Source organism: Ambystoma mexicanum, chromosome 3q, assembly GCF_040938575.1.
Source record: "Ambystoma mexicanum isolate Mex_15411 chromosome 3q, UKY_AmexF1_1, whole genome shotgun sequence".
NCBI lineage: Eukaryota > Metazoa > Chordata > Amphibia > Caudata > Ambystomatidae > Ambystoma > Ambystoma mexicanum.
This window is the reverse complement of record NC_090926.1, coordinates 1,121,512,086-1,121,656,264: the sequence shown is the minus strand read 5'-3', so window position 1 is coordinate 1,121,656,264 and position 144,179 is coordinate 1,121,512,086. Positions and strand designations below refer to the sequence as shown.

Sequence of the window (144,179 nt, the reverse complement as noted above, 5' to 3'; positions counted from 1 at the left end):
CGATGTGTTAAAACAAAAAGTTTAATAATAAACTAAGTTTAAAATAAAAAAAAAAAAAAAAAAAATAGCTTGTCGGACTCTTTTCACAGACTCCCAGTCCGGAAACAGCCGGCCCAAGAAACTCCACATCTCATTCACCTGTCATGATGCCTACCTCCAAGGCGCCAGTTCCGACCCAGCAACCCCAGAGGCAGGCATCATTCCCCCCAGGGAAGTGCCAGCGGGCCCAAGCTTGGGGCCCTTTGGACACAGTCCTGGCGCCTTAGGCGCCAGGCTCATGTTAGACCCCTGTCCTGGCACCTTAGGCGCCAGGCTCATAAAGCTAGACATGTGTTCAAGTGTTTTAATGTGCACTTACCTGATGCAGACCATGCTGCTACATCCAGGCCCTCTTGAGGCCTGAATGGAACTACTTTACCTGTGGGACTACTTTCCACCTGGGTGTGGTCAGGTAAGGATACATAGCTGATCGGTGGAAGGATACATACCTGGAACTTCTACCAAAGCTATTTAAACCACGCCCGATCAGCAACTCACGCTTCGCGTTGTTCTGCTCCTCGCAGCTGGACGCTCACCGTGTCAGCTCCTGCATCTGGACTTCAGCCACGCCTGTCAGCATCCTGGGTCGCCTCCAAAGGGAGATAAGAGAGAATTGGAGAGAAAGAAGATCTTACCAGCTAAAGCTGCATCACGGAGACATCACACCGACGATCCTGAAAGGGAAGACATCATTTTAAAAGCATTTCGCTTCGATCGCTGCAGCGCTGCATTTCACTCACCTTTCCTGAGCGCCTCCATCTTCAGCAGCGATCATCCGGATCCGCACCCACTTCTCAGAGCCTAGAGAGAAAAAGACAAGAAGACAAGGTGAGAGAAGGAAGGGAATAGGAAAGGCTCAGTTTCCTTCTAAGACTTACCTGTTGGGTCATTCCCATTTCATTTCTGGTCCTGCCGCTTCCTGGCATTCCGGACCCCGGCCCCTATGGGGAAAAAAGACAAAGACATTAAATGAGCGAATGCTAAGACATTACCTGAACGCTCATCCAGAACTTACCTGTCATTTACTGGAACTGCACGTTTCACTTCGGGTCGGCGCCATATCTCTGGCATTCCGAACCCCGGCCCCTAAGGGGAAAAAGACATAAGCATTAGCGCTTGCCGCAATAAGACAATGAACATAATTATTAAGCTTGAACTTTTGAACTAGCAACAGAACTCTTACAGCGCCTCACCTGAATAGTCAAGCTTATTTTGAACTCCCATCAAACCTCAATCCAGTGAAGTAACTGGGTTTCAACGCGCCCCTGCATCAGAAGCAGGATGGAGAACTCATCCTTCCAGACCCTAAGGTGAGACTTCACGGGGAATCGTGGAAGGGTATCGTGGAGGGTTGGAAGGGAGTGGGAGGCTTGAGCATTATTCCGTCAGTAGGTAATACTCCCTTTTCACGCACAGGGGAATATTCCTGCGAGCCAGAAAAGCCAGAGTAGAGGGGCCCTTCCTGTCTATCTTCAGAGTCCTGCGCTTCACCATTGAAGAAGCATCAGCGCCCGAAGCCAGACCTGCGCCTCCGTGGGAATCAGGTGAGCATGACACACCTATTAAAAACCAGACTCGAGCTTCAGTAACACCAAAAGAGAGAGACACAAAAAAATAGACATCCTATCCATCATGTCAGCAGTCACTATCACCTTGGTGCTGTTTACCAAGCTATATGAGTCAATAAACGAGATTTTGAAGGACCACCCAACCATCCAAGCGATTATGCATACAAACTTAATTTACTTGGAGGGATACATTACAGCACTTGACGAACGTTCAAAGATGACCAATGCAAACCCGAGCTATCCGCATGGAAATCCTCAACCATGGAAAGAAAACACTATGGCTTCATTGCGAGGCTTGCGCTGATGGAATGAAAGGGGCCGGTATGGGACCGGCCCCCTTCATTCCGTCAGGGCTGATTACGAGCTTCCCATCACGGGACCCGGATTGGACGCCTGGTAAAACCAGGCATCCGATCCGGGTCCCGCGAGGGGAAGAGGGAGGTAACAATGGGACACTTATAATGTGCCCGTTGTTACCTCCATCCCCATTCCCATTGAGCCCTATGGGGACTCAAATGGGAATGGGGAATGGTTCCTGCAAGGAGGATTTACCAGGTCCTCCTATATCGGAATGACCCGGTAAGTCCCCATTGCAGGAACCCGGAAAAGGAGCCTGGTTTGGAGGCTAATAGCTCCATGGCTGCCTCCAAACTCGTAATGAGGACCTACATCTTTGATGAATGCCCACAGTAATTCAAACATCGCTCCTAGGCTTGGGAAAACCATCACACTACCAGCTACATCAGAGAAAGTCACAACAGCCGGTGCAGATCCTACTGACCAGAGACCGAAAGAAATTCTTCGGCTTGAGACCGGCGACGCCATCCTTATTGTTGAAGACCAGCCCCATAAAGGGGCATCCAAATCGCCAAGGAGAGGTGGCCAGGATCAGGCCTACTCGATTTTCTCAACATCAAAAGAAAATCAGGAGGAAAACCCAAATCCATCACACAAGGTAGCAAGTACCTCACGGACAGAGACAAAGTCCCCAAATTCTTTGCGTCCATCAAACCAACCAAACACTGTGGAATCCATACCACCCACAGTAAAGTACAAGCACACTCCTAAATCACCCGAAATGACAGAGGAATTCTCAGCAACCGACCATCTGATGAACATCAGCCAACACCTCGAGAGCGACTCGGCTTTGCCCCCAACGAGTCAAGATCAGGAGGAAACAGAAGAGCCAAACGTGATTTCGGGCCAAGTGGAACGCCTCTCAATCCAGAGTGTAGACGAAGCAGAGGACCCTGCCTCTCCTTTCCTCATGTTGGAGGCCCGTCGTAAAAAACTGTTACATACTAAAAATGGGAGGTCAAGAGACCAAACCACAGTCAGACAAGTCTCCTATCTTCTCAAAAAAGACAAGTCGCCGTCGTTACACACGACACTACAGTTACGAAAGAACTCTGACCATAATCGGAAGGGCAGGAAGTACCAAGGAGCAGAATCTCCCAAAACCAGAAAGCCTGTGAGATCGGACAAAAAAGAAATTCCATATGAATCAAAATCTCAAACTTTTCACTACAAGTCCAGAACCGAGGCTTATCATAAGACGCCAGCAAGACCGGAGAAAACGACATGGGCATTAAAGTTAGAACAGATCCCTGAAAACCATGATGAAATTTTTCTAAACAGAAAAGGGGTCCTAGCCCTATTCAATCTTATTCCAGCCCTGCGGCGGATTAAATCAGTTGACCTGAAGATCGTGGACCCAAGCAACAGACATCGCACAGCAAAGGCCTACCTCCACATTCCGTCAACGAGGGTGAAAACCCTAATAAGGCAGGAGTCCCATGAGCTTCTAAAGTTGGGATACGCACTTATGGAACCGATACTCAGAGACCAGGCCCCCCCGATTGTCAGAACCCCGGAGAACACAAACAGACCACTATCCATAAACTCCTTCTTCAACAACCCACAGAAGCACAACCATAAGAAGGAAGAAGTTGTCCAGAAGAGAATTAGCGAAGAAGTGTGAACGAAAGAGAGAAACTAATCTAAAACCTACACCCCATTTAAAACGAAAACTGATGCTCAACATACACTTTGCGTAGACCTCCAAAAGCGAAGTGCAAACCAACTTAAGCGCCCTGAACCCGAGGACAAGAAAAACTCCAGTCGACAAGGGGCCGTTCGAAATACAGAAACGGACAGATCCTGTATACAAAGATCTGAGATGGGAAGGGACCCCCAAAAACTGGGGGATGAAGGAATAACCCAGCAAGGCTTATGGTCTTGGCTGCCAAAGGCCTTGACATTAAATCGTAAGAAATAGCAACTCGCCAGTCGGACAGATGAAGAAAGAGATGATTCGTCAGCCGACACACCTTCCAATGAACTAAATTTATGTTCTTGGAACACGAGAGGACGCCACCTCTTGGCAGTCCCAGGGGATGCAAACCTCGCCTCCTTTGACATTATTTGTCTACAAGCAACTTGGCTCATTGAGAAACTAGTCCAGCGAAGGGGCCTATTAGGGCCTATTAGGACGCCCTTCATCAGGGTTACTCACTGCGTGTCGCAAGGGGCAATGCCTCATGATAAACCCTTCAGTCAAACATATCACTTCTGATAGGGCTTTTAGACTGGTCCTAGAAGACGATAGCTACAAATACAACTTTCCACACTCCAATTGCAATTTTAAACACCTATTGGAACCCAGCGGTTGTAGAAGCACAAGTTTATCTCGACATGATGGAGAAAGCGGTCAACGAAATCCAGGCAATACATCAGGTTTGTAATTTGTGGCGACCTGAATGCGTCGTGCCAAATGAAAAACAACAGCAAGGGGAAAACAAACAAATCAACCGGGTCCACACATAGAGGCTATCTATGGTCTAAGCTAATGGCTTCAAACTGCTCAACCTTGACTCCGTGTTCGAGAACAAAAATCATGGGAGCAGAGAGAATCGAAGGGTACCATAGATTATATCTATGTTTCTCGACCATTTCTGCAAAAGATCACCTTCGAGGTCTGCAGCACGTCGGCCAGCGACCACAACTTGCTAACAACGTCATGGTTGAACAGCTTCGACAAGATTCCAACTACGTCCTTCCAGGTAGAACCAAACAATCAGGGAAACCGCTTAAAACTCACAGCGGATTCAATTAAAGAATTGATAAGGAGATACACCAACACTGGAAGCCCTGAACATAAAAGCAAACTAGATTACACCGCTCTATTGCTATCCTACACTACAAACGGCTCAAAGAAACAGAAACCTCCAGCTCCGAACCTCCATTCATACGATGCTCAATTAGTAGCCAAGCGACGAGAAATATGAAAAATAAAGAGGAACGCCAAGATTCTGCTCCCTGAACAAGCCGAAGGAAAACTAATGGCGGCCACAAAAACCTACTGAAACTGGTTGAAAAATCATCGCTTTCAAGTGTACCAAAGTGACAGAAAACATCCTGAAAGCAATCTGCGGCAGGAAAGCCAGAGAATTCTGGTCGCTCCTAAGATCCACAATGCCTATGAGAAAAAACGCAATCTTAAATAGTATTGGTGAACCCGCATGGATCAATCACTTTACGCTGCTCTTTAAATCACCACAGCAACGGTCAGTACCAACTTGGGAGACTGATACCTCGGCATGGATAACACTCAATGACCGTGAAGAGAACTTTGATCAAATAAGAAAACTCCAGAGCTGCAGGGCCCGATGGAATCACCAATTTGGATCTTAAAAACCATCCAAAAGAATGGGCAACTTTTCTGAGTAAAAGCTTTACGCGATGTGCCAAGCAAAAATCCATCCCACCATCTTGGACTGCGGCAATAATCGTGTCAATTTACAAGAAGGGCAATAACAGTGATCCATCAAACTACCGCCCTATAGCGCTCTTGGACTGTATTGGGAAAGTCTTTGGAGCACTACTACTGAAAAGGTTCCAGACATGGGCAATAAGTGCTCAATGCAATGACATCTTCCAGTCAGGATAACAAAAAAAACGCAGGCACAACTGCAAACATCTTAGCAATGAGTACCCTGAAAAGTAAGGTCTTGGAGGAAGGACCGAGAATATTTGTGGCCTTCATCGACTTAATGCAAGCTTTCGACTTGGTCGACAGAACCCGCCTCTGGTCAAAACTAGCAGAGTGGAACTGCCCGAACGAGATACACCTTCCTATAAAGGCCTTACACACTGGCACGGCACTTCGAGTGCGTCTGACTCAACAAGGGAGCCTCTGTGCTGAAATCCCCACTGCAAGAGGGGTCAAACAAGGATGCCCCCTTGCACCAGCTCTTTTTGTAGCCTACATGGGTGACTGTATACAAACAGAAGATTCCATCAGAGCATTTCCACCAAAATTGGCTTCCACTAAAATCAATTCGACTTCTGTATACGGACGACCTCATCCTTCTCGATCAGACAGCAATAGGTCTCCAGAGGCAACTCAACAGCCTACTGTGCTACACCGCAAAAAATAACCTCGAAATCAACAAAGATGAAACAAAAATAATGATCCTCGAAAAGGCATCGAAGAAGACAGAAAAATTGCGGGGTACCTTGAAGAGAGTGAGATAGAGAAAGTCAAAGAGTTTCAATATCTTGGCGTAATCCTCGACAGCTCCAAACAAGAAAGCTCGATGCAAGAGAACTTAGAAGGAAAAATAAAGAAATTGGCTACCCAAGGCAAGGCGATCAACCTAAAGTTTGGCCGATTTTCAACCATTCCGGCTATTGACATCTATAAAATGAAAGTCATGCCAACTATCACGTACAGAGCCGAGGCGATGCCTTTAATACCGAAAAACATCTGGCCGAGGTTGGAAGCCTACTTCTGGAGGACAGTCTTGTCTCTCCCCAAGTCCACACCGGTGTCCTCAATACGACAAAACTAAGCCTTCTATCTCTACTAGGAACAATAAATGCCAACTCCTTGCTGCTCTAGGAAATGTCTACTTCAAAACAGTCAATCAATATACACTCTAATAGGAATAGAAATGCAAGAGGAAACCTGTAAACTGTTAACATCGTGGAAGAACAACAAGTCGTTATTGAATTCTATCATCTGCAATGGCGAGAGTAAAAAAACTTCAAACCCTGGAATGGTGCACAACATTAAACGTAGCAGCAGCAAACAAACTAACGGCACACCTGCCTCAAAGCACAAGAAAACTCAATGAGTTACAAGCCTACATAGCAAAATTCCCAAGCAGACCGACATGTAACTACCATCTAAGTGCCAGATTGAACCTATTGGAAACAAACAAAAACTTGGCAATATAAGCCCTCTCTGTGACCAGTGAGTGCCGCTTCTGTAAAAAGGAAAAAGAGACAATTCAACATTTGCTCCTGTCTTGCCCAAAAAAACAGACGATTATATCTGCCTATCTAAAACAATTCCACGCCGACGACCAACGGATGGAAGAAGAACAGTAGTGGCACAGAATGATAGGCGGAGACAGAGCTTCCTGGCAAATAGCTCTAGTCAAAATTCTTCAACACACGCTTGCAGCGACGCCATGACTATCAAAAAGCAACGACAGTTAAACCAAAGAAGCAACCCGACTCCTGAATTTGGCTGCGTATGCGAGCAAGAGTACCCCTGCTAGACCTCAAGAACGAACCGTTGTTTTTTTTCCTTCACTTCATTTTTGTAAAAATCCAATCTGGATTACACACAAATAAAATAAAATAAAAATAGTGATCATAACCAGTGATAGTGATGCTGAAACTCACACGGAAGGTAGGAGGAACAACAGTTCAAACCATAGGAAGTGAAAATATTCAGGTGAACCAGGCGGGTAATAGAGTTTTTATCCAAACAGGAGATATGGCAAAGTTAACAAATGGCCTGAACTAGCTGTTAATGATTAGGGGTGGGCCCATGGCATACGAAAATCTCTCAACAGTTCAAATCATACCGCTCCCTGGGTAATAACTCTAAGACAACAAGGGTACACTATTAAAAATACTGATCTGGTGGAACATAAAAAAACTTTATCGGGCCAACCTAAGGCAATTGAGTAAGTGGAAAGCAGGCCCTGTCACACTTCCCTCCAGTAGTCTCAATTATAGTACAGAACTTTAAAATGAGAGTCCAAGTAGTAGGCATTGAAATCTGGGTAAATCCTGCATCGTTGCTCTTTGGGAATGACAAGATGACAAAAGGGAATTCTAACCCTCTTCCCCTCACACACAAAGTTAAGTAGAGGACTTTTCACTTCACCCAACAATTGTGCCAGTAGCAAAACAGGCAACATTGTAAACAAGGTGAGGATCCTGGAGAATACATTACTTGTAAAAATGTTGACCCGTCCCATCCATCCTGACTCCAAAGTGCTACATCTCCGGATGTCCACCTTAGCGTAGGAAAAGGTAGTTCATATAGCTTACCTAAGTCATTACTTAACCATAATCCCAGGTATTTGAACTTTTCCACATAAACCTAAAAGGAGAAACCTTGTGCTCTCTCCATTGTACTCTGTCTATCGTTTACTAATGGGAGAAGACAAGGTGTGTCCACTTTGACCTGGCATCCCAAGAGAAGGCCATACCTCTCAACCTTCTTTGTAAGAGCTTCCAGGAATGAGAACATGGTAGACAATACAAGTAAAATATAATTTGTGAATAATCTGAGTTTGTATTCCTCCTTCCCCATTAAAATGCCCTTCATCCTAGCTGCTCTGCGTATTGCCTCTGGAAGAGATACAATTACTAGTGCAAACAATACTGGCCCAAGAGGGACAGCCCTGACTATTTTGTATGTATAATATTATTTCTCTCGAAGAAACTGCATTCACCAGAACCTCTGCCGAAGGCTTTCAATACTCTTTCACTTAATCCAGGTGAGGCCAAAACCATAAAGTCCAAAAAACCCTCATCGAAATTTACCACCTTCCTAACTCTTTTCAGCCTCAAGATAAGTTCCCTTTTTATCCTCTGCTATGTGGATCAGTTTCAAAGCTTCCAAATACTGTCTGCCCCCTATCTTCTTGGACAAACACATCTCAATTGTAGGCTTGCCAACACCATATTCAAGTTTGCAACCAAATCTTTCGTAAATAGCTTTGCGTCCAGTCTCAAAAGTGATGTTGGTCTATGCGATGAATATAGCTATGTAACCATTATTTGCCCTGGTAGAGTCTCTCAAGGGCAGCTGCTACCTGAGGTGAGGTATCTGTTAGGGAAACCCGATGACATCAAGAGAGGAAATCACATATTCTTCTATTCCCTTAAAGGGTGCTTCCCCAGTGCCCCATTCCTTAATGACATGTTACCTTAAATTCTCATCTTATTGTAAGGATGGAGGGGCTACTGGAATGAGGAAAAGGCAGGGGATGATGAGGATTACTCCCCAGGCAATTCGATGTTCATCTCCACCGAGTTATATAAAACCTGACCTGAAATGCTTTTTCCCCACTCTGTATATAAGCTGCCAAACATCCCTCGTAAAATCACTGGAAACATTACCTCAACCCCCCGATAAGAATCATCCATCTAACTCGTCCTTAAAACGTATGAAATGCATCTACTCAAACTTTGCCTGTAAAATAACACAAGTTGTCTTCTCTTTTTCTAATGTTGAAAATAGTGCCACGAGGAAGATGAGCCGAGTAATGAGGATCACGAAAGGCAAAGAAGACCTGCTGTCATTGTAAGCGCCTGACTGCAGGTGGGACATTTAAACAGAGAGAGATCAGCTGAGCATGGAGACCAGCCTGGAAGACGTCTGTCCACTCTGTGCTGACCAAGGTACTGCGAGCCAAAAGTGAAGTCCATGGAGCCAACCGGCTCAGGAGAGGTGGACTGCCCAGCCCGGTGAGCTGCAGGAACGCCAGAGTGAAGAGGAAGGTGTTCCGATGCGGAGCTGTACCAGGGAGCAGCCTCCGTGCTATTGGAGTCCAGGAAGGCGTACAGCAGGCGAGCGAGACACACGAGCAGGACTGGAACCGTACGGCAGAGGCAGTGAGCCCCAGAGAAGAAACTGTAACGCCTGCAGGCCATTGACGGTTCAGCACGGGAGAAGCTATTCCCGTTGCAGAACCCCGTTGAGTCCGACTGAGGAAAGAGGGGACAGCAGGGCATGCAAACAATGGTGCCGAAAGGAAAGTAAAGTAAATGCAATGAATGAAATGGAACGAAAGGTGCCAAATAAATTAAAGAAACCAAATTGTATTATTACCAGAGACTGTCAAGGTTGCAAGAGTGCACATGCCTTCAAACAATGGTGCCGAAAGGAAACCAAAGCAAATGTACTGAATGAGACAGAACGAAAGACGCCAAAATACTTAAAGAAAACGAACAGCAGTAAAACAAGAGATTGTCAAGTTTGCGAGGGTGTTCAATACAAATATAGGAAGTCCTGGCAGTAGAGTATAGAATATGAGAACAAGTATATGAGAACAAGTGGTGTGCATGTACATACAGCCCTAAAAGGAGAGTACACCAGAAATGTGCAAGCAAGAGGTGTTTATGTAAAAGGCAAGCCCTGGCAAGAGGACTTTCCAGGCAAGGTCTAGTTGGACAATGTTATTTGAAAAAATCCTGACAGAAAACAGGAGATTACCAAGGAGTGTGAATACAACATATCTCAGAGTAAGAGGAAGCCTGGCAGAATTGTACACCAGGCAGTACTTTGTATACTCATTCTACTGATGAAAAGGAACTCAGAGAACTGCTATAAGTAAAGAGAAATCCAGGGGAAGGCAATTTACCCTCTGGACCTGCAAGTTATATTTATGTGGAACATTTGTGTTGGAGTTAACATTTCTTCTTTTGAACATTCATACACTTTTCAAGGCCAAATACATTTCCCTTTGATTTTAGAATGTGAGGGTCCGAATAGTACTTTGGCAACAGGACTTGCTGTTTTGGACATTCTGAAAAAGGAAAAATCCATTAGTTTTGTTTTGATAGGGAAAATACCTAGACAGAGAGGCATTTTTCCAATCCCATTTTGTTTAATAAAGGTGTATGGCCAAAAACATGAACCCACTGTGTCCGAGTTTCATTCTTGACCCTTTATATCTATAAGAAGTGCAGTCTTTAGGATCCCTCCCCTCCTTAGAGTTTACTATAACTATAGATTCCAAAAAAGACTGGGGGAGCCTGTAACCTTTCAGTACTGAGTTAAATACTGCTACCAACTTTGGGGGTAGAAAGTCCAAGAAATTCTTCTAGAACTGAATCATCAATGCATCCCTCCACAGTAATTTCCCTGGCATCATTCCATTTATTCCCTATCTAAATTCGATCGCCAAAAAGGGGCCTCATTGGGCCTCCTGCTATGCTAGATATTCCCCGAAGATATTGCACAATCACATAGTGTACTAATATGCTTCTAACTGGGCTTTCATAACCCTCTGATCAGAACGATGCAACTGTTCATAGTATTTTGCAGAGCTCCTGTATTTCTCTCCGACTTTAATCTTCCCAGCATCCACCTAAGTGCACCTACTCTCTCCTCCGTTTGTCTTTGCAGTCTCCGTGCCAAGAGTGTCTATCGCCTCTGCCTTCTTTTAATACCTTAATTTAAAGAAGGTCTTTTTACGATCGGTTTCGCCTAACAAAAGCTCATCCAGTTCCCCTCGAAATGCCCTGACCATTCCCTCCATTACCTGTTGAGGGACCTGCATTGTTCTTCATTTGCTCTCAGATTCACAGATCTCGCTCCTCAGCCTCGACTCCCTTTCCCTTTTACGTTTTTTCTTCCTCACCCCTTCTTTAATAAGTAGACACTTGCACATGGACTTTGCTGCATCCTACAGAATTCCCAGCAATACATTTCTGTCATGGCTCATTACAAAATAACCTTCCATCTCCTTTTCAGTGGTTGTCTTGAAGACTGGGTGCACCTCCCCTCATTTTGTCACCCTTTGGAATATTTAGTCACACATTTTTGTTTTGCTATAGTCATCCTGAGTGGAACGGATATGTCCAGACCTGGGTCCCAGACCAGCTGGCTCTTGAGTCCCAAGCTAACATTAATTCTAAACATTCCAGCCATCACTTCCTTTGTTTTACTATAACAGCACAAGTGGGACAGGTATGCCCCAACATGGGTCTGAAGCCTGTTGGGTCAAGATACCTAAGCTGCACCTCACTGACAAGACCCAGTGAGCTCGAAACATGTTTGGCGGTTGCTCGTGGCCTCTTGCAGAAGGGATGTGAACAAGCAGTGTAGGCTGGACTGCCCCTTTTTGGGTGAGACCAAGCCTGATTCATATATGGTCTTTCCCCTTCCTATAAAGTAAGTATTGGTGCATTTATTACATTTTTTAATGCCCTAAACCTGTGGGTGCCCGGGTGCTTGAACCTAGATAAATATAGATCAGGTAAAATGCCCATGAGTTGTAGCATACAGAGGCGAGAATAGTCATATTTGTTAAACAGCTATGTTTTGAGAAGTTTTCTGGATGTATGGTAGAGGGTTCATCTTTGATGGACGATGGGAGGGCGTTCCAAAGGGAGGGGGCGATAAACATGAAGCTGGACCCTCAAGCTGGTTTGCTTTTAAACCTGGGAGTGAGCAGCAAGAGGGTAGCAGAGGAACATAGGGGGCGTTATTGGGGTTTTTCTGAGAGACAATGGTTGAGTTAGGATCGGGGAATAGCATGGATATATCAATGAGTAAGAGTTAAGAGTTTTGAATTAGATACAGGCTTTGATTGGAGCCAGTGTGTTGTGTGTCTGGCTTGAGTAATGTGATCCATGTGTCGCATGCTCCAAGGAGCTCGGAGGTTATTATTTTGAATTAGTTTTAGTTTATACACGTTCCTAGCTGAGGTGCCTGTGAATAGGGCATTATAGTAGTCGAGTCTGCTGCCTATGATAGCTATAGCAAGAGTTAGGCAATTGTCTGGGGCCAGCAATTGTCTGCTGAGTTTAGTTGTGAAGGTGGCTGATGAGGCGTGTGCATTCACATGTTTAGTCATGTTGAGGTCGGCATCCAGATAGACACTGAGAATTTTGACGTGTTTTGAGACGAGAATGGAGTTGCCATCTACGGGGAGTAGCTCTGTTTTTTCATCATTAAGGCAGAGGCGGTGCATGGCCATTGTGAAGGCATCATGGAATGGACACAGAAAACAAGTTCAAGATTGGGTCTCAAATAGTTGCATTAACTTAAAAATCAGGATGGAGTAAGGCCTAACTTGCCCTATGCTAAGGTGGGATTTCCCTACTTAAAGAAAACTAAGGCTAGTCTGTGTCAGGAAGTCCAAATCAAATGTCTGTCTGTGTCCAAAACCTATACTTGCCCTCACAACTAACTGAATACAATGGGTAGGGATGTCTGCAACAAAATGAAAGTGTTCTAAATGAAGTTCAGAGCTTCTTCCAGCTCTGGGCTTGTAATCGGCTTCCCCTTCCCCGAGTTCAAAACAGTTCACAAGATATCAGGATTCCCTTCCACAAGAGTTCAAATATTCCAGCTTTTCAAAATAGCACAATTCCTTGGGACACTATTCAGCTCTTTTGACATCAGTACTTTTCACGGGTTCACATGTATAGTTCGGTTTCTTGACTTTGAAATCACATACGTTGTTGTTACAAACCAAAAGCTTCTTTATGGATGCTTTCATTGACTTTTCCATAAAGGGGGTGCTCGGTCTAGGCGCAGTTGTCAGACCACAAGGTCAACCCATTACAGGTCACGCAACCCATACCCCTTCTTGACTGTTTTTCATCAGCAATTGGCCACTGCTTTTCTTTGACAGTGAAGCTTGGTTCTTTTATCAATGTCACACTCTTTCAACACTTTCCTGTGGATGGGTTGGCCACCATGCACTTTGTCACACATTTCTGTATTCTTCTGTCCCTTGTCAATACAGGTTTCCCCTTAACCTGCAGTTCCTTGAACTCTTTTAGCTTTGGCCAATAGTTGGTTTCTCATCTCATACTCTTCTTGGTATCCTTTTGGCTTTGCCAATACTATGTCTCAGACAATACATTCAGTGGTACCTTCTGCATGCACCACCTTTCTTTCACTCCACTCAGGAGTGCTCAAAACCTGCGTTTTCTCTTTGCGGCATTCAAAAGTGCACCAGAACTTGCATTTACTTTGCACAGCATTCAAAAGGCCTTCAGTTCGTTCAAGATTCAAAAGTACTTGTTTCGGCATTCAAAAGTACTTGCAATGTCTTTCAGTTCTTTCGGCATTCAAAAGTACTTGTTCATGTTTCCCGGTGCGCCCCGGTATGAGTGTTACCCTGGTTTCCACTCACCGGTTGCATACAGCAGCCCCTTGCTCCTCGTTCTGCTTTCCGGCTTCCATGCCCTTTGCCTTTCCCTCACAGCAGCCACAGAGAGCACTGTTCACTCTCATGGTTTCCCACAGCAACAGACTTTGCCTTTCCTTCTCGGCAGCCACAGAGAGCACAGCTCACTCTCCTGGTGTCCCACTGCGGCTGGGTTTGTTGGAGTACCACACCTCCTGCTGTGTGTACTCGATAAGGTGGGTTGCAGGACTTGCAGAACCTCTTGACATGGCTCCCGTCATTCCATCTACTCCCCCTGGATCTGTGGCCAGGCATCGGACATCGCTCTTGGATCCAGAGCCTGGCGTTGGATATGCGAGGATGGATCGTTGGGGAGTGGGCAGAAAATGTCTTTGGGCGAGACATGGTATCCCCTATCCCTTGTCAGACTGAACTCTACCCTCCTCCTGCCTTCATAGGTTATTGGCAGCCTTTACCTATTTCATACACACAAACTGTCCCACAATCATTTCCCTTTAAGACTGTGACGAGGTGGAGGGAACTGGGAGTTATGCACACTTCCATTCATTCACACTACTTTGGTACTGGGACGAGGAAGAGGACTGTGGAGGAATACCATTGAAATGATCAGGCATGTCCCGCTTATAGATTCAACTATAGTCAGGCAACCTGTTAAGGGTCCACAGGTGTATAAAATGAGAGACCAACATGAAAGCAGGAGAAACCTAACTGGAGAGAGGGACGTGGCTGGCAGACGTGGAGGGGACTGTGAAAAGGATGCTGTGTGTTGCAAATGGGTGAGAAAGCCGGGGGCCTGACCAGGCCGCGAGAGGGTCGAGACACCGGCAGGCCCCTGTACCGTGTGTCCACAGCAGGAGCTGTGGGACACTGATGGCTCCAGACTGCCGCAGCGAGCGCTGCTCACCGCAGCCTCTGAAGACCTCAAGCGAAGCAAGGAGAAGCCGCAAGAAGATGCCTGGGGGAGCGGCAGAATGTTAGAATGGGAACACTCATTCAAAGGGCAGCCCTGGGGTTGGAGAGGGGCATCTGAAAATGCCAAACAACCTGAAACGTATGGGTGTGAAGACCGAATTGAGGACTTTTGAATACCGGACAAGCTCCAAAGTACTTTTAAGAATATATGATAAGTAATATATAACGCACCTGTACACAAGTATTTCTATGCGCAACAAGACAAGGGAGGGGAGACAGAGGGAGGACAAAACAAACAATCTTACTAGGCCTTGTGTCATTCAGATCGTGCAAGTGTGATACACAAAAGTGCAGGGGGGAAGTGAAGGGGGCAAGTGCCAAGGGGAGGGGAAGTGCAATCAAGGCAGCATTGCTCTGAGTAAGTGCTGCCAGGGCAGCACGGCTCTGGATAAGTGCAAGGAGGCAGGGGATAGTAGGGTTCCAGATATGGCCCCTAAGTGCGCGGTAGGCCCAGAGGTGGTGCAGGGGCTCCTTATCGTGGGGGAGCCTGGTACCAGTGAGACTCTGAGGATAGCCAGGCAACCGGTCAGTGCAGCAGAGGGGTCGATCAGCAGGGGAGAGAGAGAGAGGGAGAAAGCAGAAGCGAAAAGGAAGGTCTTGAGCTGCCTCCGGTACTTTAGGTGGTCTGGTTCAATTTTTAGAGGGGCAAAGTGGCCATTCCAGAGGGAAGCACCTGCAGAGGAGAGAGTTCTACCCCCCACTCTCTGCCTAAAGAAGCGTCTGACCCTCAGAGAGTTGGAGGTGGCTGAGCGAAGGGCTCGAGAAGGAAGGTGTTTGGGAAGAGAGAGTTGGATGAAGTGCGGGCCCCAGCCCCAGAAAGCTTTGTGGACGATGCAGAGGGTCTTGAACTTGATCCTTGCAGCCACTGAAGAGATTTCAGGGCTAGAGAGATAAGGTCCCTGGGCTTGAGGCCAAGGCGGAGAGTAGAGGAAGGCAGACTTAGAAAGAGGCTTTTGCGATAGTCCAAACTAGAGAGAACTAGGGCTTTGCAGACAGTGAGTTCTGGTGGAACGTGAGAAAAGGAAGAATAACTCTGAGGAGATGCATCTGGTAGTGGGCCTTCTTGGCAAGGTCCGTGATGTGGGAGAGAAGGATAGAGTGGAGTCGAAGATGATAGCAAGGTTTTTAGCTTCACAGGAAGGCGAAGGAAGAGGGTACAGGGAGGGCGGCCAGAGTGACGGATGGAAAGCGGGAGTAGGGGTCTCAATGAGAAGGATATCAGTCTTACTGGCATTAAAGCAGAAATCGTTGGAGGCGCACCACTCCTGAATCGCGGATAGACAGGAATGAGCGAGAGAGGAGAGGAGGCTGAGGTGAGCCTGAAGGAGAGCGGAGTGTCATCCGCATAACAATGAAAGTTAGAGGAGAAGGTAGAGATAAGGTGGGCTAAAGGGGCCAAGTAGACATTGAAGAGCCAGGGTGAGAGGTTAGAGCCCTGGGGAACACAACATGTCGAGAAGTGGTGGAGAGAAAGGACCCAAGTTGGACCTGGAAGGGCGTTCCAGGAGGAAAGGGGTCAACCAAGCCAGGGCTTGATCCAGGATGTCCAGGTTCTAACGGAGATGGAGAATGCAACAAGAAGTTGTATTATTGAATACCCAACTGAAGAAAAGATATGAAAAGTATACGAAATTACAGCACAAATGAAAGCGAACGCAATGAAAGTAAAGTGATGAGCACTTATGAACAAAATGAGAGCAAAGTAACAAGCACTTATAAACCGAGAGGAAAAGCAACTGATGAGCATGTATGGATAAAGTGAAAGCAAGGTGGTGGAACAGGATGAACTCCACAAAAGGAGTTGTGTGAATTACCGGTTGTGGCAAAGCCAAGAGACTGCCAAGAAGAAACAGAATTGCATGTTCATTAATGACACAGGCTCAGAGAGAGAAAACCTGTGTTGGTAAGAGTCCAAAGAGAACTCATAAGTATAACAAAGTGCTAAGGGTTATCGGTTGAGTGACCTGTAATGGGTGGACTGTGTGGTCCTACAACTGCGCCTGGACCGAGTGAACTCTACTTGGAAAGCGCCAAGGAAAAGCCAAGATACAGAAGTTGTATTGTATAACAAGTACTGATGTGATTAAATAAAATAACAATCTGTATGAACTAGTGACAAGCCTGGATGGCTATAAAGTTGAAGTGGAGTTGTTATTGAAAGCCAAGAGATTTGAACTGAATTTAGTTTTGAATTTGGAAGAGCTGAACTCTTGGGGAAGGTAACCACAAGGCCTTTTTGGAACTGTTTTGAACTTAGGGAAGCTGGAAAGCAAGCCAGGAGCTGGAATAAGTTTGGAACTGTTTCTTTTGGTTTCTGTCATCCCTACACATTGGGCCTCATTATACAGGCGGCGGTAGCCGTGCCGGAATATCCTGGCACGGGTGCCACCGGAGTCTGTTTTTTTTAACCGGCAATGGAGATGTACCATGGCATTCCAGCCCCGGTGGACTCAGTAATTCCCCTTTGCCGAGTGCCAGTAAAAATGACTCTCCATTCCTGTTTGAGTCCCATAGGACTCAATGGGAATGGGGAGGGCGGCAGCGTAACGGTGCCGGCGCTACCATGTAGGTCTGCTTGCGGGTGCCGCTCCTCCCGGCAGGTCAGACCTGCCGGGCTAACCGGCACCCACGAGCAGGCTTCATAGTTTGCCAGCCCGGTGACAACTGTACTGGCAAGCTTACCGGTACCGCTGTTACCGGACCAGCAACCTTGTAATGAGGCCCATTGTTTATCTCTAGTTGTAAGGGCAAGTATACTTTACTTTTTACTTTACTTTATTATATTTGTAACGTGTACCTGTAGGCTTAATGGCGCAACATGCAAACAGAGACAAAGAACAGGTAAGAGGACATACAACCAGGCCAACGATGAACAGGGAACATCATGCCAATCATCTGATCAGCAGAGTCTTCCACCTTTTCCTAAACAGGGCTGTAGAACTCAGTTCTCCGAGGTCAGGTGGAATGGCATTCCAGGCCTTAAGTGCTACCACAAAAAACACACGTTTAATGGCCTGAGTAAGAGAGCAATTGGGGATCTTGAGTTGATTCAGATCATTAGATCTAAGGTTTCTCATACTAGATTTGTTGACCAAAGCATCTTTCAAGTATAGTGGACCTGAGCCCACCATTCTTTTATGCGTAATCAGCAAGAGGCGGAATTCAATCCTTGACTCGATAGGAAGCCAATGTAGGTTGCGTCTGGCATTCAAAATATGGTCTCTCCTACCGAAACCAATGATGACCCCGATTGCGCTATTCTGTATGATTTGCATCCTCGGACATTCTGATTTATTGAGCCCTACTAAAAGGCTACCACAATAGTCAATTTTAGGACAAATAATTGCTCTTCCCACAGTCTCGCAGTTTGCTCGAGAAATATAAGGGTGTAATTGAGCTACCAACTTAATGTAGTAAGCTGTGGACCTGGCTTCTCACTTGGGCATGCATATTCAGATTTTGGTCTAAAAAGATCCCAAGTTTTTTTAACTTGCTTCTTTGTTTCAATTTCGCACCCTGCCAACTGAAAGAGCCTATAATCTGGTCCAAATTTTAACATTGTCTTTTCCGTAACTACCACCATCAATTCAGTTTTTTCCTTATTAAGTGCTAGGCCATTTTCAACCATCCACACGTGAATCAAATCGTATATTTTATTTATGTTTTTAACATCTACCTCACAATTTCCAGAAAGTGAGATACACTGCGTATCATCCACATAATTGGTAAATCCAATACCTTGCCCATCCAACAGATCAAAGAAGAGAACTGAAAAGATGTTATAGAGGGCAGGCGACAGGCATGCCCCCTGGTGTACCACGTAGTGCACTAGGGCTGGAACGGCCTCCACCATCTTGCTGCAGACTCTGCAACGTCTGTTACTCAAGAAGGATGCAATCCAGCATGCAGCCTTGTCTGAAAAAGCGTCCACTTCCTTAAGTCTGGTGATTAATAGAGTGTGATCCACCTGATCAAAGGCCGCAGACAGGTCAGGTAACATAAGAAGAGTGGTCTGTGGTCTAATCCATGATTTGCAATAGGCTCGATTTCAAGTCAAGTAACGCGGGTTCCGTGCCGTGTCCTTGCCTGAACCTGACTGGCACTTATTTAAAATCGTATGATTATTCAGATATTCCGATATCTGTAAATATGCTAAACAGTTTAATATCTTTAAAATAAAAGGAGTATTAGTAATAGACCAATTGTTGGCCAGTGCTATAGTGCATAGACCTGGCTTTTCTAGAAGTGGCGTGTTCCAGGTATCCTTAAGAATGTCTGGCACATGACTTTCCTGTAAAAAGGCATTGACAAATGTACATAAGGTTCCAATCAAAGCTGGAGCACATGCCTTGATAGTCATTGCGGGGCATACATCCCCTTTGCAAGGTTTAAGATTGGTGATAAATAGTGCCAGATCAGCTTCAGATAAGAATTTAAAATTAAATTGAGCCTTTCGCACAGTCTGAATAGGGGTGTTTTGAGTACCTACTTCTAATGCCAAAATATCTTTACTAGACTGGATAGTCTTTTTTTTTAAATCTGATCCAGCTTCCCCAAACATGGCTTCTTGGATGGAGGTACACCACGCAACATCTTTAGTGAGTGCGTCCAGGTTGTTGGGACGTGGGTCTTCCAGTTCTTTTAAAGTTGTAAAAAGTTCTTTGAATTAATGTTGAGCTTTAGCAATTCTAGTAACGAGCATTGGTTATTTCTGCTATAACTGCTGCTTTATATTCCTTTGAGGCTGCGTTATAGACATCCCTGTGACAGATATCCTTAGAGGTTTTCCAAGCATAACAACTTTTTTTGTTGCTATTCAACATTTGTAGATCAATGGAGAACCAAGTAGTACCCTTTTTAATTGGGATGGACCTAGTTCTCTGCGGAGCTAAGGCATTATTAACTGCCTCCTGCATAGTAAGTTGGTTAGCACTAACAATGTCATCGGTTGACTCTAGTTCATTGACCACCAACACCAATGGTGATGTCTATGCTTCCATGGCTGCAGGGGTCAGCTTTTTAATATTCCTAGAGGTTATCATGGTTCTATTGTTTATTTTAACCAGAACCTTCCTTTCAAAAACCATTGTAAAATGGATAAAAGAATGATCCGACCAAGGACAAGGAGATACGGACACATGCAAGCTCTTCATATTATGTGTGCCAATCCAAGGTATTGCCTTTTACAGAGTTGGGGGTCTTAATAAGTTGGCAGAAGCCTAGGTTCCCTAGGAAGGCTTCCAAAGTATTTTCTCTGGGATCATTCCCATTGCCAAACCAAAGGCTAAAATCACCCAGGATCACAGCCCTTGTGTTGGGTTTCAGAACAAAGATGCAATGGGAAAGTATGGCATGGAAAAAGGCGGTCTATATACCAAGATTACATTCGCTGTGGTTTCTGCATCAGTCCTGATTTTCAATTGGAGTGATTCACATCCCTCAATGCCTGGTGCATCTACCTCCCAGACATCCAGCTTGGATTTATAAATACAAGTCCCCCACACAACCCCCCTTCTTGTCTAGCTTGGCATAACATATTGTATCCAGGGGGAATGGCCAGAGAAATAGTAGGACTTGCAGCACTATGAAGACATGTTTCAGTTATTGTACAAAAATCCACATCATAGTTTTCAATATATGAGGCTACATCAGTTGTATGCTTCATAAACAATCTGGTGTTCAAAAGGACGATTTTCAGCATATATTTGTGAGGCCTCCTGTTAAGCGACTATCTAATGCCATGAAGACTCTCCCTAGGAGACCCTACTACGACCTTTACAAAGTATAGGTTTTGGACACAGGCAGGGTCTGATCACGAGTTGAGTGGTATCCTTACTGGGATACCACCCAACTTTATTAGTGTTTGCAACCACCCGTTCGGTGGTATTACCGCCGGATCACGTCTTGGGCGCTAATTGTACGTCCTTTCTGCGTACTTAATGGGCATTTTCTCTGAGGTGGGGGTAAACACACCAGACTTGTGATAGGGCCAGCCCTTAAATGCGGCGGTAACACCCTTACCGCCGCATTTAAGGGCTAACGCCCAACTCGTGATCAGACTTTTAAGTTGAACTTAATGACACAGACAATCCTTAGTTTCTTTAGGTAGGGAAATCCCACCTTAGCATAGAGCAAGTTAGGCCTTACTACATCCTGATATAAAGAAAAATAAACCCTCTTATTTAGAAAAGTGAATCTGTTGTCTGTGTCTTACACAATGCCTTCACACTTCTCTCCAACTCGCTTCCTCCTGCTCCATGCAGCAATAATTTTTATATGCTTTAGCAGTGTTAAGTGACCACAGGTGTGGGTAATGAAGTCCAAATACTTAACTATTACAAACCCCATTAGGTGGACATGCCTGGCTGTTCCAGCTGTATACCTCCGTAGCCATCTTCTTCGTCTCAGTGCAGAGTGGTGTTTTGGGAGGTCAGAATTAATAAAGGAAGTGTGTATTACTCTGTCTTGTCTCCTCCTCATTTTAGGGCCTCATCACAAGTCTGGCGGTATCCTGGCGGAAATACTGCTGGGATACCGCCAGCACAAACAGCGTTACCGCTACACCGTCCAGCGCTATTAGCGCCGGATCACGAGTAGCAGGTTAAGGGTAAGTTCTCATTCCCCTTTATTGGGTTAATTGGGTTTTATGGCGCTATTAGTGCCGGCGCAGTTAGCGCTGTGCTTATAGGACACAAAAAGAGCGGAAAGCAGGATTTTTATTGCCAGCGAAAAAGTTGGAGGTAAAACTCCAAACTTTCCGCCCAACTCATAATAGGGCCAGCCCTTAAATGCGGTGGTAATGGCATTACCGCCGCATTAAAGGGCTACTGCTCAACTCGTGATGAGGCCCTTAGTGCCTGACTGATGTGTGTTTGTCTTAACAATATTAGGCTGATAGGTGTTTGTCCCAACCAAATGAGGATGTGTCTTCCTATTTGTTATCTTCCTCGTCCCAGTGTTGAGGTGGTGTTTCTTGGGACAATTTGGAAGGAAGAAAAGCGATAGGGCTGACAGTAGCCTACAAAGGCTTGAGGGATAGAAAGTTAAATATGAAAAGGGAATGGCGATACCAAGTCTCACCTAAGGACGTCCTCTCCCCACTCCCCAAGATCCCTCCATCAAGGTGAATCTCCCTCACATATCCACCCCCAGGGTCAGGATCCAAAAGCCATGGCCTTTCCCTGGCCACCTGAGAGCAAGAAACGGGGGAAAAGAAGTGAGGACGCCCTTAGGTTCCTCACACAATCCAGTTCTGTATGATGCTGTGGATCTGGTGTATGGTAGAGGACTCAAGGGAATAGTTGCCTGCGAGGGGAAGCAGTTTCTGGGTCTCATCGGTGAAGTTGGTGTAGGAGATGTCAAGATTGTCTAGATGGTCAAATAAAGGTTTTGTGTAAATGTTGTAGAGTGTAGGAGAGATGCAGAAGCCTCAGGGGATGTCAGAGGACCGGCATAGAATTTGCAGCAGCTTCTTCAGGGAAGACTTTTGAGGTGTGGCCACTCAGGGAGGATTTTATCCATGAGGTAGCCTTTGGGGAGAAGTGAACTTTGTAAATGAGATGCTGGCATAGGGTGTCGTGGTCGACGTGGTCAAAGGCGATAGATAGATTGAGGAGGAGCAGAAATGCTAGCTTGCCCGAGTCGTGAATGCTGTAGAGTTGGATTTTGAGGTCAAGGAGGGCTGTTTCTGTGCTGTGGTTGGGTCTGAATCCGGATTGGCAAGAGCCAATTGGTGATGGTATTCAAGAAAAGATTGAATTTGTGTGTAGGCTGTACAGTCTAGAAGTTTGAGTGGGACTTAGGTGATGAGAAGGTAGTTGGTGGGGAGTGCAGAGTCAAGTGTGGGTTTTTTGAGTAGGGGGGGGACCCAAGCTTCTTTGCGTGTGGAGACGACGCCTGTAGTGAGAGAGGCATTTATGAAGTCAGTGAATGCTGGGATGAGGGCCTCAGAGCAGAGTTTTATGATATGTGCTGGACAGAAGTCACCTTTGCAATTGGACGGTTTGAGGAGCTGAATGATTTTGGGTACTTCAGTAGGAGTGACTGTGGAGAAGTGGAAACGAGGGAAGGTGGGCAGACGGTGTAGGGATGTGGTGTCTTCTGAAGGTGAGGGAATTTTTGGATGAGAGAAGAGTCCTTTTGCAGATAGTTCTTTTTCTTAATTTCTGAGTTGTGTTAGAGAGGGCTGCTTGAATGGTTGTGCACCAGTCTGGATGTTCTAACTCTCTAAGGATTTTGAAGAGCTCACTGGAGTTAGAATGGGCTTCAGATATTTTGGTGTTGCATAATTTGTCTTTGGTGAGTATAAGTGATGTATTAGTGGCTTCAGTGGTGAAGGCAAATGTGTTGGCAGGGGTTGAGTGTCTTTTCCAGTGGCGTCCAAGTGCACGTTTCCGAATGTGGAGGTCTTGTAGCTCTTCGGTATAATCAACTGTTGTTGTGCCTTTTTCATTTGGGGGCGATGCGTTTGAGGGGTACATGTAGGTCAAGTGCATTGAGATGCATGGTATTACAATGGCTGCCGAGTGACAGTGGGTCAAAGTGACAATGGGGTGGTCGATAGTTGGGATAGTGTGGGTAGGAGTGAATCTTTGGTAGGCTTACAGGTGCGGCAAATGAGGATGGGTGGGGGTGGTTTGGTTGGTGTGGGTGTATGAGTGTAAGAAAAATAATTCTAACAGGTGATGGTTAGTCCAGGGGAGAGGGGTGTTGGCGGTGATAGAAAGGTTGGTGTTGTGGTTGATAATCCAATCAAGAATGCGACCTTTGTTGTGGGTAGGTGTGATAACTATTTGGGTGAGGTTCATTTCAGAGAGTGTAGTGTCTAGAGCTGCTGCTTTTTTATTTAGAGGGTCATTAAACCCCCGGTTGAAGTCCCCCAGCCAGGATGAGTTTAGTATTGGGTTTAATCATGGGTTCTAGGAGAAGGGGAATTTCCTATTCTGGAATGTTTGAGTTTTTGGGGTGTCAGTAGAGAAGTATGATATTGAGTGTTGTATGTGAGTTGATGGTGAGCTTAGCGACTAAGAGTTTAAAGACTGGTAGCGTGGCTCCCGGCAACTCCCTGATTGAAAAGGAGAATTTATGGATGAGGGCAACTCCACCAATTGATTTGGAGGGGTGGTCTGCTCTGATGATGAAGTATCCAGAGGGCATAGCGAGTGAGAGGGAGGGGCCAGCTGCTTGGGCAGTAAGGTTTCTGTGATGGCTAGGATTTCTAAATTACGTTCTACGGTGAGGTCATGAATGTCTGTAGAGTGGGTGCATTTAGATTGTGCATTAAGGAGGGCCCAGTTTAGTTGTCTGTTAGTGACGGGGGAGTGACAGGGGCATGTGGCTGGGGTCGTGGGATTGGTGGGGGGTGGGAGAGGGCGTGGTGGGTGAGCCTGTAAGGTGGTACGTGAAGAGAGACTGCTTGTCCTAATAGGTCCTAATGTTGGCAGATAACCGTATGAGTGGTTGGGTAGGAGAGCAGGGTTGGTTCGGTAGCATCATTTGTGGTGCCTATGGGATCCCAGGCAAGGGTTGGTGAGTGTGGGTCTGGTGGTTTGATGTATGTGTTGATGTACAAGGGTGTAAATGGGGGGAGCAGTGTTAAGTAAAGGGAGGAAGGTGGTTGGTTTAGGTAAGAGGGTAGAGGGTGGAGAATGAGGGAGGAGGAGGGGAGGGGTAAGAAGCAGGTGTGAGGGGGTGATGAATGGCAAGAGAGGGGTAGCTGTGAGGCATGGTGAGGAGTGTGTAGGACTTATTTGGGGCAGCAAGAAGTAGGTGGGAGGAGGGGGACATATACGGGGGTGTACATGGAGCGCTGCATGAAGCATGTATTGCGTCTGTTACTTATTGTTGAAGCAGTAGAACACTTACCTTCAGTTAGATGTTCCGGGCGCAGCCAGGCATTTGTCTCCTGAGTAGGAGGTTGTGTTGTGTGCGGGGTTGAAATGATCTGAGAAGGAGGCTTTGGTGTGTGAGGTGAGAGAGGTGGATGAGGTGGCTCCAGGAGAGGGGAGGTGTATCCCTGGTAGTAGTGGGGTGAAGTGGTTGGTGATGGCTTAGGCTGTCATTCCCGGACAGGCAGGGGCCTTAATTGTGGGCCTTGGTGGTAGGATGGCTTCGCCTGCCGGCGTAATTCTGCATCTAGGTGTTGTTCTTCATCGGCTAATCACGTGAGCCAGAGTGCGACACACCGAGGAGCACTGGATGGCAGTGAGGCAATGTTTTAGGATCAGCAGGAAGAACAGGGTCAGTGATATTTAAATGGCGTGTGTGCTCATCTGAGTCTCACATGAGCTGACCTTGGGGAATTTAGCTCTACCTTCTAGACCTCATCCCTTTTGTCTTGCATCTCATAATCTGACTAGGTGATCGGAATGACCTCCAACCCTCCTACATGGTGTTGTTGGTGATCTTCCACTAATATGAAATCTGTCCAAGAATAGCTTTGGTGGGTTTGAGAGAAAGAATTGTGTACACACTCTCCAGCCCTGTGGCCAATTCCTACAAATGTTCCCGTCCATGCTTATTCAAAATCATGCTACGCTGTGTCTGCCTTCTACCCTACTTCAGGGGCTCTCCCAATGCCAATTTTCATCCTTTCTTGACCCCAACAAAGATGGTTCAAATAGTTGGTGGATTTCTCCTCCTAAAATCAAAGAACTCTCGTCTCAATATTTACTGTTTTCCATCACCTTTTATATGAATTCAGTCTTCCCTTGATTGGGCGTGTAAAAACAACCCACTGTGTACTGACTCCTCTTGTGCCACTCCTTGATCATCAGCAATATATTGCCCAAACCTTTCATCATCTTGACTCTCTCTAATTTTAAATCCTTTGGCAAGAAAATACCTACACCCACTTTTTTTTGATTGTTGTGGGGCCCAATAAGCATTAACTACCACCCTTTATTAAATGTTTCTCTCTTCCCCTTCTTGCAATGTACGTACTGATAAAATCTGTAAGGAAGATCTTCTAAATGCTCTGGCTAAACAAATTATCCCTTTTCAGCAAGTTTAAGCCCTTGACATCAAGAGAAGGGACATATCGCCCCAACATGGTATTTTCATTGGATCCCATAACCCAGGCCAGTTAACCTTCCTACTCCCTCTCATACCTCCTGACTCTTCTCCACCCAATGTCATCAATCCTTCTGATAATCCAAATGCGTACCATATAATGATCTCCACACACAACTGTGTGCCCTGTGCTCCATCTCGTCACTGCACAATCAACTCTCTCCATTCCTTCCTTCACCCCTCTCATATCTCTTCTTTCTATCCCACCTCCTTATCTCATCCCAAATATTCCCCTCAACCCCATCTAAATTCCCTGTGTTGTCAAGTCTTTCCTTGTTACAGTTACCCCTACAGTCTGCTGTACCCCTAAAACCTTGCACACATTTTTGTCTGACTTCTCTTTCCCCTCCCAAAACAGAGACTACCCTCTCTTGTTATCATGAGACAGTGGACACCAGCCGTCAGATGGATCCTTAGCCCCCCAATTTTCACCAGACCCCATTGTATTTCCCCCTATGGCCTCATCCAGCCACTTTATCTATCATTTTCTAAGCTCCTTATCTTTGCCCACCCACACCAAATCTAGTTCCTAACGGTTCCCACAAGCCTTCCTGACTGCCTTCAAATACAATATCGTCCTTACTTTTCTTTGACCAATGATAAGCCTGCTTCTGTCATGCTTCCTGGAGTCACCGTCTCATATCGTTGTCTTAACCACAGAAGCCGCATGAACATGACCCTCCTGGATTGGTTGTTCCGGGATACCTAATTTATAACACACAGTGTTTGGATAAGATGAGGTAAGTCAGGGACACTGAAAAGAGGTATAGGAAAAGCAGTTAGATTTGTATGGGGATTGCTTGGAACAATGTACGGGCACATATAAAGTTTAACATAGGTAAAGACTAGGACCTACTTAACAGGCTAGCAAAGCACAACATAAATGCACCTCTCAGCACTTTCAGACATGACAATACAAACAATGTAAGGAATACACTGACAATTGACTCACCCTTCACCTAACCCCAGTCTTTAGGTTCTAAATTCTCTGAGAATGCAACCAAAATGGTCAGCAATGGGGTGCTGGACCCGAGAAGGCATTTGCCAGTCCTAGGAAGTTCCAATTACCTTGTCCATATTTGGCAATTTATACTCTGCTGGTGTGGACTACAATGTAATCTTAGAAATAAACAAATGGATCACTTAATCTCTTAACTTCACACTCTCATCCATACGTCATGCATCTAACAATCCCTAATTTAACAACTTCTGTGTGAGTGCTGACGGGAAGCACAGTGGGGAACTGCTCCCATTTAACTAAGTGTGTGGTGAGTGTCTCAATCACTGGCCCTGCGTTGTGGGCGTGGGCTGATATTTCTCGAGTTACAGCAGGATTGTGGATCTCCAGGAACTCTGGGAAAATGTGGTCCTTCTCACATTGCACCATGCCATGGGCATTTCCACAGTTTCTTGGCTGTCCAGTGGTGGCTAAAGATACAGATCATCCTATGCCCAGTTTGGGAGTGGCCCGCACTACTGCTATCTGACGTTTGCTACTTATGTCAGGTTCCTAAACTTTCTGAAGCCTGGCATATTCAGTCTATTGTCCTCACGTCCACTCTCCAAAGGTATTTTTGGGCCTACCTCACCTCCTTCATCTTTTCTCTATCCTGATTGCACATCAATCAGTGCATAAGTAGCTTGAATAATTTCCACTGGGCTTGATAGTGGATACCTTGCGTCTTGAATCTTGAGTATCAGTGCAAACAGGTATGCATATCTATATGATCTCTTTCTGGCATAGCCATACCATGAGGGTTCGACATTCCTGCGTTCTACTTAAAGTAAAGGATGACAGATCAGCGAGGACGAGTATCGTCTTACCATCCTGTTCTAGGGGGAATGACTCTCTGGCTTTACGCAAGGTTTTCTCCTCCAAGTTGTGGCAAAGCACCACTATCATTTGAAGCCTCTCCCTAGGACTAACACCTCTATGGCCCGCTTATTTACAGTTGCCACATCTCTTGATATTCAAATAGGTTCTTTACTAGATTATGCACCAAATGTTCCATACACTCTGGTATCTCATTCTCCTTTTACGAATAAGGGCTTGCTACACCTCCTTTCTCGATTTTCCATGTTATTCAGCTTCAGTGTGAGTTCTCTGGTCTGATTCTCAATACCCTCTAGACTTTTTTCAAATATTAGTTCTAGTAGATCGATAGATACTTGATTATTTTCCCATGCATTCACCTGATTCTCCACCTTTTAAAATATTGCCTTTTAATTCAAATAGGGATGTTTGAATCCCAGCTCTCCTCTCTTGAGTTCCCCCAATATATCTCAGATGCCTTCCCTCATAACTCCTTGTCTTCTTTGGCTTCCCCAACTTCTCCCTTCTAGTGCTTAGAAGTACCTGTCTCAGTTGGCTCAACCTAAACCATGTGCACACAACCATTCTTTACACCTAGTAAAAACTGTCTCTCCAGACATCCACTGGCAGCACGTCTCTGCCCAAATGAGGGACTCTGACCTTTTATCCTCTTATTTTCACAATTCTGTTGTTTTCCTAATGTATGGCCTCTTGCACCAGACCCCACTCTGGTACTCAAATTCCTGGTCAGAAGGCCATCACACTCCACACTCCACTCCCCTTATTTAAGAGGATCCAGAGCAGCTCTTTAACAATCCCTCAATTAGCGATCAAAGGCCCTGACAGCAACAATTATACACAGCTTCTGCGAATCTAAGCCCACTCACCAGTGAACTCTGGGGTTGATGTATGATTACCTCAGAGTTCACAGGCTGGCTTCACCCAAAACACCTTCCGGGAGTCCTTCCTTGTGCACTTCCCATTGGATCCCAGCCACTTCTCCACTCACTTCCTGGCCCTTCTGCTGGGCACTTTCCAATTTCCAGCTGCCATACACCATAGTCTGTTCTCTGGGTTTACTCTCTAGTCCAGTCTGTGGAGCATCTTAACGCTCTCATCACGCTTCTGCCCGGCACTGCACAGACAGGATAATTCCCTTGAATCGGACCACCAGACACCTCTGAGGCTGCCGACAGCTCATGAGCGTTGTTCCGGAATGTCAGTTAATAGAAGAAATAATCTTATGTGTCAAGGGTTGGATACAGCCCAACAATCCCCATAGGTGGTCTCCCAAACAAAAATATCTTAATTTTCTATATTTTAGTCTGTAGATCTGTTTCCAGTATCTACACGTGTGCTGTTTAGAAGTAATCTTTTTTTAGAATGCTTACCTCTAAAGTGTACATTGAGTTGGATCTTCTTGCTGCCACTGAAAAACGAAACCAGTAACTTTTCCTGTATCTCAGGAGGATAGCTCAGGGGCAACGTGCTCGCCTTGGAAGCAAGACGACGCAGAGTAACACAGGTTCGATTCCCCAAGATGGGCTTAGAATTCTCTGGGTGTTAAGCGCGTTATAAATAACAAATTCCAATTAAAATGTATTACGTAAGCTGTCTGCTAATGTATGAGGCAGGTGCCCGAGGGCAACACTTCACAACAGCTTATTTTTCAGTATTACGATACACATGCACCTGTACCATAACACAGATACATCTCAGTTAAAATAAACTATTAATTGGTCATGCTTCAAAAACATCCTTGCTGGAAATAAATGCAGCATAAAACACATCATTGAAAGTTAGGTTATGTGTGATATTATGTGAAAAAAAATAGTTGACAAACAATAGAAACAAAGTAACTTTTCCAGAAACAAATTCTTTCATACTCACATCTTTGTTCACTGGCTTGTTCTGCAATTGATACCGCACATCAGCGGGCAGTGTAGCGAAAAGTTCTCTTTCCACAAAGAGCTGGGCCTTATTGAGGGCAACACATTTCTCTAATTCTACCGGCAACTTCTCAAGAAGATTTTCCACCAAATTCAGAGCACTTAGTTGAACCAAGGCGCCCACCTGTGGGGGCAAGGTTCTAATCTTATTATGAGAAAGAAGAAGGGTCTGGAGATTAGTGCATGCAAACAACTCCTTTGGCAGCTCAGATATTTTATTATGAGATGCGTTGAAATACTCAAGCCTCTGGAGGTGGCCTATTTCACTTGGAAGCACTGCAATCACATTGTACGAAACATTTAGATGAGTTAACTGCTTCAGATTACAAATGCTGGTATTTAGGGAAGAGAGCAAGTTGTTATTCAGCTGGAGAGTGTTGATGTTACTTATCTTTTCAATGCTTGCTGGAATGCCGACAATGCTATTTTCCGATAATTTGAGGGAAGCCAACTGCTTCAAGTGTTGGCAGCTGGCCAACTCCTCCAGGGATGTTAAATTGTTGTTTGTCAATTCGATTTCTTTCATATTGGTTAAACTAAAAATGGAGCTTGGTATCCTCTCTAGCCTGCAGTCAAGGAGCCTTAGATGTGTTAGATGGGAAAACTTCTTCAGGCTGGCAAGAGAGTGGAACTTGGTGCCCTCATTGTAGATGGTCAAGTGGGTGAGTGTGGCTGCTACGTCTAGGATGGACGAGGGGAGTTTTCCAATGGAAAGTTGTAGATACAAGACCTTGAGTTGCTTTAGGTCCCGAAAGGAATGCAAATAGATAGTGACTTTGTCGATCTGAAGCCGCCCATCTAGGTAGAGCTCCTGAAGATGTAACATGTGATACATCCAGGATGGCAATTCCAGGGCTGAAGAGAAATGCACTCTTAAAACCACTAAATTTTTCTTTAAAAATGCTAGAGCCTGAGTATCCATTTTCACATTTGCATTGTGGAGTCGCAGCTCGCTAAGTACTCTTAGGTTTGTTATAGCAGAAATGATGGTCAGTGATCTAATAAATTCTAATTTTAACACTTCAATTTCATTCACTTCAAACACCTGAATTGGGATTGCGGGAATCATGGAGAGGCGTAACTCTGTTTTTCCCTCGGAATTGATGGAAAGGCACTGTCTCAGTTTCTCCGTTGTCCAGTAATGGTTCAGGTTCACTTGTAGCAACTTAGTCTCACTCACGTCAGACAAGAACACAGCAAATTTCCAGGAATACAATGTATCATATTGGTCAATTAGGTGTAGCAAGAAGGCAAAGTCATTCACCACGTCAGGAATGTCGTTGATGCCGGATTCCATACGAATGGCTTCAAAAGAGTATTCTTTAAGCTTGTGAAAAGATATCCAGTATAAGGTGTATGAACAGGAGCAGCTGTAAATGCATAGGACACACAGGTAACCTATAGAGATCATGCTATACATTCGCCATAAGCCATGGATACAGTAATAGTCTCTGAATCCTGTTATATTTAATGAATCTGTGCAACTGACAATATGTTTCATGCGAGGCGTGTAAACGGCAACATAACATAGAAATACTAATGTTTCCAGAGCTCGTAAAAACGTCTGTCTCTTGTACATCTGGTAAAGAATATCTTTTTCTTCTGTGTGGACACGAAACATCTTCACTTTTTCAAACAAAGCTTTTGCTTGTTCACCTTCTTTTTTATCAAGTATTTTTCCTGATGTTTTATCAACTGCTGCTGCAGGTTTCTTAGATGGTTTGACAATCACGGAAGGCTCTTCAGTAGGCACTCCTGCCTGGCTGGGTTGGACACCATGCTCCACTTTAGTTTCCACCGATAAGGCAGATGATGATGGACTGGAAGAAGTAGGGGTTATCAGTAATGTGTTAACCTGCTGTGGGTATTCCTCAGTGTCCTCATACACTGTCTCAGAAAGGGCCTTTGTGGTCCAAGGGGAATCCAGGCACTTACCCAGCACTGATATGAAATGCTCTATCTTTGAGCTGGTTCCAGGAAATTTGAACCAGAAATTGCTGCTGATGAGAAAGATCATAGAATTTGTTAGTATCAGATAGGCAAAGAACTTTGAATATGTCAAAATGGCATTGTCATAGCACCACTGGTTGATAAGGCCATAATATTGTAGGTCCAATTTAGTTTGGAATCCAGTGTCCCGTTCGTGTTTGATTAGCTCATTCAAGGCGGTCATATTCCACACATTATCTGTTGGGGAGAGTCCTGGAGGCACAGGAAGACAAATCATTTTTTCATATGATACCTATAAATAAGATCAAACATTTCATAATTCAGTATAAGAACTTATAAGAAACTACACTGTCACGGTTTACATTTGAACAACATTGCAATCAGAAGAACTTAATTTCACGCTAACCCTGCTACTGCTAGCCGTTAGCCATTCCTCTATTAATTGTGGTAACTGCTGCATATTAGTTGGACCAGAAACTGCTTCAAAGATGCTTTCATTAAGAACAAATAAGTGATTCAGATTTGTTTCTAAACTTATTTTTATTGGTTTATCATTCCAGTAACATACCATGAATAAACAAAGAAAAAAAAGAAAAACAGCATATTACATTTATTTGTGATCATTGATAACAGATCATTCGGGTCATAGTATCATCAGATCCTTTCTCAGGGGCACACCTAGTGGCATGTTCAATACAGGACTAGGCAATCATCATACATCACCCCTCCTACAAACCCCTCAGGGTCATAGCTATGTCAATCTCAATGCATACCATATGTCTTCTAGAAACTAGTCCATACCCCCATCACACAGACATTCATATTTCACTCAGGGTGGTCTGAAATCCGATGGGAGCCTGAAATAGATCCCATACCTTGCACCATACACTGTAATTACCCTATTTAGGCCCATTAGCCTTTCCGTAATACCCATCTCAGCTTTGAGGTATTTTATACAATTCTAATACCAACTGTCTAGCACTGGCCTCCCGTGCCAATGCATCTCTTAGCCAAAATTAGCCATAAAGAGAGCACCCTATTGAGCACTCTATGCCATTTGCCTTTCCGCTGAGGTACCAGGTCTAGCAGACATATTTTGGGTGTCCGCTTGTACAGAGTTGTAGAAAGCTCACCTAGTTTCTCCGTCACTTGGTTCCAAAAAGTCCTAACCCTGTTGCATGTCCCTCACATATGGAACAATGTCCCAACTTCCCTCTTGCAATGACAACAAGCCTGGCCAGCACCCAGCACTATTTCCTTAACCGTGACTGGAGTGATGTACGTTCTCATAACACATTTATACTGTATCCATTTGCATGGAGTGCTTCTTGTTACCGGTTTCGCATATAGTAATACCTTGGCCCACTCCTTGTCAGTTAACGGTTCCCCCAGATCGCTCACCTATTTGGTGCGAGCTTTGACCACTCCATCTGTCTTAGACTGGTATGATAGCACAGCGAGTATAGTGCTCACTTTGACATCTGTGTAGAGCCTGCTGACGCAGGTTGGAAACCTGGCAGGGCCAAACTCAGCCTTTCATCCTTCCGAGGTCGATAAATGAGCACCACACACCGTGGGTAATAATAAGCAGCGCTCAGATGCCTAAGGGTTCGTAGCACTATATAAATGCTAAATTATTATTAATACCCAACCTTGGCAGCATAAATCCCAGTCACGGGGGTGCTGTTGCACCGAGACTAAGATGGCGGCTCTAGTTTAGAGCTCCTGACACTGGGGGCGATCGGGGCGAAAACGCTCCTGCTTCCATTAATGCTGCAGTTCCTTGAAACAGAAATCAGGCTTCTGATAGATTCAGCAACATTCCAGACCAATCCTGGTTGTGAATGAAGACCGGGACACCGAGAACAGAGACTCGGCATCCCGGCACACGCCAAGCTTCTGTCGCACCCCGGCAGACCAGGCTAACCGACCTGCGTGCCCATTGGGCTGGGTGTGACTCGCATTCATCTGCCGGAGCCCTGCTAATTCTCCTCTCCTCCCCGGGACCACAATCTGCTGCGTGGACACCAATGCCTGAGGCGCTCACCGGTGGCTAATAAGCACTCCCAGCCCCAGCAATGCGAGAATGCATCTGTGCTGCCTGCTGTGCCACCCCTCCGCGCCTTGTGGCGCTCCTACAGGGTTTGCTGCCTGTGACCGCCATGTGCACCCCCCTTGCTGCTGCAGTGAGGGACAAGCTGTGGGATGCCGGAGCTACTCTGCGCTGGTGGATCCCACCCGTCGTACATCACATGGAAGTGGGAGCCCGGTGGGGACCTCGCCCCGACAGAGGTATGAGCAGCCTGCATGCATAAGGCATGACACGCTGGCCCACTTAACTACACAAAGTCTCTCCTTGGCACACACCACAACCCCGGCTCTGCTATCTGGACCCTGCCTATCTGTCCACCTCAATTACCTGGGGTACCAGCCTCTCCAGCCTGCTACCTGGAATATTGGCTGCAACCTCTGAAACACTGACTGGGCCTTGGTTGAGCACGCAGAGCCACCGGCTGGACCTTTGCTGCACCTTGTGGGTGCTTCCTGTGTGGCCACAGTGGATGCTTGCCCTCCTCGGACCAGCACCCTTGGTGGAGCGTTACTTTTTGCCCCAGCAAAATAAACCAACCTATGCCCAACAGCAGGCACTGGGTGGCACACTGCTACACCACTGATACCCGTGCTTGCTGAGTTTTACTCTATTCTAAGCCTGAACTCTTCTGGGATACCCTACGACCTCTGCCTACTACACTGTGCGGGGCCTGTCCCCCCCTTTAAAGAACAAGGGCCTGTATACATGGACGGACATTGCACTCGTAATTATGCTGCCATAAGCCCTGGGAGTGCCTCCTGTGCTCCCCACGGAATATCAGGGCCCTCTGGACCACTATTGTTACCCTGCTACAGTTAATTGCTTTGGCCACACGACACAGCCACTGGGACGAGACACTGGCGCCCGGTCAATTGCTGGCGGCACAGCAGCCCACTCCACTGTTTGAGCCTGGATCTGGGATGTGACCCGCTTCCGCTCTGCCCAACCTTGTGTGGCCACCCAAACCTCGGTACAGGAGCATGCAAATCTCCCTTACACCGCTGCTGCAGGGTGGTGCGTGACCCCATGGACAGTGCACACGACACAGGTGAACTATAACTGACCTGTGTCACCTACCACTCGAGGTGTGCTTTCGGCCCATGGTCCGCTGCCCCAGAGTGCTTGCCATATGACCAAGGGGGTGGCAAAAATCAACGCTCCATAAATCAATATTTCAAATCCGCCCCAAGTCATCGGCAACTAGCGGATCATCCACAGACATGGATATGGCAGCATTCCCAATTGAACCCACTAGAATCTCAACGAAAGACAGTGTGCATTCAGGAGGGGTTCGCCAAAGTGCATAGCAAGCTTAATGACATGACCACCACCATTGACTCTATAAAAACCTGTATTGGCAAAACTGACCTTCGACTGGCGGAGACCGAAAGACATGTGGGCACTTTGAAGGATGATGCATCCACCATGAGGAGTGAGCTTGCCACTCTGTCCAGGCGGGTGCTGTCAATGGAGAAGATGAATGATGACCTGGAGTCAAGTGGATAGAGCCTACCCTGGTACCACTCCTGGGAAGTCCAACGTCTCCACAATTTGCAATAGAGCAGGTTGACAGATCCCTAGCACCTAGGCCCAGACCCAAGGTGACTCCATGGCCCTCATTACGACCCAGGCGGTAAGTTACCGCCTGGGTCGTACCCTTACCACCATGGCGTAAACTATGTTTACGCCATGGTGGTTGGCGGATTTACCGCCCCATTCCAAGGTGAGTGGGGCGGTAAATCCCCATTTCCCATTTTACCCTTCCCCATTCCCATTTTCGCCCCATAGGGCATAATGGGAATGGGGAAAGGCGATAATTACGGCACCGTAAATTACGGTGCCGTAATTATCGCCAAGGTCCCTTTGCGGCATGGATTTTAATGGCTGCAAAAAAGCAGCCGTTAAAAGCCATCCCGCAAAGGGAACCTTGTAATCAGGCGTTAAGGGTCGGCGCCGTTTACGGCGCCGTAAACCCCTTAACGCCTGAGTCAGAATGAGGGCCCATGACCCATCATTACCCACATTCTCAACTACCGCGACCGTGATGCGCTTCTCCGTGCGGCTTGCAAGCAGGGAGACTTGATGTTGGGCTCTAACAGGATACAGATCTACCCTGCCTTCTTGGTGGCCGTCCAACAAGAAAGAAAATCCTTCTTGGCGGTCAAGAAACGTCTCGGTGATGGCATTGCGTGTCGAATGGAGCAACAAAACATTCTTTTTCACATTGCGCGACAAGGCCATGAAGTTCCATGATGAGGCCTTGCCAGCACCCTGACCACTGCAGACTCTACCCAGATTGGGCCTTGGAGGAGCGTTTGGCTCCCTTTCATATTTCCACACCCTGCGGTTTGCATCTCCCAAGTTTCTAGGTGGGTGGGGGAGGAGGCGGTGAGGGAAGGTTAGGGGGTATTAAAGTTGATAAAATTGCATTTGACATGCACAATGCTCACATACAATGGAAAGAGGATTGGGGGCCGACTGCCAGTGTGGGAGGGGCTGGACCTCGACGACATGAGGGCGCATAATACAGGCTACTTCACACCCATATGGGAGATATAACTTGCCTAAATTGGAATGTCCGGGGTCTGGGTAGCCCGATTAAGTGGCGGAAATTACACTTATATGTTGAGAGACATATAGTCAAAATCCTATACCTAAAAGAGACCCGTGCCCTCTCACCAGTTTGCAAAGGATTTGCCATACATTGGGGGAAAAATCGATTTTATACATCCTACTCTACACAAGTTAGGGGGGTCATGATACTGATACACCGATCTATCCCATTTTAGTGCCACCATGCGGGAACGGACCCGCTTGGCAGATAAGTGTTGGTATATGGGACTCTTGCAGGCAGGGAGATTCTATTGATTAATATATATGGTCCCAATGTCGATGATCCTCAATTCTATGAAGACATCTTGCATGAGCTGGCTCGATATCCACTGGTTCCCATCCTGTGTGGGGGAGGGAGATATTTTAACACCTGGACTTGGAGTTGGATTGATCCACGCACACTCACGGAGCCCCCATCCGAGCTGCTTCCACTATCAAAGAGGGTATGAATTCTCTTGAACTCGTGGATGCTTGGCGAGCACTGCACACTACTGCTCACGCATGCACTTTCTACTCATCCGTCCATGACTCTCTCTCTCTCCTATTACCATGTGGATCATCTCTAACACATTGCTCAGTGGGGTTGGGAATGTTGCCATGCTTCCTCAAACCTATTCTGATCATTCACTGGTTATCATCTCCCTGACCCTGCGCCTACTCTCTAGACCTCGTACCAATTGGAACTTTAAACCATTAGCCCTGCAAGATGTAGCGTTCGCATCCACTATTGATGAGCATGTACATTTGTTTTTTTGATAAATATGCAGGCTCAATGTCCTCGTCTGGTACACTCTGGGAAGCCTTCAAGGTTTACATTCGGGGTCGTGATGTCGACAAAGTTTAGTGTCCTCAAGGCAATTCGACAAGGTATAACATAGTGGGAGAATAAGCTAAGTGAACTAGAGCGAGCACTACCTGGCAGCCACCCCACGACCACAATCACACAGATTAAAGAGGCTGTGGATGCCTTTAGAACTCAAGCAGAATGTGAAGTGAAATTCTTTAATACCCCATAGGCCGTTAAGAAATGCGGAGAGGGAGACAAGCCTGGGAAGTTGCTTGCTTGCATGACACGGCAAGAAGGCGGTGGTGGCTGTATCCTATTCATACGAGACACATCAGGCACCCTGGTCCATACTCCTGCGGCCATTAATGGGGTTTACGTGGGGTTCTATCAGGATCTCTACACTAACAAACACACATGTACGCGGGAAGAGATTGATGCGTTTCTCGACACACTCCCACACAGTCAAATATCATTAGATAGCAAGGCCCTTGTGGATCTCCCTGTCTCGATAGTTGACATTACTCTGGCAATTGACCACCTGCCAACTGGGAAAGACCCAGGCACAGATGGCCTAACCGCTAAATTCTATAAGCGTTACAAATAAACTCTTGCTCCATACCTCCTTCAGGTCTGGCAGGAGTCACTTGAGTCCCAGTCACTTCCAGGCAATATGCGAGAAGCAGTCATCAGGGTTCTGTTGAAACAAGGTAAACACAATGCAGCTCATATCGCCCCCTGTCCATAATCAATACGGAGGTGAAAATATTTGCGAAGATTTTGGCCACTCGGTTGAGGCCTGTTATGCCTACATTGTCCATTATGATCAATCGGGATTCATCCCTGGCAGATCCACGGCTCTTAACCTCTGGCGTCTCTTAAATATACTGGTGCAGATTGACCCTAAGACGTATGCGGTAGTGGCCACGATCGATGTCCAAAAGGCATTCAATTTAGTCTCCTGGCAATTCATGTATTCTGTATTGGTGAGGTACGATTTGGTCAGGTGTTCCTGAAGGCCTTACATCTCCTTTATGCTGCTACGGTGGCTAGGGTCAGTACGAACGGGCTACTCTCTGTACCGTACACGATAGATTGTGGCACCCGTCAAAGCTGTCCCCTGTTGCCACTAATCTTTGCCATTGTAATTGAACCCCTGGCAGATTTTATTAGACTTAAACATTATATATACATTCGGAACCCACAGGAACATCTAAGCCCTATTATGATAGATATCCTGAATTTCAGGGAGATGTCGAGTCTTTTGAGTGAACAGCAGTAAATCCGAACTTTTTCTGTTAACTGAAACTACCAACCGCCTGCAAACCTACATGGGTTTAAATGGGCTCCGACAACTATACGCTACCTGGGTGTGATGGTGGCCAGACAGGTCCCTGTGCTGTATGACTGCAACTATAACACATACATGACTCAGCTGCAAGCTAAACGTACGAGCTGGGCCCATCACAATAGCAGGCAAGATTGTATTTTTTTTTTTAAATATATTTTATCAGTTTCATAACATGAGATAACAATAAAGCATCAGTGGAAATATATCAGGCGTATCAAAAGTAAAGTCCCCAACTCCCCTCCACCCATCCCTCCCCTTCCCCTCCAAGACCACGGTCAGTTCACTGTTTCTTATGAGTCCGTGCCAGGGGCTGGGTCGCTTTCCCTGTTTGGCTCACCTTCCTGCGACTCAGGAAGGAGCAGGGGTGTTGTTAAGGCCACCCAACGGTGTAGCTCCTCGCTAGAATCAAGTCTCTGCACTTGGATCGCTGTCTCCCATGCTGCGGTTTCAGCTGTGATCCACTTGGCAAGATCACCCCACCACAGGGGCATAGGCGGGCCCCAAGGGCTTTTCCACCCCATGGCTATGCGCCTTTTGGCCGTAATATATATAAGGTCTCTAAGCTTATTCAGGGATTTATTCCTCCTGTTGCGCCTATATCTGCCCAGGATACATGCTGAGGGTTCTTCCACTTCAATATCAGTGTCAGCACCGGCCACTCTGTCCTTCACTTGTGACCAGAACTCTCTAATCACAGGGCATCCCCAGAACATGTGGGCCATACCAACCTTGGGTTCACTGCATTTGGGACATAATTGGGTGCTTGCACCGGTAAATCTTGAAATAGCTTCTGGGGTGAGGTACGCTCTGTTCAAAATATACAGTTGAATGAGCTGTAAGCGGGCGTTTCAGGAGATTCTTTTGTGGTAGTGGGTTATATCATCCCAGTCTTTGTCCTCAAAAACAAGGCTTAGTTCGGTCTCCCACCTGTTCCGGCATTTGAGGTCTTCTTTGGTGGAGCCCCACAGAAGGGCCTCGTAGATACGTGAGGTTTCGTGTCCCCCCTCAGCAGCGTTTAGTATCGTTTCGATGCATTCGTTTTCCACGGTCTGGTCGACAGCGACAGGCCATCTGCTATTTAGGGCCTGTATGACCACTCTATGCAACAGAAATTGCCCGGCCGGGAGGCCCGTGGCAATGAAGAGATCCGGGAAGGCCAAAACCTCCTGTTCTTGGATCAAGTCCCCCAGTGTAGCCACCCCGAAGGGCTCCCATTTTGTACGAGTCTCGAGTTGCCCCCAGGAATGACTGGTCATAAGTTCTGCAATGGGGATCTGTGGGGAGTACGGATCTACGGACCCAACTAGCTTGCAGGCCCTTTTCCAGAGTCGGATCCCCAACTGGACAAGGTAAGGGCAATGTTCGAGGGGATTCTTTCTAGTCCACAGCAAGTCTCTAAGAAGCAGCTGGGGGAGGGCCGGCTGGAGGAGGCGAGTCTCTGTTGTGCATTCTTCGGCCATCCACCGCACAATGTGTCTTAATTGGCTAGCAAGGAAGTAGAGTTCGAAATTGGGGATCTTCAGCCCGCCCCTCTCGTATGGTCTCTGGAGGGTTTCCAATGCCACCCTGTGCCTGCCTTCCTGCCAAAGGAAGCCCCTACAGAGTTTGTTGAGGTTCTTAAAAAACGAGGGGGGGATGTAGAAGGGAACGTTAGTGAAGTTATGCAATAGGCAGGGTAGGGCGACCATTTTAAGGAGGCCCGCCCTCCCGGCCATTGAAAGTGGGAGCCGCCCCCAAAATTCCATGGATTTTAAGAGGGAGTCCTTGGCTTTAACGGTGTTAAGGATATGTTCCGTGCCGGGGTTTCGATGTATAGTGATCCCCAAATATTTGAAAGATGTCGGCTGCCATTCGAGGTCCAGAGGGGGGAGAGAACCATATTCTTCACTGTGTAGTGCAGCTAGGGGGTAGAGGCAAGATTTACTCTTATTAATCTGAATCCCGGTGTGCTTATGAAAGCAGTCCAGGGTTTCAAGGATGTAGGGCAGGAGGTGTTCGGGGTCTTTTAAGTACAAGAGAGTGTCATCGGCATACATAGAGACGATGTCCATTCCATTTATTTGAATGCCCCCATCTCCATATTCCTGTCTCAGGTAGGCTGCTACAGGCTCCGCGGCAATACTGTACAACATGGGGGACAGAGGGCAGCCCTGCCGTGTGCCCCGGTGTAGGGACCACTTTGCGGAATAGGTTCTGTTGGTGAGTACCCTTGCAGTGGGGTTGGCATAGACCAGCTGGGTCCATTTCAGAAATATAGGTCCTATTCCCATCTTTGTCATGGTAGCATATAGCCATTCCCACCCCACGGAATCAAAAGCTTTGGTGGCGTCCAGGGACGCCACTGCAAGTTTCTGAGGCCTTCCCTCGGTACTAAAAATAACGTGATGTAACCTACGCAGGTTCTCAGTGATGGATCGTCCGGAGACATATCCAGTTTGGTCTTGATGAATCAACAGTGGGATCACTCTGCGTAGTCTGTTAGCGAGCAATGCTGTGAGGATCTTACAGTCTATGTTTAGCATGGAGAGGGGCCTGTATGAGCCGCAATCTGCCCCGTCCTTCCCTGGTTTGAGTAGGGGTATTATCACAGCCTCGCTCCTGGAGTCCAGGAGGACACCACGCTCGAAGGCCTCATTATAGACCTGGCCCAATATAGGGGCGAGCATTTCCTCGTAGGTCTTATAGAACTCCCCGGGGAGGCCATCCGAGCCCGGGGTTTTCCCAGCTGGTAGCGATCTAATTACCACCCTGACCTCATCGGGAGTGACAGGCTCTTCAAGGGTCTCAGCCATGTGTGAGTCTAATTTGGGCAAGTTGATGACGTCAAGGGCGTCTACGATCCCTGTGTCAGAGAGGGGTGGGGGGTCTCAGAGTACAAGTTGCGATAGAAGTTACAGAAGACCGAATTAATTTCCTGTTGGGTATGCACGGCAGTGCCGTCAGGTGTGAGTATGTGGCAAATGGGTGGCCTGGGGGTTTCCCTTTTATAGAGCCAGGCCAAGAGTTTCCCGGGTTTGTCCCCCAGGGTGTGGATTCTTTCCGTGTGTTTGGCGTAACTTAGTTTACCTAGGGCTTCCCAGTGCGTTAGGCAGGTCTGTCTAAGTTCGGTGATTCTTAGTAAATGATCAGGGGATGAGTCAGCCCTACACTCAAGGGCACCCAGGTCTCTCTCGGCCCACTCTAACAGGGTTGTGAAGGATCTCTGGGCACCCCCAACTGCTGCGATCATCTCACCCCTCATGACTACCTTGTATGCCTCCCAGGTGGTACTCATGTATTTAACGCTATGTAGATTGTTCTGCCAATATTCTTCAGTACTATCTCTTATGCGTTCCCTGAACGCTGTATCAAGTAGAGCTTCGGCTCTCAATTTCCATGTGGGAATGGGGGGTTTTGGCGGGAACACCTCCCAGGTGACCAACAGGGGAGAGTGGTCGGATAGTACCCTCGGCAAATAATGCGCATCAACAAATGCGGACTGTTGAGCTTGGCTAAGAAAAACATAGTCTAGCCTGGTATGCACGGCATGTGGTGGGGAATAGAAGGAAAACTCACGTTGCTCGAGGTGCTGGTCCCTCCAAATATCAATGAGTTGCAATTGTTGGACTCATTTGGAAAGTATTTTGGCTGGAGGGGAGGGGCGATCGTGTTTATTGTCGGATCTATCTAGTAGGGGGTCTAGGGTACAGTTATGGTCGCCTCCCCATATCATAATTCTGTCCATATATGGGGTGAGCCGTGTATAGAGGGAGTGGAAGAAGACAGTCGCGTCGTGGTTGGGTGCGTAAGTACTGACCAGGCATACATCTTTGCCCTCGATAGAGCCACAAACCGCAACCATCCTCCCCTCATTGTCTGATTTAGTACTAGTAAGCCTGAAGGGGACCATAGGGGCAATCCAGATCAGAACCCCTCTGGCATAGGAGGAGTAAGCGGAACCCACTAGGGTGCCACGCCAGGCTTTGGCCAGGGCATCAAGCTTTTTGGCAGTTAGGTGAGTCTCTTGAAGCATGGCAATTCCGACCTTGCATCTCCTCAAGTAGGATTGGACTCGTCGTTGTTTGACAAAGCTGTTCAGGCCTCTGACGTTCCAAGTAATGATCTTCACTGCGTCAGCCATGGGTGATGCGTGGACGGCCCTGTGGGGCCAACAGGACTCGGGGTTTATAACAAACCCAACCGTGGGTGCAACTTCCCAGGTTCCCGCCCCCCTTGAACATTAAACTTCCCTGAGGCGATCTTGCGCCGTCTCTCGGCCTTTGAGGTATAGCAACGGGCTTGCTGTATGTGAAATTCCTCTGCGGTCTTGGAGTTTCCCGTTTCAATGTCCCAACTTTAATATCAACAACCCATTTCCCACCCCCCAATAACTGTAAACTCCCAAAACTTTGAACAGGTCCAGCGGGGTTTCCCCCGTTATGATTGTCCCGTGTCCGCTCCGTTGGACCATTCATTGGTCTTCGGGTGCCCTACGGGCTGGTAAGAGTACCCTAAAGGAACACCTAGGGGGTGGAGAGACGATTGTGTCCGGTGCCTCCTTGGAGAGGATCATTCTAGCTGTGCTAGGCTTCATCATTCTACAATTGGGCTATTGTGGGTGGTAGGATTTTCTTGAGCTTGGTAGATGGGGGGTTAGTGTGGTCTCCTTGTCTTGTCTTCGATGTCCGGAAGTTGCTGTCCATCCATCCAATCACGTGCTTGGGCCGGTGTGTCGAACAGGTGGGCTTTGTTGTTGTGTATGACTTTCAATCTAGAAGGGTATAGCAACATGTATCGCAAACCCGCTGCTTTCAGTCTGGCCTTTGTATATATGAATTGCGCTCTCTTCATTTGGACCTGGAAGCAGGCAAGATTGTACTTCTTAAAATGCCAGTCCTTCCTAAACTGCTATACCTGTTCCTTAATATACCACTGTGGCCTGGGCGTCCCTTCTTTCAGGAATTGGAGAGCGAGATCTGCAAATTCGTGTGGCACTCCGGAGCGGTACGACTGAGGTGGGGCACATTAACGCAACCATTTGACAGGGGAGGGTTTGCAGCTCCTGATTTTGAATTCTACTGGATAGGTGCACAGGCACAGTATGCACCCCTTTGGTTTAGTGATAACCCACCCCCTCTGCATGCATTACTAGAGAGACAGTCGGTGGGAGGCAGAGACCTGTGTTCACTGGTTCTGCCCGATGCGTTTGCCGATGATTGCTGCTTCTACAATGCTAGTGTCACTGCGCTTGCCTGGCGCAAAATCTGGAGGGCAGTTGATGCACAGGCCCCTTTTGACGAGGATTTTCCGCCATGGAATTGTATCCCATCTCTTCCCCAGGCCGATCCCGGTGTGTAGGCAATATGGTCATAACAGGGGTTCCAGACAGTGGGGTCCCTGTACCCGGATGATAACTTTATCCTAACCTCTGACGCCCCAGGGTTCACACGAGGTACGTCCTCTCAATGGCTGCAATATGAAGGCCTGCGGCAAGCATGCAAGAAACAGTGAAGTTGCTTCCCAACCTAACCCGAGAACAATACACTACTAGGGTTTATACTGACAGCGGGGGACAGTCGTAGCCGAGTGTCATCTCTATATCACTTAATTAAACATGTTAATTAAACATGTTCGGGCACAGTACATCACATAACATGCACTAAATCGGAGAAGGATCGCCAACTTGATGTAATGGATGAGCTCTGGGTCGCTATGTGTGCATAGACCCAAAAGGTATAATTGTATTCCCGTTTTCGACTGATACAACTTAAAGTGCTCCACAGGTACCATTGTACTCCGAACAGAATACATATGTTTACAAATGCTGGATACTTTCATATGATGTGGCACTGCGCCGGCTGCCCGCGGCTGGCGACCTTTTGGGGAAATGTGTGTGCAACATTATCCGAAATAACTGACACTGATGCCCCCCCCCCGTTCCAATACTATGCCTGTTTCACTTTCCGGATTCAATATTTGGCATTGTTACTAAATTGGTGCGGCTCTGTCTCCTTCTGGCTAAGCGCTGTATTCTGTTGCACTGAACAAGCCCCCATGCTCCCAACAGAGACCACTGGCTGAAGGATGTAACATGGGCTAATGAGATGGTGGAACAGTGGACACATATGCAACCGACTGAATCATGACCGAGAGACATTTGGAACCCCTTTAGACTATGGGGGTCATTAAGAGAGCGGCGGTAAGGGGTTAATGGCACCGGTAAGGACGCTGGTGCCGTTAACCCCTTACCGCCGCATTCTGAGGTCCCTTAGCGGCTCCCACTAAGGGACCAGGGAGCTAATAACGGGCCCTTTAAGTTATTAGCTCCCTCCCCATGGGGATGGGTTTTTTGAATGGGGACTTACTGGGTCCTCCAAGGTTGGAATGACCCGGTAAATCCACATTCAAGGAACCCGGACCCAGACACGACTTTGGAGGCAGCCATGGTGCTAATAGCACCATGGCTGCCTCCAAACTCGTAATGACCCCATATATCTCTCAAGTCTGGAGACAAAGGCAGACAAGACTCAGTCACAATATTCGGCTTGAACTCCCCCCTTGGATATATGCCCCTGATGCAGGAACCATGTCCAACCACCTTCCCACAAACTCATTGTCACCTTGGTGAACTATGCATTACTTGATTCTGTGCTCTGGTGTTCCCTCATCTTTATTGACTCTGTAATGGCTACTCTACTGTGTTGTGCACTGTCAAGTGCGTGAATAAAGAAAGTTAAAACAAATAAAAATAAAAATCCCAGTCACGCTTCTATCACCCTCTGTCAGTCATCACAGCGTGTTATTAAAAGCATGCACCGCAGGTCTCGTAGGGAACCACTCCCATAGGTTTCCAATGGTAGCCATCAATTAAGCATACTCCAGAAAGTTAAGTCGTGTGTCAGTGTACTGATCCCAAAATTTGTTATATGAAAGCGCTGCTTCTTCACTATATATGTCCCTCACATGACAGCCTGACCCATCCGAAACACGAATGAATCACTTTTACCTCTTATGGTGTATCCCAATCTACTGCTTGACATGTTCATTTCAGACAGGAATGGTAATTACTGACTTGGCAGTCTCGTCACCTGCCATCATACCCGTATACACCTGGTCACTGGGGTGGCAATAATCTTCAGTTCCTGCTTTCTCCCATGAGTTCAAAAAGCTGCGTTGGTTTGCATATGTTTACGATCAATTCGGTAATGGCATCCTCATGTGGATGTATAAACAAATCCACCAAGTGCTGTAACGTATCTGTCCAATAGTAGGTCTTAAAGTCTGGTACACCTATTACCCCCCGCCCCCTGCCACCGGTAGGTAATTGCAGCGTCAGCAGGGCAATTCTCAAACTTCCTACCTTCCAGATCAAATTTCCTAGTATCGCATGGATCCGGGAGAAATACCCATTAGAGATAAGCATTGGCATCACCGAAATACATACATTGGTTTGGCAGTGCTATCATTTTCACAACTGCTATCTGTCCCAGTGCACAGGGAAGGGAAGTTCCTCCAGGGCTGACCAGGCCTGAGCCACCTCGACAGAGTGCTGGACTCCAGAGGCAGGTAAAGTCCACAATGTGTCAGGGACCCGCAGTGGTGCTGTTTGCGAGTAGCTGGGGCTGCGAAGTGCCGCTGGTCTGAATTGCGCCCGTTGCTGCCAGCCTTCGAGTCGTAGTGCAGGAGACCCCCGACGTCCTCCCTCTTGTCCCCGCGGCTGGCGCCGGGAACAATAGGAACTGCAGCAGGAGCAGAGGCCAGCTGGAACCATTTCTTCGGATCTAAGGTGCTGTGAACTAGGGGTTACTTATCTCTTTTGTGTGTGTAGCTTGCTTGCTCTCACTGGAGACTTGCATTGGCTGCCCTTTGCAGGGTTGATTGCAGCTTTGACCTTCACAGGCCTCCCAGCTTGTGGCCCAACAGTGATGTCTTTTTACAACAAAACTATCTTTAACATTGAATAGAAATAGAATAAAAATATGCATCTCTCCTAACAAGGCGACTAACCAACCCAAAAAAAAAAAACTACTCAAAACCTCACCATTCCTCACACACCTCTTACACTCTAACCAAACACAACCATACCTCTTAAAGTTGCAGCAACCTGCACACACTTCACTGCACCACACAGACCTTCAAACAACAGCACATGACGGACTCAGAACCGGATAACACATCAATATGCTCAGCAAACGGTGTAAACCGAACTGAAGCTGGAAACAGTACTTCACAGCTCCCTTGCTGTTCTCCAAACTTTGTCCTATAAACACACCTAAACTTCCTCCCTTTGTTTCAGATCCGCCAGAGCACCAGGGGACCACTCCGGTCGTGATAGTGCATGGTACAAATATACTTTAACATTAACATTAACAAAACTCAGCCAATTTGCCAAACGCTACAAGACTGTGCTCCACATTCCTCTGAAACACCCAATCCCAATTAGCGGTGATATTAATGCAAGGTACTCAATGCTGCCAGACAGAATTTCCATTCCCATGTGTGCCAGGTTTCCAGCGACCACCTCTGGCAGTGTTTATATGGCAGATTTATATTTGATAACCAGTCCCGACAATGTACTGTATTCTCTAACTGAGTCAAGTATCTGCGTCAGGTTCCCTACAGGGTTGTGCACTTAGAACAAAATATCATCTGCACACGGTGATATGACATGCAACCGTCCACCCATATGCAGTCCAGCAGGCTTGTGTCATCTGCTTATCACCCTTGCCAGTAGCTTTATCATCAGGGTGAAAATCATTGGCGACAGTGGGCAGCCTTGACACATCCCTCTGCACACTCGCCAGGGAGTAGACACAACTTTATTGACAACCACATCATACAGAAGGCATACCCACTCTATAAACCTCGGCCTGATCCCATGCTCTCAAGTACCATCCATTAAAAGCCCCAGTCAACCGAGTCATAGGTTTTTTAGGAATCAAGGCGAACCACTGCGATCCCTTCTTACTCATATCTGTATTTATCTAGAAGCAAAAAGCGTCTCCTCATGTTATGCATTGTACTCCTGCGTGCGATAAATCCAGTTTGATCTATGTGCACCAGACTCCCTATCATCGTGCATTACAAATGCACAATAAATAAAAAAATCATTGTGGTGAATCGCCCGGCCAATAGCTTACACAGGATCTCAGCATCCACATTAATCAGGGACAGTGGCCTATTTGAGCTACATTCCCAGACAACTCTTCCTGGTTTAGGAAGCACCACAACCAAGGCTTCCAGCATAGAGATTGGGAGTCTCCCAACAGACAGCGCCTCAGTGAACACCTCCAGTAGCTTAGGCGCGAGCACCTACTTGTAAGCCTTATACATCTTTACTGTCAAGCCTAGTTCCAGATTGTCTATTGCCCAATCAACCTCTTTCAACATGACAGGAGCACCAAATGTCTCGCTCTGCACATTCGTCACCCTATTTAAATTCACTTCCTACAGCCATGCAGCAATGTGGGCACAACAAAATCCCTCTCGAGCATCATACAATTCCCCATAGAACACCCAGAAGACCCTGCAAATGTCATCTGCGATAGTTAACAGAGCCTCTTCTACCTCCCATATGCTCTTGCATGACCTTCCCCTCTTCGCCAGCCAAGCCAGAAGTTTACCTGTCTTGTCACCCTCCGAATGTTGTCGAGTCACATACCCAGCGGAAACAGACAAGGAAACATTTTCCTGAGCCTCCTCCCGCTCCTTACTAGAGCCCCTTTTAGCGGCCTGCACGTCTTCGCCAATACCCTCTCCCTGCTCTAGCCCCACCATCTCTCTCTCAAGGCGAAGTACTGTGTCAATCAGCGCTCTACGTACTCAAACCCTAGCAGTGATACAGAAGCCTCTGTGATACACCTTCAACGCCTCCCACTCAGAGTGTCTGTGATCAGTGGATCTTCAACTATGCTCCAAAAACAGACTGATCTGTGAAGGTTAGATCCTCTAACATGCTATTATTAAATTATTAAACCTTCACATAAGAGTCGGGGGAAACCACGTAAGACCCACAATTTCTACCAACAAGGTGGTAAGATGCGATAAGGTCCTATCTAGGAAGTCAGCTTTCCCGACAAGTCTAGTTAGTTACTTCTCCTACAAAAGCATAATCAGTCCATGAATATAATTGTTCTTTTATAACAGACTTAATACCAGCAAGTAGTTTCTAAGCACAAGATCGGGATTCAAACCTGTGTTGCGCTGCATTGTCTTGCTTCAGGACAAACGGTCGTCCCTGAGCTATCCTTCCTCGCCAAATACAAATACGAATCGTGAGCCTCCGAGTAATAAGAATAGCATCTCTCACGCCCCTGCTACTCATGCCACAGCCAATCGCCCACACACCGGCATTCACGCATCATGTAAATGGTCCACACCACCCAAAGAGCTAGCCCACAGCTCCTCTACTGCCACACCTCCACCACACTCACAGGAATGCTCCAATCCACTCAATACACCTCCCCAATCACTCATCTCTGCAAGGAATGCCAGATTGTGCGCTCACACCACCAGGAGCGCACCCACACACCTCCCAGCCTCTATCTTATTCAGAAACGCTCACCTGAGCGCTAGATGCAGCACCAAGCACCACCTCTCTCAAACACCAACCATGGGCCCCACTCTTAAGTCAGCACCCAGTTCATCCAATCACATACAAATACCAACCACTTTATCCTCACGCCACCGTCCCAACCCAGTCCCAAACAACTCCCACCCCACTACCACATCAGGACCCATGACCGCAAAAATAAAAAACAACTGCTGCCGCCATTCCTACCTTAGAATCACTACTCCCAAACATCCCAACAACTCCAGGGCGCTATTGTTAATGCTAGGTCACTTCCAGCACACGCCCTAGATATAAATGATATCATCACTGCCCAAAAACTAGACCTCCTAGCTATCACAGAGACATGGCTCCATCAGGCTTCCGGCCCTTCACTTTCCCTAGCCCTTTCACCAGGCTACACCATCATAAGGTGCGACAGGCCAGACTCCTGAGGGGGTGGCGTGGCCCTTATCTATAGGGAGTCCCTTCAAGTTAGACTCTGTAACAACTCCACGGAGGAACACTGTGAACACCTCACACTATAGCTGACCACATCCCCCATGGACTCCATTACCCTACACAGTCTCTACCGGCAACCAAGACATACAGTCGCTTTAGAGGAAGATATCAACCACCTGCTAGGCAGCAACATCAAATCCACCACCAGAGCTATAATCCTAGGTGATTTGAACCTGGGACTACACGACCCCTCTGACGCAGCAGCCACTGAATGCAGCAAATGCACTTTCAGACCTTGGCTTCACACATTGCGTATCCTCCCCCACCCAAAACAAAGGCAGAACCCTCGACTGGATAGCCGACCTGAACAGCCAGGTCACCATCACCTCCAACACCCCATGCCCATGGTCAACTCAAACAACCCATCGGCCCGGCACCTACACTCCCACCTTCTCTGTCCTGTTGCTCGAGACTAATCACCAAAGACTCCATTTCCTCCTCACTCAAGCCCCTTACCTCAGTACCTCCGGAGGTAACCCACCTCCAAGCCCTAGCTGACCTATATGCCATCACCCTCACTAATGCGATCACCCTAGTTGCTCCTCTCATCCCCAGAAAGGCTAAGCCCACTTGCCACCTCAACCCTTGGTTCACCGCAGACCTTCAAACCCTGTGCAGTAAAAAAAGACATGCAGAATCGCTTTTTGGAAAAACAGCCCACAAAGCCGCTAAAAACATCCTTTAACAAAATCACCAAACAATACAAACAAGCTATCACAGCTGCAAAAGCCCAATTATACAACACTAGAATTGAGAATGCCAACTCAAACTCTAAGGAATTGTTCAAAATCCTCAGAGAACTTGAGACACCCACCACAGCCCCTAATCCCATTGACAAAGGTGAAATAAGGTGCACAAACATTCAGAATGCAATGCGCGAGAAAATCTCACTGCTGCAGAAATTAACTGTACTGAACCAGAGAAAACACAACCTCCCAATCCCGCCAAACCCCCCCCCTAAGTACACCCGGCACCTGCCTTCAAATTCAGGCAATTATCTGAGGCTGAAACAGCCAACATCCTAATAACCTTAAACCCTCCAACTGTAAGGGTGACATCTGCCCATCCGCTACTATCAAAGACTGCTCAGAGCACCTGGTGCCATTCATCAGCAGATGTATTAATGCTTTCTCCTCCAACAACACGGTTCCAGTGAGCCTCAAGGAAGCCTGGGTCCGCCCACTACTTAAGAAACGGTCACTGGACCCTGCAGCACCAAATACCTGCCGCTCCATAACAACAGTACCTATCCGCCTGAAGATCTTAGACAGAGCAGCATACAATCACATTCAATCCCATCTCGAATCTAACCACATCCTAGGTATGCAGCAATCAGGCTTCCGTTCCAGCCTTGGCACCGAAACAGCACTTTTAGACCTTAAAATCAGACTCGATTACTTCAGAGATTAGGGCAAACCAGCCATACTTCTCCTGCTAGACCTATCAGCTGCGTTCGTCCTTGTAGCCCACCCCTCTCTATGTCACCACCTCATAACCTCAGCCAATTTCTCCCCCGATGCCACATCTTGGATAGCTTCCTTCTTGGAAGGCAGAACCATGAGCGTCTTCTCAGACACTGCCAGTGTCCCCCCCCCAACCCTATCCCCTGCAGCGTCCCCCAAGGTTCCTGCGTCTCACCTTCCCTCTACAACATATTCACAAAACCTCTTTTTGACATCCTGGATGAAATTGGCATTTCATACACCAACTATGCTGATGACACCCAAATCCTCCTCCCCTTGTCCGGCTGCTACGAAGAAGACACACGCTTGCTTAACAAAATATATTCCACGATACAATCATGGATGGCAGCTAACTACCTATGTCTAAATGATGACAAGACAGAGATCCTACTGGCAGGCCCACCTGCAATGCTGCAGAAACCGGCCCCCAATACACCACATTCACCATAGACGGACTCCAGATCCCAGTAACAGCCACAGTAAAAACACTGGGGGTCTACATAGACTCTGCACTCTCCCTCACCAAACAAGTTAATGCGATCACTTCCTCAGCAGCTTACACAGCCAAATGTATCATCACTGCAAGACAATTCTTAACCCCACAGGAATGCTTAACCATTGCCAGAGCAACGACAGGAGTAAAACTGGACTATTCTAATGCTCATTTTGCAGGAACTTCAATAAAGAACATTAATAAACTCCAAACAATCCAAAACAATGCCAGTCGAGCGGCCCTAAACATCCCAAGGAGAGACCACATATCAACTGCCAGAAGAAAGGTGCACTGGCTCCCCATTTAAGAAAGGATCATTTTCAAAACGCTATCGATGGCTCACAAATGTTTGAGCAACTCAGCGCCGCAATACCTAGCCCAGAAAATTGAGAGATCCAAATTCAATAGACCGTAAAGTCCACCTATGTCCCCCGCCTCACCCTACCTAAAACTAAAAGAGCGAAAGGAGGAGGGGCGAGCTTCCCAACGATAGCAATCAACTACTGGAACTCTCTCCCCACTAAACTAAGAGCTGCGAGCTCCTACTAGACATTCTGCAAAGCTCTAAAAACATGGCTTTTCACCTAACTGATAAGCACCCACTCTGGCCTTTTGGCCTCTGAACACTGTTTGCTGTCCTTAATCTGCTATTCATGCTGTTCTATCCTTTAATGTGAAATGTACTGTTTAGTTTGCTATGATTGTATCATGTAACTGGTCTCACAACAACGCCCTGGTGCCTCAAGGTTTGGATGCTTTACAAATGTAAAAAATAGATAAACTAAATAAAATTCAGTGGTCCGGCTCAAGTTTGAGAGGGACAGGAAGATCATTCCAGAGGGAGGCACCTGCAGAGAAGAGAGATCTACCCCCACTCTCTGCCTGGAGAAGCGTCTAACCCTTAAGAGTTGGAGGTAGCTGAGCGAAAGGCTCAAGAAGGAAGGTATTTTGGAAGAGAGATGTAGTGTGGGCCCCGGCCCCGGAAAGCTTTGTGGACAATGCAAAGGGTCTTGAACTTGATCCTTTCAGCCACCGGAGCCAGTGGAGAGATTTCAGGGCTGGGGAGATACAGTCCCTGGACTTGAGGCCAAGGATAAGTCTTGCAGTCCTGTTCTGGATCAGTTGCAGAGGGTGGAGAATAGAGGAAGGCAGATTGAGAAAGAGGCTGTTGCAGTAGTCCAGCCTAGAGAGAACAAAGGCTCTGGAGACAGCGAGTTTCTGGGGGAAAGTGAGAAAGGGAAGAGTCCCTTTGAGGAGGTGCAGCTGGTAGTAGGACTTGTTGGCGACATCCGAGATGTGAGGAGAGAACGAGAGAGTAGAGTCGATGATGACACCAAGGTTTTTTGCCAGAGTGAGAGAGGGAAAGCAGGGGAAGGGGTCCCAATGAGAAGAATCTCCCTCTTACTGGCATTAAGGCAAAGATCGTTGGAGGCGCACCAATAAACAGACAGTCAGGAATGAGAGAGAGTGGAGAGGAGGCTGAGGGCAGCCTTAACGAAAGCGGAGTGTCATCCACATAACACTGAAAGTTAGAGAAGGTAGAGATCAGGTGGGCCAAAGGGGCCAAGTAGAGTTCTCTGGTCTTGGTGCAGTTTTAGACCACACGGGCCACCCATTCCAGGTCACGCAACCAGGAACATACGTTTGTTTCAGAGTTCAGTATTTAGCTCAACAGTTTCTTAAAATGCAGCTTCACAAATTTACCCCATGCATTGTTTCTTAATATTGTTTCTACTTTATTCAAAGTCTTTCATTCAGTTTAGCTTCCTCTTTGGCTTCAATTCATTGTTCATCAATTGTAGCTTATCTTACTTCATTTCATTCAGATACGTTTTTCAGTTTTCCATAGATGTTGCTTTCACTTCTTCCCGGAGGTTGTCTCCTCCCACGTGGTCCTTGCTCATATAGCCGTCCCCAGGGTCAGGTTCAGGTAGTGGCTGCCGTCCCGTGGCCACATTGAAGGAGGTTACTGCAGTGAAAACAGTCATGACTCCATTGGATGCATCACATACCCTTCCCCTTAATATGGGGCTTCCCGCATAAGGGCTATTATTATATGGTTTGAATAGATGCCACCACGTTATCTGCGCCAGTTTACATATGTACTTTTATTTACTAGTCAAGATTACTGGTGATCCGAAACAGTTGTCCAGCACATTGACACGTGTTTCGGCCTGTGGCCTTCTTCAGAACTGGACTGGTATTTACAAATTATTACTGATACTGTACATAAGCACCCAATCAAACAAATAAGGTGTTAGAGAAACTACCTTCAATCAATAGCACAAAGTTCTATATTCCAGTGTAAATCACTATACCTAGTCTTTAGAGTTTCGTTCTCCTCGTCTGCATCTCAGCAAGAACATCACGTTTACATGCTTGCAGATGCTTACATGCAAATAACCCCATGGAATGGCAGTAGCAGTCAAGGGACCTGACAGAGCCATGACGTACTAACCTATGGATACTACATGGAACACACACACGGAAAACCAGGCCATGGATCCCGGAATCCTAATAGGGTACAATCGCCTCAGAAAACCTGAAGTATGCAAAGTGCTGTGCAAGCAGAACTACTGCGGTGGGGAACGAGGCCACTGCCAATGCTACACTATTGCAAGGTGACATTCTTTACCCCGAACCGAAGTAACGCTGGCAGTGGGTAAGCATAATTGTCTTTTAATGCAGAATAATTCAGAACTCCAGAGCTCACGAACATGGTCTCTGAGCATGTGACCCAGCCGAGATGAGAGTGAGCCAAGATTTGTTAGCTGAGAAGCGCAGCCGTCTCACGGATCAGACGAGGGTCGCAACAATATTGTTACATGCAAAGTACGGTTATGCAATGGGAAAGGAACACTCTCGCAGCAATAATGGTCTACAAACAGTTACATCGCAGACACATAGTTGCACATGGCACCGTGAAATGGTAAAGTCCGAGCTGAAAATTGGTTCTGTCCCAGGCTTGGGGGCTCACAGCTCAGCCAGTCACAGCTTATGGCCCTACGGGTGGGTAACTGGGGCCACCGACCAATCATTGTGTTCATATACTGTAACATTTAGTAAGTAACAGTTTTCCGGGATGGTCCAGGCCTGACATCTGATATGGCACAGGCCAATCCGCTCACCTCTACAGGGACTGCCATACGGGGACTACCACTCAACATCCTATCCGGAGTGGAGATAGGTTTTATGGAGAAGGGCCCAGGGAGTGATGTATTTGTGATACAACTTGCTATCAAACTGGCCTGCGAGCCAGAGTTTGTCGAGCTGTGCTTGGAATTGCCTCCACGCATTTGATCGCTGTGGTTGTTGACTGTAATAAACCTCAGTTGAACTTGCTACTTGTCTGGACTAACTTTCCTTTTGGGATTGGGAAGGAGTTAGGCCGTCCATGAGTTCAATGTTCGCAAACTCCTAGCATACCGCCCTACTTGCCTGGCAGTTCTCCCTACCAAGTTGGTACCAGAGGCGATGGATGTGGCGTCAGCCCAGCCAGAAGCTGTCTCCTTCATGCCGGACCTGGAAGTTTGTGGGACCTTCACAGGACTTGTGAGTAAGCCGGAACAGCGCTAACTGGGTAAAGGCTGCTGGGAGCCGATTCAAATCTATCCCGTCCGCGATCGGTGGAGAGTCCAAGGCAGATCAGAATCGCGAGGCGAGCAGTTGACGGAGAGCCATTGCCCGAGCAGCGTACACAAGCACAGAACTAAGTATTGGTCCAACCAATTAGCAAAGGAAGGTGTGAGGGTGGGAATTACATCTGCGGAAGGTATTGTTGTAATGTCTACTTAAGGAATATTGGTAGCAGTTGTGTGTTCAGTAGGGAGCTGGAGTGGAAGTAGAAGTGCCTTTTCTATGTCTAGGGAACTTTCAGTCTTTGAGCTAAAAGGTTCCATTGGTGAACCGGGACTATAGACTTGATAGGTTTGAACTATAGAAGTATGCACATAAGGTATTCCTATGAATTGGGCGTTTTAGCTTGTAGCATAGATGTCAGTATCCCTGTGAGGGTTACTTGGAGCTATCCTAGACCGCGGAAGGTGTATTAGCCGGTTAAGTCTCCTGGAGAGAGGCTTTTCACACATTAGGCAACGCAACAGGTGCAGCTAGTCACATGAAATAATGGTATACTCTGCCCTCGGGGGGGGGGGCTGTGGAGTCTTGTGGGAATTTGTGGGGTTTCGTGGGGTTTTCTGTGGAATTGAAATAGAGGGCCATTGTCGCGGGTGTGTATAACTTGTCTATCTACCTGTTCGAACTCTAGCTTGGTGATGTCAACCATGGGCCGGTGCATAGGACAGAACGTTGTGACGGTGAGGAGCTAGCATTGTGGACTTGGAATTGGCAGAGAGGTGAACGAGTGGCGGTGTGCAGAAGGTGCATGCGCAGGTTTCACGTGGTGGGCCAGAGAACAGCAGAACTGGTGAAGGAGGGGCTGTACGTGGAGTACACCATGTAAGGTATAGAGCCTAGCAATTGAAGGTGATAACCACTGTATTTTAACTTTCTCCATCTGACAGCGGATTATCAAAATCCTCGATTAGAGGTCAGATAAAGAGTGATAATGTACCCCATATATCAAGGGATGGTGGGGGGACTAATGCCAATACAACACATGTGCAAGACATTGCCCCCTAACAAGAACAACATTGTTAAGTATAGGATACAGTGGTCAAAAGACACTGAGGAAAAAAACCTGAATCCATGGCCGCCTCACTGCAGTTTCTCCATATTCGAGTTGTGCACATGTTTCAGGAGGGAGCGGGGGAAAGGGTATGGATGATGAACCAGCAGGACGTAGCGGCGGAGGACCTTGACCCTTCCGCACCTCCTCCTGCCCCACCTAGCGTAGTATCTGATGATGCAGATGAACAGGGAATGTACCCATTAAGGGAACTATGGGCAGCAGAGGGGTATTCGAACCCAACGTATAAACCCCCACCATATACCAAAGAGGAACAACAACGAGGTACAGAGCATGACGCCGGCAGCGCTGACTCAAATAAGGAAGTGCTGTGGCGCGCGAAGGTAGAATTCGAGGGAATAGGGCCGGAAGAGTGGATAGCTGCATAGATACTCCTGAAATTAAAGGGGAAGACAACGGGGGCTGCAGAAGGGGCAACAAATGCAATTGAGGATTTGAGGTGGAACAGGGAAGGCATGACTGGGCAGCGCAGGTGGAAGAGGAGGAGCAGGAACAGAGGGACAAGGTAACAAAGTTAGAACATGAAGAGAAGGAGCAAAGAAGGGAAAAGGAGGTGGAGATAATGGAAAAGGAGAGAAAGAAGAAGATAGAGAGGGAGCAGAAGGAAAAGCAGAAGGAAGAAGGGGACAAGACAGAGAAAGAAGAGAAGGAAGCTGAGATGGCAGAATGGAAGAGGAAAATATTAGTGCATGAGACACATAAGTATGAGGAGAGGAGGCCGAGGGAGTTACAGCTAAAGAGGCTGGCAAAAGAACGGCACCGGAAGATGAGGATGCGTGAGCAATAAGGGCTGTGAGAGAGCAGATCGCACTAGAATCAGACCGGAAAAGACGAGATGAGGAAAGGCGAAGAGAAACAAACCGCATAGACATACGAAGGGAAGGTCCGGTAGAAAGAGGCACAACACGCTTGGGGACACGGGACGAGAACACATGCAAATTCTCAAATATCAACTTCAGAGTAGAGCATGACTCCAAACCTATCACGCAAAAGTGGAATTTTTCAAATGGGTTTTATAACGACATGGGCAAGGGGTCTGTCAATGATGCTGAACACAGTGACGACGAGAGAGGGAACCCAGCAAACTTTATCTCACTAGGACGGGGGAAGGGACATCATGGGAGTGTATGCCCCAGGGTCAGAGGGTAGGAGGACAGAGCGCAGAGAACACACTCACCAGCACCAGACAACTGACCAGTGCACTACACAGACTTCGTACATCAATAGATTAAGGGATCTCCTAGGGCTCAGAAGGGAGGAAACAGCGCTGGCCCACTCCAGAGGGTGACTGTCTAGAGCACATGACAAAAGCAAACCCATACCCCGACTAGAACCCACAGACATATGTGCAGACATTGAGGACGAACAGAGACCCATTCAAATTCGACAATAGAGAAGAACGCCAGAAGAGAGGGAAGCATACTCACAGATGCCCCCATTTGGAAAGAGGTGGGACATGTACCATGGAAGCACACAGACAAAGAAAACGTCAAATACATGCTACCCTTGTTAAGTGCGGGAGCTGGGAAGTGGATATACGAGATGGAGAAGTTGACAGCGGGACACAGGCTAGCGGGACACAGGCTATCCCAAGAGTACTGCAAATCACCATCCATATTCAACCGGGTGATTCAGATGGACTTAGGCAACATCACGACAGAAGGACAGTACTGCATTATGTAGATGGCATTCTAATATGTAGCAAGACAGAAGAAGAATACAGGACAGACTCAGTACGCACGCTCACAGTACTAGCAGAGAGGGGGTACAAGGTAGACAAGGCCAAACTCCACTACTGTCTAAAAGAAGAACTGTACATTGAACAGCTGCTAGCCAAGAATGGTAGGCACATTGCCCCTAAGAGAGCATAAGCAATACTACACACACCACAGCCCACAACAGTGAGGGAAATTCAACAGTTCCTCAGGTTGTGCAACTATTGCAGAGCATGGGTTTCTGATTACAGCACATACACCTGGCCACTGCTAACAGCAATGAAAGAGGCTCTGAGAGGAACTAGAACACTGGCCTGGACATAAGAGATGACTGAGGCATTCAATGAGCTGAAGGAAGCAATATGCAAGGCTCCAGTGTTAGGGACCCCAGACTACAAATGAGAATTCTTCCTGTTTTCACACACCGACGGTGTGGTCATGAAGGCGCAGAAAACACGCATCGCCATAAGCAACTTGCTTACTACAGTGGGCAGCTCGACCCAGTAATGAAAGGACACTATCCTTGCGAACAATCATTGGCTGCTGCAGCTTTCGCGGTAGAGCGGGTATCAACAATTACAATGGGAGGCCGCACCAACCTTTGCGTGGAACATGCACTGTTTTCAATGCTACACAAGACAAAGAGCACATCGACAACCCAAAGAGCATCAGGGTACGAGATAAAACTATTAAGAGCAGAACTGAAGATACTAAGAACCAAGACTGTAAATCCAGCATTGTTCATGGCAGACGTCTATCAGCCAGGAGAATGGGCTCATGACTGTACCAAAACTATAGAACAATTCAGTGAGACACGCAAGGTGGAGGAAGATGCACTTGAGGGGCAAGAGGTCCTCTACATTGAAGGGTCTTCAACTATTGATCAAAGTGAATGGATCCGGAGAACAGGGTCTGCTGTAGTGGCACTCAAGGAGGATGGGACATGTGAGGTAGTGGCGAGTGGCAGGTTATCACATCATTATTCAGCACAAGCAGCGGAACTATTGACTCTCATACTGGCCCTACAAAACAGTGTAGTGACAATATATTCGGACAGTGCGGATGTCACGTCCACAGTCCATTCTGGTTTGGCCCGATGGCTCAGGAGAGGGTACAGAAGAGCGGATGGGACTCCAGTACTGCATGCACTATTTTTGGGAGAGCTGATCGAAGTGATCGCATACCCGCAAAAGCTAGCATTAGTTAAGTGCCAGGCACACACCAAAGGGGAAGATGCAATATCCAGATGGAACGAAGAGGCAGATCATGAGGCAAAATGTGTGTCATATTATGGGGAATTGTGGGAGTTGAAGGAGAGAGCACAGAGCATGGGAGGAGTAAGAGAAATGGTGTTGAAGGAAGGGCACAATCACCTACCGAGACACAAATCATGGAATTACAGGGAGCTGCAACCAGGGAGGAAAAGGAACTCTGGGTAAAGAGGGGATGTTCTATGTCCCCCGCAGACACCCTATGGCGACAAAACAACACTGGGAAGGTGGTCATGCCACTAGCGTTAATGAAAACGGCATTGACACAGTTACATCACCCAACGCACACAGGGAAGGAGGGCATTGCAGCTCGCATTGGAGAAACATGCTTTTGTCCCAACCTAAATGAGTATGTGGCAGATTTTATCAGTAACTGTTTGCCGTACCAGCAGTTCATGGATGGGCACACACTAAAGAGTTGTGAGGGGAGCCATACCCAAACCTAAAAGCCCATTTCTGCAGCTCCATGTCGACTACGTGGACATGATCCAAGTATGTCAAGAACACGATACATGATAGTGGTTGTCTGCCCATTTTCACGATGGATAGAGGCTGGACCCTGTTCCCATGCCGATGCTCTTCAAGCTGCTAAATCTCTGGTCCAAAATGTATTCCCAGGGTGGGGCGTTTTCAGGTCTGACAACGGCCCTCACTTCGCCAATGAGATGTTACTACCCTGCTAGGAATAAAACACAAATTTGCATGTGCGTACCACCTGCAAGCAAATGGAGTGTGTGAATGCCTCAATGGTCTCCTGACATAGTGCATTGCCAAAAATCAGCAGAGCACCAAGAAAAACTGGTTTCACTGTCTGCCACTGGCACTATTTGAAATGCGTAACAAACCAGGGTCCGACCATCATTTAACTCCCCACGAGGTGGAGACGGGACGGCGCATGCATCTCCCACTGACTCCTCCCACTAGGGCCCTAAAAGTCTGTGAGAATGTTGCCGAGGTTTTGGGTCAGGAGATGTTTGAGTATGTCACTTCACTGGTTTCTAGTGCTTCTTTTATCTCTCGCCAGATACAGCAGACCCAGGACAGGCCAGAAGACAACGTGCGACACAGCATCAGCGACACAGAGCAGGACACCCTTGCAGACCATTTAGTGCAAATAGGTGACAATGTCTTATTACGGAACTTTACGCAACGCTGGAACACGGCCTGGTTCACCGGGCCTCACGTTGATGAGGCAGTCACCAACAGAGCAGTACGCCTAGAGGGTAAACTACTTGCCATTATTTACACGACATCAAGCCCTATAAAGCATCGGCCTTGCCCAGAGACCCAATTGCAGAGATCGACAAGGCCAACGCTACAGCTATCAACGATCCACAAGAAAGCGTAAATGTCCCCACTACCCCTGAACTAGAGACTACAGGCCATCCCGGGGTCAGACGTTCCCAAACTGCAAAAATACCCACAGCCATATTTGTCCAAAATGACCAGAACGAAACGCTGTGCTCTCCATTTCCAAACTCATGCCCAGCGCCAACGCTACAACCTGATTACATGTGCACATTTGACAGCAGTAACACGATTTAATATTCTCTTTCCTCGCACACGCAGATTATGCACATTTGACAGCAGTAACACGATTTAACCTTTTCGTTTCTCGCACATGCAGGGTGCTGCGACTGTTGGTACAATTGTTAGAGAAGTAATTTTACCCTTATGTTGCCCCTCATTGACCACCCTGAAGCATTTTCCTATCAATTAGTCCATGCTATAAGATGACCCAGACACTTCCTGGTATTCATAGAGTACTTGACGCAAGCATACCCGCAGCTTCAACATAGCACATATCCCGTCCTGCCCACATTACATAACCCATCCATACAGAAAATCTTTGCATGGGCAATTAATGATTACTTCAGGCGTGTGACTTTATCATCTCTTCAGCTTCTCCCAAAGCAGCATAAGTGGTTCTGATGAATAAAATAAAGATTGTAATAACTGTTGTGTGGTTCCTTTTATCCACTGGGCTACTGGGTACTGCTTTGTGGCAGATTTATTTTGCTTTGCATGCAACCGCTGTGTCCCATACTAACAATCCTCCATCCCAAGCATCAAGGACAACCATGTCAGGTGGAAGAGAAGACACTGCTGATAAGGTAAGGTGAGGTAAGTGCAGTGTTGCCGCAGACATGAAGGGAATTGACACATATCTCACAGACACAGCACACATAGCAAACAACATGTGGTACAAGCACATGTTCAAAATTGGTAAGGATACGACCAGTAAGAGTTGTTATGTCTGCTCTTTGATTCCCTATGCAATGAGTGCCTCCTGAACCATCGTAGCAACAGAATTACCTGCAGCAAGACCGCAATGCTTGATGTCAGGGGTGCTGCTAGGTCTGTAAAGGACCCGGGGCTACGCTGATGTCGGAACTGTCAGGACTGGGGGCTAACCAGCCTTTTGGTTGTAGCTCCTGAGATTCTATCCGGGGCTACAACCAAAAGACCAGGGGCTATAGCCCCCTACCCCCCCCCCCCTAGCAACGCCTCTGCTTGATGTGTCTAGCAATGTTACAGACACGAGGAAGATTTCAAGGGAAAAGAGCAACATTAAGGTGGATGTCAAAGGGGACCTTCCCATACCAAGACAACTATATCAAGACATTAGCCATGATGAACAATTACTGGCAACTCAGTGAGGGGTTGCAATATATAACAGAAGGTCTAGAGAAAGGAGAAACGAAGACTATCACACTAGAATACCTGCCATGCCCATCGTCGAGAGTAAAAGAAGTAGGAGGAGAACCTGGTTGCTGGGAAAGACCACAACTACTAATCTGTTACTAATCTGTTATCAGCACAACAGAGATGAAGAAGTAGGGGAAAAAGTAGGATGCCTAATAGTAGAGAAGATACCGGAAATGGGAGCAGTGCTGATGGACCACTACTGGGCTTGCAGATCTAAAGCATATGACAAGCTGTCACCAAAATGGGGAGGAGTATTCTCCCTAGCACACGTCAACATGCCCTCATTGATGGTATCAAAAAAGGATGTGAAGCTTGATGATTGCCCAAACATGGGAAATAAGAAGAGAAGGAAAAGATCACTGCATACAGTGCCATTTGCCCAAACAGACAACTCTGATCAGCAGGGAAAACTAAGCACAGTAAGAAGAGGGGGAGTTATTTCTCAGGAAAATCAGAGGCAGCACGGTTTAGCAGAACACACATGTTCTTCACATCACTAATCCCAGGAGTGCAGACATACACTAACATCAAATGGCTACAAATAGCATACTGGGAGTTGATGGTAACCATAAAATCAATGGTAAATGGGTTCAAAGCCATTAAAGAAGAGCGATAAGGTTGGTGGCGCTCCAGAATGATGGATCTCCTCACAGCAATGGAAGGAGGAGTTTGCGCAAAGATAGGAAGTTCCTGCAGCACATTCATACCTGCCAACGACGAAGATAACAGAACGCTCTCAGATGCAGTCACACAATTGGCCCAGATGCATGCAAAGATGGAAGATGAGGCAAAGGGAACGGGGTAAGACAAGAGCTGGTTTGCATATCTCTGGTCATGGATCCCGTCCTGGCTGGCTGATCGGTTGAAGGGGATAGTTGGAGCTCTAACACTGGGAGCAGCATCTCTGTGCGGTATCAAGATATTTATTGGCAGGTGCAAGAAGACGGCAGAAGAAGCGATAGGGATGCAAGTTCTAATGGAAATGGAGACTGGTGAAGCAATGGATGACATTTTAAAGGTAAGAGAAAGAATAAGACAAAAAATAGCAGAACCTGACCTGTTTCGGCTTGGAATAAAGGTTGAGAACCCACGCAACCAAAAGTAGCTACGTAGGGAAATGGGTATGGTGCAAACCCGAAGCTGGGTGCATCTACATGTACTGGTCATTTGAAGATCATGTCAACTACTATGGACATCTCGCAGAAATAACAAAGGTGTGGAGGTTGGTGAACGATGGAGGAGATAATGGTGGTGTGGTTGACAAGTCAACCAGAGGGGGGACTGAAGAGCACCCCAACCGAAAGCAGAAACAAAGATAATATGTCTGCCGATGGCACAAGCCCACTGCACCCACTATGGACCAGTACCATGAAAAGTACCCTCTCAGCCATCCTTACAAACCCAGAGCAGTAAGAACATTACCTAGGGTGAATGAAGATGCACAAAACGGAACCAGAGATCGCTATATGGACAGAATCGACTAAAGCACTGAGAAGCAATGCCGAGTCTTTAGAGACTACACGACCTAGCAGTGTCCGACATGAAGCACACGTGTCATCCACACATACGTGACACACACACACACACCCAACAACACGAACACATGCGTACAGTGCTATGAGATAGAGGACGGTGACATACATACTGTCTGCACATTTGTTTTTTTATTTCCAATAGCTTACTGCAGCAACGCATAAACCGCCAGAAGTAAGAACATCACGTTTACATGCTAGCAGATGCGTACATGCAAATAACCCCATGGAATGGCAGGAGCACTCAAGGGACCTGACAGAGCCATGACGTACTAACCTATGGATGTTTTATGGAACACACACACGGAAAACCAGGCCATGCTTTGGGAATCAAAATAGGCTACAATCGCCTCAGAAAACCTGAAGCATGCGGAGTGCTGTGCAAGCAGAACTTCAACGGTGGGGAACGAGGCCACTGCCAAGGATGCACTGTTGCAAGGTGACATTCTTTACCCAGAACCAAAGTAACACCGGCAATGGGGAAGCATAATTGTCCTTAAATGCAGAATAATAATAATCTCTGAGCACGTGACCCAGCCGAGCTGAGAGTGAGCCAAGAATTGGTAGCTGAGAAGCACAGCCGTCTCACGGACCAGACGATGGTCGCAACAATATTGTTACATGCAAACTATTATGTTATGCAATGGGAAAGGAGCACTCTCACGGCAATAATGGTCTACACACGGTTACATCGCAGACACATAGTTGCATATGGCACCGTGAACAGGTGCAAACCGAGCTGGGAATTGATTTTGTCCCAGGCCTAGTGGCTCACAGCTCAGCTAATCACAGCTTATGGATATAGTAGCTGGGTCCACTGACCAATCATTGCATTCCCATACTGTAACATTTATTAAGTAACAGTTTTCGGGGATGGCCCAGGACTGACTTCTGACATGGCACAGGCCAATCCGCTCACCTCTATAGGGGCTACCATAATGGGACTACCACTCGGCATCCTATCCAGAGTGTTTTCTGGAGAAGAGCCCAGAGGGTGATGTATTTGTGACAGAACTTGCTATCTAAACTGGCCTGCGAGCCAGAGTTTGTCGAGCTGTGCCTGGAATTGTCTCTGCGCATTTGATCCCTGTGGTTTGTTGACTGTAATAAACCTCAGTTGAACTTGCTACTTGTCTGGACTAACTTTCCTTCTGAGATTGGGAAGGAGTTAGGCCTTCCATAAGTTTGATGTTTGCAAACTCCTAGGAGATCGCCCTGCTTGCCTGGGAGTTCTTCCTAACAACACTTGCACTGCCGCTTACTATCGTGCCTCTTGCACGGTTCTTTCATTCTTCCATGCACACCTGCACTTGTTTCCTTCTTTCTGGGTCGCTCACACCCTTTTTACTTTCTCTGGACTTCACTTTTACATCTTTGCCGCTAATGTATCTTTCCTTCCTTCTGTGCGACTAGCGTGCTTTCTCCTTCTTCTTTACTTTACTTTTACTCACAACTGTCCTTGCTTTCCGCTTTGTGCTGCTCTACAAATGTTGCTTTTTCCTCCCTTTCCCGTTCCAGCCACCCCAGTTTCTCTCTCTCAAGTGAAACTCACCGGTTTGCGCAGCGCTGGCAAGCAGTCTCTCCGGGATGCTTTGTGTCGAGGTCAGGGTTGCTCACCACCTCCCCTTCTGACACCCTTGGGCACGGCACACAATTTACAAGTAAATTGTATTTCAAAGCACCCACAGGGCAACATGGAGGGAACATGGGAATGAAAATCAATTAAAACAATGAAAGATAGAGGCAGACCTACTAGGCTTTGTTTATGAGCATTCAGAACATGCAAATGAAGAGAGAATAGAAGGGATGAGGGGGTAGGGGTAGGTTGTAGGTTACCAGGAGGCAAGTGGCAGGGAGTAAGCAGCTGTAAGTGCCTGGATGAGTGATCAGCTGTCAATAAATAACTGCAGGCTTGCAGTAGCATAGTGTTGCCAAGGCAAGTACCGGGAGCGCTGAAGTCAATTGGGTGTGGGAGGTTAGGGCCCTAAATGACACATAAGGGCTCTGGTCACCAATCCCAACAACTGCGGGATTATCCGAGGAGGGAGGAAGGGAAGGAGGAGGTGAAAAGGAAAGTCTTGAGGAGATCCGGCTCAAGCTAAAGAGGAAGGCTGTTCCACAGGAGGGAGCATGCTGGGGAAAGAGATCGGCCCTCAGCTCTCTGTTTAGCAAAGCGCTTCACACACAGAGAGTTTGTGCCGGAGGAACGTAAAGATCTGGAGGGAGAGTATTTCGTGAGACCAAGATGTAGATAGCGTGGTCCCCAGCCCCAGACCGCTCTGGATGATGCAGAGGGATTTTAATTTCATCCTTGCAGCAACCGGGAGCCAGTGGAGCATTTTTAGTGCTGGAGAGATGCAATCTCCTTGGGCTTGAGGCCAAGGATAAGTCTTGCCGCCCTATTCTGGATTAACTAGAGGGGTTGTAGAGAAGAAGAGGGTAGACTAATGAAGAGGCTATTGCAGTAGTCTAGCCTAGAGAAAACCAGAACCCTAGAAACATTGAGCTTCTGGGGGTTAAGTGAGGAAAGGGAGAATTCCTTTGATGAGGTAGAGTTGAAAGTGGGCCTTCTTGGCAAGGTCCTGAATGTGAGGGATGAAGGAAAGAGAGGAGTCGAAGATGACTCCAAGGTGTCTGGCTTCGGATGAAGGAGAAGGTAGAGAGTCCATAGAGGAAGGCCAGAGTCAGGGAAAGAAAGAGGGAGCAGGAGTCCCAATAGGAAGGCTCTCAGTCTGGCTGGCATTGAGGTAGAGATCATTGGAAGTACACCAGGGCTGGAGGGCAGATAGGGAGTCAGGAATGATGGAAGAAGTAAGGAGAGGGAATTTTGAAGAAGAGTTGTGTGTCATCTGCATAACACTGGAGGTTAGGGGAGAAGGTGGAAATGAGGTGTGCCAGTGGAGCAAGATAGGGGTTAACGAGCCATGGAGAGAGGATGTAGTCCTGGGGGACAATGCAGGTAGAGATAGAGGTTGGGGACGAGAAAGAGCTCAGAATAACCTGGGACGGATGAATCAATGAGGAAGGAGGTCAGCCAGTCCAGGGCCCGCTCCGAGATACCCCGGTTATCATGGAGTCGTTTTATGAGGATGGAGTGGTTGACCGTAACAAATGCAGAGGAGAGAGCAAGTAGAATGAGGACAGTTGGAGAGTCGGAATCAAGAGAAGCTAGCTGTTTATGAGTTTATATGGTAAATTTGCATCTTCTGGCGACGGTCTGGCTGGTTGATCTTATAATCACAGTGTCCCGTCTTGTCCAATACACCATATGGCCCATGCCATTTAGAAGGAAGCTTGTTATCTGAGGTTGGGAAAAGCATAATGACTTTTTGCCAGATGGAAAAATACCTAAGTGGCACCTTCTTATCATAGGATGCTTTCTGTGACTTTGGGCTTTACCAAGAAGATCTTGAATCAGAGATCAAACGGTTGCCATATGTTCTTTTAACCGGGAGGCTGTCTAGGACAGTGGTATTGGAGATTCTTCCCTTCCCTCCCATGTTTCTCGAAGCATATCTAATCTCTACTCTCTTTCACATATTCATGATATGTCCCTATTTGCACTGAGAACGAGAGGTCTGTCACACTTTATTTAGTTTTACTAAAGAATTTCTCAGCAGAAATGATAGATGGCTAAGATACTTTTAGGATCGGACAAAAAACAGGTATTTATCGTGACACAATTCTGGACTAGGATAATGAACTCAGAAATGCCCAAAAAAAGGGATAAATATTGAGCATATGATGAATGACTAGAAAAGTAAATTTTAATGGTGAAAAATGAATTATAAGTATCATAAAACAATACAAATCAAAAGTTTCTATGTAAACTGTAACATTTTAATTAAAAAAAACAAAAAAGAGGCTTTCGAAAAATGCCAAGCTCTTTGTTTTTCCTCAACGCGACCACTCTGATCCTTTGTCCCTCTCTTTGTTTCTTACTCTTGCTTTCCTTTGCACTTTTTATCTTCAGGTGCTTCCTGCACTCCTTTCATGTATTCCTTTCCCTTAGTCGTGCACACTTGCACTGTCCTTTATTCCTTCTTTCTGTTGTGCCTCTTGCACGCTACCCTCCTGTCGGGCACCCTTGCACTGCCTTTTCCTATCGTGCCTCTTACAAACTTCTATCATTCTTCTGTGTACCCCTACACTTGTTTCCTTCTTTTCGTGTCACTCGGACCCTTCTTATTTTCTTCGCTTTTACTACTTCACTTTTACTTCTGTCTGCTAATGTATCTTTTCTTCCTTATGTACCACTAGTGTGCTTCTCCTTCTTTTTTACTTGACTTTTACTCACAACTGTCCTTCTTGCTTTCCGCTTCGTCCCGCTTTACAAATCTTGCCTTTTCCTCCCTTTCCCGCTCCAGCCACCTGCCCGCTCCCAATTTTCTCTCTCTCTCATGCGAAATTCACCAGGTAGCGCAGCACTTCCGAGCGGTCTCTCCGGGATGCTTTGGGTGGAGGTCAAGATCTCTCCACCTGTCCCTGAGATACCCTTGGGCCCGGTACACGGGATAAGGGTACGAGCAATTGCACGGACACCACCAGGAGGGTCCCAGCTGCCTCGCTCCGGCTCTCAGGAGACACGGTTCTCCAGTCCCGCTGCAGCCCACCTCAAACACCAGGCCAGCGTTGCGGCACGCCGCTCTCCTCCGGATCCTTCTTCCTGCAGCTCCCAGCTTTGTGGCTTCTCTGGTCCAGTATGCCCCCCCAGCTCGCTCATCCATCTGTGCAAGACCACAACTTTTATAGTGAAAAGAGTAGTCAAGTGGAGTCAGGTGTGAATTGTCACTATTAAATGCCTAACCCTGCCTGACTCTCTTAGAGGAACAACTTGAGTTCTTTCTAGGGTAGGATTCCATTATTTTCCTCATGTTATTCCTATGGGTGATCTTTACTGATCTTAGTTGGCGCCTCCTCGTCTCAGTATTTGTTGGAAATGGGGAGAGGAGATGGGGTTAGATTGGAGCTACCCCATAAAGGCTGATGGAGAGTAGGTTGGGGTATTTTGGGAACTGGGGGAATACCATGTCTCGCCCTTGGGTATCTTCCTCCCAATCCCTTGTGACCTTCCACTCAGGTGATCTCCAAAAGCAATGGCCCTTCCCTGGCTACCTGAATGGAAGATCCCGAGGGAGTGGGTGGGAGAAGGAAGATATTTCTTCTACTACTCGAGGCTGGTCCATGCTGGGTCTTTTGGAGGGACAGGTTCCCCTAGATTTTCCTTCCCAGCAGGGATCCGGGGGGGGTCTCCTAAGGCTAGGTTTTATACCTAGGGGGAAGATCTATCTTGGCTTTAACTACTAAATTCAAATTATTATTTGGTTTCATATCATAGTACTATAATCTTACGGTGTCTACCAAAGGGTGACCCCGAAAAAGGAGCTGTTGGTTTCTAATGGGGAAATGAAATGTATTCAATATTCTTTGTTCAATCCGCGGTTATAGCAAGCATAAGATCTTCTTCTAGCTGTTGGATAGTAAGTATCATTTAAGATATCAATGGAACAACTAACATGGAATTCCCATGGGTTCCTCATTTTGTGTCAGCTGAGTCAGAATGCCACACCTGAGACCATAGGTGAAGAGCCAGAAATGAAACTCAGACACACGTTAAACATGGTTTTGGCTAAATACGTTTATTGATAAATAAAATGGGGTTGAGAAAATGCCTTGCTGTCCCTTGTGACGGGTCAGAAATGAGAAACGGACACAAGGTTGTTGTATTGTTAAGTGTAGAAAACAATCTATCCTGACCCTCATACTTACAAACAAACAACAAAAGGTGCAAGGAAATGTCTTTAACTTGATGTTAGCAAAAGTGTTAAAAACCAAAGGTTTAAGAAGGTCTTCAACAAAAGTGTTCACAAAGGAAAAGACCCTTTGAGCCAGAGTATGGTCCCCCTTTCGTTGGATTCTTAAACAGGATGGCAAAATGTCTCTTTAGCTAACAGTCCCTTGGTGTCTTCACTGTACTCACAAAGAAAGTTCTTGTTTAACTAAAGAAAGGTTCTGTCTAAGCAAAAGGTTCTGCAAAGTTTTTCTGTAAAGATTATTGTATCCCTGCAGATTACCTAGTGTGCAGGAGGGACCCCAGCCGGCCCACAGGACTGGAGTTTTTCCAAACAGCACTTTAAGATGGAATAGCAGCACCCGTCACATGGATGGAGATGCAGATTCGTACTCAAGCATCAAATCAATAATGACAACTCAATGGTTTGGCAAAGGGAGTCTGTTTAATGACAAGTACAAAAAACGGGGAGTTATGAATATCAGCATTGGCGTGATCTTCCTTCTTGCTTCAATTCCAAAGAAATTCACAAAAATTACATCCTTTATACTAAAAACACGTCATCACTGAGGTGAAACGCTAAAAATGTTGCATGCAATTCTAATGGTTATAGGAAGGTAACTTTACTATAGGTACTATATCTGTATATGGTAACAAGGAGGTGATTGGGTAACTAGCATCGGGTGGGGCATCTAAGCCCTTCCTTCAGAATGACTACTGTAAATGTCATAAATAGTACAATGTCTCATTGGTTCTACATGCTATAGGATGCTAGATTACTTGGTACATTGTGATTGGTTTGATACCACGTCACCTTGTACTTTTCCATTTTGCCTAGCAGCATGTAGAATGGTCGGCCAGGTGCAGGGTGCCCGTCAGTTCCCCTAGCCTCCCACCAACCAGTACCACCATCCATCACTGACCCACTGGCCATGTGTCAATTAGTTTCTAATTTGTAGGCCTCGGTGCTGCCTCCCTGTCTGGGAGAACTCAGATATCTGTGCATGGCTCAAGGCTGCGCATAGGTGTGAAGGCCCCAACTCTTCTTGCTTGGCAGGTCACGTGTCTTAGGCACAGTGAAATAGTCTACGTCTCCATGTAATTTGTGTATTTGATTTTAGCTTTCTGTCCACCAAATGCCTTCTGCTGCTTATCTCGACTCCTTTGAACAGGATACTCCACTCTTGGTGTCATAAATTGTATTAGCCTGTGTCAGCTTAAGATGACCTTGGTTTCTTTGCACAGGCCTCATGCCTCTGAGTTTCGTTTCTGTCCTTGGCTTTCAATTCCCGTGTTTGAGGGCCTTCGCTCCTGGGGCTTCTGGTAACTTGCGGTTGGTTCTGCCTTTTTGCAAAGTGGACATATATGTCATATAAAGTGCTCCTTTTGAGATAGATATGTATATGTGGCGCTTGGCGCATCTAATTTCCTATTAAGCATAGCAAGCTGCACAATTTCCTCAGCTTTCTTGCGTTTCCAAGCATATGGACACGTGTAAACTGGTTGCATATCTTCATCGCTTTTATGGCATTAGCTTCTTATACTTGACATCGTCCTTTTAACTTCAACTGAGGATGTCACTTATTCATGGTGTTTTGTCTCTTTTCGTTATTCACAAGTCGTCATTTTCTTTATCTGCGAGTCAGTCTGAGTTTTTGTGACGTCACCATTCGTCCTCTTTTAGGACTTTCGTGGCTTCTTCAGGCATCACGTTTTGACAATCGTCATTCTGTCTCACTTGTCGATACGGTTTTCTCAATGGGTACCTTACTGTCCAAAGTTTCTTTGGTGTTGGTACTTCAATGGGTGCTGTCGGTCTGATCGGTACCGGGCAGAGCCCTACTGCGGCTCTCTGCTGGTTTATTTGCTCATAGTACATCATGAGCGTTCCTGGCACTCCAAAATGGGCGCTTTGAGTGCGGGTCCTGCTTGGGACCTCCTCTACACTGGTATACTCCCCTGCCAATAATCTTAATACAACCTTCAACTGCCTGGTATACTCACCTGCCAGAACTTCTCTTTAAGATTTGCATATCTTCTGTGTACTCTCCTGCTAGGAATCTTTGTTCAGTCTCAGTGACCTGGTATACTCGCCTGTCAGGACTTTCTCTGTGTTTTACAGTTCTTAGATTCAACTTCAGCTCTCTGCGGTATTCACCTGCCACTGCTCTCATGCATTTCACAGTTCTCAAGTGCACCACAATAGCGTATACCATGTGATGCTTGGTATACCTATATTTGTAATAATCTGCTGAAATGTGCTTGCTCAAACTTCTCCCTCACATTGGCATCTCATGTTTCTGTATTTGATAGGGGTTTGCCTTTATACTTTGTCTTGCATAGAAACATTCTTCTTATGACACCTTGTTTCTTTGCCTTGGCTACATTCAAACAAACTTTGCATCTGTACTTTGCCTTAGCTGTATGGAAACAAACTTTGCCTTGGTATATTTTCTGCATCATACATTCTTCTTCTGAGGGGCGTGGCCAGCAGCGCCACTGATGTGGCTACTCTGCTAATGGCCTCTGTGCAAAGCCCAATGTATTGCAGTTAAAACGACTCTGCGGTTCACGAAAAGTAAGAACTAGGCATCAGCTGTCGAAGGTGATGAGAATCTGCCGTGGCTTGATGGAAGCCTAATTCATAGCTTGGAGCCTAGATGACATGCCCGAAGAGATGGTGAGCCCGGAGAGCAGGGGAAGGTTCCAAGATAGCGAGCGGGTGCATACGAAACAGAGGGAGAGCGCACCCCCCGCGACAGAAAGGCAAGCATTTGAAGAAGCGCCCCCAACTGGTCCCATCTACATAACAGAGGCAGAGGACCCGGCGTCTCCGGTGAGTGCCCGGCAACAGAGCAGACAGCTCTCCCCGGTGTCCTGTGTGGGCAGGGCATTGATACGTGATATACCACTCTGAATAAGAGACCGGCTCCTGCTCCCTTCACCCGAGCCACGATTGCTGCTCCCGCAAGGGTGCTCCTCCCCCCTCTGGCCGAGCCTCCATCAGCACTCCCGCCGATGTTCATGGACTCTCACTCTCTCAGCCTATGAGAGCAACAGAATCCTAGTTAGCGGGCCTCTTGTACCACTGTGACTCGTGTGGACGCTTCCTCCATCTGGGCTTGGCCCGCAGAGCAGATGCCTCACTGGAAGTCTGGCGGCCCCTGAAGCGAAACAAGCACCTGCACTGGCCAACCTGGGAAAGCTCCTCACGTCTCAACAAGTTAAAACTTGGTACACTTCTGGAAAGTGAGACAGTCACTGAGGCAACTCACCTCCCTCCTGAATCTGGCAGTGCCCATCTGCCCTCTGCTGCTCCCCACATAAAAAACCACAAAGGCAAAGGCTGAGGATCCCTGGCTCCACAGACCAGACGAGGCACTACTAAACTGGGTCACTGTGTGAGAGCGGAGAATCACACTGCTGAATTCTCCCCCGTAGCTCTGGACAGACAGAAGTAAACGCACCCTAACTGCCTGCTCCTCCCTGGGGTAACATCTTAGCGCCTGGGGCCGCAAGTGTGATCGCGGACAGATTACCGGTAACCCATAAGCCAACTCTCGCCGCAACGTAGGCCTTCCGGGAGGCTCCACCGAATTGACAATAAGCTTCTGAAACGTTCCAACCGCAGGCAAAACATTGTGGATTTTTGGACCAGGGGCCCTGAGACACAGGGGGCATGGATGTATTAGTGCAATAATCATAATTAACTGTTGCCCCCTGAAGAGCCTTCAAGCGTCTCCACTAAGGATCCAAGAATCCGCCAGCATGTCTAAACACCCTAAAACTCCAGAGTGGGGACATCGCTATCATGTTGCTTCAGGGGGAAAAGGGGAGAAAGCTAGATACACCCAAATCCACACCTCACTCCTCACCGGTTCTGGTGGGTCAACTAGCCACAAAGGAAGACATCCAGGCGTTCATGCTTGTCAGGAAAGATTTTATATTTGAATGTAATTTTCCCTCCATGTGTCAACCCCCAAACTTTTTGCTGCGGTTCTACACCCTGATCTAACCTTTGCCAGAGAAGCGCAGCCCTCAGCCGCACTTCTCTGGGCTTTTGCTCACTTTTTATGGGGAAACTGACATGCCCTTAAGACAGTCAGTACTGGGAGACTTCGATTCCCTTAGTCCTTTCCTCATGTTGCAGCTTTTGTGCAACATGTAACTATAGTGCAATGTAACTTACTTTACTGCACCCTTGGGTCTCTAGTCATTCCAAAGGCCCTAGAAACTCTCGCTGGACTTTTTATGAACTGTGCAGATGTGTCACGGACAGGACTGGTGGCAGCTATTGTTTATCTTATGTTTGGAACCCTTTCTTGCCATGTTATCCGCGCTTACTGCATTTGGCACGAATAGGTGGCCTGGCTCCAAAATGGTCATGCCACGAGGTTCTTTGTCCTGTCCTTTGGCCATCTTGCCCCTTCACCTTCCTCAGGTCCAGCCGACCCGGGTCAGTCCTCATTTGGTCATGCACTTTCCCGCGAAACCCAACGCTTTCGCGGGCTTCTACATGCCTTGTGTATGTGCCTCCAGGATGTGGGCTGGGATGTCTGTTCCCAATACACATCCTGTGTGCCAGAGAGTCTGGAGTGTCCCGAATGCCTGTAACCACCGTGGTCCGTGATTGGTCCATGTATGGAGTGAGTGTTTGTGAGCAGATCTCCCATTGGGTCCTCTACGTTTTGGCGCGAAGGGAACTTTGGATAAGAGGAGGCCGAGAACACCACTACCATGTCGATCTCCTGAGTTCACACGAACAAAGGATAAGGAGCCAAGTATCCTGCAACAAGAAGCCGCGTCGAGGAACCGCTGGTGACCCGTTGGAAGGTTTGGCACCCTGAGCCCGCTGTCATCCTGCGAGACCCCTCTGCATCTGATCGTCCTAGAAGGTCTCCGAAGGCGCTTCAACCCATTGGAATAGTGGGAGCAACTATTCTCGGCACCTTCATCAAGCCCTGCAAGTAAGCCTCTTTGGAAGTGTCCCTGGGCCAACTAGTGGGCTGACCAGCTTACGCAGGACGTTTGCTCTGTCACGGCTGTGGTTTCGAGGAAGCCCTCGAAACTTGGTATACTGCTCGCTCTGTGTCCATGGCATCCTCACATCGAATTTCGTACACTTGGCATTCCCAAGTCTGAAGTGAGACGAGTGCGCTTGGACTGGAGTAAACGTGGTTACCGTGTTGCCCTGCTGTGGCAACGACCTGTGCAAGTTCGCTGCACTTGTGACCCCCTTGACCCTGAAGCCTGCTACCACGGAAACTACACAGTGTCAGTACGTCTTGATTGTCGCATTCCAACCTTCCAGCGAAGTGGACTGTACCGGTGAAGTCTGGGTCTGCCTGCGTTGGGGACCGGTGAGTAGTCCATACCCCCTACCGGTGGCCCCTAGCACAGGAGCCCATTTTTTACGCACAAAGTGGCTCCCGAGTGCCCCTTTCCTTTCCACCGCTATTGCGAAATAGCGACTCCATCCCGCACTCTCAACCTGCCTCTGCCCGCAAGTGGAGGTCCTGCTTGAATCGTGGGGACTTGTTCTTCATCGACCTTATCCACCTTCCTGAGCTGCTAGTGACCCTTAGAGACCCTATTTTGTCCATTGGCACAAGCGCGTGCATGCACTATTGAGCATAAGGCTCCTCTCTTCGTAGGGCTTGGACTGCCTCTTAGTTAGGTATATTCTTGATGTGGAACTGGGTCTAAAGATTACTTGCACTGCCTGTTTTCCTCCCCATCTAGGTGGTCTACATATTTAGTGCTTCTTAATCCGTTAGACCCCTCTGGTCTTGTATATATATTGTGTTGATTGTGATGTGTTGGTTTACTGCAGTATTATTGTGATTCTTTGCTATGGTCTATATTACAAAGGCCTTGTAATAAATGTGTCTATATTTTTAATATAACACCTGTCTGGAGTAATTTGTAAGTGTCCTTGCTTTGTGTGCACTTTGAGGTCTTTCAGTCACCCTCACCCCTCTTGAGACTTAGGGTCTCATTACACGGTAGGCGGCAAGGGTTTACCGGTACGAGTATTTTACCGGTACTGGTAAACCCTTACCGCCTTACTACGAGGTCCCTTTGCGGGTTGGATAATTTAACGCCTGCTTTTTGCAGGCGTTAAAAACCAACCCGCAAAGGGACCAGGGAGCTAATTACGGTACCGCAATTTGCGGTGCCGTAATTAGCACCTTCCCCATTCCCATTATGCCCTATGGGGCAAAAATGGGAATGGGGAAGGGCAATGGGGGAAGGGGGAATTACCGCCCCACCAACCTTGGAATAGGGCGGTAATTCCCCTTTCCACCAAGGCGGTGCAGGTATTTTACCGGCATGGACCAAGGTGCTAATAGCACCTTGGTCCACTGCCGTCCGTGTAATGAGGCCCTTAGTCTTGACTGCCTGCCATAGCTACCCTGATTGGTCTGGCTTGTCCAGAGGATACCCTGTTCCAAGAAACTAGGTTGGCCTTCTGAACCTCTGCCCCTCCAGGTCAGAGTTCAGAAATCCATCTTAACAATGCTGGTCATTAAACCTGAATTCTGCAGCTGCATGACGGAGCTGCCCACCAAACTGGAACATACAGACCAAAGGGTTACAGAAATGGAGCAGATTGGGGGAGGTGGAGGACCAAGCTCGCGAACAAGCAGCGTCACTTCTCAAGGTCCAACAGAAGCTCTGTATCCTAGCAAACAGAAACGAGATCCTGGAGTACAAACAGGAAGATTTAGAAAATAGGGCCCGAAGAAATAATCTGCTAATCCGAGGGTTGCCCTCCTGGGTACAGGACCAAGACCTGACAGAGTATGTATGGGATCTGTTTCCGCCCTCCTGCCACAGTTCGAGAAACCCCAGCTTTGGTTAGACTGCAGCCACAGATTGCGCACTCGTTAGGGGCTGGAGTTGGAATATCCCCCGGATGTAATCACCTGAGTCCACTTCTACACGACGACGAAGGAGGCAATCATGGTGATAGGTCATACTTGGGACAAGTTGACCTTCCAGGGGTCACCCCTGCAGATCTTCCAGGAGCTCGCGTCTGCGACAATACAGAAACGGAGAACGCTCAGACCGCTGACATTGTTCCTGTGAGATCAGAAGAATAAATATTACAGGCTGTTCCCTACAGCTGTCCAATGCTCCTACAGTGGGACCTCCCAGACCATCTCATGTCTGGAAGATGCAGAAATTATCCTAAAACCCTCCTCACCAGACGAAGGGGGTAACACATCTCCCCCACAAGAACAGAAGACCCTCCCCCGAAAGCAAGATGAGCAATATGGTTGAAAGTCCAGAGAAGCCGCAAATACAAGTAAAGTGTCTGCACTCTCCAGACACTGGGGAGACGGACGATGGCGAGACCTTTAAACTCTCTAAACCCAGCACCCCGATCAATTGAACACAACAAGAACTAGGGAAAAAGGGAACAAGATGATCGCTACAACAAGCTCAGCACAGCACAGTCCGAGTCTGACTCCAGGGAGGATGACACCAGAAGGTCCTTGGATTGTGCTACTGATGGGTTTGGGCAGCCCAAAAGTTTGGAGTCCATGGTTTGGGCTCGGTTTGAAGTTGTTCGGATTTTCTCTGGTTAAATGTTCAGTTGGAGCACATGGGCAACAATTATCCGGTCTCGAATGGCAGCTTCTGTATGCCTGAATCCCCCACAGCGGAGGAGAGCCCAGAGACACCACACTAGAATGTGAACTTTATCTCCCTGAATGTTAAGGGCCTTAATTCTCTGGTGAAACGGAAAAACACGCTGAAACGGTTGAAAGACCTGGAGGGTACCGTGATGTTTCTCCAGGAAACTCATCTTCTCCTGGTGAACTATGCTCGTCTCCGGAACAGAGATATCCCAAGGAAGTTCCTGGCCTCTGGAGGCACCAAAAAAGGCGGAATAGCTATCTTGATGGCGAGGGATATTCACTTTGGGGAGTTGGACACGCTCACAGGCCTGGGTGGTCGATTCGTGGCAGTGCTGGGGATGCTCTGTGGTCAACTGCACTCACTGGTTTCGTTCTATGCCCCGACCGAGGGCCAGGAACGTTTCCTGGCAGATCTGGAAACGGCCCTTCTACCTTTCCTGGAAGGCAAGGTGATCATTGGGGGTGACTTCAATGGCGTCCTGGACAAGGACAAAACACTTCTTTCCGTCCCCCAGAGATTACAAAATAGCACTGGGCATCCTTCATCTGTTTAGATCACTGGGAGTCGTGAACACCTGGAGAGTGCTTCACCCAGAGGAACGAGACTTCACCTTTTTCTCACAGGTTCATCGTTCCTTTTCACACATAGATATGATACTGGCTTCCCCCAGCTTTTGTCCTTCACGAATAAAGTGTGTATAATCCCGAAGGTTCTCAGAGATCATGCTCTGGTGCTGCTACAAATCAGATCTTGGAACCTATACCCTGTGCCCAGACCAAAGTGGCGTCTATATGACCCTATTTTAAATGTTATGGCTTTAAGAGATGATGTAGCAACTGCAAACAGGAATTACTTCCAAGAAAATCCCACAGAGTGAACCTCACCAGCTACAACATGGGACATGAAGGTGGTCGTCAGGGGGATTTTGATAGCACACACGGCAGCATACCACAAACGGAAGAAGCAGGCCAGATCCCTGCTGGAACAAGAAATCTTTGAATGCAAATACAAATAAAAAAGGGTAGTCCCCTAAGGTCCATACAGCCCTCCATGTGGCTCGTAACAAGCTAAAGGCCCGATATGTGGAGGAAACAGTGCAAACCCTGCTTTCAGGCAAGCAAGGGTACTACGCCAAAAGTAACAAGGCCAACCGTCTTCTGGCACAGAAATTGTCAAAAAGCCGAAAACGTAACTTTATCATAGATCTCCGAGACCAACATGGAACAACACATTATGAAGAACAGGACAAGCTGCGGCGAGCGCAGGCGCACTTGCTTGAGAGCATGGCCAGTACGAGTAGATCGATGGAAGCTCAGAGACAATATATTGCGGAAGCGGCCCTGCACCATTTAGCCAGAGAGGACATGGAGGCCCTGGAAGCACCAATCCAGCAGGAAGAAGTGGAGACAGTCATCAACTCCTTGAAAGCCCGAGCTCCAGGCCCAAACGGTTTTGAAAGCCCGAGCTCCAGGCCCAAACGGTTTCTCCCCTAGATTTTACAAACTTTTTCGTGTTCTGCTGCTTACTCCCTTGACGTCCCTCTTCAATTTGTTCCGAGAAGTGGGAAGCGTAACTCCCTCAATGCAAAGCTCCACCACAATATTGGGATTGAAGCCTGGTAAGGACCCTAATGATTGTGCCTCATAGAGGCCTAATTCACTTTTGAATATCGATGCCAACATCTACTCGAAAGTGTTAGCTAATCGCCTAGATCCACTCCTTCTGAGTCTGATTGATGCCGATCAGACGGGTTTTATTCAGGGTAGGAAACCGGGAGATAACATCTGACGGGTAATGAACCTAATTGATTCCACTACAGAGAGAAATGGGAAATTGGCCCTCTTAGCTTTGGACGCGACAAAGGCGTTTGATAAGGTGGACTGGTCTTTCAGGCATATAACACTGGAAGCATTCGCTTGAGGTCCCTAATTTAGGAAAGTGATAGCCAATAATTATTCCTCCCCGAACACCTCTCTCCAGGTTAACCGAGAGCGCTCGTCCCCGATCCCCCTGACGTGTGGCACACGGCAAGTAGGCCCCCTTTCATCCCTTCTGTATGCTCTCATTATGGAGCCAATGGCCCAGCATATACGTAAGAATAACGCGATCCAGGGTCTGGAGATATTGGGCTCTCCCCATAAGGTATCACTATATGTCGATGATGTTCTTTTATCCATTACCAACGTCACCTCTTCCATGCAGGCAGCCCTGCAGGAACTCCAAGCTTTTGGTCGGTTAGCCGGATTTGAGATTAACTTTGGGAAATCAGTGGCGCTGGGTTTAGGACTCTCACTTCAGGAGGTCATCTCCCACCAAGCTATCTGTCCTTTCCGCTGGGATACGGCCTTCATGGCATACATAGGGGTTCGGCTTACGGCATCCCCAAATGACCTGCATGGGGCCACCCCACCCTCCTTGTTAAGACCATGGAACAGGACCGGAAGGGATGGGCGGAGCAAGAAATCTCATTGATGGGCTGGATCATGGCAGTTAAAGTGAATCTCCAACCCCGGCTATTGTACTGTTGCTCTTCCCTCCCAGTAGTAGTCCCGAAGTCTATCCTAGAAAGACTTCAATGTAAACTTCTGGGCTTCATATGGCGGGGTAAAAAATCTAGAATACCCAAGAGGGTGATGATGGGGGGATCCGGACTGGGGGGCCTGGGAGTTGCCAGTTTACTGAATAGGAAAGATTTCCTAATTGTGGGTAATTTTCCTTCCATGTAGCAACCCCTAAACTTTTTGCTGTTGTTTTCACCATGATCTAGACTTTGCCAGAGAAGTGCAGCCTTCTGCCGCACTCCTCTGGGCTGTCGCTCCATTCTTACGGGGAAACTGACATGCCCTTAAGACAGTCAGTACCGGGAAACGCTGTTTTCCGTAGTTTCTTTATCATGTTGCAGCTTTAGTGCAACATGACACAAGAGGGCACTGTAAGCTAAGTTACTGCTCTCTTGGGTCTCTAGTCTTCTACAGGCCCTAGATACTCTGTTTGGATTGTAAATGATCGGTGCAAGTGAATCACGGACGGGAATGGTGGCAACGATCGTTTCTTGTGTTTTTGAGCGCCTTTTGGCATTTTAAGCGCGCTTCTCGCGCTTAGCCCAAAATGGTGGCCTGGCTCCCAAAATGGCCAGACCACGAGGCTCCTTTGTCCTGTCCGCTGACCGTCTTGCCCCCTTCACCTTCCCCAGGTCGAGCCGACCCGGGGCCTTCCTTATTTGGGCATGTACTTTCCCGCGAAACACAGATGCTTTCGCGGGCTTCTACAGGACTTGTGTGTGCCTCCAGGATGTGGGCTGGGATGTCTGGTCCCAATACACATCCTGGGTGCCAGAGAGTCTAGTGTGGTGTGAATGCCTGGGACCACCGTGGTCCGTGATAGGTCCACGTACGGTGTGAGTGTTTGATGAGTGGATCTCCCATTGGGTCCCCTCCGTTTTGGCGCGAAGGGAACCGTGGATAAGAGGGGGCTGGAAACGCCACTACCATGTCGATCTCCTGAGTTCTCACGAACAAAGGAATACAGGAGCCAAGTATCCTGCAACCACGAGGCTGAACCGAGGAATCGCTGGTGACCCGCTGAAGGACTGCTCCTCTGCACTGCTGTCGCTTTGTGAAACCCTTTCTATCTCTGATCGAACCAGAAGGCCTGTACTGGTACTTCGCCCCTTGGAATAGCGGGGACAGCTATTCCCGGCATCTTCACCATCTCCTGCACGTAAGCCTTCGGAAGTGTCTCTGGACCATCCAGCAGACTGACCAGCCTACCCAGGAGTCTTGCTCTGTAACCGCCGTCAGGTTGTGTTGTATTTCGAGTCCTTGTCACTCTCACACGATTCGTACACTTGGCATTCCCAGGTCTGAAGTGAGTAGTGTACATTTGGCTGAGATACACACGGCCGCTCCGTTGCCCTGCTGTGGTAACAAACTGTGCGGGTTCACTGCGTTTGGGACGCCCTCAACTGAACTCTGCTGCTGCAGAATCTACACGACGACGAGACGTCCCCTGCTCCCCTGAACCTGCCAGCACTGAAACTGACGCGGAGAAGCCTGGGTCTGCTTGCATCGGGGACCGGTGAGTAGCATAGCTATGAACTGGTCGCCCTACTGCAGGAGCCCATAGCTTTTCCCCGCTGTGTCAAACAGCACGCCTTTCCGTACTCGCACTCTGCTTCTGCCCACAGTGGAGGCTGCGCTTGAGTCGCGGAACTCTGTTCATCTTCTTTTGTGCACCGAACTGAACTGCCTGATTCCCTCGAAGAGACTCCCCTTTTTGCCCGTTGGCACCAGCGTGTGCAGGTACTTTTGAGCACAAGGCTCCACTCTTCGTAGGGCTTGGACTTCCTTTTAGTTAGGTGCCTCTGAAGGCGGGCTGGGTCTGATTATTATTTCGCACTGCCTGTTTTCCTCCCCTTCTAGGTGGACTACACATTTTGTGCGTCTAACTCTTCAGACTCGTTTGTATTTGTATATATATTGTATTGGTTTGGTATGTGTTGGTTTACTAGAGTTTTATTGTGATTTCTCGCTACGGTCATTGTTGCAAAGGCCTTTTAAATATAACACCTGTTTGGAGTAATTTGTAAGTGTCCTTGCTTTGTGTGCTCATTGCAGGCTTTCAGTCACCCTCACCCCTCTTGAGACCTAGTCTTGACCGCCGCGATCGCTACCCTGATTGGTCTGGCTTGTCCAGAGGTACCCCTGTTCCAAGTAATTAGGTTGGCCTTCTGAACCTCTGCGCCTCCAGGACAGAGTTCAGAAATCCGTCTTAACAAATTGGTGTACAGCGGTGGGATACGACTGAAGGTATCCGGTGTTGCGCACGAGCGAAGGCATTTCAAGTTATTCCTACCAAGACACGTAGTGAATTGTCTTAGTATAACTTTAAAAAGGCCATAGTCCTATCTAACAGTATGGAAACAAATACCTTGTTAACTTTAAATGCTTCCAAATCCGAAACATTGAAAAAGATGTGTGCGGAGAGAGGTGTTTCCTCTCAAGGCACCAAATTGGATATGATCCAAAGAATCGTGGCGTGGCAAGAAGCGCAGCTTGACGCTATAACTTCTGAGGACAGTGCGGAAGGAGGTGGGGCTGCTCTCAATGGTAGAACCGACGGTTCTGCCGCTGCACTGATCCACCGCGACCACGAGGACAGGGAGGATGAGATGTCTAATGTTTCCTCTGCCAGTGTTGATGGGGAGGCTATGCTTGAATTCAAGAAGCAAGAGCTGCTGTTTAGACAGAAGGAGCTTGAGTTCAATATGGCCAAACTACAGGAAGAGCTTGAGTTCAATAGGGTCAAGCTAAAAATCGAACAGGCAGAAAAACAGAAAGACAGGGATCACCAGTTGGAACTGGCCAAGCTTCAGGTTGCAAATGGATCCAAGGGTCCTGGACATGGGTCTGGGGCTTCCTCTCATCCACGGTTTCCGAAAGATCTGCTCAGTGTGTACGAGGAAAGGAATGACATTATGGACTGGCTGAATACGTTTGAGTGTGCATGTGAAGTTCAACAAGTTGACAATGCTGATAAGATTGCCTGGTTACTCAGCAGACTGCCCCATTCTGGCTGTAGTGCCATTATGGAAATGTCGAAGGCTGAGCGAGCTGATTTCGCAATGTTAAAGCAAACTCTCATTTTAAAGTTTGGAAAGACTCCTGCCCAATATTTAAAACGATTCCGAGAGTACAAGAAAAAAGAAGGTGGTACTTGGGTATCTTATGTAACCGAATCCTTAAAAAACTTGACTGGCTGGGTCGAAGGTTATAAGGTTTCTACCTTTGAAGGCATGATAAATCTTGTCATGCTGGAACACATTTTTGCATCTTCTTCCCCGGAGCTTAAGCAGCATTTGGCCGATTCGAAGGAGATAGATCCTAAGAAGCTGGCCATTGCAGCAGACTTATGGGTGTCACATCGAGTGTCCCATAAGGACAAAACTCATCCTGGTAAGCAGGAGGAAGGGAAAAAGTCCAAAGATAAGGAGGGTGGAGAATCTGATAAATCTTCTTCTCAAAAGGGCCACAAAAAGAAAAATAAGGGTTAGACACAAGAGAACTCACAGGGTAGTGGAGGTCAGCCTCCGATACAGAACGCTGGTTACAATAAGCCTCCCTCTGTAAACAGACCCAATGGATCTTGTTTTGCTTGTGGAGCAACTGAACACGTGAAGGGGGATCCTCGGTGTAAGGTTAAACCTTTGGGGGTCCACTCCGCTAATCTGGCCTTCGCCTCCTACGAGGAAGAAGAGATTACAGGAGCATCCTTCTCCTCAGACTCCTTCCCCAGTGGGATAGAAGCTGAGGTAGTTTTAGTTTCCCTGGGTTCCTGGGAGCCTAAAGTCGCAGAGGCTTATGCTAGGATTCCAGATAATACCAAGCACTACTTTAAAGACAGTGTGCTGATCAATGGAGTAGACACTCCAGCTCTTAGGGATATTGGGTGCAGTCGAACTGTAGTGGATTCTACCTTGGTAGACTCAGAGGAAGTTGCCAGAGCTACTCTGATGCCCACTAAGTTGGCTGACGGCCCACCTCGCATGTTTCAAGTAATACCTGTAAATCTTACTTTAAATGGTACAGCAGTCAGGATTCCAGTGAGCATTCAGAGAAACGTCCCAGGAAAGGTCCTGTTAGGCAATGATCTCAGAGCTTTAGGGCTCGTAGGAGACACTGCCGACAGACCCTGCACACGGTCTCAAACACAGGCAGCATTGGCCAAGACCAATACGCCGCCCCAGCCGAAGGGGAAACCCAAGACAAAAGGAGTAAACAAGTCAAGACGAGGGAAAGAGAACGTTCCCCGAGCTCGCCTACCACTGCGGTGGAGGAAGTTGGTCAATCGCCCAGGCCTGACGAGGAGGTGGCGATGCCTGAAGTATTTGACCCCAAAGACCATCCTGAACTAAAAGACTTGTTAGTAGAAGGTGGTCCTGATAGGGAAGAATTCAGTAAAGGCCAACGTGAGTGCCCATCTCTGGAAGGCCTAAGGAGACAGGCCTGCTCCCAGCTTGAGGGTGAACCTCCTGGGACGCATCGGATTTATTGGGAAGGTGGACTCCTGTATAGTGAGCCCACAGAGTCTACAGAAGGAGACCATAGGAGGTTGGTGGTTCCCCTTGCTGTAAGACCCTTCCTCCTGCAGTTGGCGCATGAAGTGCCCCTTGCTGGTCACCTTGGTATTAAGAGGACCAAGCAAAGGTTATCCATGCACTTCTACTGGCCCAAGATGGGGGTGTAAGTAGAAAGTCACTGCAGGAGTTGTGCCTCCTGCCAGTTATCTGGTAAGGTTGGCTCGACAATCCAAGCTCCATTGGTACCACTCCCAGTTGTGGGAATACCATTCGAAAAGGTAGGGATCGACATCGTTGGTCCCCTTGACCCGCCAACATCCTCAGGCAATAGGTTTATCCTGGTGCTGGTCGACCATGCTACCAGATATCCTGAGGCCATCCCATTGAAAACTGTAACTGCCAAGTCAGTTGCAAAAGCGTTACTTGGCATATTTACTAGGGTTGGCTTCCCTAAAGAAGTTGTGTCGGATCGTGGCAGCAACTTTATGTCGAAGTATATGCAGGCTATGTCGAAAGAATGTGGGGTCACCTACAAGTTCTCTTGTGCATACCACCCCCAGACCAATGGTCTGGTGGAACGTTTCAACAGAACGTTAAAGAGCATGATTGGGGCTCTGGAAGAACCTCAGAGAAGAAAATGGGATCTTCTTTTACCATGCTTACTGTTTGCCTACCGAGAGGTACCACAGGAGGGTGTTGGCTTCAGCCCCTTCGAACTTCTGTTCGGTCATCCTGTACAGGGACCCTTAGCCATAGTCAAAGAGGGATGGGAGATGCACACTCCCCCTGTTACTACCAACGTAGTAGATTATGTGCTGGGGCTCAGAAAACAGATGGTACTTCTGATGGGCTTGGCTACTGATAAATTGAAGGCAGGACAAGCGCTGGTGAAACATTGGTACGACCAGAAAGCTTCCCTCATCAACTTTACACCTGGTCAGCAAGTCCTGATCATGAATCCCATAAGGCCTCGAGCTTTACAGGACAAATGGTCAGGCCCTTACGCAGTGGTGGAGCCCCTGGGTGAGGTTAACTATTTAGTGGACCTTGGAAGGCCTGGACAGGCTCCAAAAGTGTTTCACGTTAATAGGCTGAAGGCTTTCGTCCCAAGAGTCGAAATCGCAGCACTGCTACTGGCTTCAGATGTTGAGGAAGAGGAGTCTGAACCTCTCCCCGACCTGTTCCAAAGCGGTCCTTCAGATAGCTCCTTTGAGGGTGTCCGAGTGGCCCCTCACCTGACTTCTAATCAGCAGGCTGAGGTGAAAAGTTTGCTTAGGCAGTTTTCCCCCCTGTTTTCACAGTCGCCTGGTTTGACACCTTGGTGCAAACATAACATAGACACAGAAGACAGTGTACCTACCAAAAGTAGGGGATACAGGATGTCAGACAAAGTACGGTTTTATATTAAGACCGAGGTCAACAAGATGTTAGACCTTGGGGTGATTGAACCCTCTAGTAGTCCTTGGTCCAGCCCTGTGGTTTTGGTTCCAAAGGCAGGCACTTCTGAATTGAGGTTCTGCGTGGATTACAGGGCTCTGAATGCTGTCACCAAGACAGATGCACACCCCTTGCCTCGAACAGATGAGCTGGTGGATACTTTGGGTGCCTCCAGGTACCTCAGCACGTTTGACCTCACTGCTGGCTATTGGAAAATAGCATTAGCAGAACATGCCAAGGAGAAGACAGCGTTTTCTACTCCAGACGGCCTTTACCAATTCAGGGTAATGCCGTTCGGGTTGAAAAATGCACCTGCCACTTTCCAGAGGCTTGTGAATCATGTGTTCAATGGGTTGGACGAATTCTGTCTTGCATATCTGGACGATATAGCAGTTTTCAGTGCCACCTGGGAAGACCATGTGAAACACCTCGGGATTGTGCTCCAGGCTCTTCAGAAAGCCCACTTGACCATAAAGGCTAGTAAATGCCAGATTGGACAAGGCTCAGTGGTTTACCTTGGACATGAATTAGGTGGAGGGAGGATACAGCCTCTTCCCAGTAAAGTACAAGCAGTACAAGACTGGCCTAACCCCACTACACAGACCCAAGTGAGAGCCTTCTTAGGACTCCCGGGGTATTACCGCAACTTCGTGGCAGACTATGGCACCATAGCTGCCCCTCTGACTGCCCTCACCACTCCGAAGAAACCCAATAAGGTAACTTGGACCGACGAGTGTGAGAAGGCCTTCAATGGCTTAAAAGACTCCTTGTGCCAGGCCCCTGTCCTCAGGGCCCCTGATTATCAAAGACCTTTTATTGTGCAGACGGACGCCTCTGACACTGGGATAGGAGCTGTACTATCGCAAGTAGATGAGAAGGGTAAGGAACACCCTATTGGTTTTATTAGTCGCAGGCTTAGGGACAGAGAGCTCAGATGGTCCACAGTGGAGAAAGAATGTTTCTCTGTTGTGTGGGCCCTACGGAAGCTGAGGCCCTACCTCTATGGGACCCACTTCACTGTGCAAACTGACCATAAGCCCTTAAAGTGGCTAATGAACATGAAGGGAGAGAATTCAAAGTTGCTTAGGTGGTCCATAAGTCTACAAGGCTTCGACTTCACTATTGAGCATAGGCCAGGTGTCCAAAATAGCAATGCTGATGGGTTGTCCAGAATGTTTAACCGACCTGAACAAGAGACTCATCCAGGGGTGGATTAGTTCCCCCTGTCCATAGTCTGGGAGGGGCGAGTGTTAGGAAAGATTTCCTAATTGTGGGTAATTTTCCTTCCATGTGGCAACCCCTAAACTTTCTGCTGTTGTTTTCACCATGATCTAGACTTTGCCACAGAAGTGAAGCCTTCTGCCGCACTCCTCTGGGCTTTCGCTCCATTCTTACGGGGACACTGACATGCCCTTAAGACAGTCAGTACCGGGAAACGCTGTTTTCCGTAGTTTCTTTATCATGTTGCAGCTATCGTGCAACATGACAAAAGAGGGCACTGTAAGCTAAGTTAATGCTCTCTTGGGTCCCTAGTCTTCAACAGGCCCTAGATACTCTGTTTGGATTGTAAATGATCGGTGCAAGAGAATCACGGACGGGAATGGTGGCAGCAATCGTTTCTTGTGTTTTTGAGCTCCTTTTGGCGTTTTAAGCACGCTTCTCGCGTTTAGCCCAAAATGGTGGCCTGGCGCCCAAAATGGCCAGACCACGAGGCTCCTTTGTCCTGTCCGCTGACCGTCTTGCCCCCTTCACCTTCCCCAGGGTCGAGCTGACCCGGGGCCTTCCTTATTTGGGCATGTACTTTCCCGCGAAACACAGATGCTTTCGCGGGCTTCTACAGGCCTTGTGTGTGCCTCCAGGATGTGGGCTGGAATGTCTGGTCCCAATACACATCCTGGGTGCCAGAGAGTCTAGTGTGGTGTGAATGCCTGGGACCACCGTAGTCCGTGATAGGTCCACGTATGGTGTGAGTGTTTGATGAGCGGATCTCCCATTGGGTCCCCTCCGTTTTGCCGTGAAGGGAACCGTGGATAAGAGGGGGCTGGAAACGCCACTACCATGTCGATCTCCTGAGTTCTCACGAACAAAGGAATACAGGAGCCAAGTATCCTGCAACCACGAGGCTGAACTGAGGAATCGCTGATGACCCGCTGAAGGACTGCTCCTCTGCACTGCTGTCGCTTTGTGAAACCCTTTCTACCTCTGATCCAACCAGAAGGCCTGTACTGGTACTTCGACCCTTGGAAAAGCGGGGACAGCTATTCTCGGCATCTTCATCATCTCCTGCACGTAAGCCTTCGGAAGTGTCTCTGGGCCATCCAGCAGACTGACCAGCCTACCCAGGAGTCTTGCTCTGTAACTGCCGTCAGGTTGTGTTGTATTTCGAGTCCTTGTTACTCTCACACGATTCGTACACTTGGCATTCCCAGGTCTGAAGTGAGTAGTGTACATTTGGCTGAGATACACACGGCCGCTCCGTTGCCCTGTTGTGGTAACAAACTGTGCGGGTTCACTGCGTTTGGGATGCCCTCAACTCAACTCTGCTGCTGCAGAATCTACACGACGACGAGACGTCCCCTGTTCCCCTGAACCTGCCAGCACTGAAACTGACACGGAGAAGCCTGGGTCTGTTTGCATCGGGGACCGGTGAGTAGCATACCTAGGAACTGGTCGCCCTCCTGCAGGAGCCCATAGCTTTTCCCAGCTGTGTCAAACAGCACGCCTTTCCGTACTCGCGCTCTGCTTCTGCCCACAGTGGAGGTTGCGCTTGAGTCGCGGAACTCTGTTCATCTTCTTTTGTGCACCGAACTGAACTGCCTGATTCCCTCGAAAAGACTCCCCTTTTTGCCCGTTGGCACCAGAGTGGGCAGGTACTTTTGAGCACAAGGCTCCACTCTTCGTAGGGCTTGGACTTCCTTTTAGTTAGGTGCCTCTGAAGGCGGACTGGGTCTGATTATTATTTCGCACTGCCTGTTTTCCTCCCCTTCTAGGTGGACTACACATTTCGTGCGTCTAACTCTTTAGACTCGTTTGTATTTGTATATATATTGTATTTGTTTGGTATGTGTTGGTTTACTAGAGTTTTATTGTGATTTCTCGCTACGGTCATTTTTGCAAAGGCCTTGGAATAAATGTGTATATATTTTTAATATAATCTACTGAGTGAGGAACTTCTTGAGTGGGGATCTCATAAGGTGTACTCTCGCGACCCGTATGTTAGTGCTATTAAGGTTGGCAATGGTTTTCTTATTTTCTTATTTTATTCTTGTGTCGCAAGGATGTAGGTCAACACGGAGACATAGAGTCCCTCAGCTCCATTTGTAAAGTAAGCAGTAGTTTGTTTGTGCCTACACCTCTTTGCGCCAAATTTCTGATGTAAATGAATAAAAGTACGTAGTCAAGTTTCTTCAAGTATATTTTTTTTTATTTATTTGATATATGTTCTGCCCATATGGATGACACGTGTTTCGGCGTTTCATTGGCGCCTTTTTCAAATCCGGGCTGAATGCAAGCGTAACATGTAATAAAACAAAACACAAAATATAACATATGAAATAGCATTTTAGCATATTTTGTAACACATTTAGTAGTTAGAATAGTGTCTTAGGCTGTGTAGTATATCCTTTTAGCATTCTCAAATTGCATGAACACCTAAAAGTGCAGCACCTCTTAGTTACCTCAAATGGTTAAAAATAAATCCATTACAGTGACTATGTTAGTTTTTTAAAATTAAATTTGTGCAATCTGAAAAAGAAGTAAGTATGGGATGGCATGGACCTAACAATTTTTGGCTGTCAGAAAAGCATGTAAATTTGTTTTCTTACCCTTATTGAATGTAATGCGAATCTCCCTTTCCTTATTTCCGGGAATTAGTTTTTAGTTGAAGTGTATCACGGTAGTTCCAGGGTTAAATCCCACCTAGAACAAATTTGGTTGTTCTATTATGCTAACATTAGCCTTTTAACCTTCTATCGGATTGATTCTTTATGCATGATTCCCTGGCATATATTTAGACACATTTTAAACTCTAGTAAGCATGACTAGTAACATCTTTCTCATTGCATTTATGTAAAAAGTGCTATTCATATTTGCAATCCTCCAATCGCATTACATATCCTTGGTCTCAGGCATTCTGTTACTCTAGCGGTCACTAGGAATTACTTTTTCAGTTACAATGACTGGTAACCGATTTGCTCCCCATTTGTGTTTACCAAAACACCCTTTCGCGTGAGTTTGAAATCCCAACCAAAATATATTTTGTTTATGCCACTCGGCATCAAGCGTGCTGAATTCTACATTGAGCATGCTTGTGGCGGTGGTCTTTCCACCCCTTAAAAGCGCTTACCTACAAAATTCTCTTGCTCATGCCTCAAGCATCGGGGGTCCTGTTTTGGTTCTGGCAAATCCTTGTTCATAAAGAGTTACAGATTGCTAGTCCCTCTTTCCTTTTGTTCATTTACAAAATTCGGCGGCCATACTTTGGGCTGAGTTTTAGTACGTAAGTCCTTTTTTCCTTTTTGATGTTTAAATGATCTGTTGCATTTGTGTTTAGTGTAACATTGATTTGAATTTAAACTTCCGTGTTTATCTTGCGCGGCTGATCTGTTACTTATTATTATGTCCAAATTTACAAAAATTAAAGTTAAAGGAGTAACTAATTTTTCACTATGTTTATTAGTATTTAAATACTTTTTGTAAATTTACAAAAATAATTTTTATTGGCATAAACAAAATATATTTTGGTTGGGATTTCAAACTCACGCAAAAGGGTGTTTTGGTAAACACAAATGGGGAGCAAATCGGTTACCAGTCATTGTAACTGAAAAAGTAATTCCTAGTGACCGCTAGAGTAACAGAATGCATGAGACCAAGGATATGTAATGCGATTGGAGGATTGCAAATATGAATAGCACTTTTTACATAAATGAGAAAGATGTTACTAGTCATGCTTACTAGAGTTTAAAATGTGTCTAAATATATGCCAGGGAATCATGCATAAAGAATCAATCCGATAGAAGGTTAAAAGGCTAATGTTAGCATAATAGAACAACCAAATTTGTTCTAGGTGGGATTTAACCCTGGAACTACCGTGATACACTTCAACTAAAAACTAATTCCCGGAAATAAGGAAAGGGAGATTCGCATTACATTCAATAAGGGTAAGAAAACAAATTTACATGCTTTTCTGACAGCCAAAAATTGTTAGGTCCATGCCATCCCATACTTACTTCTTTTTCAGATTGCACAAATTTAATTTTAAAAAACTAACATAGTCACTGTAATGGATTTATTTTTAACCATTTGAGGTAACTAAGAGGTGCTGCACTTTTAGGTGTTCATGCAATTTGAGAATGCTAAAAGGATATACTACACAGCCTAAGACACTATTGTAACTACTAAATGTGTTACAAAATATGCTAAAATGCTATTTCATATGTTATATTTTGTGTTTTTTTTTATTACATGTTACGCTTGCATTCAGCCCGGATTTGAAAAAGGCGCCAATGAAACGCCGAAACACGTGTCATCCATATGGGCAGAACATATATCAAATAAATTAAAAAAAATATACTTGAAGAAACTTGACTACGTACTTTTATTCATTTACATCAGAAATTTGGCGCAAAGAGGTGTAGGCACAAACAAACTACTGCCTATTTTTAATATAACACCCGTTTGGAGTAATTTGTAAGTGTCCTTGCTTTGTGTGCTCATTGCGGGCTTTCAGTCACCCTCACCCCTCTTGAGACCTAGTCTTGACCGCCGCGATCGCTACCCTGATTGGTCTGGCTTGTCCAGAGGTTACCCTGTTCCAAGTAATTAGGTTGGCCTTCTGAACCTCTGCGCCTCCAGGACAGAGTTCAGAAATCCGTCTTAACAATATGGCGGGGTAAAAAATCTAGAATACCCAAGAGGGTGATGATGGGGGGATCCGGACTGGGGGGCCTGGGAGTTGCCAGTTTACTGAAGTATTCAGAGGCGGCCTATTTCGCCTACCTTTCGGCATGGACGAGCAGGGCTCCTGCACCCAGGTGGAGGGAGATCGAGCAATCCAAATGCTCCCTTCCCCTCCGCTTCTTACCTTTCACTCCCTATACGATACGTAAGCAATGGCCACATCTCCTTTCCTTGACAAAAGCTACTCTAAAGGTGTGGGGTGAGGTATTACGCAGGAAAAAGATCATTAGAGGTTGGGGCCCACTCTCTCCGGTTCTCTGTAACCCTGCCTTTACTCCGGGCATGCATCTCGGGGCATTTAGACGATGGAAGGAGAGGGGGCTTGCTCACGCTGGGTCAAATGTTTACTGAGGGCCAACCCCGCTCCTTCGAAGATTGTAAGAAGGAATTTCATCTCTCAGAGTTAGATAGGTTCTCATATACTGAGATCCGTTATTGGATCACCAACCCCGAAATCAGAAAGAAAGCCACTCAGACGCTGAGTCCACTTGAACTGACCATCTGGGAGGGCTTAGACAAGAGTGGGATTTCAAAACTATACAGACTACTAAGGGAGGATCTCCTGACCCCCCCCCCACCGCCCCAACTACATGACCCATTGGGAAACAGATTTGGGCCACCAAATAGACAATGTGGCCTGGTCCGAGATCTGGGCCAGAGCCCGTACCTCATCCAGATGCGTAACAAACAATGAATGTGTGTTCAAATTATTGTTCCATTGATACTACCCTCTGGCTCAAATTCATCATTTCCAGGTGGTGATCCCCCCTAACTGTTGGTGGAACTGTGGAGCTCATGGCTCGTATTTCCATATGTGGTGCGACTGCCCCAGGATACGTTACTTCTGGGAGAACATTGTGCAAATCATATATGAAATCACGGGTACCCAACCAACGCCCCCATGTGCCCGAAAACCCTGCTTCTAGGGTCTCCATGTGAGGGGGTATACCCAAAGTTGGGAGCCCGTGCAAAGCTGCTAATCCACCTGCTAATCCACCTGCTGCTGGCAGCACATATTACCACCGCCCGGTGTTGGAAAACAGCAGAAGGCCCAGATCTGGGATATACTGGTGGCGAAGAGGGTGTTGGCCGCAAAAGAGGGAAAACTCCACCAGTTTCAAGATATCTGGTCACCCCTGCTGGACTATGATCTTACATTTCCGGCCCTGAGATTCAAGCCACGTCTGGCGAGACTTTATTTGGCCCCAAGCAAAAGGGGTTAAAGGGTGCAAACTATTTTGTGCTACATAAGTGAGGAATCACGGAGGTGGGGGAGGAGAAATTAGAGGAAGAGCTTCTCTGTCACGTGAGTGGGTCGAGGGTGATCGCTGTCGGTTATCATGCTGTACAAATGCTGACGTTGTTGATTTGTCTTTTGTAAAGTTCATTGCTCCAAAAAGAAAAAATAATAAAAATATATATTTTTAAAACCATTCTTTTTTCTTATTGAGTGTTGAATCTGTACATGGCCTTGACTGCATTAAAACAAACTTTGCCTTTGTGTGTGTATTTTCTGCACTAGCAATCTTGTAACTTTCAATCACTTGCTGGCACTGTTGTAGGAATGGCCCGGGGTCTGCAGCTGCTTTGGGCAGACTCACTGGTCTGCTCCAGTGGTCCTGACGTTGCTTGTGCCCCTTCGATATGGCTTCCTCCTCTGCCTTCCAGAGTGGGTGTATCCACCCATCCCCCACCCCCAGCACCCGGCGAGGCTCCACGGTCACATGCCAGCTCTCCTTCTCAGCCCAGGCTGAAGTCTGCTGTTTTGCTGAGTGGCCAAACCCCCATAAGCTTCAGCACTACTCCTAGCGTCTCCACGGTCCTTCCTGCTCACACATAGCAATCCTCTTCCTTTCCCAATGGCCTCCTCTGCTTTGCCGGGTTTGTTGGTGTGCTTCGCTTTCAGTGGCCCCGGCGTGAATGGAATCACCTGCTTCTGCATCTCCCGCTGCATCTCTCTTCGCCATAGTGCAGTGGTCCTTTTTAAATGTCCCGCTCATTGCAGGTTTGGAAAAAAAACTAGTCCGCATTTTGCTCTTTGAGCTTCTGGCACTATGCAGAAACTATGCGGTCCTCTTCCTCGTCTCAGTACCTGAGTGGTTTTGGGAGTTGAAGTCCGGAGTTGAAGACGGATTTGTGAATATCAGCAAGTGCATTAAATGCAGTGATGCCTGGCCCTCTGCCCCATTCGACAAGACTCTCAAGTCTGGATGTGGCCTCCGTCTCTGTCCGTTGTATGCTGAGGCTCAACTACGGTGGAGCCTGGACCTTTCTCCCACTGTGCAAGACTCTCGTATCCGGGGATAGCCTCTGTCTTTACATGCTGTATGGTGAGACGTAGTTATTGTGAAGTTCAGACCTCTAAAATGACTTTGTAGGGCACCCAAATCTAGGTGTGGTATACACACCTATCAACTGTATGCTGAAACAGAGCTTACTGTGGTAGTAGGGCCTATCCCATCCTTGATAGACTCCCGAAACTGAGGCATTTAGGCATACTGTAAAGATTAGTTGCAAATCATATAACTCACTAACCAAAAAGCTCAAACTTTCTGCATACTTAACTCACTCAACTCAATAATTCATAAAACCACCTCTCGCACCACAAACTGCATGCACTTCACCACATCGCAACAACACATAAGCTGCACCAACAGCACACGAGGACTGACATTGATCCGATACTCGCACTAAAGCTCAGCACACGGTGTATACCGAGCTGAAGCTGCCAACAGAACACCACCCCTCTAACTATGCCACTCCCTCTTCACCTTACTAACCCATACTGCCTTCTCGTTTGCAGATCCGCCATAGCGCCTGGGGACCAACTCCGTTGGTGACGGTGCATGGTAAAAATACCTTTAACATTTAACATTTAACTTTTAACATAACTTCTTTTGGGCTTTTAACTCCTGGATGTTTTTTTCCATACTTTCATAAAAAGGCACATCAATATTAGAGATCATGGTTAACTTTGGATTCTTAACTCTTCAATGGTTCTCCTACTGGTCCTTACATAAAGTCATATTAAGACCAAAAGGTGTTATGTGTGAGTTATGGGTGTTTGAAAGAAAAGGGTGGGTCGACCTAGAATGATGCAGAAAAAGTTTCTTGACTTTCTCTACAGGGGGGATCGTTATTTCATAATAGGCCATTAAGGTAATGGGGTACAGGGTGTCTTGCTCATGGGAAAGGGGGGAACACTGTGACTCCTCCAATGAAGTTATAACATCTCCCCGGTAGTTGTCTCCTCCCATGTGATCCTCCCTTGTGAAAACACTCCCAGGGTCAGGATCAGGTAGCGACTGCTATCCCTTGGCCACATGGGAGGAGGGTCCCACCAGGGAATCAGATATGACTACACTGGATTCATCACATACTGTACTAGAGGTGTGTTCCTACCTGTACTCAAAACTAAGGATATGTCAGTGTCAGAATGTCCAACACAAAACATCATGTGCATGTGTCCAAAGTACTATTCTGTCCCTCACATTCTAAAGAAATGAACTACAAGGTGAAAAGCATAATGTCTTTGGCCTTCAGTGTTGTAGAAATGTTCAAATGGGTAAAGAAATAGATAACTCCAACAAAAAGTCTCTCAAGGTTATGGCTCCTTGCTCCAGATGGTGTCTGCCTTCCCCTGGATTCTTTTTCACGTTTGCTTACAAATAAAAGCCCTTGTTTTACCTCTTGAATGACACCAAAATCATCCACAACTTTGTTTGGTCTTTGTTTTGTTAGGATACCTGGAGTACTCTCCTGCTAGGGTTTTGGCTCTTTAGTCCCTTGGGCCCATATTGCCCTTCTGGTTATCTTTATGTGCTCTACAATTTGTCCATGTCTATTATGCTTCTCTACCAGAACTTTCTCTGTGGACTTGCACCTGCCTGGTATACTCTACTGCCAGATCTGTATTCACGCACTTGTAATTGCGTGGTATACTCTTCTGCCAGGGCTCCTTGTATTCACATACAATTGCCTGGTATACTCGCCTGCCAGGGATTCTGTATTCACACACTTGTAATTGCCTGCTATACTCCCCTGCCATTGGCTTCTTGTATTCACACACTTGTAATTGTCTGGTATATTCTCCTGCCATGGCTTCTTGTAATCACACTTCTACTCGGGATAATTCACTCTGTCCATTGTATACTGCCCTGTTAGCATTTCTCATTTGCATATGTTTTACATAATCACTTATGTGCCTTTGCTCAAACTACTACCAGTTTAACTGCCTTGTTAGCATTTCTCATAAGCATATGCGACACATGCTCACAAACTTCAAAGAGTCCATTCTTTAGAAAATGCACTTGCACTTTCTCTCGGGTTTCGTGAACGTCTCTCTTTCTCCCTCCATTCTGTTATTGTTACTTACTTGAATTTGGCGTGGTCGCCAATACGCCCTGGTGTTCCCTTGGTCGCAGCGTGGACATACCAGCTCTTAGTGGTGTTCCTTATTCCTCTCGTGGTCCGCTAGTAACAATCTTTGGAGACTTTATTCTGTCTGCGCTCCACATCCTTGCTTCCTGCGACTCCGGCTGGGCTTGCCTGCTTCGCAACGGTCTGCTGTAAGTGATCTGCTGCTTTACAACACCAGCGAACACCCAAGCGTCCTGAGCTGGCTTCTGGCAATACCACAGTGTTCTGTCTTCTCCACGTAACATTCTGCTTCTGAGCTCCTGTGCCGGTATACTCCACTGACCTTCTTCCAGCCTGTCAATCACACAGAGAGGAGCAGCCCGCTCCTACCAGCTGTCTCTTTGATGTCCTGAGCACAGGTGTGTGCTCCCAGCAACAGTAGCATTGCCTGTGCTCGGGCCGCACTTGTTCTGCATGCCTCCACTCCTCTTCTTCTTCGCAGTGTTGAGGTGTTTTTGGGAATAGTGATCCTTTTTGACAACTTGCATGGAAATGTTGGACGAATGTTCATAATGGGTTTTGATGGCAAGTCAGTCATGGAGGATTGATATTAAGGGAAGATGATTTTAGCACATGTACAAGTCATGTTTGTGTTTGAAAGTTGGCCTACAGGTTGTAAAACAAAGGATTCAACACTTCATAGAGGGAGCAATAGAGGAATTCAACAGCCCAATAGAGTGTTGTAAATGGGAGGTTAATCCTGCAAGGGGAAAGGTGGATACCATGCCCCAACAGATGAAGCAATGACATCTCCCCAGAGGTTATATCCTCCCACGTGGTCTTCCCTCGTATAGCTACCCCCAGGGGCAGACTCAGGTAGTGGCTGCTGTCCCCTGGCTACATGGGAGGAGGTCACTGCCGGGAAAACAGTGATGACTCCATTGGATTCATCACACTGCCTAATTCCTTATGTAGCCCCCTTAATATTGAGTTACAGAGAAGGCCCTGCTGAAAACACCTGCCACTATATCTTCATCCTGAAGGTGAATTTCTAAAGTTGTGAAGGTGCCTGTTAAACTACCTAATCACTGAAAATATCACACTGAATCTTTCTGAATAAAGCAGACTTTTGCTCCTACAGCGTCTCCCAAAAGGCTCTCTGTGACCGATTTAGATTCCTTGAAATTGATCTAGGTATGCTGGGAAGCAGCATATATCACTATAATAAATAGCAAAATAAAATACATAATTATGCAAACATCCTTACCCTTAACTTCCATGGAAAATCTCTATTTAAAAAGTCAATTAAATCCAGAACTGTGAGACCAGGCTATTGAGAGACTACAGCACCTCAGCCACTGGCAGAGCCTTCCATCAAAGCTCACAATATGGAACACAAATCTTTCTACTAAATTGCCACGTCAGACCTTCAAAACATATTTCACAAATACTTTCTTTATTGCCATCCACATTCCGAGAAAATAAGGCCTACTTGCCATTCCAACCGAACATTTTGCAACAGTGTGGGGAAGCCAATCCGCGCCATCCTCGAATGCTTTCTTCAATGACCTGAAGCCTGGCAATACTGTCTCCATAGCATAAGACCCATAGGGGTTGACTCGCAAAGCCAGATGGGAACTAATGTGAGACTTCTTCAAGGTGGAGTCTACTTTCCTGTCAACAGAGTGCCTGATGGCTGCCTCATCCGCCAGCATGGAGGACCGCCCATTTAGGATTGCCAGTATCTCATCCACCTCGATCGATACCAGCACCTTTTCTTCCTCAACCCGGAGGGGGCACAATTTAGCCATGAATTTGGGCCTATAGAGACGTGTTCGAAGTCCTTACATTCTCTCAGAAACTTTTTCTTGATGCCAGGGATCATAGAGAGGCAAACCTTTGGAGACATTCCACCACCAAGCGTCAAGCTGTTTTAGAAGCCTGTGAAAGGCCAATGTAAGGGAGATATTCCCCCACCATTGTGGAACTAGTAAAGAAGCTGATAATAAGTGGTCAGTTACCACTGAAAGGAATTAGAGACAACCCTGAAATTAGATGGTTTGGGTTATTGAAATAATATCTGAGAACCTTTGTTTGAGAACTTGAACTTGTGCTTTCTCTTGATTAAAAGAGATTCCAAGCTGGGAAAGAGAATCATTTCGCCAGATCTTACAGTGGAACATATTAACAAGAACTTTGTTTATTTGAAACCCTGGAACTTTGTTCTGTTGACTTTCTTCAGAGGTTGAGCATTTGGGAAAAGGGAGCCGTTTTTACCCAGAAACCAATCTCCTACTGGAACTTAAATTCAACATCCAAAAGAAGGGAGCCATTCTTTTGGACCAAAACCACATACCCCCTTTTGTAATTTAGTTATAGGTGCAAGGGAAGGAAATAGGATTTTGAACGCAGGATGGATGATTTGTGCTTTAGATGGACATCCTGACCTATTCCTTAGTATTTGTTGAGGCACGAAAACCCGTCTTAGAACTAGGGTCTGTAGGATTGTTTATTTTTTTATTTTATCACCACTAAAAGTCGATAACTAGAAACATGTCTCCTGTTTGACGGTCTCCTCTTTCCACACCCTTACATATGGTGTTAACGGAGGGATCTCATCTAGTTGATACAAACTGGGGGACCCTCACAAGCAGTAAAAAGGGTAATATGATATGTAGCCCCATGATTGCTAAACCAGGAAAAGAGTTGACCAATGTCGTCTTGTCCACTAGTATGTCATCTACCCTAGAAACAGAGACGGATCCACCCCACTTCATTGGGTCAAGAATGCAAGGTCAGGCGTGGTTGAGAAGCAATGAGCACCACAGCCATCAAAGCACTAGAATGGAGATCACCTTCCACCTATTAACCTCCCAAGCCATTCTTCTGGTGTGAAAAGCTATTGGGGGGAATGGTTATCATCTTTTTTGTCCCTGAGAGTATCAAGTGCCGGCCAAAGATAAGATCCTCATCTCTTTAGAGGTACAGGAAAACCTCCCCACTAATGTTGCCATGTATATTATGCCTCCTGGGGAAATGGCCAAAAGAGAGAACGAAAAATACTACCCCTCCTATCCTGTAGAGAGGAAATTAAGTTTGTCTTCTTGAACTTCTTATTAAACCTGTTGAAGGTGGAAAGGGGCGAGTTTGTTCGACACTTGATATATTGGAACCTAGGCGAGTTTATATCTAATCAGACCCATAAAGAGAAGGAGGAAGAACAATCAGAGAATCCACATGGGGAGAATGGGACCCTACAACATTTTTTCTCTCACTCACAGGGGAGGATACACTAGATTCTGACTTTGGTTACAATCATGAAAAGGGCGTGTCTTTGTGGAAAAATAACAACCTTCCCACTTACATAACATTTTTAGAAAGTTCCTTCCCTCTGGCAATAGAAGATCCTGAACATCTAGAGTGTAATACCTCAATGTCTTCCCACAGGGGTGACAACGTTGGCGCCCCTCCCGCCACCTGGCTTTCTAGACGCTGTCTGCCTCTCTCCTCTCCGCCATCCGGTACAGCTGGACCCCTCCTCTGTCCCCCTCTGTATCCTACCCCCCGCTGTATATCTGTTCTGTTGTTACTACTGAAAAGTGCTTCGTTGTGCATCTGTAAAGTTGTACACCTCTGTAAAGTGCTGTTATTCATCTGTATTGATGTATACCTCTGTAAAGCACACTGTTGCTTCTCGAAGCGAGGTCCATGCGCAATAAATACCATAATAATAATAATAAAGAACCTAGAGAGACTGAGAATACCACTTCATACCCTGAGAAGGTTAAAACATCCAAACAGTCAATGAAGAACGCACAGCCCAAATTCCAGATCAGCCACCCTCTCTCCTTGGTACCATCATCAGCCTCTGTTCGGGAATCCATATACAATCCCAGGGTAGAACTAAGATAAGAGCACCAAACTGACCCTCTGACCACCCCGTCAACACCAAGACAATTCACCATGTTGCAAGGACAAGCTCCAAGTCTGTCCCTCCCAACAAATAAATAGGAGACACTCGAAAACCCTCTTGATGGAACTCTATACCAACATAGATTCCAGATAGAATCTAGGAGGACAAGGAAGAACCATATACCTTATTAAAGCCCCTGCATTCATTAGAGAGAGTTGGGAACCCCCGAAGAACCCAGCGATAGTGTACAATATACCAACGCTCTAAGAGTAGAAAGTGACGATGGAGATATACCATCCTCTAGACCTTCATCTGCTACCCGAGACAGACCATGTTTCTCATGTGGAGAATCTGGGCACCTTGCAAGACATTACCCATTAAATAGGATGGAGTTTCCCACCAGACCATCAATACCAGAAGAGGAAAAGACCAAGGGAACACAAGACCAGGGAAACAAAAAAAACTACACCTCCAGTTGTCTCCATTGTATGTGCCCAGGTATCCCCTTTAAAGTTAGATCTTGAGGAAACGGAAAAAGACATAGCCCTTCCTAAGGGAAACAAATATAAAAGGAACAAGGGAAAAGTCCAATACCTTTATACGGGAGATGACCATACCATATATAAAGTCCCCACTACCATTCTGACTAAAAGTATTTGGGACCAACTAAATACAGAGAGCAAAGGGCGTGCGATCCACTTAGACTTGATACCTCTGGGATGGATATGAACACCAAAAAAGAAGGTCCAATGTGTCCATGGACACACTGAAGAGTACCGTGGGTTTAAAAGCTCTATCACGGATTTAGGAAACGAGATATGTGTGCCAGTGACAGTAATTTCATAGCTACCAACCCCGCTGCTTCTAGGTAGGAGCTTGTCCCAGTTTTCTAAATAGATAGCATGAATAGCCCTGATAGAGCTTCAAGTAAGATCCCCAGAGCTGTATGAGGACCCTATCAACCATGAGAAACCATGGAGGGCGGAAGGAAAGAGACCAGAAAATTGGAAAAAAAAGAGTCCAAAAATAATCCGGAACCGGGGTACCTCTCCCACAACCCTTATTTAAACCCTGATGTGGAAGCCACTATCATAAGGGGAAGAATAATTGACAAATCCAGAGATTTTGTCACTTCTACCCTCGGTTGAGCCCCTTCCAATGAGGCCAGGGAGGTGAGGCCGCACCCCGATAGTCCCCCTGGGGGTGGTACTCAGCAGTTGGCTCTCATGGGGAGGGAAACCCCCTATGGGAGAAGTAACAATCAGGGGAGAACATGGTATCTCTATAGCCCAACCAACCCTAATAAGCCTTCCTCATTAACCCCCTTCATCACTATCCCTAGTGTTCCTATCTGTTGCCTTAAGACAAGTAAGGTAGGGAACACTGAGACGAGGAAGAGGCCAACTGATGCACAAGGAGTCCTCAGGATCAGTACTGAGACGAGGAAGAGGTGCAGAAGCATACAGAACACCTGTGTGAATCAAACGGAGCAGTCTAGTCTTTGTAGAATTCCTATTGGCCCAGACGCAGCTGAAATAGAAGAGGGAAATTAAAGCATGATAAGCGATCCGGCCTGGACGTAGCGCAAGGGAAGTGGAGCCAAAACTGTGCAGGAAGGAGAGACCGCTGTCAGGGACGGAAAACAGGAAGTACAATCGTCAGCACCAAGCTTTCTGTGGAGAAACCAACCCCAACCCATGAAGGGAGAATAAGCCGAAGCAAGAAGCCGAGCAGGCGCCTACGAGAAACGAGGTGTACTGGACTAGCTAGTGAGAAAGCTGCGGCACCACAGGAAAGAAACGGGCAGTGACCAGGAAGCTGCCGAGTCCCTCCAGAGTCAGAAAAGATCTGGGGTGAAGAAGCTGTGAAGATGTCAAAAAGGTAATGGGGTCTTGGAGGGTACCAAGAGACATTGGCCCTCATTACGACCCTGGCGGAGGACCATGGTGCAATTTGCACCATGGTCCATGGCGCAGAGCTGCCAACTCCGCCATGGGGGTTGGCGGACTTACCGCCCCATTCCGACCTTGGCGGGGCGGTAAGTCCCCAATCCCCATTTACCCTTCCACATTCCCATTTTTGCCCCATAGGGTATAATGGGAGTGGGGAAGGCGTTAATTACGCCACCGTAAATTACGGTGGCGTAATTAACAACAGGTCCCGTAGCGCCATGGATTTTTCTGCCCGGAAAAACCAGGCGAAAAAATCACCATGGCGCTACGGGAACTCGTAGTAAGGCGGAAAGGTACGCCATGCATTACGCTGGCGTAAAACCCTTTCCGCCAGGGTCGTAATGAGGGCCATTGTCATAAAAGGAGTCTGGGACCCTAATAAATAGGACACTTACCTGGCCAATTACCAAAGCTGGTATGCCACGGTAAAACTCCAACACTAAGGGAGAAGGAGCACCAAGTTGGAGACCCTAATTGCAGCACGAGGAAAACCACCGCCTGGGGCCTTCCTAACTTGTATCAGTATTGTACAGGTTAGTGAACCCGGTCAGACCATCATGAGAGGGGAAGCCTAAGAAGCCTGAGAAAGGCTTGGGGAAGGGAGCCATTCCCCCGCCAATTGTCAAGTTGTTTAAGAAGCCTGGGAAAGGTCCGAGGAAGGGAGACATCCCCACCAATTGTCAAGAAGTTTAAGAAGCCTGAGAAAGGACAGGGAAAAGAAACATTCCCACACCATTGTGGAACTAGTAAAGAAGCATTAAGAAGTGGCCAGTTACCACTGAAAGGAACTAGAGGCAACCCTGAAATGAAATGATTTGGGACATTGAAATCATCTCTGTGAACCTTTGTTTGAGAATTTGAACTTTGAGCTTTCTGAGTAAAATAGATTCCGAGCTGAGAAAGAGAATCATTTCGCCAGGTCTCACAGTGGAACATATTAACAAGAACTTTGTTTATTTAAAACCCTGGAACTTTGTTCTGTTGACTATCTTTCAGAGATGGCAAAGATCATCTGGGAAAAGGGAGACATTTTTACCCAGAAACTGGAACTTTAATCCAAGATCCAAAAGAAGGGAGACATTCTTTTGGGCTAAAACCACATACCCACTCTCTTTTGTAGTTTAGTTATAGGTGTAAGCAAAGGACATATGATTTTGGACACAGGACATATTCCCTAGTATTGGTTGAGGCAGGGAAACCCCTCTTAGAATTAGGGTCAGGCAAGCTGTTTTTTTTATTTTATGTATCCCCAATAAAAGTCTTTAGCCAGAAACATGCCTCCTATTTGTCAGTCTCCTCCTTCCACCTCCCCCTTACACTTTGCACAACCATTGACCTGCAATACATGGTTGACAACTTAAAGACCCAAACAAGAGACATGCATTACCTTTCTTATCAATTTTCGCCTGGATCTGCTAGATGCTTTTTTTGCACGTCTTAGTGCAAATGATTAAGATCGCACAGTGGCGAAACAAATGCATAGAAGTACACACGTTGATGGTTTCCAGTGCAATTAACTCTGACCAAAATGACACCAAGATTCTCATAAATTGGGTACAGTATTGGGGCCAACGATTGCACTTATGAACTCTCAGCCACTTCACTAATGCATTATAGTCCACCACCGAGACCTATCAATTCACAATATGCCCTCTATATGAGTTACGTGTCTGAACGCGGGCCTATATAAGGATGGGTGGGGTAGTATAGCCGCTGCAGGAAGTCCTACAACGCTATTAGTTATGATTAAAGATGGAACCTTTTGTTGAAAACAAGGAGATACAAAAGAGCCCATGGAATGCTGACAAACAAGCCATTATTACACTCTTCCGCTTAATTGTCTTCAACAGAATCACCAGGATTCCGATATTCTAACTGGAATATCCATTGTGTTAATTTTGAGCATTTGCCGGCTGGAATGTGAAATAGATTCTCAAGGTAAGTTTGACTATTGTCGTATGGCTACATTGCACAGCGACACACTTTGGTCAGAAAACATGTGTGTACCCGTCGTGTAACCTTGTGGTTTCACATTTATTTTCCTAAAGTGAAAAATAACGAATAAGTACTGCACTCCATAACTCAATCTTTTTTTCTTACCTGAAGACTTGCTGCAAACACGGCCATCATAAGCATGACTATGTTTAGGTAATCAGATACGACATCCCACCAAGGTTTTAGGATCCTTAATGCTGGGTTTTGTGAGCTGAAGCTTGTCAAGTCTGTCAAGAGAATCATATTTGCTAAAATAAACACAAATTATCGGATTACCTTTTTAAAATGAGACATATACTATCTAGTGTAGTGGTTTGGGCCTGATAGGACTGAGCGCGTGTGAACGTGTATTCCACACTCGAGCTTGTTAAGCGCTTGGCACACGTGCTTGATAGGGAAGAGGGCGAAAACAAAGGATAGCGTTTAGTTCCCATCCGAGAAACGGACCTTAAGTTTCGCCAATGCGTGGGCGTGGCGCGAGCGGGAAGGCCGGCGTAGCTTCAGCATCATGGCTGAGAGCTGATGAACATCATCATTCCAACGAATTTGGTCTACAGTAAGTCTTTCTTAAAGCTAGCTCATACTTGGCTGTTGTTATAGCGAAGCGGGCGGATTTGGCCAAGCAGGAGTGGATATTTCAGTCTATTTTGTTAATTTGTTATGGGCAGGAGGGTATTTTTTGTTCAATGGGGTTCAGCGCAGCTTTCCTACGTTCCCAAGCGAATTTCCAGTGTGCCAGTTAGTACGCTTAGTTATTTTTTTGTTTTCTCGTGGGGAGACTTTTTTTGTCCTACCCTCTGCAGAGGGGTATTGTGGGAATGTGTTACGTGCAACAGGGAGGGGAGACGTGTTTTGTTCAGTGGGTCATACAGTCTATGCTGTGCAGAGGGACACATTTGGATATGAATTGCCAGCTTAATAGTTTACATATAGGTGGATGTGAAACCACGACAGGGTTGCACTGCCCTTCAAGCTCAGGGCCCTCTACACGCTGGGCAGGAACGCGGGCCTCACATACAAAGACACCGCTGGACACAGAGCACGCCTTCTTTATTCTGTTACAACCACCAAACTAACTTTCCTTTCCCAAATCCCGCCTCACTCACCCCAATGTCACTTTCCTTGGCGGGATGACCGCAACGGCAGCCATTCCACCTAATGAAGGGGTGGGTTTGTCTGGGTGTTATATACACACCACAACACCCCCCCCCCATTTTAGAACAATGGATCACTCACTGTTCATTACCCCATCTTCTCTATCAGTCTGTGGGTTTCATACGGCACCTCTGTGGCCTCACCAAAATGCGAGGCATTGGCGGGGCCGACGGTGCCTTTCCCTGACCTCCCTCTTCATCTGACGATTCTCTGGCGCCATAGTAGGATTCATCTGGCCATATTTCGTCGGGGCTGTCCTCGATGTGTTCCCACACCTGCTCTGGCGGGATCACCACCTTCTTAAAGTGCGACACGTTGCGTGTCACCAACGAGTGTCCCTCACCATGAGCCGTGATCATGGTACCTTTTCTTTGCGTCACTGGCAGGTGCTCTGGTACGAATGTGGCGTCTTCCTTCCTGCTCTTCGGTTAACGTATCAACACTTGTTCCCCTGGTTCAAGGGCAGATTCGTGAGCCTACATCCGAGTGTTGGCTTTATCTTTCATTTTGCTCTTTTCTTCCCGGGCCCCGTCCTTCGCTTCTTGTTCTAACGGGTTGGTGGTGTAAGGTTGGGGCCTTCCGGAAGCCTTGTCTTGACGGATCTACTGAACATGTGATCCGCCGGGCATACCCCTGTGGTGCTGTGCGGGGTGTGGCGATATTCCCTCAGAATTTGTTAGAGTGCCTGCTCGAAAGGCTTGTTGAGAATGGTGGCTATCAGTAGGGTCCTCTTGACATTTGCCATGAACCTCTCGACAATGCCGTTGGCTTGAGACCATCTTGGGGTTATTTTCCGGTGCTGAAAGCCCATGTACTTTGCGAAGTTCTGAAAGTCATGGCTGGTGAAAGTCGGGCCGTTATCAGACTTTATGACTCTGGGGACTCCATACGTGTACAGCAAGCGGTCAAGCACTGGGATCACACACGTGGTGGCTGTGTTCTCGATCAGCTGCGGTTCCGGAAATCACAAATGTTCATCTATCAGCACTAGGACACAGGCACCGCTGCGCATAGGACCGAAGAAGTCCACCGCCAATTCATCCCACATGTGTTAAGGGAGTGGGGACATAAGCAGCAGATTTGGGTGTGGTGGTGTTGCCACTTGCGTGCACGTTGGGCATCCTCCTACTATTTCTTCTACCAGGGTATCTAGTCTCTGGAACTAAACCCTTTGGCCTTCATCCGCCAGCTGGACCATCTTTTGTTGTAGCGCCTCGGGGGTCACCACCTTACAGCCCTTCAAGACGACATGGTCATCCACAATGGTCAGTTCATCCTTGACCAGGTCTAAGCATCGGATGTACGAATTCACTCTCCTGTTTGACTAGTTGTTTGAGATGGGCCCGCCTTTCCGACTGGCTACAGTGTCTGATTATGCGAAGGGCTAGATCCTGTTCTGACTGGGTGATGAGCTCAGACCACCCCAACAGGAGTGGTTGTAGGTGATGGACCACGCAGTTGATGTAGGCGTCAGCTATGGATGGCTGCGCACAAGCCGATTGGGTGGCGGGACAGGTAGTCCGCCAGATTGTCTTCTTTAACTGGTCAATTTTTGATCTCCAATTTATAGTCCTGGAGGCGTAGCCCCCATCTTGCGATCCTGGGTGGCATCCAGGGTTTGGGGTCCCCACATCAGGGCCGTCAGCAGGGCTTGATCGTCCGTTATGACCGTGAATGCCTTTCCGTACAGGAACAAGTGAAAGTATTTGCAGGTCCACACCACTGCCAGGCTCTCTCTCTCCACCTGGGAGTATGCCTGTTCTGTGGTGGTGAGGCTCCTGCTGGCGTAGGCCACGATGAATATGTTGGCTGGGTTGTCCAGGTCTTTTTGTGTCAGGGTGGCTCCCAACCCCAGGGGACTGGCATCTACTATCACTTCGGTCTCCCTTTGTGCTTCAAAGTACACCATGTCCTCCGCCCTGGTGATGTCATTGCGGATGGACTCAAACGCTCTTTGGCACTCATGAGACCACTAGAAGGGCTGATCTTTTCGTTTGAGTAGTTGCAGAGGATTTCTAACGGTGGCGTAATACTTGAGGTATCTCAAGCAATACCTCGCTAGTCCTAGAAACGATCATAGTTCTGTCATGTTTTTTGGGGGGATGTGCTGTGTTGAGGGCTGCCACTTTATCTGGATCTGGCCTCATCCCTTCTCAGATAATATGTGTCCGAAAAACCTCAATTACCCCTTTCCAAACTTGCACTTGGCCTTGTTGAGAGTGAGGCCTGGTGCCTCTAGCGCGGCACACACCCTCTGTAGCGCTATATCATGTTCTTCCTTTGTTTTACCAAATACTAAGACGTTGTCGTATGACCTTGTGTATTTCCTCTTAGAAAATTTCGGCAGCCGACGACATGCCAAAACGGAGTCTTTTGTATTGAAAAAGTCCTAGGTGAGTCACAAACGTTGTGATGTATCGTGACTCGGGCGCAATTTCGATCTGATGGTACCCCTTTGTAAGGTCAAGCTTGGAGAATACCTTTGCACCTTGAAGTAGGTGAATCATGTCTGTGATTCTTGGTGCCTGGTGTCACTCCCTTTTCGATTGCTTTTTTCGCCCTATGCATGTCCACGCACAGGCGTATCGACTTGTCCGGGGATTTTTTTGGCACTGGGATTATGGCCGACACTCAGGGCGTTGGACCTGTGACTGGTTTGATCACCTGTGACTTCATGAGCTTGTCTATTTCCTCCTTGACTTGCCTCTGTATGTTGACTGGTATGCCCCAATAGTGTTGGGCAACTGGGCAGACGTCTGGGTTTATGTGCAACTGGATTTTCCTCTGCTTCAACTTTCCAAGTCCTTTAAATAGCTTCTTGAACGCTGCTTCCACTGCTTCCGGCCTGGAAAAGTACTTGTGGGCCATGAGCTGATATATTATGTGGACTAGGCCTATGTCGACATCTGTCCTGAAGCTTAGTATGCCGCCACTATTGGCCTCAGTCTTCAGTACATGTAGCGGAACTTTTGCTGCATGTGACCTGTGCGTACACCAGGCCGTGATGGTACCTTTGCAGAGCAGTGGAGTGGTCGCCCCCTGTATGGATATATGTCTACTGTGGCCTTTCTCAGTTTTGGGGGCTGGGCAAGAGAGTTGTAAGCCTCCTCGCTGATGATATTGACGGTGGCCCCCGTGTTGATGAGGAATTCCAGTGGCGTGTCATTTACTTGTAGTGTGAGTATGGGGCTGTATTGGGCAGCCGTGTCATTGTTGAGCGCCCATACGTATCCTTTGTTTCATTGATCCTCCCCTGACGATGGGGATTCATTGCTCGACGGCGACCTCATCTCTATGTAACGGATGAATCTTCTCCTCCCGCTGTGTCTGGAACCCTCTGATGGCCGTCTCTCCTCTCGGGTGTACGTGCTTCTGCATTCACGGTCCTCCCGTCTTTGATTCTTTGCCTCACCTTCCGACCTGCTGCCAGGCGGGCTTGGACGCAGGCTCCTCCATCGTTGTTGGAATCTCTGTCTGCCGGATGTGGAGGCTGGTGCATTCTTGCAGACGGCTCTGAAGTGGTCAATAACTCCGCAGGCGGCGCACTGCTGGACCACAGCGGGGCATTCACCTGTGTGTGGATATTCGTAGCCATATCTTAAGCATGTGGCTTCTGAGCATTTTCCGCTCTGGGTGGGTGTTATCGACAGTTTGTTAATGACGTTGGGGTCTGTCGCCGGGTACTGGATTGTGATTTTGCCCAAACTGTCAAGTTGGGACCCCACAGCTTCCTCCATCCGGGCTAGTGTGAGGATTTCCTCCAGTGATCTTTATTTTTGCAATCACTGTTTCCTGAAGGGCTGCGATGCACAGCCGGCGATCACCTGGACCTTAGGGCCTCATCATTAGAGTAGCGATGTAATTCACAGTATTTGAGTTTGATGCAGAGTCGCATGACAAAGTTGGCGAGGGATTCACCCTTTTCTTGTCTGGTGGTGTGAAAGATGTGCCTTTCATAATCGATGTTGGTGTGAGGGTTAAAATATTCTGACAGCTTGCCATGCAGGTCTCCATATGAGGCAATGTCCAGATTGAGTAGCTCTCCCGCAATGTCTCGGACCGCAGGCCCCACTTCCATGGACATTCTGTTCTTCAAGCGGCCATCATCGGTGAGCCCTATGGATCCTACATAAAATTTGAAGTCTCTTAGCCATCTGACCCATCTGGGCCCTAGGATGGTGGTGTCTCTCATATCAAAAGGGTGTGGCATGTGGAGTTCTTGTGCTGCTGCCCCCGCTGCTTGTGCTGCGTGTGCTGGTGCGCCAACCGCTCCTGAGGAGGATGCCTCCGGATTTGACATGGCACGGCACGGGGATGGGACTCTGTCATCAACCTCTGGCCCTGGCTTGGGCCTTAAGAGCTGTGGCTGTGTCCAGTGTCCGGGGCTCCCTCCCCTTGCCCTTTTGTTTTTGGGGAAAAATGTGCCTCCCCCTTTGACTCCTTATCATGTGCTTTCTACCCTATGGGTGTGTCCAACCACTGGGGGCTCCTGCCCCTTTTACTTTATATCAGGGGAGAATGTACCTTCCCTTTGTGGGCCCCTACTGTACCAGGATGTGCCTGTGAGCCTCTGGCAGTTTGCTGGGCCTCCTCTGCATGGCTACGCACCTTCTTTTGTGCCTCCTGGCACGTGTGGCGTGTGCAGCTGTATTGAGAGCTCTCTGGCTCTATAATGCAGCTCTCCGTTTGGTCTCTGCGGAAGGGGCAGCATTAACATAGGAGGCGCGCCGACATGCGTTTACATGCCCGACGGCATCCTCCGGGCCTCACAGCTGTGCTGGCCTTTGTCGGGTTCTCTGCTTTTCGTCCGGGTCCGCAAGTCACACCTTCGTCGCCATGGTGAAACCGCGACAGGGTTGCACTGCCCTTCAAGCTCGGGGCCCTCCACACACTAGCAGGAACGCAGACCACACATACAAAGACGGCGCGGGACACAGGGAGAGATTACGCACGTCTTCTTTATTCTGTTACAACCACCGAACTAACTTGCCTTTCCCAACGCCCGCCTCCCTAACCCTGTCACGTCCTTTGGTGGATGACCGCAACGGCAGGCATCCCACATAATGATGTGGTGGGGTTGTCTGGGTGTTATATGCACACCACAACAGTGGATAGTTATTTTTTGGATTGTTTTCTCGTGCACAGGGTAGGGTGACCAGATTTTCAAGATAAAAAACTGGGACGGCCACAAACATAAAAGGACTACAAAGGCGGACACTCAAAACACCCCATCCTGCAGTATTTCTAGGACTGGACTGCTTGCTATCTGTAGTGGGCAATAGTCTGTTGTGGTGATGTCATCACTATGTCATCTATAGAATGTTAGTATTAGCTGAAGTAAGCAGGTTCTAAGGTCGACAGTTACAGTGAGAAAAGAGTGAAATAACTAACTTGCATGGTGGTGCCGGTAGGTCAGGGGATCAGCAGCCAAAAACATCCATGTTTACAGCCTGCACCAGTGTTACTTAGGATGACCAGACGTCACAGTTTGCCGGGACTGTCCCGGTATTTGGTGCTCTGTCCCCCTTTCTCAAGATTATGTTCCCAGTGGAAATTGCAGTGGTCCTGGGTTTTTGTAGTATGTCTTCATAGCTGGCAGGTAGGAATGCACAATCTCACAGAGAAGAAATGCTGCATTTTACAACTTAAGATAGTGTTAGTTTGTGATATTTGTGATTAATTAATTATAATATGTATTTCTTTGAACAGTAACACTTAAGTCCCCCGTCTCCTCCAAACGCTACTGAAGTGTGGTCCCTTGACAGCCACTTTCAATAGTTAGTCCTACTTTTATGTTAGTTTTACTGTTCAGGTTTTTAACTTTTAAATCTGGTCACCTTAGTGTTACTTCATACCAATAAATGTGACTTACTTTCATCACACACGTGTCATCTTGTCTGCATGATCTTCTGCGCTAGGGTATATTCCGGGGACCATAAAACATTGGCAATGAGGGAAAAAGACCCTGCGGTACTGCTGCGGGCGGTGCAGTGAGGAAGGCTGACTACTGCCCCACAGAACGAGCCGCCACACAGAGCTCCGGTGCCAACTGTGCCGCTGTATTCTACCCAGCTGGAGAAAACTGAAGGACCTTCTGTGAGTAGGACTGCATGTGCCTTCAGTCAGGTGTTTGCGTATTGCTGCAGGTCCGTGAATAACTGTACTGCCCTGGGCAGTATAACGAGTTGTGGCAGGCGGAAGGGACTGTTGGCAAGAAGAGGGTTGCGTAACATTCGATGGCCGAGCAAGAAACAAGGAATTCTGAACTCTTTGAAGTGCGCAGCGGTTGTGGTAACATCGCAACCCTACAGGCCAATAGCTGAGCACGCCGGGTAGTGAGCGCCATCATGCACTCAAGAGTACCGTTGCCCAGAATGTGAGGAAGTAGAAGTTCACGTGGGCCAAAGAAAAACTGATTAGTGATGCGTGCGACGGCAGTGAAGAGAAGCTAGTGCACAAACGTAACAAGATGGATGTAAAGTGAGGCCCAAGCGATGAACGTGTCCTTTTAGCGAAGAAATCATTAACAGGACATTATCCTCCAATGTATTGTTCAGCGGTGAACTGATTATGCAGTGGCTGTTCAGAGCTTCTACATTATTCGGATGAAGAAGATTTGTAGGCGGCACAGTTGTGGTTCTGCTTGATAGGGGGGGAATTCTGAATGTTCTGGGAAATAATTATTTTATTACCTCGCAGTAACTGGATCTTGATCTACTGAACTTATTCAAGGAGATCACATTTAAACAAGCAAATGAAAATTAGGGTTCTGGCACACGTATTGTATTATCTACTGCACGTTGGTATCAGATGTTGGTTGTGCATAAAGATGTATGTCCAGGAGGATTGATTATTGCTCATGGAACTTGGCGAGATTGTATCTAAGAAATATATCCTGTGATTGCAAGTGGGCATTACATACATTTGTATGTTTATCAATATTATATGTTTAGCAAGGGGGACATTTGGAGAGTTTTAAGGTGTTTATGCTCAGCACAGTGCTTACTGAGGTACTGCTTACTCATACTCTAGGCAGTGAGTAAATTGTTAGGCTGGTGGCATTATATATGCCTTAACGTAGCCAATTAGATTGTTTAAGCTGAGTGTTGTTCGTTGTGTATATCATCCATGTAGGCTAGCTAAGGTGGTTTTATGCGCGTGAAGTTAGTGGATGTTTTATGCATATTTGCTTCTTGTATTAGATGTGATTGCGTGTTTAAATTTAAGTGGTGAAACCAGTTCATTTTAGGTGCCGTGAGGGCATTATGCAAGGTTGCTTGTTTAAGAGGCGATTCAACAAGTTCATTTTATGGCCAAGGGGGCCTGGCATTTGGGGATTTCTGGGATTTAAGTGTTGTTGAGGTATAAGCTGTCTGTGCGTTCTCTGTGGCTGCAATTGGGGTGTACATTTTGTACATTTCCAAAACTCCAGGTACTATTAAAAGTTCTGGTCTTCCGTGATCTAGCCAGTGGTGTATTACCTACATCTTGTAAGGGCATTTTGGATTTAAGATTGTTGAGGAAAAAGCTGTCTTGGCGTCTTCTGTGGCGGCAGTTGGGGTGTAAATTTCATGCATTTTTCAAGAACCAGGTACTATTAAAGTTCTGGTGTTCAGTAATCTTGCCAACAGCGATCACATATCTTGTAAATGGATGGTGCAGGGAAGAGGTATCTGCATGTTATGTGGGATGTTATCAGATATGACATGATATGATTTGGTATTTATGTCACACCTCTACACAAGTGTTTCTAGGTGCCACAAGACGGGAGGGGAACAGAGGAATGACAAGACAATCGATCTTACTAGGCCTTGTGACATTCAGATCGTGCAAGTGCAAACGAGAAGTGCAGGGGAGAGGGTGCGGGCAGTAGTGCAGGCAAGGGGGTCAAGGGGAAGTGCAGTCTGGGCAGCAGGGCTCTGAGAAGTGCAAGGACGGCAAGGACCACATTGTTTCAATCCCTGACCGGGAGTTTTGGGTAGGCCAGGAGGCATATGTTGTTGAGTTAGGTGAATGTGATGGATGTTGATGGATATGGCATTCATTATTTGGTTATAGTTTTTCTTATGTGTTCTGCGTTTGCTTTGGTTTTCTTATTAGGAAATTAATTTCTTTATATTTTGGGAACTTATGTTTAGAAGGAAGGGAGTCTAATTTGAAGTAGTTCCCATTTTCAAGTGTTAGGAGGGGGATGAAGATGTTGTATGTGCCTTCATTTCGATGTGCAACATCCCTTATATGTGTGTGATAAGAATGATAAAAGGGTATTCAGGTATGTTGACGATGCAAGAGTATAGATTCAACATGTTTTCAATGATACGTGAGCACAGTCATCACATCTTTTGTGCTATCAAAATGGCTAGTATCTACCATCACCTCATTACGATCATTTTAGGTGTCATTTTAATAGAACACGTAACGTTTCCATTTGTTTGTTATAGAAGAGTCAAAATGTATATATGTGGGATGGGCAATGTGCTAGCATAGTTAAAATGTCACCTTACCTACCACAGTTAATCATATATTAGCATAATTGTAATTGGGTGTGTTGTACAAGGAAAACAAGGGAATGTTTTGGCATATAGTACTAACAGAACATTACCTTCTTGCCATTTTCATCTGTTGCTACTTTATTTTTATTTTTTTATTTTTTTATTTACTTGTTTATAATCAAAAGCATTTGATTTTTACAAGATGTTGATACGCAAAACAGAGAAAAACACATTTTGTAAAATACATTTCATAGATGCAGATAGAAAAGAGGGAAAATAGAAATCAAAGAGGATAACAGGAAGCAGAAAAATAATTGAAACCAGGATACTAGGCACTTCACTACTGAAACTTTGTGTCTCAACATAAAAGAAAGTCAATGTTCTTTGAATTGCACTTGACTAGTTTATAAGTTCTGGTTTAGACTCAATGCTGCTTCTAAAATCTTTACTGTCGCTGTTGACCACTTAGTTCTGTCTCCAACAATCAGACGACACCACCATGTGTTTTCCTCTCGGAGTGGTACGTCGTAGATCAAAGGGAGCAAATAGGCTTCCCACAAAAATGCGGTTCTAGTGCAAGTCATAAGTAAATGTCTCAGAGTTTCCACTTTTTCCGGGTCCAGACAGAATCTGCAAATACGAGCGTCCGTTTTCATACGGATTGCTATGATTTCCTGCGTTGGTAATTGATTGAATCTTATTTTCATAAAAGTTTTCTGCATTTTTTTGTTGGGGAATTTTATGCAGTAGCTCATAGGTTGGTTACATTTATTTGTTGTTGCTGGTAAATGAGCCAGGAGTTTGTTTCCTATTATTTTTTCACCAGTTTGGATCCAATCTGCTTGCGCTATTTTTGCCTTGATTCTGTTGGGGTTCGCGATCAGATCGTCTGCCGAACAAGCCAAATCTGCTAGTTGTTTTGGGAGTTTTTTAACCCAATTATTTAGTGCTCTGCAACGTCCTTGGTTGAGCTCTATCTGGACCAACTTATAAATTGGAATGGTATCTGGAAGAATAATTTTCCGAAAGAGACGCATCTTGCTTTGGTCTACTGATGCTTGTAATGATAGTAAGCCCAATTCGCGTCTAACAGCAGCAATTGCAGAGTATTTAGGCAGTCCTAGCACGGCTTTCCATAGGTAGCCTTCCAGTTTAGTCCATATGGTGTTATCAATGTTCAACGCAGCGTCCATGCCCTTTGGCTTGGGTAGCTGACTATCAGTCAGACCCTGTCTGACCTGTGACCTAGTGACTGCAGCAGCTGTCAGGGGTAACCCATCAGAAAGCAACACTATCTCAACTAAGTAATTACCCAACAGGATGTTGGCAGGTACATTGTCCTGAACCAGGATAGGAAGCTTTGCTGTCTTGTCATCAATCTGAATGGTGATTAGGGCTACCGGAGAACATTTGGGGGACCCACCAGCTAACCTGGTGGCTCTCAGAGGAGCACCTACATAGGCCTTTGGCATGAGCAGGGTCCTGCCCACCACTGTCATGCTAGCCCCAGTGTCTCAAACCAGTGAAAGGCTGGCCATTAATGACAACACTTCTCACAAATCTGCGAGTATTCTGTGGGATAGTAGCCAGGGAGTATAAGGGAATATCTGCAGGAGCACCAAAGGTGATTACTGGAGAGAAGGGAGGGGGACAGTGGCCTCCACCTCAAGCATAGGGTAACGGTTGGTCAGGCTGGCAGGCTGGACACCTAATGCCTTACTCTTGCACTTGGGGTCACCCTTATTGTGGTCCAGGACCCAACACTCCCAACAGGTGCTAGGAATGCAGGGGACTGTGTTGTAGCCACTGGGAGCCTGCTTTACAGCAGGAGAACCACTACTCTTACTCCCACCCCCATGGGACCTATCCTACTAGATCTTTGGACCTTACAGGGAGAATGTTTACGTATATTCTAATGTGGCTGCTTCTTGGACTCCTCAGCCTTCCATGCGGTCCCCTTTTCTTTGTCCTTTTCCTTCCCACTGGTATCTTTAGGGGACACCCTGTGAGACAATTCAACAAAAGACTTGACTTTGTAAACATCAATCCACTTTGTAAACATCAATCCATCCTATCATATCCACGTATGCAGCACTCACCCAATCAATCCAAGACATATTCTCTCTCTTTTTATAATCCCTGAACTCCTTTAGGTACTAGGTCGGTGTCTTGTCAAACTTGGCAACAAAAGCAGCTTTCATGCACTCACACTGGCCTTTTTCTTCCTGACTCACTTTCAGAATACAGTCATAACCAGTCTGAGGTACTCTACTCAATAAATACTTTTTCTTTAGTTGAATATAGTGTAAGGGTTGGAAATAGATTTTTGGACATAAGAAGGTGACTGACATCCTGATGCATTCGTATTATTTGAGGCAGGGAAACCCCTCCTACATCAAGGTCAGATAGGGTTTTCTCTTATGCTTAACCACCAATAAAAGTCTATAGCCAGAAACATGCCACCTGTGTGTTGGTCTCCTCCTTCCACACCATATGCTATTTCGCATGCATGAATAGTTTTGGACACTCAGTCTTCATCTTTCTATGAGACCTGTTATCCAGCTTCTTCCTGAGCTTCTGAGGAAATGTTGAACAAATCTCTCAAAAGGAGGTAAATCAAACCATTCTATGGAATTTGGTCGAATCCTTCCAAAAAGGGTTACCATTTGTTCCCCAATATGGTCCACTTCCCCAGATGTAGCTGGCTTCGTATCCATCAGATCCATCCAATTGTCACATGGGTTTGCAATGGGATCAACATTCAATGGTGGAAGAATCTGCTTCACCCAATGCTGTGTTTCAGCATTCAACCACAGGCGACGAGCCTAGGGCCAGGAGTTTGGGCCTTTCATGCTGAATGGAGTGGTCCAATTCACAGCGCTGCAATGCCAAGATGCTCAGTTGTGGTCGATGGGGGCTTGCAGCTAGTGGGCTGTGAACCAGATGATGGCCATAGACCAATATCAAATACCGAAGGGGAGGGGGGAGATGGAGCTCACAGCAACAATCCTGAGAAGAGAAAATAGACATTGAACTGCTGCATAACCCATATAGACCCTGCACCCCTCTCTACCTGCGGTATGAAAAAACATATACACATCCCCATATTGCTCAAGAAAATTCAATGAATTAATCTTTGTTTGTTGGGAACAGCAAGAGAAGACCATTTCTATGGAGTGATGTGAGTCCTTATGTGGCAGTCAAATCAGTTATTACAGGAGGAAAGAAGGAGGGACAAGGAAGCATGATGGGGGCAGTGTTTTGTTTTTTCCTTTTTCTTGCTTCTAACTAATATAGTCTATTACAAACTTTTACTTGGCAAATTTACATGTCTAAATATTAAATATCAATAACATCAGCTTCCAACGATATGCAAGGGTAGAGACAGATTTGCATTGGAACATTCCATGTTCCAACGTCATTTTTAATTTTTAACTCCTTTCTATGTATCCTTTGAATTGCTTTCCCTTAAAAAGTTTCCTAGGCCGAAAATTAACTTAAAATCATTTCCACAGTAAAATCGCTCCCACCACTCTTCCAAATCAATCCATGGAGCTTCTGATAAAAGGTCCCCCAAATGTTTTGATCTCTGGGTTTTTAGAGTCTCACAACCCAAAAGCATATTGTAAATGTTCTGCATGTACACTGCAAAATCTACAGAGGGAGTCCAAAGTTCTTTCTTGCCTCTCGGCAAAGAGGACTTCTTTCGTGTGAATAACGTTCATTCTAAACCTGAGAAATAGATTTCTCTGAGCGGGACTAGGACATTTCGTCAGATATTTTGGCACTATATTTAACAATCTGCTATTTGTTTTTGCCAGTGACCCCAGTTTAGATGATCGGATTTGATTTTCTGTGCAGTTCTAGTCTGCACACCACCGTTTTTGTTTTGTTTTGTTAGGGTTAGTTTTCAACTGAAGTTAGTTGGACTCTATACGATTTAGAATAAGTTTACAGTTAGTAGACCATGGAGGTCATTACGACTATTTGCGGCATGGCTACCCCCATTCCGGGAACCAGGTCCGGGTTCCTGGAATGGGGAAATACCGGGTCATTCCGACCTTGGAGGGCCTGGTATTTCCCTATTCAAGGAACCCATCCACATTGCCATTCGAGCACCCATAGGGCTCAATGGAAATGGGGAGCATGCTAACAACGGGCACGTTAATAACGGGCCCGTTGTTAGCATGCTGGACTGCTCGCGGGACCCGCTAAGGACAATTGGTAAAAAGGCGTCCTTAGCGGGTCCCGCAAGCGGAACTCGTAATGGGGCAGTAAGGGGTGGACCACTCCGGCACCTTTACCGGCGCCGTTAACACCTTAACACTGCACCAAGACATTTCTGCCTTATCTTCTAAGAACTTAAATTGTAGTGGGCTGTCTTCCATGATTGATTTTCTGAAAAGACTAAGGCCCTCATTAGGATTAGGACCCTGGCGGAGAGGGGTTTACGCCAGCGTAATGCATGGCGTACCTCTCCGCCAGACTACGACATTCTGTAGCGCCATGGAGATTTTTACGCCTGCTTTTTGCAGGCGGAAAAATCCATGCCGCTACGGGACTCGTTGTTAATTACGCCACCGTAATTTACGGTGGCGTAATTGACGCCTTCCCCACTCCCATTATACCCTATGGGGCAAAAATGGGAATGGGGAAGGGTAAATGGGGATTGGGGACTTACCGCCCCGCCAACCTCGGAATGTGGCGGTAAGTCTGCCAACCCCCATGGCGGTATTGGCAGCTCTGCGCCATGGTCCATGGTGCAAATTGCACCATGGACCTCCGCCAGGGTCGTAATGAGGGCCTAAGTGAGTTCCACATAACCCTGCCGTACATGGAGACTAGGCCTAGCTCCCATCTGTTTGCAGCTATGAGTAAGGAACACGGAAGGGCCAGTATTTTTTTCAAAAGTGGCCTTCCAACAGGTCCCACATTTCATTTCTGATTTTCCTACATTAATTTCCAAGTAGTTCGGCTCAGTATATAATTGCAGGATTTCCAGTCTTATTTGTAAGCCAATTAGAATTTGCGCTAGTAGGACCATGTCATCGGCATAAATCAAAAACAAAATGGTGATGGCTGGAAGGTTTAGACTGAATCTTAACCACTGGCGTTACTCTGGGCAACCTTCCAGACCATCGTTCTTCGCCTGCCAATCGATTACAGAAGGGGAAAACCATGTGCAAATCAGGCTTGGTCCCATCCCAAAAGGGCAGTCCAGCCCGAACTGCTAAGTCACATCCATTCTGCACGAGACCACAAGCATCCCCAAACTTGTTTCGGCCTTGTTGGGCCTCATCAGTGAGGAGTAGCTTGGGTCTCTAGACCCAGCAGGCACGGGACCAATTTCTGGGCATACACGTCCCACTCGGGGTGACAAAGCAAAAACAAAGAGGTGATGGCTGGAAGGTTTAGACTGATTCTTAACAACTGTCTTTGCTCTGAGCAACCTTCCAGACCATCGTTCTTCGCCTGCCAAGCCATTACAGAAGGGGAAAAACCATATGCAAATCAGGCTTGGTCCCACCCCAAAAGGGGCAGTCCAGCCCGAACTGCTAGGTCACATCCCTTCTGCACGAGACTACTAGCATCCCCAAACATGTTTCGGCCTTGTTGGGCCTCATCAGTGAGGAGTAGCTTGGGTCTCTAGGCCCAGCAAGCACGGGACCCACGTCTCGGCATACCCGTCCCACTCGGGGTGACAAAGCAAAAACAAAGAGGTGATGGCTGGAAGGTTTAGACTGAATCTTAACCACTGTCTTTGCTCTGGGCAACCTTCCAGACCATCGTTCTTCGCCTGCCAAGCCATTACAGAAGGGGAAAAACCATATGCAAATCAGGCTTGGTCCCACCCCAAAAGGGGCAGTCCAGCCCGAACTGCTAGGTCACATCCCTTCTGCACGAGACCACTAGCATCCCCAAACATGTTTCGGCCTTGTTGGGCCTCATCAGTGTGGAGTAGCTTGGGTCTCTAGGCCCAGCAGGCACGGGACCCACGTCTCGGCATACCCGTCCCACTCGGGGTGACAAAGCAAAAACAAAGAGGTGATGGCTGGAAAGTTTAGACTGAATCTTAACCACTGGCGTTGCTCTGGGCAACCTTCCAGACCATCGTTCTTCGCCTGCCAAGCCATTACAGAATGGGAAAAACCATATGCAAATCAGGCTTGGTCCCACCCCAAAAGGGGCAGTTCAGCCCGAACTGCTAGGTCACATCCCTTCTGCACGAGACCACAAACATCCACAAACATGTTTCGGCCTATTTGGGCCTCATCAGTGAGGAGTAGCTTGGGTCTCTAGGCCCAGCAGGCACGGGACCCACGTCTGGGCATACCCATCCCACTCGGGGTGACAAAGCAAAAACAAAGAGGTGATGGCTGGAAGGTTTAGACTGAATCTTAACCACTGGCGTTGCTCTGGGCAACCTTCCAGACCATCGTTCTTCGCCTGCGAAGCCATTACAGAAGGGGAAAAACCATATGCAAATCAGGCTTGGTCCCACCCCAAAAGGGGCAGTCCAGCCCGAACTGCTAGGTCACATCCCTTCTGCACGAGACCACTAGCATCCCCAAACATGTTTCGGCCTTGTTGGGCCTCATCAGTGAGGAGTAGCTTGGGTCTCTAGGCCCAGCAGGCACGGGACCCATGTCTGGGCATACCCGTCCCACTCGGGGTGACAAAGCAAAAACAAAGAGGTTATGGCTGGAAGGTTTAGACTGAATCTTAACCACTGGCGTTGCTCTGGGCAACCTTCCAGACCATCGTTCTTCGCCTGCGAAGCCATTACAGAAGGGGAAAAACCATATGCAAATCAGGCTTGGTCCCACCCCAAAAAGGGCAGTCCGGTTCGAACTGCTAGGTCACATCCCTTCTGCACGAGACCACAAGCATCCCCAAACATGTTTCGGCCTATTTGGGCCTCATCAGTAAGGAGTAGCTTGGGTATCTAGGCCCAGCAGGCACGGGACCCACGTCTGGGCATACCCATCCCACTCGGGGTGACAAAGCAAAAACAAAGAGGTGATGGCTAGAAGGTTTAGACTGAATCTTAACCACTGGCGTTGCTCTGGGCAACATTCCAGACCATCGTTCTTCGCCTGCCAAGCCATTACAGAAGGGGAAAAACCATATGCAAATCAGGCTTGGTCCCACCCCAAAAGGGGCAGTCCAGCCCGAACTGCTGGGACACATCCCTTCTGCACGAGACCACAAGCATCCCCAAACATGTTTCGGCCTTGATGGGCCTCATCAGTGAGGAGTAGATTGGGTCTCTAGGCCCAGCAAGCACGGGACCCACGTTTGGGCATACCCGTCCCACTCGGGGTGACAAAGTAAAAACAAAGAGGTGATGGCTGGAAGGTTTCGACTGAATCTTATCTTCGGCATACATCATCCAGCCTAGAGGCTCTCCTTTCATTTGTGGAGGACATGTTAGCGGATCATTTAATACATGTTTTAAGTCAGAGATGTAAAGACTGAATAGTCCTGATGCCAGGGGAATCCCTGTTTCACACCTTTCTTGGTGGCGATCTTCTTTGATAGATGTCAAGTGTTATCTAGCCGCATCTGAATCGAAGGGTCCATATGGAGATCAATTATCGGTGCCAAAAGATCATCAGGGCTCTTCCAATGTTTCAATTTTTGCCAGAGGGAATTTCTATTGACGCTATCGAAGGCCTGTTTTAGATCTATAAAGGCTAGGTACAATGATGTACCTGTTTCCAGTGATCGAATTTTTAAAGCATTGAGTGATAAAAGGTTCACATTGCAATCAACGCCTTTTACAAATCCCATCTGTCGTTTGTCAAAGTTGCCAGTTTTCAAGGCCCAGATTTTCAGCCGTTTCAATCAAATTGTTGCAAACAATTTCCCTAGAACGTTGAGTAACGCGATTGGGCGAAATTTTACTGGGTCTAATCGCTACCTCTTCTTGAAAATTGGAACTAAGATTGCACATTTTCATGAAGGGGGAATCCAGGCAAACGTATTTGAACAGGGTGAAGCAGAAGTTGGCCCGCTAATCTGGATTTGTTTTCAGAATATAGTTTGAGAGGCCGTCTGGACCAGATGCTTGTGAAGCACCTGCATTTTTTATCAGGGTGAGTATCTATTTGTAGATTCCATGTGAGACCCCTGGTCACGGCTTCAGTTGGTTCATTTAAGTTTGAGCTATTGAACAGTTGAAAAAAGTGGGTCATCCAGACGTCTTCCGCTATGGGATTACATTGAATTGTCTGGAGTGCTTTCCAAGCATTATACGAAGCACGTGTTCTCCATCATTCTGCACAAGGATGGCTTTGTATTGTTTCAGCCAATTGTGATAGCATTGTCTTTGTTGCCTTATCGATTAAGCTCTTATCAACTTCGGTAGACTTTTCAAAGCTTTTATATCTCCTTAGATCTACTATTACGGAGTCGTATTTGTGCATATTAGTGTATTGCAGTTTACCTGCACATTTACTCTATTCCATGTAGCTGAGCAGGAGCGGGATGTATTCTGCTTCCCCGGTCTCTGATTCGATAAGGAGTAATACATTTTTGTCCAGTGTGGTGACATATGTGCATCTTATTCTTTTTTTTTTTAATATAACATTTTATTGATTTTCTCATTACACAATACTGATAAACATTGACTCCCGTGGGGTCTATCAACCTTAACATTCCAACAGTTCATGGGTCCCTGCTTCGGTAGCACAAGGTGATAACAGTATTACATGTCCACACTTTCTCGTTCATGTATGGATCCTCTATTTTACAACTTCCGATATCCTAATGAGCCTTCTCCCATTTCCCCCAGATCTTGTCTGCTTTCCCAGGGCAGCCCCTGGCTACATATACTCTTCGTTCCATCACTATGCATGCGTCAACATCACTTAACCATTGTACATGTTACGGGGTTACGTTAGATCCACACAGTCTCTCTATATTGCGTTTGATTAGTGCTGTGGAGGTTGAAAACAGTAATTTATCATAGCATGACATTGCACCCTCGTCCTCTGCACCCAGCAGCATCAGTTTTGGGTCTCTGACCACAGTACAGCCCAGTACTCTAGACAATTAGCCTCATTACAAATCAGGCGGTCCGGAAATAACGGTGGCGGTAAACCCACCGCCACTGTTGTTTCCGGACCGCCTGATCCTGACTCTTGCAGGCGGGAGGTGATGTTCCCGCCAGGTTTGACCTGGCGGGTTTAACACCGCCCGCCTGCAGGCGGACGTGGAAACACCGGCAGCATTACAAGATGCTTCCGGTGTTTCCATGATCCCCATTCCCATTGAGTCCAATAGGACTCAATGGGAATGGGGATTAACACCATTCCGCCTCCGTGATTCCCAGAAAACCGGGGTTGTAATGCCCCGGTAATTCCGGGAATCACGGAGGCGGAATGGTAATAAGAGTCCGGTGGTAACCAGGCAGTTTTACCGCCTCGGTTACCGCCGGACTCGTAATGAGGCCGAATGTATCACAGCGTTGTTACCAGTATAGTTTGATGCGTGGACAGTCCCATAGAATGAAGGTGCCCTCCTCGTGAAAGAAGGTGCCCTCCTCTTGGCAACAGCGTAGGCAGTTAGGGTCGGTGATTTTACCCCAGCGATAGAGTGCTACCCTTGGGTAGTAAATTCTTTGTAGAATTTTTAGCCGGATGAGGCGAAGTCTAGCTGATATGGCAATCTCTCTTGGGTACATTAGGATTGTTGTCCAGTCTTCTGGCAGGATCTCTCCCACATCCCTTTCCCACTTGGATTTCAGACTCACTAAGTCAGGTGTGGTGAAGGAGGTAAGGGCGTTGTATATTACAGAGGGGGTTTTGGCCTCTATACGGTCGAAGACTAGGTTCCTCTCTATGGGGCTGCAATCTGCCATATTGCTCATATCAGGGAGGTGACGCCATAGGGCGTGACTTAGCTGTGTGTGTCCATACCGGTCAGTAGCAGGGAGGCTGAATTTATCAGCAAGCTCATCGAAGCTTACAATCCCTCCTTCCGTGATTACCTCACCCACCTTTGTTTTCCCGGCTGTTATCCAGTTCTGCCATCTCGGGAGTTTATCCAGCTCAGAAATATGTTTGTTTCCCCACAGTGGCTGCACAGGGGTGATTTTCTTTTCCCAGTGTATGTGTTTGTGTGCCTCAGCCCATATTATTGTCCGGTGGGATGACATCGTTTTGGGGGTGTTGTTGTTGGTTTTCCGATATAGTGACTCTAGCGAGGTTATTGTCGTTCCTCTTGTGACATCGGGTTTGATGTGTGGTAGCGATGGATCCCCATGTAGTATGTCATTTATTACTGCCATTTGGCTTGCCCAGTAGTATGTCTGTAAGCGTGGCAATCCAATGCCCCCCTCCCAGATGGACGGTTGTAGGGTGTTGAGTGCTAGCCTCGGATGTCTGTTGTTCCACAGGAGTTTCCTGAGAGTTCTGTCGATCCTGTGAAATTCCTGTGTGGGGATGTGTAATGGGGCATTTTGGAGGATGTATAGGAATCGTGGCAAGGCCATCATTTTAAATGTGCGTCTTATTCTTAATCTGTTTCTAACCGTTTCAAGTTCAATTTTTATCAATGTTCATAGGGTTAGTTGACACGTGATGGTTCCAGGTTATCATTAGGATATCGTGGTCGGCTCTCCCGATCTTTACTATTCTCATTGATGAAATCTCATCTATGATGTTTGATGAGACAAATCCGTAGTCTAACTTGGCAGAACATTTCCCCCACTGCCATGTAGCAGCGCCAGGAATGTTGCACGCAATGTTTCCATTTAGCATATGCAAGTCTCGTTCATCCATGACTTGCATCCAGCTTAGTCGTCTGTCTTGTCTTTTTTGTATGGGGTGCGAATTGCTCAAACTCCTCCGTCGATTTAGTAGTAGTATGGTCCAAACAATCGAAGTTCAAATCTCCACATATGATGATCTTTATGTTTTTGAACTTCATTTTTGCTTCATCTATTAGGTTGATTTTTTATCTATTATTTTTGACGTTCCTATGTCCACTGAGTTCCAATAGATGTTTAGTATAAGTACCCATTCACATGAAACAGAGGCTCTATTGCCTAGTGCGATCGTAACGCATTGAATGTAGGGTCTGGGGTCAGCATTTCCAATGATCGTCCAATTTAAGTTATTTCTTATGATCGTTATAAAACCTGATTTAGGATGTCCTTTTAGACCTTTGATGGCTGGATTGAGTAATACTGAAAAACCGTGAATCACTGGTTTTTCTCTCAGCCAAGTCTCTTGTAAGCAGATAATATCTGATCTAGTCCACTCCCACTTTGCGTTATTGAAGAAGTGCACAAAGCCTCTTGAATTCCAGGATGTCAGTATGATATTCAAAATTGGTTTCTTTTCCGGGCATTATTGCTTAGAACTTAAAGCTAAACCTTTTGCCAACCAATCCCAGGGAAAACATTTGGATTTACTTTCTTCCTCATTTTTGTTTGTTTTAGATTCACAGAGGGTACTTCTGGATCTACTGTCTATGTTTACCTTGATTTTTAAACCATTTTTGTTGGAGCAGATATATTCAACTTCTCCTTCCGACTCTACTTCCGACTCATATTGACCAGTTTGCTTTGGTTTAAGGCTTTTCATTTCAGTACTACGGGACTCGTTGGCTCTCGTGCGGTGGGGCTGCGCACCTCTCCCTGAAGTCAACTTGTTATTTTTTACAAAGCCCAAATTCCAACCATCTTAACTCAGTTTCAGCTAATAGGATTTGATTGAACACCATGCTTGAGGGAATGTGTATGTTCATGCAGTCCATTTTTTTCTTAACATTAAAATTGGACTATTTTGATGTCCGTGAGGAATGAGTCTTCCAATTTGGAACATAATGAAGCAACCTAAAAATGTTGTTTCTGTTAAGAATTAGACCATCGTCAATGTTTAGGATAAGTTCTAATTCAATGATATTACAGGAGTTGCCATTTGTGGTGTTCTTTTTGTTGGGTGCTTTCAGCTTTGTTTTGGCCTCATGGTCACATAGTCTGGATTGGAAGTGCTTTGGTTGCAGTTGTTTAAGTGTTGGATTCTGATTTATATTTCCATCAGACTCGCCCTTTTAAAGGACACGTGTCTGTACTTTGGACCTCTTGGTGTTGTAAAGGCAGTATGATTTTTTTTTCTACCCTTTCTCTCTGCTCAACCAATGGGATGAATAATGGGCTACACTCCACACCTCGCGCCGGTTTTTGTAATTTAGGGTATGGGGATGCACTGGCTAGCTCTGAATTCTCCCCTTCAGCTCCTATATCTCCACTGATAGTTGAGGCACACTCTTCAACATCATAGACTGAGAGGTCCATCAGGTCTGTCTCAGTAATAGAAATTTCACCACATGGGATGGGCAATTCCGGTTCCCCTTCACCTGTTTTTTTCTTTTGCGTAGCTTTCGATAGCATCTCAGAATTAAACTTTTCTGCCGAAGAATTTTTACTGACAGCCTTTGATGATACGATTCTTTCTTCCACATTTACATTCCTCAAAAAGCACTTTGAACTGGTTGAGATGGCATGTCTAGAGGTTTTCAGATTTTTTTTTTCTTTTTCCTGCACTATTTGGATTTTTGCACAGCCTTTGTGTTTTGGCTTTGACCCAAGATTTCAAAATTTGGGGCTGTTTGGGTGTTGATCGCTAGTGTTAAGGGTTCTATGTTCACCTCTGTTTCTAGGTCAATAGCCTGAATTATCACATTCCTTATCTGGGAAGCTAACTCATCCATTGTGGCTTTAATCAATTGAGGGTCAGGTCCAGATTTGAGAAGAGACTCCCTCTCATGGGACACTTGACTTTCTCCTCTCTCTTCCATCACTTCTCCTACAACAAGAAGCTCAGTTGGAAAGGCTGCCTTCACCTGCGTTTGATCGACCCTTGTAGGGTCTCTGTTCATCCGATGGCTCTTGTCCATGCCACTTTGAAATTTTGTAGTAATTTTGGATGCCAGTGGTTGGTGTTGCAGGTGGCTAGGGCCATTTATCTGAATGGGTGCTTTCAAGATGCCCTTTGATAGGTTTAGTAATTATTCATTTTTCTTCTCTCACTTCTTTTAACAAGGTCATGAGATCGGTCTGAGTGTTGATTTTAGCTGCCATATTTTCTTCCCAGACTCCCTTTATTGTATTGTATAAGGGATTCAATGTAAATTAGTTTGGCGTTCATCAGAGCTGTTAAGATCACTTGGTCCCTGAAGTTATCGTTTAATGTTTCATAAAGTTTCAGGAACGGGGCCAGGGAGATATTGATGGTTGACATAAGAATGGCTTCTGATGTTATTGGGTAAATATTACTTAAATCATCAAATTTAGGTGCAGACCTTGGTCTTGCACCCGGTCATAATTCGAATTCTAACTTCTGAGTCCGAAGAAGATTGTACTGCTACTGTGATCCTTGACGGTTTTGTCTTTTGATTCTTGTTAAGGGCGCGCTTCATGTTATCTTTGTGAGAGAGAATTGTTTCTTGCATTCAGGTGAGGTCATAAAGGGGGGTAGTTGCACCGCTATGGCGGCTCGTCTTTCAGCTCCTTGGGAAATGACCGGTCCCTCATAGGTTTTCCCCTTTTCTTTCTCCCCGACAGACTTCTCCTTCTTGTCTGTATCGACGCCTGACTTGTTGGTAATTACAGCTATGGAATGTATATCAGTCTTTGGCAGTGAGTTCTCTTTGTGAATCAGCACCCACACCACCCGGGCCGGTGCATATCTTGATTCTACCAACTTGTTTTCCGTCCCTGAGAAAGGAGTTTGAACAGTGGAGGGAGCGGGTGAGGGCAATTTAGCAGAGTCAATGGGTTTGCATCCAGTTACAAGGCGGGAGAGGCAGGGAGGTCCTGGCTCTCCATGGGGGCAGAACTCATCCTGTACTCCTCCCTCACCTCCTTCCTCAGCTCCTCAGCGAGTGAGGCTTTGGTGGTTTTGTAAACAGGTTGCAGTCCTTATTTCAGACACTGAAGTCGAAGCATCGACATATTTTAGTGTTGTCCCGGAAGAGCTGCAATCTACATCAGGGTCGCTCGCCGCACAAGGCCCCGACAGTAGATCTGTGTCGGAGATCTCACCAGCCTGCATGTCACTGATGGTTCGTAGCGAGATAGTTTTCTTCCAGGGAGAGGCAGTGGAGAAGGACTTTGATCGTTTGGCTGGAAAGAACTTGCGCCCCGCAAACAGTAAGGTTGATCCCTTGACCTTGATATTGGATTGTTGAGCAAAAGTCTTTCCGCAGGTACATGTTTGAAGAACCTGAACATTGGTTTTACCCTGAGTGGTATTTGCACGTGTCCCGCCTCTGGTGGTGATTAGTGGGGGGGGGTGCCCTCAGTGTGGTCGGCTTCTTCGATCTCTCTGAATGGCCCCGAAAATGAACCCAAGTCAGTCATGTTTGCTGTATCCGCCCCTCCTACCCTGTATAGCAATGGTAATGTCACATTTGAATTTGGCGGCTGCTCGGTTTGGGGATCTAGTAAATCTGCATCAACCAGGCACGTGCCTTGCAGCTCTTCTGAGCTCCTCCTTGGAGGGTCTGCAGTCCTCTTGTGGCAGACAGAGTTCCACAAATAGGTTTCCGCCAGCAACAGTAAGCGGGTTTGGCTGCGAGTTCGGGGCAATTCCATACAGGCCAGTAGATTACAATTCTGAAGCAGCAATGCTGCTGGGAAATGGCGCTAGCATATGGGTTGGAGTTTGAGCCCCTGTGCCCCGGCCGCCCCATTTAACACAGGTAACACACTCTGGACACTCGGCGTGATGTTGGGCTGTTTATAGTGAACTCCTCCTTCCAATAGAGTGCAAAGACATACTGCACAGGAGCAGGGCACGATGCAGGCACAGGCAACACACTCTGGACACTCTGCAACGCTACCGCGTTGTGTCTGCGTGTTTATAGTGAACTCTTTCCAATAGAGTGCAAAGAAAGATTGCACAGCACTGCAGCAGGGCATGATGCAGGCACAGGCAACACACTCTGCTATGTTTCCTCTCCCTTCCCAATGATTTATTGGCCACTATTGGCCTCACTGTTTATCAGTTGTTCCAAATCAACCTTTTTTTTTAATTCAATTTTTAATAACATTTTGCACAATACAAGATGAGAAGAAGCAAAAAGGACCTCATTAAAACCTAAATTACAGGCTAAACCAGTGCAACTACCACCTGTATCATAACCCCTGAACCCTTATTCTTATGGTATAAGCAACAAAAAACAAACCTCAGGACAAAAAATAAAATCAACCAACATCAGATGCGACACAGAGGAGAAAAGAAATATAGTCCTCTGGCGAGTCAACTGACATTCACTGAAGTAACACCGTACATTACCTGTACCTCAAGTCTCCCTTAATAAAGAAGGTCCCCCCCATTACTTGCCACTGCCCTCTACCCAAATGTCCTCCCTGTCCCCACTCCCCGGAACCTCAAGGGGGCATAATCCGGGCACGAAATCCACTCCATTCCGTCTCCATCCTTAGTGCTTGAATGGTTGCCGTAATCCTTTCCATTACGTAAATAGTTTTAGCCGTGCTGGCCCACTTGGTTTTCCCTGGCAACAATGTCTTCTTCCAATGCATGCCCTAGCTGGCAACAATAAACAGTGTGCCAGGTGTGATAAACCCCGATATTCCCCCCTTATTTCCCTCCAAGCCAAACAGCACACGTAATGGTGTCGGTTCCCCCTTCACCCCATCAACCTCCTTTATCCATCCAAGGACTGCCTCCCAGAATAATTGCACCCTCTCACACCCTCACCACATGTGTCAATAATCCGCCCTCATTCCACAATCATGCCAACAAAGTGGACTTGAAGCCTATCAGTAGTCCCCCTACCTGCTTCAACCAGTGCACCATACAACAGGGTGATTAATACTGTCATCTCTGTTCGCGAGTCAGCGACTCTCTGTTGCGGTAAGATCCAGCTGCATCTCCCCCTTCCAAACTCTGACAGTAATCACCCCCTTCAGTTACAAATATGAAAACACTGACAACTTCTCAATTCCCAGGGCCTCTTCCAAGTCCGATAGAGGGATACATTTCCCATTCTTCCACAACTTGTCAAGCCTGCCTCAAACTAACTCTGAAACCTCTCAAAATTTGAGATATGGTCCCTCACCCCTGGGGCCTACTGATGGCTGACTGGGGAGGGCCAAGTCGTAATACCCATCATCTCCGGTTCCTTACGCCAAATATTCTAAATGATGCCCTGCTTTATTGGATGCTCCCTTTTCCGTCCTGGAATCTGGCCCCTTGGTGACAACAACCATTCGCCCATCCATTGCCTGTTGAGTCTTGTGATTATCTAGCCCGACAAACTGGTGTTTTACCTGTTGCCTCAGATGTAGTACCACGACTCGCAGCTGAGCCGCCATATAATACAAATACAGGTCCAGAAAACCCGCACCCCACACTCTTTCGGTAACACCAAAGTATCATAGGCCACCCGCGCTTTCTTCCCTTGCCATAACAACTTCAAAAGACGTCCCATAACTGCTCTAAACATGGAATTGGGAACCTCTATTGGCAGCGTCTGGAATAGGTACAACAGTCTGGGAAGGAAGTTCATCTTTATGGCGTTAAGACGCCCCATCTAATATAAGGTAAGTCTGTCCCACTTCACCATATCAGTGAATAATCTCTACAGCAAGAGAGGATAGTTAGCCTCATACAATGCCTGCACCTTGCTCATGACAAATAAACCTAGGTAGCGCAACTGGTCCTCTTTCACCTCCATCCCCAAATTATTCAACCCCTGTGCATCCCGTTCCCCCTCCTGGTCGAACGGAAACATAATAGATGTTCCCCTGTTAATCCTGTCCAATCAACTCAACGGCCGCTGGGACCAATATCAATGGGTTCCAGAAATGTAACAAAATGTAATCTGCATATAGTCCAAATTTATATTCCACCTCACCCACCTTAATCATCCTGTAAACCTCTTGGCCAAGGACTCCAAGGCCAGTGCAAAAGAAATGTGGCGAAAGGGGTCAACCCTATCTCGTGCCCCGGGCCGGGTCAAAACAGCGGTAAAACCTCCTATTAGCCACCACACACGCTTTTGGGTTTGAGTATAAAGCCATAATGCCCCTCAACATCCTATTCCCCAATTCAAACGTATGCAACACTGCCTTGAGGAAGCCCCAGTCAACTCTGTCAAAAGCCTTCTCGGCATATATAGACAGCAGCGTAGGATTAACCCCACTTCCCCCGAGCCCAATTGATCAGGTGCAGGGAATTCCGCATCATATCCGCACCCTGGTGTCCTTCCGAGTGGACCAGCCAAGGCATGTATATATCCAATCCGGAGGCAAGAACTTGAGTAAAGATCTTGACATCTACATTAAGAAGCGAGATGGGTCGATTATACCCACAGACAAGGGTATTTTTAACCTCCTTAGGTATCACAGAGATGAGGGCCCTCACAAAAGAACCAGAGGCTCATCCTGACGCCAAGATATTATTAAACAGCTTCTTCAAATGAAGTACCAACACACCAGATAATTAATTACACTATCCCGGCGTATAACCGTCTTCCCCCGTGGCCTTTCCCAACTATAAACAGCGAATTCCAATAAAAACCTCCTCCCCAGTTATAGGGGTATCCATCCTGCCACATCCTCGGGTGGCAATACAGGAAGAGAACCCCCATCAAGGTAGGCCGCCAGACCGACACGATGAACCAGACCATCCCCTGTATACAATCCCCCGTAGAAGGAGGCAAAACTATCCACAATCCCCTCTGAGGCCAATTCATCTCAGCCATCTATTCCCTGCACTGCCATTATCCATCACTCCGTTTGCTGTCCACGAAGAGGGGCTGCCAGCAGTGCATCTGTTTTATCCACCTTTTCATAATTTTTTCCCTTAAAAACTGAAGCTGCTGCACCATTCTACCCTCCTCTAACAATTGCAACTCCTCCCTTTTGCCCCTGACCTCTGCTATTCGTTCGCCCACTCTTATCTCCAACTCCTGAACCTTTTTTCCAGGACCCATATGAAACCTGTTCCCTAGTAACGTTCTCTCCCTTTTCTTCAGAACACTTTCCCTAATCAACAGACCCCTCCACATCTCCTTTAGCGGCATCCCATACCGTGCAAAAGCCCACCTCCCTGTGTCATTAAGAAGAAAATATTCCCTAATGGCCCCCTCAAATTCCTCCCTGGATAACCGGTCCTTCTAGAGCCTCTCATGACATCTCCACCAGGAGCAGGGAGCACTCAAGTTGTACCACGATAAGTCCAATAACACCATGTCGTGATACGACCAATTAATCAGGAGAATCTCAGCTCTGTGAGGGAGGCATGGTATCACAAGTAGACACTGACACAAGAGCTGCAAGTTTAAAAAACTTTATTGATAGTTTAAAAGGGTTGGCTAATTCCCATCTTACCCTATAACTAAGATGGGAGTATTCTCAACCATCAAACAAAAAGAAAATACAGTCCTAGTCGACCCTTAGTCAAAATAAAATGGCCTATACTAATACAGCTAATGCCTGCCCCCTTTCTAATACAATAAATGTGTAAAGGGAATGTGTAATGCAAAAAGGAAAATCAGTGTTGAAAAGAAATGTCAGTATGGCTGAGTAAACTCCCTTCCCACGTTTTTAGCACAGGGTAAGCTGGCACACTTGGACCTTTGCGACACACTCTGGCTTCAGACAGAAGGATGCAGTTTGTTTCGTGGATCCGGGCCCACTTTGCCTTCCATGAAAGGTCACTAGTTTATCCGCTGGACCTCTCAGCTTTCTCTCACTCCAGCCCAAGTCACCTTTTAGTTTGTAATACAGTTCAACAAAAGTTTGTTTCCTTCTGGTTACCACAATTCATTACAGGTTTCCCCCTTGCGGGCTCAAACATTTCAATCACAATTTGTGGGGGGTTCCCTTCCCCAAGCTTCAATCACACCTTCCCAGGCTTCCCTCTTTTGGGCTCAAGCCTCCTTTCACTTTCCTTCCGCTGTCGAAGAATTTCAAACTGCAAGGCTTTTGCTCTTACCTCAGCATGACCACTTCGACCTTCTTTCCTCAAACGTCACTTTTTCTCTTCTACACCAAGGGCTCTTGGTAAATGTAGTTTCAAGCACAGTACTAATTTCAAAGTTCAAAGATATCTCCAGGTTTCCCTCTGCTGGGATCAATCCTAACAGTTAAAAGACATCTCTCACATCCAGTTTTCCCTCTGCCGTGATCAAACCTAACAGTTGAAAGACATCTCTCACATCCAGGTTTCCCTGCCGTGATCAAACCTAAGTTCAAATCTTGCATCAGTTTCTTTCTCCTCCCGCTGCTTCTATGGCATCAGACATTTCTCAGTCTTTCGATTGGGCAATCTTCTTTCACCGGACCACTTTGTATCTTTAATTTACAATTCTTTACAATGCTTTGCTTTCCCTTGCGTCTTATCTGCATACGCGCAACCTTCATTCATCGGATACTGTTGCCGTCAAGTTTCATTTAACACAGACCAGACTTTCAATGCTTTCATCAACTCACCGGCTGTGTTAATTTATTTTCGTCTTTCATGGCTTTTATCCTGAAGTCAAGGATGATACCACAACTTCTGCTGCACCTCCCCAACTCTGCCGTTCAGCCCGGAAGGTGGCTGTTATCCTTGAGACACAAAAGAGGTTTGCCTCTTCTCTCTAGCTGGGCTTCTGTCATGATGCATACCCCTGGGCATCCAGACCACGTCCATCAGCCCCGGGAGCAGGCATCATGTTGCCTTAAGAAAACCCAGCAACCCCTGCTAGGGGCTGTCTGGGTTCGGTCCTGGCGCCTATGGCTCCGGGCTCATATGGGACATCAGTCCTGGCGCCATAGGCGCCAGGCACATAGGTGCACACTTACCTGATGCAGACCATGCTGCAAGAAGATCCAAGCCCATGTGAGGCCTGGAAGGTACTACTTTACCTTAGGGACTATTTTGTTACTCGGGTGTGGTCAGGGAGGAATACCTACCTGGGACTACTTTGGAGGCTATTTAAACCACGCCCGAAGAGCAGCACACGCTTCGCGTTATTCTGCATCCAGCAGCGTAAAGTTCACCGTGCCACCAGCAATATCCAGCCTTCTGCCACGCCCGCCTCGAACCTGGAGCACCTAGAAAGAAGGAAAGAAGCAAAGGTTAGAACAAGAGTATTACCTGATTTCTTACCTGATTCCGGATTCATCGCATCTTCAAACCAGAGAAAAGACTTTGTTTTAAACGCGTTGCATCGCCAGCGGCAGCGCCGCGCCATACTCACCGTTCCATGCAGTATCTCTTCGATCCGGCGCTATCTCCATCTTAACACCGCCGAATCCCGGCACCTAAGGAGGACAAGAAACAACAAGGTGAGCAGAGAGAACAGACAGAGACAATGGGCCTCATTACAACCTGCCAGTCCGGGACCGTGCAAAATCCGTGACGGCGGTAAAAACGTTTCCGTGTCCGCAAGATTGCGCAAAAACCGTCCGATTACACGCTGTCGGTCGCGCGCACCACACGGACTCGGAAACGTTGTTACCGCCGTCACGGAAAACCCCACGGAAATGGAAATAACGAAGCCACAAGTGGCGCTAAACCCGTTTCCGCCTCCGCCACCACGGACACGGAACCGGAAATACCATGATCGCCAAAACAGGAAACAGAGAGGCGGCCATCATATAAAAGCACAATCCATTGCCATCCAGAGCCAGCACAAGCACAATCCTAACTCTGAGAAGCCAAAAGGGACCACCAGCATGTCTGCCAGGATTCCTGCTCAGAGGCAGCGCAAACAGCGCTTCAGCGAGGCGGAGCTAACCGTCTTGGTGGAGCACATTGTGGACAATGCTGAGATGCTGTTCAGCACCGACCAACGGCGTGCCACACAGCAGCGGAGGAAGGAGGTGTGGGCCGAAGCTGCACGCAAGTGCACCGCCGTGGGCGTGGCAGTGAGGAGCGTGAAGGACTGCCACAAGCGTTGGGACGACCTGAGGCTGAGGGTACGCAACCTCATTTCCACGCACCGCCAACGCAGCAGTGGGACAGGCGGAGGACCCCCTTCCCCACTGAGGCTGCAAGCATGGGAGGAGCGTTGCAGCAGCGTCCTCCACCTAGAGGGAATCCATGGGATCGGGCAGGCTGAGGCAGGAGTGAGCCCACCTGCAGATGCCGGTAAGTGCCCAAACATGAATGCCACATGTAAATATGCAGTTTTGAGTACTGGGCCAAAGGACCCATTAACAACCCCCCCCCCAGGCAGTGCATGTGTGGGCCAAAGGACCCATTAACAACCCCCCCCCCGGCAGTGCATGTGTGGGCCAAAGGACCCATTAACAACCCCCCCCAGGCAGTGCATGTGTGGGACAAAGGACCCATTAACAACCCCCCCCCCCCGGCAGTGCATGTGTGGGCCAAAGGACCCATCATGATCCGTATGGCAACCAATATCACTGAAAGCAGACACCAGCAATCAGATGCATGTGACTAACACTATTCAATGTACAATCTTAATGACGCATGTGATGCACCCATCTGCCACCACAACAACACTAATTGCATGCCCTTTGTGTCCCCACAGCCGTTTCAAGTGACAGTGATACTGCACAACAGGCCAGCCAATCTGCATCGGTAAGTACAGTAGCCACTGCCACCACACAGGAGGATGCTGCCGGCAGTTCTGCACCTCTGGCCACATTACCAGCCACTACAGATGTGCGGCACACCACCACCACCGACATCCCCACCGTCTCCACACTGGCTGAGTCTAGACAGGTGCCACGGGAACCTATCATGGACACCCAACACAACACCGAAGGCAGCAGCACTGCAGAGGGGGCCGCCTGCAGTGATAACAGTGCCCCGCAAGAGCACTCGGAAACGGGGCCACAGGGGGAGATGCCCACATTGGAAGACCTGGGCTCCTTCCATGAGCTGGGGTTCAGCCCCACTTCACTGGGGAGTCCCATGAGGTCGCCCACCCCATCCATGGCCGAACTGAATGCCCGCATGCAGCGGATGGAGGACCAGCAGGCTACCCTCACCCAGCTGGTGGAGAGGCAGCTAGAGGAATCCAGGCTGCAGAGGGAGAGCTACAGCGCCTCAGTGCGTCGCCTGTCGAGGTCCATTGGACGCTTTGCGAGCACCATAGTGACCCTTGCACGCCATGTGCGGGAGGGCAACGACCACACCTCCAGGCTTGTAGAGGCCATGTTGGTTGGCCAACAGGCAAATCTGGCACGGATGCCCTCAATCCCAGATTCTGGCCCATCAAACACTACCACCCCATCCAGCTCCACCACTGCCAGTCCAAGGAGGCGCTCGAGTAGGCTAACGGGTCCTTCGGGCAAGGTTGCACAGGCACAGAAGCGCACGCGGAAGTGATGGCATGTGTGTGGGGCAGTGCAGGACACATGTGGACTACAAGGGTGTGAGAGGGGTGGGCACGTTTGGGTGGTGGGGTAGGCAGTTTTGGGGGTTTGGACAATGGGCTCTGGGTGGGGGTGGGCACGTTTGGGTGGTGGGTGGCCCCGGGTGTACAGCTTCCCTAACCAATGCACCTTCTTCCCTGTTGTTATCACATCAATACATCACCATTTCAAATCAAGACATACATGTGTGGACATTGATCATTTATTTGGCAGTGCAACTATTAATTCATTGTCGTCACCATGTTTGTGCATTTCTGTGAATGTGCTGTGACTCAAAAGTAAATGCGAATCAGGGCATCCCGTGCTCTCTGGCCATCATGTGGACCCCCAGGGGGAGGCGGTGCCATCCCATCCCCATCCCCATCCCCATCCCCATCTCCATCCCCATCCCCATCTTCCTCATCTGCGTCTGGTGGCATTGGGATGTTCCTGCGCAGGCATATATTGTGCAGCATGGCACATACGAGCGTGATTTTGCCCGTCTTCACTGGCCTGTACAGCAGTGATCCGCCAGATCTGCTCAGACAGCGGAAACGGGCCTTCAGCAGTCCAAATGTCCTCTCAATCATTCCACGTGTGCGGATATGTGCCCTATTGTATGCCTCTTCATGCCTGTTCCTTGGTCTCCGTACAGGTGTCATCATCCATGGCGTGAGTGCATATCCCGCATCACCTACATGGGATGTAGATGGGGGAACATGTCAGTGTTTGTGGCATCATGTCCTCATCTGCTGCTGTGCATTCTTGTATCATCATTCATTCATGCATATGTACCATGCAGTGTCTGGAGGTATGTTTCGGCCATCACGAGGTATGTCGCTGACTGCATATGGGCCTACACATTTACTTGCATGTTTACTGCGCCCTGCGGGTGAAATTTGATTGTGTGCATGTCATGGTGCAGTGCTGTCCACACATGGCAGAGTGACTCCACTGTACGGAAGTAGTAAATACACGTCGTCTCATTTACACGCCTCCCGTGCTTTTTGGGGCAGTGTTTCAATTGAGGGTGGGTGTCTGCAGTGGCACAGGGTTAATGGGACAGTGACGGGATTGGCTGTGGCAGCGTGTTCACGGGCACATTGTGGTGCCCTGTCATGTCTTCCTTCATGATGTTTGGCATCCGCTGTGTATTTGGTAGATGGAAGGGGGGTGATGCATGTGCGGTCACAGCGGCACACTCACAATGCTCATTGGCCTGGACACACACACACCACTCCGACAGGGTTGTAGCATCGTCAGCTGTACTCACCCAAAAGCCATGTGCTTTGTCCGGCATAGCGTTCCATGTACCGTGGCAACGTGGAATTCCGCAGTACCATTGAGTCATGTGATGAGCCTGGGAAACGTGCACAGCAGTGTGTAATCCGTTGCATGGCATCACAAACCATCTGGACATTCAAAGAGTGATACTGTTTTCTATTGCGGAACACCGCCTCAATTGCATGTGGTACTGTCAGCTCGACGTGGGTGCAGTCAACTGCGCCTATGCAATTTGGCATGCCTGCTATGGCATGGAAGGCCAACTTGGTGGCAATGACCTCGGGGAGGGTGCGGGGTAGGGCTATGTGTTCCGACACATGGCGCAACAGGGCATCCAGTACCTGTACCAGGATTTTTGAGAAACACGGTTGTGATATGCCGTGCAGCTCACCAACCGTGTGTTGATAGGTGCCAGTGCCAAGGAAATGCAGAACTGAGACAACCTTCAAGAGGGGGGGGATGGCGGTGGGGGTGTCAATTAGGCTGCTGATGTTGTCCTCAATTATGGCGGTGATGTGCAGGATTGTTGGACGGTCCAGCCGGTATAGGGTGTGGATCTGTCCTGGGGTGAGGTTCCAGGGTGAGGCCCTGATGCGTGGTATTGGTGGCTGGCGGCGGGGTCGGGCTGGCTGGGCAATGGGGTTTGCCATAGCTGCAGGGTTGGCTGGTTGCCGCCTGCGCCTCCTCCGCCTACGCCTCCTCCTCTGCGCCATAACTGCCACCATGTGCAGCACTGCCTGTTGGTTGAGTAGGCCCAGTCCCAGTGCTACTAGACCTGCTGCCTGCATGGTTCTGTGTTGTGTTGGGCTGGGTGTGGCCCTTTTGTAGGCTCCCAGTGGCCTGCTAGGTCCAGCTGGGCTGATTTGGTGCACCTGTGCCCTGATTCAGTTCAGCAGGCAGTGTATAACGCCATGTTCGCGGTGGCGGCGGTTCCGCCACCGTGATCACGGTATTTTCGCCATTTTTTTCCCGTTATTTCTGTGTCCGCGCTAGTTGTGATGCTCACGGTGTTTAGTGTTGCCGGTAACGGAGGGGTTTCCGTGCAGACGGACTTAAGGGGAACCCTATTTCCGCGGTGGCGGTTTAGGGTGGTGCTATTACCGGGGCCGCGGGTCATGATTGCGCGGACATGGAAACGGTGCCGGTATGGTTTTACCGGCAGTGTTAATTCCGGACCGGAGTACTTGTAATGAGGCCCAATCTCTTTAGCCGCCATATGCTTACCTGATTTTACCACCGGAGGTATTTTTTCATCAGCACGCCACATCTTCTTATGCCGCACCTGTAACATAGGAGAAAGCAGCAAGTTTAACCCTTGGTGTCAATCTTCTTATTGGGTCAAAGCTGTAAGATAAAAAGAGGAATTGGACAGGAGTGAATTCCAGACATTTTGAACTCTTACGAACTTTATACTTACGGCTTTTTGCCAGGACCTTTTGGAGTCAGGATTCGTCTACAACTCTTCCAATATCTTCAGGCCAGTGAAGGAACTGGTCATCAACGCGCCCCTGCGTGCTTCGCAGGATGGAGGGCTCATCCTTCAAGAATATAAGGAGAGATTGCTGAGAGGGCGCTTCAGAGGTGATTAGTGGGGAGGACAGTGGGGGTGCTATCACTTGAATCCACAAGTGGCTAAATCCATCTCTCCACTTGTAGGAGAATATTTCTACGGGTCAAGCAGACAAGATTAGGAGGGCACTGCACTACGCATCACGTGGGTGGAGGCCGCAGCAGTCCGGGACCGACCGACGCCCCTGTGGGAGCCAGGTGAGCTAACAGCTTCCTTGTGCAACCTTCAAGGCCCTTCAGAGGTGACAATCTTTCGCTGGGGAGTCCAAGGTTTGTCTGTACCTCGGTTCCGTCCCTCTGCCTGTCGCTCTCCTCCGCCTGGTTCACCATCGACATGGAAGAGCTGCTCTTTCTCGTGCACCGCCTTGCTCAGAGTGCGTCTCAGTGTTCACCTTTTAACAATGTGGGGAGAGCTAATAGGTACCAGGTTTATGCAATTAAGATCAAGTGCCTGACCCTGCCTGATCTTATTAATGGGACATGTCCAATGTATTGGTGGGTGGTACTCCTTTCAGCCTCAGATTTCCTCTCCCTCGGCTCAGGGTTTGTGTAGGAAAGGGGGGAACTGGGAGGTTGGCATATCATATATAAAATAGGATAGGAGAGGGATATTTGGAAAGAGGGGGTACCATGTCTCGCCATCAGGCTTCTTCCCCCACTCCCTGCGGACCCCTCACCCAGGTGATCCTCCCGCACTTGTCCACCCCCAGCACATGGATCCAAAGGCGATGACCATGCCCTGGCCACCTGAGTAAGGGATCCCTGGGGTCTAGGCAGTGAAACATCCTCTGATTTTTCACAGATACAGCACACTGCCCCAAAACTCTCTTGAGACACTGACATAATTGATGCGAGTATAGGTCCCACGAGGCAGAGAGTAAAAGGTATAGCCTCTATCCTGAGGATGAAATCGACGTCATACATTATACAGGTTGGGAGAATCCAGACAGGCCTGCAAGCCCTCGCACCCCACCACACTCCTCTCTCGTCACCTGTCTATCAATCGTTGGGTCATCCCACATATTGAGATCTCCCCCCACTATCAGATGCCCATTACATTCTCCCATCATGCACTCCAATGCAGGCTGCCGAAATCTCAACTGGCCCTGGTTGGGGGCATACACCGTAGCAAACTTGAGTCTCACTTGCTTAACTAGTCCCGAAACCCAAAGTGCCAAACCATCGTCACCTTTCCACATCCTTACCTCCTCCATTCTCAATCGCTTATAGAAAAGAATGCCCACCCCGCCCCCGCTTGGAGTCACCGGATGCACAGTACACCTGTCCAATAAGACCACAAGAGACTCTCCTTTCCTTCCCCTGTGAAAACCTTTTCTCCTGCAGGAAAAGAACATCCATTCCCACCCTCCGAAATTCTCTTGATACCAGTGATCGCTTAGTCAGGGAATTGAACCCATTCACATTCAATGTACAGATCCGGACCCCCCCCCCTAGTCACCTCTGCCGTCACCATGAATCATAAAAATCAGATCAACCATACACTGCACCTTTGAAAAAAATGACTTCTCTGGTCCTACAATTCTACTGAAACAACTGCCTAATACCAGTATCCCACATCCCCCATCCCCTAAATTCCCCCCGCCCCACACAGCTAACACCACTGGCCTAGGACCGGACAACCAGGAATACCTGGACTACTGGAAAACCTCAAAATATCCCCCTTATATCAGACCCCTTTCTCTACCCACCACCAAACAGCCCCCTAACCTGTACCCTAAAATGTATAACCCCCAAATCCTTGCCAACCTTCGACAGGACTATATCCCCCAATATCCACCCCCCCAAGTCAACACCCTTACCACTAAACCAACACTAACACATGCTAAAACAATACAAGTACCTCCAATACCCGACGGTTTGGTGGTGGATCAAATGGGTGGCGTAAAGTTGCATCACCTCTACCACCCCTCTACAAATGAGCCCCCTTGGGGCGTAATCAGTTTCTTGAACAACCCCAAGCCACCTCCCCTCAAGCCATCCCCCCCACATCCCATAAGTGCTGCACCACCTCTTACACCCCGCCCCCCTGAAATGTTAACCCCACCATCTAATAAATACATTACACCCTCTCCTAATCATCTATTCAAACCCCCAAAACAGAATCCTGACGGCCAGGGTGAGAACTGTTGACAGTTGAGGAAAAAAAGAAGAAAAAAATCTGTAAACCAGTCAAGAGTCACCCATCGGAGGGGTATTTAGCTTTTTAAACTTGCTCGATCCTGGAAATTGGTGATGTCTGCTCCCCTTCACCTTGTGAAGTCCATCCCCACGAGAATCCTCATCATCACCCACACCATCAGAAAGACCCATAAGTTCACACCTTGACCCCCTGAATGTCCTCCTCAGTGATTAACTTAAATATATGACTCTAATATTCAAAGGAAATAGAAAATGGAAACCCCCAATAGTATCAGACACCCTGTCCGTCAGAGTGAAAGCTGAAAGGTCCTGGAAAACATACCCTGGAGGATCCCAGCACCTTTTCTTCTTCTTAGTAGTGGAAGCAAGCCAGCCCAGACCTTGCACACAGCCCCCGACCCCGCCCCCAGCGCAGTAGTGATCCCAGTCAATCGTGGGTTCAGCGGTAGCATCATTACCACACAGGAGCTTAATCATCTCGTGGATGGTGCTCTTAATGTCTTCTTCCGTCTCGCCCTCACTCTCTTGGATCCTGAAAAAATGAAGATTGTTTTCCTAAGGCTAAAGGAGTAAAGAAACAAAAAAGAGGGAAATAAAGCATTGCCCCTAACTCATCTACCACTGATGTGGAGGTAGCTGGACAGGCCCCTGAACCTGACGAGGGAAAGGGGCTGCTTGAGGTACTCAATCCCCATGCCCACCCTGAACTGCAGAGTTTACTTGCCTAAGGGGGCCCATGCAGGGAAGAGTTTAGTAAGGAGCAAGAGCAAAAGATTAGGTTAAAACCCAAACATACAGCCGCTTTCTGAAATCCCAAACTGGGTTTCGTGCTAGTTGTAATTTTACTATGTACAATTCCTGTGATCCAATCTTGGAAAAAATTCGAAAGTCAAATATATAGTGGTTTTTCAATGTTGATTTTATCCATCAAGTAGAATTTTTTTAAAGAAAGGAGTGACAAGTAGCCACTAATAATGTTCTTCCTGAGGAAGAGATTGCCATAAATCACTCTATCCGTAGACTTATATTGCGCCAATGCATTTCGGAATACAACAAATTCCTTCATCAGGGCAAGTCTAAAACATAACATTTAAATGCAATTGTGCCAACCATCCCATGGTTAATATCCATATAAAATAAATCCCATATTTAGAACAACGTAAGTATATAATCATCAACATGAACAGTCATCATCCAAATAGTTGAAAAAATATGAAAGTAAACACATACCCGACAATGTAATGAGCAGGATCAGAAGGCAGGTCAAAAAATAAATAAAAGAAGCAAATCAGATCAGTACAAAGGTAAGTAAAGACGTCCTATAACAAAATGGAGGGAATTGGGTCCATTACCTGATGTAGGTGAGTAATGGCGAAATCTATGTTTCAGAGGCCAGGCTGCCTCACCGTGTGCGGCGAGCAGGTACTGTAAATGGTAAAGTAAATATATATGAAGGACCTATCCAAAATGTACCTAATCGCTTAAAGAGAGAACAAGCGTGGATTGTAGCTTACCATATGTAGAGAACGGAGCAGAGAAGTTCTCTCTGCGTCTGCCGAAAAAGCAGACTGTCCTCGTTGCATCAGCGCATTGCCGAGCAACCTGGTTTTATAAGACACGTGATTAAGGGCAGAATGTCCTCCTTGCATTGGCGCGTTGCCGAGCAACCTAGTTGTGTAAGACACGTGATCACGGCTTCATGAAGAAGAGCACGAGCCGCGATCCGTGTCTGTGAACAGGTCAATGAGCTTGAATATGATAAATATACCTAATTTGAGGACCTCCTGGGTTAGTAATGATAAAAGTCATCACCTAAAAATCAAAAAGTAATTCGTAGTCTGTCATCCATGGACATAGAAAAAATACTAAGAGTGAATGAACTCAATTGGATAGCAGTAATGGCTGTTTCATGAACACCTCAAATGAGGCTATGTTGTTATGAACGTGCCTAAATTGGATGAATAGAGCCTAGGGAGCAACCCTATGGCTGTACCTTATACTGATAGTATGTGCCTTAATGCCGCTAGTGGTGTCGCCCTGACAGACGGCACCTCGGGTCCTGGAGGAGAACTCCAGGATGCGCAGCGTGCAGGACATTTTAAACATGGGAAACATCTCTTATTCATATACATTCGAGTGACCCTCAACATTCAGGTCATATGTGTACTGGTGTCAATCTAAACCAAATGATGCAAAATACAATAAAAGAAAACAATTAGAGAAAACAATGAAAGTTGATCTCCTCATTTAATCCATTGGGTGCCAGACTGCCAAGTTTGTCAATCCAATATGTCTCTCTGCAATTCAAACGTTGGCATAAATCCTCATGAGGGCTATTCTTGGTAAGAGCTTCCAAAATCACGAATTTTATTTGTGACACGTTATGTCCATTGGCCATCCAATGCCGTGCCACGGCTGAATTGGTGTTTGCATTGCGAATACAGGATCGGTGTTCACCCCACCTCAACTTGGCTGTTCGGGTTGACTGTCCCACATAAAATTTCCCACAAGGGCATTTAATGCCATAGATGATATTACTGCTGTCACATGTGGCAAAAGTCTTTAGCATAATCTTCTGTCCCGTCCTTGGATGGTTAATGGAGTTCCCTTTAATAACAAAGTTACAGTTGACACACTGTAAACAAGGAAAAGTCCCAGTTCGCTGTGTCATAGGTTCCCTTGCTGTAGGTTTCGTCTGCACCAGTTCATCTCTTAGGTTCCTACTGCGTTGGTATGCAAAGATTGGTTTTTCACTAAACATATCTTGAACTCGGATATCATTCTTGAAAATCTCTCAATGTTTCATAATAGTTTTCTTGATTTTGTTACTTTGCGTGGAGAACTTAGATACAAATACCGGTGACTTTAATTCTCTCTTATTTTTGGGATTCTGTTCTGATAATAGTCTCTCGTGATAAGGCATCAACTCTGTCAGATGCCAGATCGAGTTCATTCTGCTTGTATCCCCGGGCCAGAAATGTTTCTTTCATTTCCATCTGTTGCATTCTGTAGTCTTCAGGGTCACTCACTATTTTCTTGACCCTAAGTAATTGACTGTATGGTAGATTCTTCAGTAGGCTCGGCTGATGGAAGCTGAGGCGGTGTAGGAGATTATTCCGATCTGTCACTTTCCGAAACAATGAAGTGCTGTAGCTAGTAAGTTGCTTTCTGACTTGCACATCAAGGAATGTTATAATTTCATACAAGAGCTCCCTAGGGAACTGTACCCTCTGGTCAATGCTGTTTAGGTACACAAAAAATGTTTCAAAAGACTCTCTGGTTCCTTTCCAAATTCCAAAGATATCGTCTATATATCTCGTCCAAATCCGAATATTCTTATTCCATTCTTGTTTATTCAATACATGGTCTGTTTCAAATTTATGCATGAAACTGTTGGCATATGAAGGTGCCATGGTGGCTCCCATTGAAGTCCCTGCAATTTGTAGAAAAAATTGGTTGCCATATTGAAAATAAGAGTTCTCGGCAATAAATTGTAACAATGCCAGTATGAATTCCTTCTGGGCACGTATCTCAGGTGCTTTCAGTAGCAACCATTCTACAGCCTCTATCCCCAAGCGTGGGGTATAGAGGTGTATAAACTCTTCACGTCTATAGTAAACATCAGATCTTCAGGCAAAGGTGTCAATGAGCTGAGCTTTTGCAGGAAGTGGGTGGTATCCCTAGTGTAGG

The 144,179-nt window shown here is 47.1% G+C and overlaps 1 protein-coding gene across 1 annotated transcript; it reads right to left on the bottom strand.

Moving 5' to 3' along the window:
* Positions 1 to 29,399: 29,399 nt before the first annotated feature.
* LOC138448077 (volume-regulated anion channel subunit LRRC8C-like) lies at positions 29,400 to 103,715 on the bottom strand. The gene is made up of 2 exons (XM_069604618.1): positions 103,578 to 103,715; positions 29,400 to 31,850 (listed from the first exon to the last, which is right to left on the bottom strand). Exons 1-2 carry the CDS (start codon positions 103,713 to 103,715, stop codon positions 29,400 to 29,402), a joined length of 2,589 nt encoding a protein of 862 aa, XP_069460719.1.
* Between the last annotated feature and the right edge of the window lie 40,464 nt (positions 103,716 to 144,179).

Coding starts and splice junctions, on each gene's coding strand:
- LOC138448077 (XM_069604618.1), bottom strand. CDS start 103,715: ATGATTCTCTTGACAGACTTGACAAGCTTCAGCTCACAAAACCCAGCA. Junction 31,851..103,577: donor TGTTTGCAGCAAGTCTTCAG/GTAAGAAAAAAA, acceptor TCTTATTTATAG/GTATCATATGAAAAAATGAT.